Source organism: Cervus canadensis, chromosome 1 (genome assembly GCF_019320065.1).
Source record: "Cervus canadensis isolate Bull #8, Minnesota chromosome 1, ASM1932006v1, whole genome shotgun sequence".
Taxonomy (NCBI): Eukaryota; Metazoa; Chordata; class Mammalia; order Artiodactyla; family Cervidae; genus Cervus; species Cervus canadensis.
In genome coordinates this window covers 101,273,831-101,413,897 of record NC_057386.1, presented here as the reverse complement: position 1 = coordinate 101,413,897, position 140,067 = coordinate 101,273,831, and the positions used below count along the sequence as shown (strand labels likewise).

Below are 140,067 nucleotides of genomic sequence, written 5' to 3'. Positions count from 1 at the left end.
AGCAAAATCCTTCCTCTTTCTGCCTCTCTCCTCCCTTTCTCTCTCCTTTCCCCACTTCCTCCCCCATCTCCCCTCCCCTCTTCTCTCCCTTGCAGCCCTGTTCATCCCATGGCTCCCTTCTCAGCCAGGACCTCCTCCAGGTGACTTCCAGCAGCTCTCCTGATGCCATGCCACCTGCTTGCTGCCCCCAGGCCTCTCTTCCATCAGTGCCACCCAGAACTCCAGGCCCAGCTTTTTGCTGCAGCTCAGATCAACAGTTTGTCCGGCACCTAAACCTATCTCAGCTTCAGGGAGAGGAGTCCTGCTGCCAGGCCTGGTGCAGGAGCCAGTCAGCAGAGTTGGGTAGGGGATGTGACGGTTTTGAATGGAGACAGTGGGATTGTTAGCAGAAGAGGGGACAGATGCACACACAAGATGGTATGGTGCCCCCAGGACAGGAGGGGACTTGGACAAACACTAGCGGGAAAGAGTCTGAATTCTGGTTCTTGCTCTGGTTCTTGCTAGCTGTGTGACCCTGAGTGAGTTACTTTCTCTGTGTCTGTTTCCCACCCATAAAATGGGAATAACAATATACCTAAATCTCAGAGATGGATGTGAGTGCATTGAATGATGACTGTGTGTAGATGCTCAGACATGGCTGTGTGCCTTCAGGTTATTGTTAAGACAGCAGAAGCTTCATCCCACCCTGTAGAAAAATTCATCTGGAAGTAGATGGGGCTAACTTGAACACCTCAGATACCCCTGACCCCCCAGAAAAGACACTGGAAAGAGTTCCTGCTAACCAACCCCACCCCCACCTCCGCCCCCACCACTGCAGTGCAGGGAGAAAGCGTCCAAGGCTGACCCTGAGAGGTGAGATGGACTCAGGCAGGCTGCATCCCAGGACACGACCTCCAGGGCCCAGGCCTAATTGTCGAAGCTTTGCGTCTCCTTCATGCCTAATTAGATCCTGTTGTAAAGAGATAAAGGCTGTTACTGTGCATCAGCAAGGCATCTTTTTCTGTAGGATTGAGTCCCTGAAAAGTGGGGGGGGGGAGATTGCTGAGAGAGAGAGCCGGGAAATGGAGGGACAAGCCGGGTGTTAATAGACTTTGGAATAAAATCCTGACAGACCCAAATTGATTCTGCAGCCTGAGAAAATTGAGTGCAGAGGGAATTAGATTTATGCGCTGTTAAATGTAACTGCCTCCTGGTGTCTATACCAAGAGCTGTTAAAGTGGTAATCTTTAAAGATGTATGGAAATCATGTGTGAACAGATCCATAATCCATCCGGGGAGCAGCCTTCTTCCATGGGGAGGTACATGCCCAGCATCATGATTATTAACAACCTGGTAAACACGATGTGCTGTGGGTAGAATTTAATCAGAGCATCTCAAAGCTTGAGCAAAGCCAAGGCTCCTGGTGACTTCGGTAAGTGTGAGATCCCTCGGGAACTCTGGGGGCTGCTAAGGAAGGTCCATCACCCCGGGCAGTGGGTGGACCAGGGGGTCCCCCGGATGAGGGTGGGAAAGGCAGGATTCACTGCTCATTCATCAGCCCCAATCCAGAACATGCTCAGGAGAGGACTCAGGCCCGCCGCTCCCTTGTGACAGAGCCCTGGGAAGCTCATTATCCCATTTTTCTAGACTCCTTGCTCTCACAGGTAGAGCTGTGCCTCACCACAGAGCACGCCTGGAGACTTTCTTTCCATTGTCTCTGACAACCTCGAAGGAAGGTGTTTTGAACCTCATTGGGAAGCAGTCCTGTGCCCACTCCCCGCGAACCAAGAGCAGAGTGACAGCCCTGTATTCATGTTCAACAGAGTGTATCAGTCAGGCTAGAACAGGGTCTGCTGTGTAACAAACACCCCCCCCCCACCACCACACCAACAGCCAAACACATCAAAGGTACATCTCCTGCTCACACTGTGTACATCATGGGCGGCAGGGCCCTCAGCTCTGGGTAATCACATGGGGCCAGGAACCCAGGGTGACCCACACTTCCACAATCACCAAAGCAGGAACTAGGAAACACCATAAACTGACCTTTAAAGGCTCACGTTTCATTGTCCAAAGCAGGTCATATGGCCAGGCCAAATTTCAAGGGAGCAGGAAAGGGGAATCCTCTCATATATCTGAAAAAGGAGACCAAATAATTTGTGAACAGCCTGGATGACTCCAGGACAGCTAACTCTACTCTCTGTCTCTCATCTTCCCAAGCAAGGTGACCCCAAAATTCCAGCCACATACAGCCAGGGCCTCTGGGCAAAGCCTGGGGGGTTCGTATCACCTTACCCTGTCCACATGGGGCATCTCTGCATCTGAAGATCCTGAAACTAGAAAGATAAATAATTTCCTTATGCACACTCAGTGCTACATGGAACAGAGACGGGAAAACGACCGTAAACAGGCCCAGCTGTCACAGAAAAGGGAGCCCTCCGGGGGGACACTCTGAGCCCCCACAGTGTGTTTCTTCCTGCCACATAGTTTGGGTGCTGCCTGGAGTCCCCATGCGCTCGTCCTCCGAGGCCCTGGCTCAGCCCCCTGGGAACTTGGGGCTCCCCTACATCTTCTTGGCCCGTGTGATGTGGGATTGGGGCAGACACCCCCTAGGGATGGCAGTTTCTCAGCCTGTGTGGTCGCAGGCAGTTAAAGCAAGCTTGTCCCAAACGTGCCCATTCCTCTCTTCTTCAAAACGGGTCTTGTTTTGTCATCACAACTGTCTTGGAACCGTGTGTGTGTGTGTGTGTGTGTGTGTCTGTGTGTTTGCACACATGCTCAGTTGCTGAGTCGTGTACAATTCTTTGTGACCCCTTGGACTGTAGTCCTCCAGGCTCCTCTGTCTATGGGATTATTCAAGAAAGAATACTGGAGTGGGTTGCAATTTCCTACTCCAGGGGATCTTCCCAACCCAGGGATCAAACCCGCATCTCTCACATCTCCTTCACTGGGAGGCGGATTATTTACCACTGCACTATGTAAGCTCCCTCAGAAGCTTATCAAGTGTCTTATTTCTGATCCTGGTCAGCTCCATGCCAACAGCACCCTTAGTCCTGGTGCCAAAGCCTTCAGCTTTGTAAGGCCATGTTCCCTGTTCTCCTCTGTCAGTGAATACCCACCTTCTCCGCTCCCACCGCCACATCCAAGAGAAAGCCCCCACCCTCCTCACCTCTGGACTCCTTTAGCCATGATGCCACTCCCTCAACTTGACTTTCATCAAATCGGCTTTTTAATTGACTTTCACTTGGGGAAGGGGTCTTAAATTCAGTCAGTTTTCAACTTGGTGGAAGCCCTTTCTTCACTTTCACTCCTGCTTCAAGCTGGCCAATTCTTGTCTGAGTTTGGCAGCGGACAGCTGCCACCAGCTCCTGCTAACAGCCTCTTCCCTGGCGCTACGGCTTCACTACGTTCACCATCTGAAGTCTGAGCCCTGCAGTCACATCTGACCAGACACTTCCCTCTGTGGAGCTCAGAGCTTTCTCTCCATCCTCCTCCTAAGCCAGCGACACATGCTTTCCAGCGTTTATTTCTTGTTAACGGCGACATGGCTTCTGGGTGTCTATTTCGGTAGCAGTCAGGACTGGTTAGGTTCCACTACACCTGACCAACCATCCCTGGTCTTCATGGAACAAAAGTGCTGAAGGCCCTCTTCTCATTCAAGCCACTGCCTTCCCGGGTCCTCAGGCACCTGTGCCTTGAACTCACTCGGGGCTTAGGCCGATGGGCACTGTGTCCACCCACCTGTCATGGCTGTGGGCAGGGCGGCACGTGCACCGCTGGAGGCCCCTGCCGCCCCCGCCCACAGCGCCGGCTCCTGATGCCTGTGGTTTCCTGACACACATCACTGGGGCGGGGGAGGGGAGTTACTTGCTGCTACAGAATTGTTTACGAGAATGGATTCAGCCTTAAACTTGTGCAGTTTAAAACTGTTTCTTGTGATTTTTTTTCTAAGAAGAAAATAAGGAGAATAGAATTGGAGTTGGAGCATTGCTGCAAAATAGACATTTGTACAACATGGCAAAGGAAGCGCCAACACAGCTCAGCCATCCCCGGCCAGCACCGTGGCCAGACGGCTCTGGGGGTACCTGGTGCCTGGCTCGCCCGACACTGCAAGCTGGTGCCCTCCTACCCAACTTTCTTTTCAGAGCATCATCAGAACAGAGCTATGTTTCTTCTGAGAGGGTCAGAGTTTCCCATCCTCACCTGTATTCCATGGGACAGATTCACTCAGTAAGGACATGTGGAGCACCTATGTTTCCAAGCTTGAGAGGGCAATTGCTGCTGGGCTGACTGGATTCGTCTCCTGCTCCCTTATTCATGCATCAATTCATTCAACAAATGCTTATTGAGGATCTGCTGTATGTCATACACTGATTCGGGCCACAGGGATTCAGCAGGGAGAAAAAATAGGCACACACAGAGAAATCGCTGTTCTCATGGCCCACACATCCTAGCAGCAAGAGAGGGGAGACAGGAAACAGTGTTGAATGCTGACAAGGAGGAGGAAGGGACAGGGCAGTGGGTGGGGGTAAGGTTAAGCAGGGGGCCACGTGAAAAGTGAGAGGGTGACCTAGTCATGCAGCTCAGGGAAAAGCATCCCAGGCAGAGGAAACAGCCAGTGCAAAGGCCCTGAGGCAGACGCAGTTTGGAATGTCCAAAGAACAGCACAACACTCCTGGGGCCAGAGGAGAAGGGGCAAAGGGGTGGCACTTGAGAGTCCAGCTCAAGGGGTGAGGAGTGAGGTGGGGCCATTTGGCTGCTGCAAGGGCTCAGGTCTTTGCTCAGAGTGTGATGGTGACCCTGGGGACTGTGTGCAGACAGGTGATGTGAGCAGTCTGACTACCGGCAGAGAACAGTGTGTGGGGCATGTACTAGTTATTTGTGGTTGCATAACAAATGACCCCAAAATCAGCAGCTTAAAACTTGAATTCACAACCTCACGTTTTCTCAGGTCAGGAGCACAGTGTGGCTTAGCAGGCTTGCCCACTCAGGGTCCCTCGCGGGCTGCAGTGGGAGTCGGCAGGCCGAGGTCTCATCTGAAGGCTTCACTGGGGAAGGGTCCACTTTCTGACTCACTCACAGCTTCCTGACAGGACCCTTCCTCCGAGGGCTCAGCTCCTGGCTGGCTTTCAGCAGGGAGGGGCCGTCCTTGGTCCCTTGTGACATGAGCATCTCCACAAGGCTGCTCTCAGTGTGGCAGCTGCTGGCTTCATCAGCAAGAGCAAGAGAAGGGGAGGAGATGGAAGCCAGAGTCTTTCTACAACTCCAGTTAGAAGGGGACTGCTCATCACCTTGGCCGTTTTCTATTGGCTGGAGGCGAGTCACAGGCCTACCCACACTCCAGGGGCAGGGATCACATGGGGCGTGACCACCAGCAGAGAAAGTTCATTAATCAGCTGGAAGCCCACACAGAGGGTAGGAGTCGAGATGGGAGAGCAGCTGCTGCCTACTGCTCCAGTTCAGGTCAGGATGGCAGCAGCATGGAGCAGAGTGGAAGTGGTAAGAAGTGGCCAGATTAGGCCACTTTTTGAAGATGCTGAAAGTGATCTTTGGGCTGTGAGACTGAGAGGTGTCTTGGTCTGATTGCCTTTCAGCTTGAAGATGAGGTTGTCCTGACCTAAGATGGGACTATCTCAAACCCCTCTGTGGACAGGGGCCCCTCCCACACTCTGGGACTCTCCTACCAGCAGAGGAAGGAAGTGAGGAGATTGCATGGGAAACCCCAAGTCCCACAGACCCCTGAGAGCCAATACCCACCCACACCCCAGCTCCAATCACCCCACCCTTTACACAAGCAGCCTCTGCCCCGTCTGTCACATTTCCCAGGTACTAAGTGAGTTAATCGCTGCGTAAAAGGGGAGCGCAGATGCCTCGACTGAGTCCCTAAGCCAGCTAGCCCTCCCACTTAATCCGCTTTAAGACTGAAGGCGCAGGGGGAGAGCCAGTAATCAGTTTTTAAGGTTACAGACAACATCCCCACTCCAGCGGTTGCCTGGGGCAACGGTGTGAGGCTGAGCACCAGGCCTGCGATTGGATTACTCACCCTGTGGATTCATCCATACACTTTATCCCGCTCCGCCTGAGGCCGAGCAGGGATTTGTGGCTGTGTCATGAAGGCAAAGAAGGATTTATGTGGGAAAAAACGCAGACCAATGTCAGGAATTCATCTCAGCTAGTCTCAGCTTCCTTGTTTACCTTTTGGTTTAGAATATTCCCTGAACTGATTGTCCCTGACAAGGATCCAACTAGCAGAGGAGATGCTCAACACCTCCCCAGGGAAGATTAGATTCCACAGGAAACTGATCCAAGACATCCGTCTCTGTTCTCTGGGGAAGCAGTTTAAGGCAGGCCTCCAGAGACCAGGGAAAACCACCCTTCACCAGAGCTCATTCTCTGAGGGCTCTCCCAGGGAAGGAGACTGTGCACACACCCCCACAGGCTTCCGCAGCTCTCAGGAAGGCTTGCAAGGCCATCTCCCCACTTACCAGGCCAGGTGGCCTTCTGTCCTCTGCATTAACCATGCTTGCCTCTGCCATGGGGCCTTTACACTTGCCAGGCCCTCCTTCCCCCTTTCACATGTCTGGGTGCCCCTCCGCAGGTCTCAGCTCACTCAGCACCTCCTCCTGGAACCCCATCTGAAGCATCACACCCGCATCACTCTGTAGTCCATCTCACGGCACTCATCACTCCCTGAAATTAACTTGTAATGAATCTCTTTACCCAGTGACCAACTCCCTCCCCAGGGTGGAAGTCCCAGGTTACTGGCCTTGGGTTTTTTTCTGATCCGGTGGGGGGGTGGGGGCGGGCGGAGGGCTACTGGATGAATGAGTGGGTTAATGAGTGAAAGAATTGGGAGGACATGTGGGGTCAGGACTGGAGCAGGTGGAGAGGCAGAAGTGGTGTGGTTCCAGCATGGATCAGAAGCCAGCTTGCTAGGCATCGCCTTAGCAAACCACGAAAGGCAGTCCAGGCAAATAGCACTGGGGCCAGGGGCAGCTGAGGCCGCTCACACCTCTTCAAGGACATAAGACCAGTCACCATCTCAGTTTGTCTTGCTGGGCCCCTAACCCACACTGGCTGGGTGACCCTTGCACCCAGGATGAGGAGTCGGCCAGGCGCCCACCGGGGAGGGAGAGGGCTGCTTGGAGAGTCAGGGAGTCCTCCCGGAGTATGGAAGCTTTGTTGGGGCGGCTTCCAGGACACTAGCTTCCTGGAACCATCCTCCCGTCAGCGGGACTTTTTCTGTGTTTTAGGGACAGGGTCTGGGTAAAGCATCCGCCTGCCAGTGCAGGAGGCACAAGAGATATAGGTTCGATCCCTGGGTCAAGAAGATCACCTGGAGAAGGAAATGGCAACTGCTCCATTACTCATGCCTGGAAAATTCCATGGACAGAGGAGCCTGGCAGGCTACTGTCCACGGGGACGCAGAGTCAGACACAACTGAGTGACTGAGCATACACATACTGGGTGCTTCTAGCCCAGAGGTGCCTGCCATTTTCAGTGTCCAAATTCTTCCCAATAGCTACTGAATAATAGTGCCCAGGAGAGGATGAAGCAGAAGGTAAGGGAGGCTGGGAGATGAGGCACCTGGGCCAGGCCAATTCTTGTGCCCTGTGAGACACTGAGACATGCACTTGAGGGACCCTCGCTGAGTCTGCATCCCAGACCGACCTGGTGCAGTCACAGGTGTGCTGGGGCCATCTTGGGTGGGCCGGCATGTCCCTGCGCTCCCGGAAGAGACCACCAGGTGGCAGTGTGAGGACATCCGCCTGGGCCCAGCCCAGGGAGCCCTAGCTGGCAGAGAGTTGGGGAAACCCCTGTCTGCTTCCTGGGCAAGTGGTCATAAGATGTTAGCAGACCTCCCACACTAGACCTCAGGCTGCAGCAGTCTAAGGTAAGACATGCTGAAGTGCCTGGATTCCTGGGCCTGGCACCCCCCCACACCTGCACTCACCTGAGTACACACCTGCACACATATCTGAGCACATCTGTGCACACCTGCACACCCCCCACACTCTTCTCATTTGGCTGTGGCATCTTTCCAGACAGGCCACCAAAGCAGAGGTCACAGGAGAAAGTGAAGAGGCAGGTTTCAAAAGGAGTTGCAAGGCAGGGGAAGAGCCTGGTGTGACCCCAATGGAGGTTGGTAGGGACTGTGCCAAGTCAGACCAGGAGGCCACGTGTAGGGGGCGGCCATTCCACACAGTACCAACTGACCATCACCCTGCAGAAATGACCAGCATGACACATCTGATCCTCCAAGAGAAGCTGCAAGCCTGGCCCTGGGGGGTGAAGATTCCATTTTTAGAAACACCCTGCCAGCCAGGCAAAATGTGTCTGTGAGCTGGATGTGGCCTGAGGAGCCCTGGAGTGTGACGTCTGTTTCAGGTGGTGTGCGGGTTCCATGTTTGCACTGACCACATCCTGAGAAGAGGGCCAGGCGATGTCATCCCCTGACCAGGCAGCTTACTGGATGACAATTTGATGGTGCAGATAAAGGCCTGTGCCTGTCCTAGGGCCTGGCACACAGTCAGTGCTCAATAAACCATTTCATGTTTGAGAGCATAGGCTCTGGATCTAGAAAGCCTGGGTTTATACCCAGATTATAGGTAGATTGCATCAAAAATGGCCAACTCAGAAGCCTCTGGTGGCTCCATGGTAAAGAATCTGCCAGTCAATGCAAGAGACACAGGTTTGCTCCCTGATCCAGACAGAGCCCACACGCCGTTGAACAGCTAAGTCATGTGCCGCAACTACTGAGCCTGTGCTCTAAATCCTGGAAGCCACAACTACTAAGCACCAGAGTCCTAGAGCCTGTGCCCCACAACAAGAGAAACCACTGCAGTGAGAAGCCCACGCACCGCAACTAGAGAGTAGCCCTGCTCATTGCAGCTAGAGAAAGGCCCAAGAGCAATGAAGACCCAGCATAGCCAAAAATAAGTAAATACATAAAATTATTTTTTAAATGGCCAACCCAATATTTTCTATCCCCCATGTGCTTCCAGAACCTTGCAACCCACCATGCTGCCATGGATGGAGGCTCGTCCCCTCCCTTTGAAACTGGATGGGCCCCTGTGGCAGCCTCAGTGAGGAGAGGGGTCAGAAAGGATGCTGCAGCCTTCTGAGACTTGGTTGTCAATAGCCAGAGTCTCCACCTGGGTTTCTCTCTGTGCTCTGGATGCTTGTACCTGGAACTGGCCACCATGCTGTGAGGAAGCCCAGGAGACATGGCAAGTCCAGACCTGGGAGATGACCTCAGCCCCAGCCCCTGCCGAATGAGCAGTGACCAGCCATGCCCACCAAGCCCTGCCCAAACTGCAGATTCACATACACCCACAAAAAAAATCAGTGCTGTTGTAGTTGTATGCCACTAAGTTTGGGATGGTTTGCTACTCAACAGCAGGGAGCTGGAAAGTGTCCGCTCCCTCAGGGACCTTGGACAAGTCGCTTAGTGCCTCTGTGTACGTTTCTGCATCTGTGCATGTGTGCGTGCTAAGTCACTTTAGTTATGTCCAACTCTGCAACCCTATGGACCATAGCCGGCTAGGCTCCTCTGTCCACGAGATTCTCCAGGCAAGAATACTGGAGTCGGTTGCCATGCCCACCTCCAGGGGATTTTCCCGACCCAGGGATCAAACCCACCTCTCTTATATCTCCTGCATTAGCGGGCAGAGTGCAAGAGGATAAACTGCTCTCATTTCCAGTGGCCTGGTTTGTGGTGACATCACAGCAGACAAAGGCTCGAAAGGCTTGTCCCCGCCTTGGACAAAGGCTGAAAGTCTTCACTGTTACTCACCAAGCACCCGGATCTGCCCCTGGATTCCAGCTGGGGCGAAAATGTTCACTTTAAAGTAATAATAAAATGAAATCCCACTTGCTGCGGGCCCACTGGCTCCTAACGGGATTCCTGGGACGGAATCTTCTAGCGAGCACCTGGTCCTGGGCGGATAGGGTTGTTCTCGCGAGAGCTGGCATCGAGCGCAGGCACCATGGGCATAGAGGTGGAGGGGAGACGACCAGCCCCCGCCTGGTCCAGGCACACACTGCTGCCGAGCCCAGGTCCCCAGCTGGAAAGCTCAGCCAAGGCGTGGGCACCGCCCTGAGACCGCATCAGCCCCCAGGCTCTGCTTCCTGCGTTGCCTGGCGGAGGGAGGGGACTTAGCATTTGCAGCCCAGCAGCCACCACCTGCCTTTCCAGAGCCGGCAGCTCTGAGGCTGCTTGCCACTGCTGGGAGATGTTGCCAAGTGGGGCCCGGGGCAGGGCTGGGCTGCAGCTGTTCCGGGGCTTCTCCTCCAAAGCGTGGCCTTCAAGCCTTTGCTTCCTCCCTGCCTTCGGGAGTTTTGCCAAAGGCATTTAAGCGAGGAGCCAGCCTCTCGCCCCACCCCCACCTTCCAGAACAGAGGCAGGGTTGTTCAATCCAAGGGGAGACAAAGACCCCCCCAGAAGCCTTGGAGCCAGGCCCTGCTATGTGCCCAGGCTGTATCCTCTGGCCTGTCTGTCTGTGAGCACATGCGCATGCTGTGTGGACGTACATGTGGTCACAGCACATGGGCCCATGGGAGCACACGTGCACAAGGAGATACAGGTGTGTCTGCGGGTTCATACATGTCCGCCTCTGCTTATGGACACAGAGGCCCATGAGGCACGTGCATTTGCTACTATTTGCGCATGCGGGGCTGGAGTCAGGCGTGTGAGTCTGAATCTGGGCACCCACGTATTTGTGAGCATCTGGAAATACGTGTCGACGTCTATGTCTGAGTTGCAGCTGGGCCTGGGTAGGCGTGAGTGTGTGCGGGTGCGTGTATGTGAGGGGGTGTTTGCATGTGCTTGGGTGTGTGTGTGAGAGTGTGTATATCCATGTGTGCTTGTGTGAGAGTGTGTGTTTGAGTGTGTGTGTGTATATGTGAGAGTCCTGTGAGTATGTGTGTGCAGGTATGCTCATGTGTACCACAGCGGAGTTTCTGCATTTGAAGTGCACATGTGGATCTGCATGTGTCCTCCTCTGCATATCCATGTGTGTGCTCGTGGCGTGTGCAGGATGGGACAGCATTACTGGAGGCGGGGGTGGGCAGAAGAAGCTGCACCTGCCAGGGGTGGGTCTTCCGAGGTGGGGAGTCCATCCTGGTTGCCATCGGAGGGCTGGTGTTGGGAATGACCTGGACACAGCGTCTCCTCTCCTGTGCTGCCCTCCCAGGACAGGTGTTTCTCCAGCGGGTGCATAGATAGGGATGGGGAGGTGGCCCCAGAGGCCGGCACCGGTGAGAGCTCACTGGTCCCCCTGCAGAGGTCCCCCAAGCTCCTGGCATCTGTCTCTCTAGCTCAGGCCCAGGCTAGAGGAGAAGCAAGGTAGGTACAGAGAAAGAAGAAACCAAAAACCCCTTGCAGAAACGGAGCACGTGCTCCTGAGAGCAACTTCAGGCTTCCTGCCCTGCCAGGGGCCCGAGTCCCTGCTGGTCCAGCCTGTTTCCTCCTCTGGGCCCAAGTCACGCCCCAGCCCTGGGATGGAGGGAACAGCAGGCCAATTCACTGCCCGAACACTCCCCATTACAAGCTTCCCTTGGAGGAACCTGAGGTCTTAACGCTGCCACTTCGAGGATAGGGTTAGGTCACCAGTAAGAGGAATTTGCCACAGTTGAGACGGGGCTAGCCTAGAGCTGGGGAGGTGGGTCAGAGCAGCGTCTGCAGGCCTGGTGGGCTGAGTCAGGAGGCTGCTGTGAAACAAAACCGGAGGGCTGGGGTGGGGGTGGGGGTTGGTTATGGAAAACCACAAAAACAAAGGCGCTGTTGGTGCCTTAATGCTGTTTCTTGACCGCTGCTGATCAACCATCCTCAGCACGGGGCGTGGGGGTCTTGAGACTCCAGGTCTGGGCCGGACAGGCCTTCCCTGAGGTCTGAGGTGGGGGCCCAGCTCCAGGACAGTAGGGCATCAGCTGGGGAGCTTCCAGAAGATGAGTTTGAGACCATGGAGACACTTCTACCTGCTTTCTCTCCAAATCATGACCCCAGGACCCCCAAAGGTGGCTAGGAACCCAACGCTGTGATTGGGGCTCAAGAGCACTTGCTGAGAGCACAGTCCCCAAATTCACTCCAGGTTTTCCCCACAAAGACACAGGGATGCAAGAATGGTCCTTCCTGGGCTGGATTGCTGTGTGACCAGTCAGTGTGGGGCTCACCCTACTGCCCAGTCCATCCTCTGTCCTCGGCTGCCTTGCCAAGTGGGAGACACCTTGACAGCTGCATCTGCCAGGCTCCCCGTCCACTGGCTTCTGCTCTGGCCGGCCAGCCAGGAGGATGTCCTCTCCCGGTCCCCGGTGCTCACTGCCCTGTTACTTTGGAGGTGAAGCCTCCAATTCCTGCCAGTTCCCGGCTCCTCAGCATCGCTCTGCCTTGCCTGCACATCTGTAAATCATCTATTTACAAGTTTTCTTTGTTTGAATTCTGTTTCCAGCTGGTAGCCTGAATGATACAGGCAGAAACCCAGCAGGGCTCCACCACTGCCTGGAAAGAGCCCTGAGCCTAGACACACAAGAGCCAGAGATGAGGGATGTTCCTGTGAGTCCTTTTCCTCAAAACCAAGCAGACATCCCCATACCCTCACCACCATCATTGTCACCAACACCCACACCATTATCCACCCCACCCCAAATACAGCAGCACCACTATGGCCTACACCCCAAACACTGGTACCCCCACAAATGAAGCACCCATCTGCTGTCTGGGGCTTCAGAAAGTTCCCACCCTTGGGTAGCTTTCATTCCAGCAATGTGGAGCAGATGGTGAACAACTGTCCATGTAGATACATGGTACTTGTGGGCTGGCTACCAAATCTGTGGGGCCCAGGGTAAAAATTAAACAGTAAAGCCCCTTGTTCAAAACATGCAAGAGGACTTCCCTGGTGGTCCAGTAGTTGAGAATCTGCCTGCCATTGCAGGGGACACAGGTTCGATCCCTGGTCTGGGAAGATCCCACATGCTGCGGAGTAACTAAGCCAGTGGGCCACAACTACTGAGCCTGCACGCCTAGAGCCCGCCAAGAGCTCTGCAACAAGAGCATGCGTGCACACTTAATTGCGTTCAACTCTTGGCAACCCCATAGGGTGTAGCCCAGCAGGCTCCTCTGTTCTTGGGATTCTTCAGGCTGGAGTGGGTTGCCATACCCATACATCCGGGGAACTTCCCAACCCAGGGATCAAACCCAGGTCTCCTGGATTGCAGGCAGAGTCTTTACCATCTGAGCCACCAGGGAAGCCTGCAATAAGAGAAGCCACCACAATGAGCAGTCCACACTCTGCAATGAAGAGTAGCCTCCGCTCACCACAACCAGAGAAAGCCCACACGCAGCAATGAAGACCTAGCACAGTCAAAACTAAATAAAACAAATACAAATTTAAAAAGAGAAAAAGAAACTCTTAAAAAAAAACACACATGGGAAAAGTGTTGTAGGCACTGAACAAGAGTTTTTCTTTCTTTCCCTGTTTCTCTAATTGTCATGGTGTTTTTCACTTGCTATTTAATGTCATTCTAACTAAACAAAAAAATTGACACTATTAGCATGGATTTTGCAAAAATTTTCATTTTTACATCACGTAATGCACATGCCAGAGCATATAATCCATGTATAGCATCACCATACACACATGACTGGTGTGGCTCATCCCTCAGTGGATCCAAGAGAAAATACAACCCAGACCAAGAGAAGCTGGGGGTGGGGGAAGAGAGGACCCACAAATCTTGGAGCCTGTCTGAGCGATGTTGTAAAGCACAGAGTCCTGATGGGAAATGTGAGGCGCCTCCAGGCCAGTGGATCAGGAGATGACGGCCACTAACGGGGGGTTACTCCCAGGAGGAAGGGCCACAGGGAGATCAGGAGGCAGAGGGTGGGGGAGCCAGGGTCAGGGCCTTTAATGGGGTTCCCAGGGAAGGATGGGGGAGGCCGGGGAGCCCAGCGGTGGCCGGTTGAGTCACTCCAGGGCTCTGGGGCATGGGACTGGCCCTGCCCATGGTGTGAGAGGCCACAGAAAGCGTTGGGGTGGGGCTTAGGCTGGTTGGTTTGCATGTGATGGGGCGCTCAGGTGAGCCATTCACAGCCTCCTGGAATCGGGAACCTGGGAGAGGCAGTCCCTCAGGGTTGATGAGGCCCCAAATGCTCATAATTACAGAAGATGGAGGGTGTGGTTGATAATCAGAGGAGTCCTGGGCATGGGGATGATTGTGGGGCCTGTTCCTGCCACATGGGTGTGCGCTGGGACTTAACACCTGACAATTCTCTTCCTAAGGTCCGACAGTTGGGACAGGGTCTCGGGCAGGTGGACCAGGCGTCTCCTCTTCCCCCAGGGCCACGCCCCACAGACCACAGCAGATGAGTCACCCCCAGAGAATTAACATTTCTTCACTGGGACCACGTGGCTCCCCATCAGGGTTCCAGGAGGCTTGCACCCACCTGCTGCCAAGCTACCATCTGGGCAGGACAGCCACCCCCACCCCACACTGAGTCACTGCTGGGCAGGCTCCCAGGACGACCTGCCCCTCTGCTCACACCAGGCCCCATGGAGGGCGGGGAGCCAGGACCTGGGTCCCTGGGGTGAGGGAAGGACCTTCCATTCCATCCAACTCCACTCACAAAGCAAGTTCAAAGATAAAATCATGAGACGTTTCAAGACAGAGACCACAGCGCATTAAACTTAAGCGTGGTCCCTTGGGCTGGGGGCCTGGGTGCTGCACGGGTAATAATACTCTGTGAGGTCAGCCCTAGGCTTTGGAGAGAGTTATGATCAAAGAAGCCCAGGGAGAGCTGTACTATTCAGTCCTAGGAGGAAGGTGGTTCCCTGCAGAGGCCCAAGGAGGGAGCGTGGTGGCCATCCTGGAGACAGGGAGGCCGGTGTCATCCCAAGAATTGAAGAGGATAGAGGATGAGCCCAGAGAGAACGCAGGGGAGGAGTGAAGTCAGCCATGGACAGATAGGAGAGAGGTGGTGGACGATGCAGGAGAAAGATGGTTGCTGGGACATAGAAGGACAGGTGTGAGGGATGCTCAGCCTCAGCCCAGGAAGCCAGAGGAGCCTGGCAGCTGGCCCCTTGTGGGCAGACATGTTCACGGCACATCAAGAAGCAGGCAGATGCCATCTGTGGGGCTGGGAAAGCCCTCTTCCAACTACCAAAATAGGAGAGGGGGAGGTGGGGCAAGAGTGAGTCTGGGGACGAGGTGCCTGATGTTGGAGAAGAGAGGAGACAGGTGTTGTGGTGGCCAGGACAGAGTCAGAGAGAACGCATCTGGGCAACACAAGACTGACAGTTTCCGGACGTCCCTCCCGGGGGATCAGCAGTCATGAGTTTAAAGTGAGAACCATCAGCACTTCGCTCTTATCTTCCCCACAACCAACTTCAGCTCAACGGTGCAGAGAGCAGGCAAAGGATTGCATTTAACCAGAGTGATAGACTCTCAGCCAAGCACAATGAGGGGAGAGCACGAGGGAGTCAGCGCATCTGTACAGAAGGGACCCTGAGGTTTACCTGCCGAGGAGCAGTGGGCAGGAGAGAAGCGGGCAGTGAGAAGGCAGTGGTCATGGGGCTGGAGGTTGTAACTGGTGCAGCAGAGGAAGGAGGGGGTCGACTGGACGAGGCTCTGGAGGTGGGGCTTGAAACTGAGGTGCAGAAGAATACCCTGCTGCAGCATGAGGTGGAGCATGGAGTGAGGTCAGGGGACCCGGGCACGCATGTGCTGGAAGGGTCACCACTGTGGACCCAAAGGGGTGACTCAAGTACAGTGGACAGGTGGACGGGTGTGGGGGAACCAGGATTTGAACACCTCAGGGAGTGAGGGGACACTCCCTCACTCCCTGTGGGCTGTGGGCAGCCCAGACCCCAGTCAATCTAATTACGTCATGTTGCCTGGACCACAAGATGCCATCCTGCTCCTACCAGGAGACCCCACAATGCCAAGAGCATCAGGTGGGCCAGAGCCCATGGCACAGACTCCAGGTTCCAATGGGCTCAGGTCTCCAGGCCTGGAACAACCTGAGGTCACTGCTACCCATGTGGACTGCAGAGAAGCAGTGGGGAATAGGCGTGTCCCCAAGCCTGGTCCTCCAGAATCAGGACAAGATGGAGGCGGATCCCACACACGGTAGACCAGGACCTCGAACCTTCACATGTGAGATTCTGGATCCATCATTTCACAGTGGAAGGACTGTTTAACGTGGGGGAGCAGAAGCACCCTCTTGTGCTCAGGCAAGTCCCTACTTGAGTGGGGTGAGGGGCAGCCCCTGTCTCACTGTCTATGCTAAGTCCAGATGTTGCCTCTCAGTCCCTGTAGCACGGGACCCAGCTCTGGCTACCGAGACGCACTTGAGCCTGCTTTTGACACAGAGCAGAAGCCATGTTTAGAGCAGTCATGGGCCGGAAAGGGTTAACTCAGAAAGTCACACTTGTCCCCACTCCAAAAGCTCCCAAGGTCCTAAGGACTGGCCCTTGCCAGCTTCAGGGAGGTGACCTCTGAGCCCTGGGGAGGTCCTGTCTGATAAGAGTGTCTTTGTTTACCTGGGACCAGTCTCTCCTACTATCTGATTTATGGTCTGGCCTTTGGCCACTTAGCATTAGCCTGACCTCTGGAGGGGCGGGATGTTAAGGTCAACCATGTGGGCAGCCAGCTATGTCTACATGACCAAAACCAGTGAGAACCCTTGATCACAAGTCTCAGTGACCCTCCCTGGTTGGCAACACTGTGCCTCTGATAAGCTGTCACTTGTCACAGCTGGGAGAATCTAGTGCTGCCCCAGGGAGGGCAGGACTGGGGGCCTACACGTGGCTTCCCTGGGACTTGGTCCTGGGCATTTCTTCCCTTTGTGGATTCCATCCTGTACCATTTGCTGTAATAAACTGTAAGCCCGAGCATAGCAGCTTTTCTGAGTCCTGGGAGTCCCAGCAAATCATCAAACCTAAGGGTGGCCTTGGGGAACCCCAAACTTTCAGTGGATGTCAGATGTGAGCTTGTCTTGGGGACCCCACACAAGCAGGAAGTGTGCAAGGATTTCCAGGTGTGGAGCACCCAGCGTCAGCAGGCAGGCAATTGAGGGCTCTGCCTTCAAATGCAGCCTTGGTCACTCCTCACCAGCCTGTCCTCTAGCTCAGGGAACTGGTCACGCTCTGGCCTCTGACTTCCTGGTGTGTCTTCCACACCTGTGAATTAACCAACATCCTCTGGACTAAACTCATCCTCTGCGTAGATCATCCAGAGTCTATTTCTGCTGCTCCAAACCCAGAATGCTGACCGATCTAAAGGCTGCCATGCTGGCTGGGACCCCAGATGGGACAGCTGAGGAAGGCTGTGTGCCAACGGTGACTCCACCTGGAGACCAGGAAGGAGCAGGTGGGCAGCCCGAGAGCGGGACAGGTGTGCCACCTGAGGTGATCAGCCTCAGGTGAGACAGATGGCCTTGCTCTTTGAGGGGGAAGGAGGAACAGATGTGAAGTCCAGGATGGGCTTTCTCAGGACTTGCCTGGTGATCCAGTGGTTCAGGCTCCCTGCTTCCAGGGACGTGTATTTGATCCCTGATTGGGGAACTAGGATCCCACATGCCACGTGGCATGGCCAAAAGAAGAAAAAAACAACAGCAGCAGCAACAGAATGGACTTCTCACTGAGACACCAAGCGCCTTCCAGCCCACAACAGAGGGATGCACTTGGATGAGGGCTCAACACTGAGGCTTCATTCAAGGTCAGCTCAGCTATTTTATCTGATTCCTTCCCTGTGGTCTGCAACTTGGGGTTTCCCAGGACCTCCTCGCCCTGACCCTGATTCTTTCCAACAATTATGCATAATGTGCACTCGCTTACTTATGGTCTGTTTCCTGTACAGGAGCAGCCACTATGGGTTGGGATCACTCTGAGTTACATACTGCTGGGTCCTGAGTGCCTGGCGAGGACTTGGGGAAGGTGGTGTGGGGAGGCTGAGTTCCCATGGCTGAGAACCTCCCCACTCCAGCCTGACAGGAAGAACTCACCAGGGGTGACAGGCCCAGGGCCCAGCCAGAGCCTGGAAGGTGCACGCCAGCACCCAGAGGGCTCATTGAAGGCTCTTCTGACCTGCAGGCGTGGGGTGGGGCTGGGTCTACATGGCCGACTTGCAGTCATTGGTAAACGGTCCCACCCAGCATCACCACACCCTGCGAGGAGGACGCCCCAGATTTCCGTCAGCCAAGTCGTCTGGGTGGGGCTTTTCAGGCACTAGCCTAAGCCTAAGGTGATGGTGCATGGCTCTCCTTGGCTGCCTGACTGTCCTGGGATAGGCACTATCGGAGCTGGTGTGATGAGTAAACCACAGGACTTGGGAGACGGATGGCAGGAGGGCTTCCTCTTCTAGAAGCCAGCTCCAGGCTCTCAGGGCCAATGCCTCCTGGCCCTCCCTCGTGCCGCTGTCAATTACCAGGGCTCCTCCCCCTCCCCCCTGCTGCCCTCAGCCCTCCAGCACTCTGATGGCAGTCCCCTGCATCCCTCTCCACTGTGTGGACTTCCCCTTACAGAGGCTCCTGACGGACAGATTCCAGATGCAGCCCCCACGAGGAGTTCCAACGCCTGCCCTTGAGCTCAAGGTCACCACACCTCCATCTCGTGCAGCCAGCCCCCTTCCACCCAGCGCGAGGGCCACCCCCTCAGGTCCTGGGAACACAACCCTTGAGAGCTCTGCAGAGGATGGCTCAGTCCTAAGCCCCTAGGGGAAAAGCTCCTAAGTGAGCACACGGGGTTAACCTGCTGGTCGCCAATCAGAGTGCCTGCCAGAGGCAGAGGCATGTTCTATCCGCCCAGGCAAGTGTTCCAGCTGCTTCCTAATACCTGCTGCACAAGGCTGAGAAGGCAGCAGAGCCTCAGGTTCTTTATTCAGACACTTCTGACCAGTGGCAGGAGGGGGAGGGACCAGAGAGGATGTGGTCCTCTGGTGGGAGTGGGACCTGGAGGCTCCTGGGGGAGTGATGCTATTCCAGCAGGAGCCACAAGTGCTGAGCACGGCCAAGTTGAGTGGGGCAGAGTGGGGAGGGAGTATGGCCCAGAGTCAAACTCCTGGCAAATCCTCCAAAGTTCAAGTTCAAGGGCATCCTGCTTCTACTTAGCTTGGAGATCTCTAGGAAGTGACAAGTGACCGCCCTGGAGCTCACCGCCCAGGAAGCTGGATCTGCCAGCAGGGCCGCTTGAATGGGAGTCTTGTCCCAGGGACCCCTGGGTTGATGTAAGGTGTGCAGGATATACGGGTCTTGGGGGTCAGTCCTCCCCACCCCCACTGTCTGGACACATCCTGGAAGGGAGTACGTTCAAGGCAGGCCCTGCAGATACAATCACAGACACCCCAGGTACTCCCATGGGAAGCCCCACCGGGAGCCAAGGGCCAGGCCTGATTGTCCCTCAGAGATGCCTCTGGGCCCGTGAGAAGAGGTCACACACAAGCCCAGTTGTAGAGGAGCAAGGACCTGCTGGGCAGTCCTCCCCAGATGGAACAGAGGGTCCCCAGGAGGCCAGGCAGGGCTCAGGGGTCCCCACTCAAGAGACTAATGGGAGGAGGGTGAGCCCGACCAGCTCAGGATGGCATGGGGCCTTGAGGGCCACCCGGGACCACCCGAAACAGCATCCCTCCCCCAGAAGCCTCCAGGTTCCACCAGCTTCCCAATCTCTCCTGTTTAAGACAGTGCTCAGCTTCCTCCTGATGCTTCAGAAAGCCAACGAAACCCTCAGTGAAATCCCCAGAGACCGAGCACCAGAAAGTCTTTATTCAGACACTTCTGACCAGTGGCTCAAGGAGGAGGGACCAGAGAGGATGTGGTCCTGGGGTGGGGGCCGTGGGGGCTCAGCCCATGCACCCTTCCTTCTAGTGGATGAGCAGCAACCTGAAGGGACCAGCTGGATCAGGGTCTCGTAGGTGACTCTGGGCCCCCTGAAGACCCCAAGGGCAGACTCAGAGGCCAGGCCAGGACCCCTACAGCCTAAAGTGCACAGAGACCAGATGGATGATGGCCCTGGAGGTCAGGCCCACGGGTCACAGGGCAGGACGAACACAGCTGGTGAGGAGCTGCCAGGTCTGGAAGGGGCCATTCCAGAACCCGCAGAGGAGCTGTGCTCCCCTGCTGGCCCCTCGAGCCCCCTCCTTGAAGACTTCAGGGCTGCAGATAGATCCCCCCAGCTAAATGAGATGTCCTGGGGCAGGTGTGGAGCGTGGAGGGAGGGAGTGGGGCCAGGCCTGGGGTCACCCCAAGCTGACCCCACCGCAGGCTGCTGTGACTTCTCGGGCTAGGAGAGGTGTGTGCTGGGGACCGTCAGGGTGACTGGGGCCCGTGCAGGTGTGTGAGGGTGTGTATGAGTGTGTGACAGCCCCCATCCTGGACCACCTTCCCCACCCCCCCACCAGGCTGACCCCAGACCTCTGGGCAGCTCTTGCTGTCAGGGCAGCCTCACTCCTGCACCCTCTCCATCTGGGCTGCCTGCTCACCCTTCTCAGCCACAGAGCCTTCACCAGCTCTCTCCCTTTTCCGGAAAATTCTAGAATATGGACACCTACCCACTAGGAAATAGCTACGGCTATTTCATGAAGATAATTTCTAAAAGAGAAACCACCAGGTCAGAAGGGTCTGAGCCACTAAGAGCTTGCTCCCAAGAAGGGCCAGGAGTGTGTAATTTGTCTGCAGACTTCTGTACTGAGTCCCTGAGCTAAGAGCCAGAAACCCAAACTGATCGCCCATCAGAGCAGCCCCGTTTCTCCCTGTCACCGCCCTCACGTCCCTCCAAGGCCGGCGCCCGCTACTTATTTGTATGTTTATGAGTGTGTTTATTCATCCTCTAGAGCCTCCGGGGAGGACTTCCTCCCCCTCCTCCGACTTCCTCCCCCTCCTCCAGCTTCTGGCGGCTCCTGCAGTCTCTGCCTTTGTCTTCATGAGGCTTCTCCTCTCTGTCTCCCCATCTCTCTCTCCTCTTATAAAGACCCGGTTGTGGAGTTCAGGGCCCACCCTAATCCCTTACGACCGCATCTCGACTTAGTTACATCTGCAAAGACCCCATTTCCGAATGAGGCCACATTCTGAGGTCCTGGGAGACATGAATTTGGGGGGACACTCTCGCACCCAGCACATTATGAAAAACAAAATCCTTATAAACAGCCTTGGAAGCCGGCTCCCCCACTCCCCGCACTGTGCTCCGGACATGCATCCCCCTCGGGCTGTGGCCAACACTCTGACTTCGTGGCCAACACTCTGACTTCGTGTCCACGGACCTTTGCACAGTCTGTTCCCTTTGCCCTCTACCCCCAAGGTCCCCGGGCTTGCTCCTCACCAGATGCTAACATTACCTTCCCAGTCACCCAGGAAACAAGGAAACCAACTGTCCTAGGGCTTCTCCGCCCATCTCGAGGCACTGACCTCTTCCTGACACATGACGTGGCTTCATGAAGCCGCAAGTCCTTCTGACCGACTGCCCTCTGACTGGACGGCACCCCCAGGGCAGGGCTCCATCTCTGCTCACCCCAAGCCTCTGAGCAGCAGCTGGCATGGGCCTGGGGGGAGATGGGGAGGGCCCCAGGCAAAGCCGGCAGCTGGCAGGTCCCCGAGGGCAGCCGCAGCAGCTGAGCTCTTGATCACCCAGCCCAGAGCGGGTCGCTCCACATGCCCCACAGCAGGACGATGGCTGACTTAATTGAATTCCAGAATCCCTGCAATAAGCCAGGAAATTTATACCTGCAATTTGTGCAGCTGAGCTGAGCAGGCAGACGCCTCAGGCCTTGTTACACATCCAATGGGAGGATTTATTGGGCCCAAAGGCGATGAAGCCCGGCTCAGCTCCAGCCAACCAGTTCGCCCTGGGTGGCCAGACTGCAGATCCAGGGCGCCCACTCAGCCCTGCCCTGCCCCCACCCAGCAGGCCTCGGGGTAGGGGGGGCGGTGAGGGCGAGTAACCCAGCCAGTCTGGGCCATTCTCTCAGGCCTACTCCTTGGCCTGTATGAGAAGGGGTTACAGAAACATCTGTTCTGCTACTCAGCTGTCCCAAGTTCATCCAAGGGACTGAGCAAGGGACACGCTTGCCAGTTGGCAGAGCAGGGCTGGCACAGGGCTCTATCTGCAGGGTAACCGGCGTCCCCAGGCAGATGTGTCAGAGCCCCAAGTCAGGGGCCAAGTAGCTGTGAGGCCGCACCCCGCCTTCAGAAGGTTCTCTCCCAGCTCCTGGGCCCAGAAGGACCAGACGCAGCCTCCCACCACCCAGGGAAGAGTGCCTGGCAGAGGGAACCACCTGCGCAAAAGGCCAAGGAGGCCCCGTGGCCAGAGCACAGGGAGGCTGAGAGAGAGCAGGGCCTCCCAGGCCGTCTGTAAAGACTGGCTTTTACTCTGGGAGATGGCGTGCTGGGTGAATGGGTGAATGAGCTGCCTATTATGTGAAAGTGGCTCAGTCATGTCCAACTTTTTGTGACCCCCTTCACTGTAGTTCATGGAATTCTCCAGGCCAGAATTCTGGAGTGGGTAGCCTTTCCCTTCTCCAGGGGATCTTCCCAACCCAGGGATCAAACCCAGGTCTCCCGCATTGCTGGCAGATTTTTTACCAGCTGAGCCACAAGGGAAGCCCAGGAATACTGGAGTGGGTAGCCTATCCCTTCTCCATTGGACCGTCCCAACCCAGGAATAGAACCGGGGTCTCCTGTATTGCAGGCCTACTTGTCTGATCCCCAACTTTTCCAGGCCCAATGATCCACACCCCTTCAGGTCTCTGCTTTCTCCTCATTGAAGCAGGTGGTAACTGCTCAGAGAAGAGAGAGAGGTGCTAACCAGTACAGAGTCTGGCCTTTTCACTGCTCAGAGGCCCAGGGCAGGGGGCAAGGATGTGCCTAGGGGGTCAGCCCAGGAACAGAGGGGGCACCAGGAGGGACCAGAGGGGCTTGCCTCACTGGGCATTGTTCTGGCACTCTGAGAGGTGAAACGGGAGAAAGGAGCCATTAATCTGGAATAAATACAGGTGTTTGGGGTTTTATGGGTTACAGTCTTTATAAGGAAAACTCTGGGTCTGGGTATGAGCCTGCGTGAATGTGTGTGCACACGTGCGTGTGTGACTGAGTGTAAAGGTGTGAGTACATGTGCGTGGATGTGTGAGTGTGTGAACGTGTGAATGGTGGGTGTACGGTGTGAATGTGCAGCCTGACTGGGATAGCTAAGATGACCACACTTCCTGAAGTTCAGAACGAAATCAAACGCTCCACTTGGGTGCGGGGCGAGGCTGCCTGTGTACCGGGAGACGGCAACGAAGACCCCGGCAGCCACACCCCACGACATGGGACTCTCTCTCATCAAGGTGGTAGGGGAGGTATACTTCCCATCCCCCAGGATCAGGGCTTGCCCATGTCCCGCCCCCCCCAGACTGTCAGGATCAGGGAGTGTCATTGGCTCGGGCCCCGGACCCAGATCTCTGGAGGCTCCAGCTTCCGAGGGGCCCCTAGGGAGGCTTCTCAAGAAGACAGAAGATCTGGGCTGGCCAGCTGAGGGCCAGAGGCCACACCACACCCCCCACGCCCACCCCCAACATACTTCCAGAGCCCTGAACAGACCTGGAGCACCACATGGGCGGGGCTTCCTTCCCAGCACAGCCGAGCAACAGAGAAGGTTCTGGGGGAGAGGGGGAGGGGGAGACCACCCCGTGAGGATGATGGACTCAGTGTGACCTTGCAGTCAACACAGCACAACACTGGAGGGCATCAACACTCATTTAAAGACTTGTCACGAGTTGAATTGCCTCCCCAAACGATGTGCCCAAGCCCTAAAGCCCAGCACCTGTGAATGCGACCTCATCTGGAAAAAATCTTTCCGATGTGATCAAGTTAAAATGAGGTCTCAGGGCCGCACTAATCCCCAGGACCAGTGAATGCACTGGGTTACACGGCAGGGGGAGGAAGGTTGTAATCAGCTGACCTCAGAATAAAATGATCTTGGGTGACCCGGGCGGGCCTAGCACCATCACAGTGCCCTCCATACGTGGGAGAGGCAGGCAGAGTGGAGGCTGCAGAGCGGGTGTCACCTGCCCCGGTGTGAAAGACAAAAATGTCTCCAGACATTCTTTGGGGGGCAGAGTCACCCCAGTGAAGCTCCTGCCCTGGCCTGATATGTCAGCTGGGGTTCCCCGCTGTCCACATGTCCCACACCATGTGGAGCTTGCTGCTGGGCACGGGGGCGGCGGGCAGAACACAGAGCAGGTGCAGGCGAGGCGCCCTGCACCCACCACTGCAGCCTGAGCACTTACTGAGCACTAACCACGTGTTCTCAGCGTGCTGAGGGCTCCACGTGGGGCCTCGGTTCTCCGTCACCGCCTGACAAGTCACCCAAGCTGGATGGCCCAACCCAAACAAATGGCACGCATTTCTTCTGCTCATGCACCCACCAGGTGGGCAGGGCTCAGTGACCACACTCACCTCTACACCATGCCTGGACACCTCAGCTGGGCAGGAGGACCCCCTTCTAAGAAAGCGCCTTCACATGACTGGGGGCCAAGGGCCTTGGTTCCTCCCCAAGTGGCCTCTCCCCATATGAGCTGCCGGGGCTTCCTCACAGGCTGGCGGCTGGTTCCAAGTGCCAACATCCAGCGTTGCACAGTACACAGAACCACCTGCACCATGCCGTGTGGGCCAAGGCACCCACGAAGGCCCGCCCGGCTCCAGGGCAGGGAGCAGGACTAGAGGACAGCAGTGGGTGATGTTACCCTGGCATCTTTAGAGACTCCCCAGCCACACATGGATCGTCTCCCTGTAATCCTCCCCACCCCGGCCCATCTGAGGCAGATGTGTGTTCCTGATAAAGAAACAGGGATGCAGATGGTCAGTAAGTTGCCCAAGACCACACACAGTGACAATGGAGCTGGGACGACCCCCAGACCATCCATGCCCAGTGCGTGGATGTTCCCATGCTGTAACTGATTGGAATCTTCTGGACAATGACCTCATCGTCCAGCACTAAGACAGCCATGAGGTGGATGAGCATCCCCTTGAGATCCCCATACACCTCCCAGATCAGCGAAGGGGTGGGCCTAGGTCAGCTCTCACTGTCCACCAGCAGATGGACAGTGACCTGTGGTCCAGCGGTTACTGCCTCACTCAGCATCCAGCCATGCTTGCCGTTTGCCACAGAAGAGGTTGAAAGTCTGACCAAATGTCCTGCTAAAACTCACACATATTTCACCCGTCATATTACACCTCGCAGGTCTGACACAGGGCTGGTAGCCACCCCCCACAGCCCCCCAAGATACCAGGTTCTAATCCTGGGACTTGAGAACATGTTACCTTACAAGGTAAAAGGGCCTTTGAAGATATTGTAGATAAAGGTTCTCGAATGGGGAGATTGTCCTGGGTGATGACAGTGGCCCAATGTCATCACAAGGGTCCTTATGGGGGGCGGGGTCCATCAGACATGATGGTGGAAGCAGAAGTTGGGGGGACTGGCTTTGAAGTTGGAAGAGTGGAGAGAGGCACTTCTAGAAACTGAAAAAGGCAAGAAGAGGGTTCTCCCTGGAGCCTCTGGAAGGAACAACTTGCCCAGACCTGACCCTTAGAAAAGGGAATTGAGAGGGGAGGAGAAGGTGTGTGGTTTTGAGCCATGAGTTTGTGTGATTTCTTGTGCCCACAGGGAGCCTGCCGCCCAGTGACCGCCCCCCTTCTCCGAGGGTCTCCAGTGTCCACTCTGAAATTCATGGCCAAAGTCATGTCCATCTCAGAGGTCCAAGGGCTCAGCCCCATCACCTCCATCCTTTTGGAAACTGAAATCTCACTTTGGTCCCCAACCTCATCTCCTGGCTGTGAGCACTCTCCTTTAGCTTCTGGGTGGGACACCGTGAACTCCATCAGGCTAGAGGTGACTCCCAGAGAGCTTCATGGAGCAGTGGGTGGCTCCGGCCATCAAATCACATCAGTCCAGTGTTTGCTGAGAGGTGGGGGGCCAGGCTCGCATTCCATGGTCTGATGCTCATAGGCTGGGTGGGTGGGCACGAACTGGGAGGCAGAGCAGGGAGCCAGTCCTCCTCAGGGCCAGGGCCCAAAACAGCAAACCCTGGGGACCCCCATGAGGACTTCCTCTCCTTAGGAGAGAGGACCATCAGGTCTGTTTCTTTCACCCATGACCCAGTTCTCCCAGGTCAATTGCCTCCTGTGCCTACAGCCAGGCCACCTGACAGCCATCCCCCACTGGCCCCCCAAACAGGCCTGGCTTTTGTGGGGACATCGAGGTGCTAGTGTTTGTATCTTTTTCTCCTATTTGTAGGTCACACTTGGAATTTAAATTCTAATCTGCATTTAATTACCATCATTGTCAAGGTATTATATGCTCAGAAATGAAATCTAAGATGGAATGAGATGAAAATTGAGGTCATCCCTCTGACCTCCAGGGGCTTTCTTGATGGCTCAGACAGTAAAGAATCTGCCGGCAGTGCGGGAGACCCAGGTTCAATCCATGGGTCAGGAAGACCCTCTGGAGAAGGGAGGGGCTACCCACTCCAGTATTCTTGCCTGGAAAATTCCATGGACAGAGGAGCCTGGCAGGAGGTCCATGGGGTCACAAAGAGTCAGACATGACTGAGCAACTAACACAGCATAACAACCCCAGCCTCCAGCATCCCCAATTCATCGCACCCCTGAGAGGTCCTGACAGAGCAGACTCCTGATGTACAGTGAAAACAGCATCCATCTAGCACTATATATATCACTCTACTTCTATGAATTCATTTACTCCTGGGCTGAGGGACTTCTGTCCTGAATCCCAGCTTTCTCACTTTCCATTTGGTGGTCCTCAAAGATGTGTCCATCAGACAAGGGGAGGAGACACACAGAGAGGTGAGGTGATGTGACTTGTGGCTGGCCACAAGTGCAGGGCATCAAAGATGCCGGCAACTCCAGGAGCGGGAGGAAGCCTGGACCAGATTCGCCTGAGTCCCCAGGAGGAACCCGCCCTGCGACCTCTGAGTCTGGAATTCCAGCCTCCAGGCTATGAGAGGATAAACTGCTTTGTTCAGCCCCTAATTTGTGGTCATGTGTTTCAGCCGCCCTAGGTGACCAGCCCAGCTGGACGGAGGTGGGGGGAGCTGGGCAGAAAGCTACAGCCAGGTCTGGGTGATGGGCTGCGGGGTCTGCCCTGGAACATTCTTACAGCTTCTCCGTGGGTTCAAAAATTTTCATAACAAAATGTTAGGGAAAAAAATGAAATGTTAGAAAAATAAAAATCTGTCTCTTCCCACTTAAATCTGAATAAATATTTAAAGGTTAGCAAGTCAAAGAACAGCAAAACTCTGTATGGGGAATCCTGGCCAACCAGGTGTCCCCCCTTCCCATCCCTGGCTCCACCTCACATCTGCCTCCCTCTCCTGCCCCCAGCCCTGCCTGACCCCCACTGGGTCACCTGTCCTTGTGAGGCCTCAGCAGGGGCACCTTATTGCCCTCCAAGAGTGAGGCCGGACATTTGTAGTGATGGAGGGCCAGGCAACCCGCAGCAGCCACCCCGAGAGCCCTGGAGCAGATCAACTCCAAGGGAGCAGGGCCACCCCGAGTCTGGACTCTGCCTGCTGTCGGTGCCCAGAGCAGGGCCTGACTCACAGACTACAGTCAGCACCTGTCCATTCAAATAGACAAGTGAACAACAGCGTCGGCCACCACCCAACAGTCTCCTCTGTCCCGGGGACGCCATGCAGCCTCTCACAGCCATTTAGGTGAGTCCCTGTCTCGGGCAGACAAAACATCTCTACGTTCTTTTCATGTCAATACTGGTGTTATTCAGCCAGAATAGATATGACCGAACACCAGCTGGAGGCTGGCCTACTGCCCGCCGCTCCGCGGAGCCACTGGGCCTCTGCCAAGGGCGGCCCTGGCTCCTGTCCCCTCCCCTTTGCGATATGGCCTGGAAGGAGGACACAAGCCTCTGTTTGGACTTGAGCGCCAAAACCTCCTGCCAGTCGCTTTGCCTCTCTGGCCTCCATCTTCAGCGTGAGATGGGTGCAGCGCCGCCAGCCATGGGGGCATCGAGAGAGCCGCGATGTCGGGTGGATGAAGTGCCATAGAGCTCCTGCAGTCAGTCAGACGTTGCTGTTGTTGTTATTCTGATGGCCCCCTGGTGTTAGATGTTTTCTCCTGGAACAAAGTCCACGTGGGGGGGTTGCTGTTTGTTGTTCAGTCTCCAAGTCATGTCCAAGTCTTTGCGACCCCATGGACTGCAGCTCGCCAGACTTCCCTGTCCTTCATTATCTCCCGGAATTTGCTCAAACTCATGTCCATCAAACCAGTGATACCACCCAACCATCTCATCCCCTATCATCCTCTTCTCCTCCTGCCTTCAATCTTTCCCAGTATCAGGGTCTTTTCCAATGAGTCGGCTCTTCGCATCAGGTGGCCAAAATATTGGAGCTTTAGCTTCAATGTCAATCCTTCCAATGAATATTTAGGACTGATTTCCTTTAGGATTGACTGGTTTGATCTCCTTGCAGTCCAAGAGACTTTCAAGAGTCTTTTCTAACAACACAGTTTGAAAGTATTAATTCTTCAGGGCTCAGCCTTCTTCTTTTTTTTGTTTATTTTATTTTTTTTTTAATTTTTTTAATTTTTTTTTTTAGGTTTTCTTTTTTTTTTCATTTATTTTTATTAGCTGGAGGCTAATTACTTTACAATATTGTAGTGGTTTTTGTCATACATTGACATGAATCAGCCATGGATTTACATGTATTCCCCATCCCGATCCCCCCTCCCCCACCTCCCTCTCCACCGATTCCTCTGGGTCTTCCCAGTGCACCAGGCCCGAGCACTTGTCTCATGCATCCAGCCTGGGCTGGTGATCTGTTTCACCCTAGATAATACACGTGTTTTGATGCTGTTCTCTCGAAACACCCCACCCTCGCCTTCTCCCACAGAGTCCAAAATTCTGTTCTGTACGTCTGTGTCTCTTTTTCTGTTTTGCATATAGGGTTATCGTTACCATCTTTCTAAATTCCATATATATGCGTTAGTATACTGTATTGGTCTTTATCTTTCTGGCTTACTTCACTCTGTATAATGGGCTCCAGTTTCATCCATCTCATTAGAACTGATTCAAATGAATTCTTTTTAATGGCTGAGGGCTCAGCCTTCTTTATGGCCCAGCTCTCACATCTGTAGGGGCGTGAGGAGGGGAAATACCGTTGAGAGACAGGCCACACCCACAGAGACAGAACCAGGTCCTACTTCCAGGCTCTGAGTAAGCCGAGCAAGATGCTGGGAGGGGCCTGCACCCAGGAGAGGAAGAGGGTGGGAGGAGGGCTGGGCAGAGGAGGAAGTCCAGGAAAGTACAGCTCAGAAATAAGAGCGATGTGACCACAAGCCAGGGACACCTGGAGCCACCAGCAGCTGGAAAAAGCCAGAAGGGTCCTTCCCTGGAGCCTCCAGAATGAAGGAGTGTGGCCCAGCCCACCCCTTGACTTCAGACTTCCAGCTTCCGGAATGGTAAGAGAATGCATTCCTGCTGTTTCCAGTCTGCAGTGCTTTGTCACAGCAGGCCCAGGAAACAAGTACAACGCCCCAAACCCGCCCCTCCCACAGCATCCCCCACTTGAGAAAAGACTGTTCTTTCCTGGTTGCTTAGGCTGATAGGAGAATCTTCTCACCTTCCCATGTTCTTCTCCTCCCATCCACATCCAGTTCATCGGCACATGCTGGCATCTCGGGGCAAGTACACTTGACCAGGAAGAGGACTCAGCCAGACGCACTTCTGCAGCCCCACCTCTGCTGCCCAGGTTTGCAGTGGCCTCGGCTGGCCTCCTGCTTGTACTCATGCATTCGTTCATTCATTACAGGAATTGGCTCACGTGCTTCTGGAGGCTGGGAACCCACTACCTGCCATCTGCTGCCCAGCAGCCCAGGACAGCGGATCAGGTAAATCAGTCTGAGTTCTCAGCCCTGAAAACCAGAGCAGCTGATGGTGTGAACCCCAGTCCAAGGGCAGGAGGAGCAGCGATGAGATGTCCCCGGTCACCAGCGCAGCAGGAAAAAGAGGTGCGTTCTCCTCCTTGCACCTTGAGCTCTATTCAGGCCCCACTGGGTTAGAGAGGCCCCCACACCAGAGAAGCGTGTGCAGTAGAGGCCGCCACTCAGATGCCAATCTCACCCAGAAATGCCCTCATTGACCTGGAGCAGTGTTGCTTGTGGGAGCTGATGACCAGGCAAGCTGACAGGTGTGGTAGCCACGACTGGCTCTGTCCCCACCCCTCCCGTCTCCCGGGTCTCACGTCCTCCCCCTGAAAGGTGGTGTCACAGCAGTGACAAGTACCAGTCCCCGCACACATGCCCCAGCGCTTCCCCTCCAGCCTCTCCCCCCACCGCTGGCCCTGGGCAGCCCGCTCGCCCTCCGTGACCTTCCCCAGGCATTGCGTGGGTCACTCCCTCACCCCCATCAAGTAAGGCACCTTTTCAGCCAGCCCCGCCCTGCCCTTTCAATACCTTTGTTCCCTACCTTCTTCCTGCCTTATTTCTCTGTCTGTGCCGGATAGCAGGCAGCTGCCCGTAGCTGCACCCCAGGCCCAGATCACCAGCACGCGGCAGGTCCCCGAGCCGTGTCACCTGAGTGACTGAGAGCCGGAGCCTTGGCAGCCCCACACCACATGGTCACTGGGTGTGTCCCCTGCCCCCACCTGGCCCAGAGCATGGTGATGGGCCCCCGATGGCACTGTTGGCAGTTATCACTGTGAGTCTCTGCCTTGTGGAAGGATATTGAGAGGCAGGGACTGAACTCTGACCCCTGCATGGGGCTCCTCAGTCTGCTCCAGCCTCAGACCCCGAGAGATGCCCACAAAGGCAAGCCAGCTCTGCAGAGGGTGTGGAGTTAACCCCCCGAACTCCAAACTGAGGGCTGGCCTGTGTCAGGCTCCGGGAGGGACCCCAGGCTCCAGGGTCCTTTTTACTGGGAGGACTGTTTATGGGGTCAGGGCCCATCAGAGCCCCTGATGGGGTTCACGGCGGGGTTCTGCTCCCTCTCCAGAGGGGCTGGACACTGAGGGCAACCACATGGGCCCTGCAGCCCCGGCAAAGACTGGACGCCAAGGTGAGGAGGCCCTGGCTGGCAGCACCCAATGTGTGCTGTCATACACTGGGGCCGGGGAGTTAACTCTGTCCACAGCCCTGTGGGAGGACACCAGGGGCTCATGTTTGGGGGTCTCCTGGGTCTGTCCCAAGCCAGTCCCTTGGCTGATGCTAATCCATGCCCCTTGCCTACCGCTAACCGGGACAGTGAGAACAGAGCCCTGAGGGGTGGTGGAGGCCTCCCAGGGGGTTGTCCAACTCGAGGGGATCTCGGGGACCTTGGACTTGCAGGTGGTGTCAGCACTGAGGGACTTGTGTGCCCTGGGCTCCCCCCTAACTTTGAGGTTGACTAACTCTCACAGAGGGCTTCCCTGATGGCTCAGTGGTAAAGAAACTGCCTGCCAATGCAGGAGACACAGGTTCGATCCCTGGGTGGGGAAGATCTTCTGGAGAAGGAAATGCCCATAGTCCAGTATTCTTGCCTGGGAAATCCCATAGACAGAGGAGCCTGGTGGGCTACGGTCCATGGGGTCGCAAAAGAATCGGACATGACTTAGCAACTAAACAACAACAACTCTCATAGAATAAGCAGCACAACTGCTATCCAAACTCCTGTGGGGGAACCTTCTCTGCTTGGCCTCACCGCACTCCGGTGATGAGAACAGCACCCAGTACAGACAAGGCGCTTCATCAATATCACTCGGAATCAGTGAATTACCTGGCAGGATGTGAGTTTGGAGGATAAACGGGGGCACCTTCCAGATTCCAGGGGTGCTGTCCGGGCCTAAGGAGCCGGGTACTGGGCCATGACGTGGACTGACCCCCTCTTCTGGCACCTGGCCCCTTGCTGCCTCCCTGGGAAAGTGCTGGCCCTGTGAGAGCTGAAGGTGGCCTTCCATCGCTTCCGTGTGGGCGGCGGGTCTTTCCTAGGCTGCCAGGGCTTCCTGTTCCGGCTCTGAGGGCTCTGTCCCAGGCCTGGGTGTGCCTTGGATGAGCCAAGGGTCCCTCAGTGCATGGGTCTGACCTTGACCCAGGCCACAGATCACACCCAGGGGACAGAGAGGACATATGCCGGGCCCACAGGGTGCTGGACTGTCCACTTGTGCTCTCAGCCTCCGCCCCCAGCCTAGTGGTGACCGTGTGTGCACATGCTGTTCCCACTGGCACAGCGGGGCCACTCCTCAGGGCTTTACCCAAGTTTCTGCATGAAGCCTCCCCACCCCCGGCCTCCTAAGCTTCCTGGATTCTGTCTTTGCCAGCCCTCACCATCGACTGTCAGCCATCTGACTCACTTACTGTGTCTCACTGGGAGGGGGGCTGTGACCTGACTGCAGGCGGCCCTCAATAGCAAGGTCCAGCTGGGTGCCTGAGTCCATGGAGCAGACGCCCTCCTGGGGCACCCTGCCAACCCCAGACTCCCGTGAGAGCCTGGGTTCCTGGCCTCTGGACTGAGGAGTGCCTGCGGGGTGGCCCTCGGTTACAGCAGCTAGGAAACCACACACCGGGCGACAGTTGTGAGAGTACATCCACCCCACGGGCTTTGCCAAAATCAGTCTTGTTTGAACAACAACCCGAATTCACCCTCCGACAGAGCCCTGGAGGGCCTGTGAAGGGGCTGGGGGGTGAAGCGGATGGAAGCGGCTGTCACCAACAGCTGGTGGGTACAAGGAGCCTCCCTCGTTCCCCCCACCCCATGGCCCCTGAAAGGCCCAGGGCTGGCCCCACCCGGCTGGCCCCAGTGCCTCCCTGCTGCTCCCCGCCTGTGGTTGCTGGAGGCTGTGGGGTGGAGAAGGATTGGATTTGTCAGATGAGTATTGTCGCTGATTAAATTTGCTGGGCTGGCTGTTGGCACACCGCCGCCGCCGGTCTCTCCCTGGTGGGCCGAGAATCTGTTTGAGGTCGTTAAAAAGACGGTAATTGAAACATCCTGAGGACTAGATCCAGCAATGCTAGAGCTCGCAGCCTCTAAGGACAAAGTCCCCGCCCATCACTTAGGTTCCATACCCCCAAGGGCTGGGGGGGTGGGGGTGGGCAGGCGGGGAATTAAAGCCCAGGAATAGAAACAAGCATCCTAGCAGCTGGGGTGGGGGGGAGGGGGGAGGAAGTAAGGGGCAGCAGGTCATCCATCTGTGCTTTTCCTGGAATTTCCCTGCCCCAGCCTTCACCATCCTGCTCTGGGCCTGGAAAGGACAAGTCAGGGGCTCCCTGCCCTCTGACCACCACTGAGTCCAGCCAAGGGAGCGCCAGGAGGATAGCAGGGCCAGGGGCCACAGAAAGAGGGCCCCTGACTGTGGCCGTCCACCTACCTGGACCACAGCTCCTGCAGGCGCCCTGCCCAATGGGGTTCCCCTCCTTTCTCCCTCTCATGTGTCTGTCCTGTTGTGTCTGCTCCTGCATCTGTCCCCTACCCTCTGCCCTTCAGTCTCAGATGGGACCTTCCTTCCTGCCCCCTCCCCGGGGACACCTGTGCCCCAAACACACCTGTGTCCCTTTGCAACACAGCAACTACACTTCTTGTAAAAAAAGAAAAAATAAAATGTTTAGCAGTTGCCCTAGAGTTTGCAATGTACATTCACAACCAATCCAAGTCCATTTTCAATAACACAGCAAGCAGCATCTTTTCAATAACACTGGCTGGTTTCTGCCTCCTCTCTGGGGAACACTGCCTTGTTCATGTCCCCACGAGCTATAATCACCCAATGCATTGTGCTGCTATCGTTTTGAAGAAACTGTTATCTGTAGGACAATTAGAATAAGAAAAAGCAAAATTTTTAGTTAATTTTTTTTTTAGAAAAAGCAAAAATTTCATTCTGCCTTCATTTATTCCTTCTCTAACCCTCTTTCCTTCTGCAGACCTGAGTTCTGACCTAAATTATTCTTTGTCTGCTTGAAGGCCATCGTCCAGCATTTCTTTTGAGGCCAGTTCCCGTCTCTTTCTACACCTTCTTCAAAGGGCCCAGGTAGAGAGTGCCTGACTGATTTTATTGCATTTAAACCTACAATTTTCAACAACTCTATGACATTGTTGTTCAGTTCCTCAGCCATGTCCGACTCTTTGCGACCCCATGGACTGAAGCACACCAGGCAACCTTGTCCTTCACTATCTCCTGAAGCTTGTTCAAACTCATGTCCATTGAGTCGACGATACCATCCAACCATCTCATCCTGTCACCCCCTTCTCCTCCTGCCTTCAATCTTGCCCAGCATCAGGGTATTTCCCAATGAGTCAGCTCTTTGCATCAGGTGGTGAACATATTGGAGCTTCAGCATCAGTCCTTCCAGTGAATATTCAGGACTGATTTCCTTTAGGATTGACTGGTTTGATCTCCTTGCTATCCAGGGTACTCTCAAGAGTCTTCTCCAGCACCACAATTCAAAAGCATCAATTCTTCAATGCTCAGCCTTCTGTATGGTCCAACTCTCACATCCATACGTGACTACTGGAAAAACCATAGCTTTGACTATACACTCCTTTGTTGGCAAAGTGATGTTTCTGATTTTTAGTACACTGTCTAGGTTTGTTACAGATTTTCTTCCAAGGAGCAAGCATCTTTGAATTTCATGGCTATAGTCACTGTCCACAGTAATTTTGGAGCCCAAGAAAATAAAGTATGTCACTGTTTCCATTGTTTCCCCATCTATTTGCCATGAAGTGATGGGATCGGATGCCACAATCTTAGTTTTTTGAATATTGAGTTTTAAGCCAGCTTTTTCACTCTCCTCTCTCACCTTCATCATGTCCTACAGACGAGGAAACTGAGGCCCAGACTGCTGAGTGCACAGTGTTTGCGGTCATTCACCCACACGATGTCATGTTGACTTCAAAGCCAGGCTCTGAGCCACTGCACCTGAGCCCAGGAGACCCTGCAGGATCAGGGTGGGTGAGCTGGTTCCAGCCCTGCCTGGCCCTCCTTGGAGTCCCAGGCCTCCTCCTGCCTGCTGGCAGCTGTGTCACTAATGCACACCATGGAACGTGCCCTCAAGCCTGGCTCCCTCCCTCATCAGCATGCAGGACACGGCCTCACAGCCTCTGAGAGGCTCATGAAGTGCCTGCCGAGCTGCCAGCTGGCCCAGCTGTTGCCATGGAAAAGCCCAGAGCATGTGGGCCTCCTGGCAGCCTGACACCCGCTCCCCTGGGACCCCCAGCCAGGCTGCGGGCCCAGTACCCAGAGCACACACGTGAAGGGGACCTGCTCCCAGCGGGCCTCAGTGAAAACAACTGGGACCTTCCCTGGGAGGGGTTGATGATGTCAGGCCCCTTTGCATCTATTAGAGCCAGGGGAACCCCATTGTGGGGGTGGAGCTCTTTCTGCCTGCCCACGTCCATCCCCCCACTTTTCGCTAAAGTCACCTCAACCTGCTTTGAGGAGCAGCCTCCCCCGTGAGTATAGTCTCAGGGGACCCACCCTCACCTTGGTCAAACCCAGATCTGATCTGTCAGCAGGTATCACTCCCCCTCCCTCTGCCCATGTCAACGATTGGTCCAGGTCTGGGCAAGTAACCTTAGTCAAACCACTGATACTCCTGGATCTGTGCCAACACTCAGCAAAGGCGAATGGCTGAGCATAGAATCAGGGACACCCAGATGTGTCAGCCTGGGCTGACCTCTTGATCAAGCCATACCTGAAACCAGTATCCCTGGCATATCCAGTCGCCTGAGGTAGCACAGCTCCATTTTTATTCATGCTTCATTGGGTTGGGTTTTTGTCACTTTTGATGAGAGCCCTCCCTAACACTCTTTGGCTCTTAAAAAGATTCCTACAGGTGGGCTGTGTCCCGGCTCCATCCTAACCCGCCCTTGTAACTTTGAACAAATCACCACCCAGGAGCTTTGGTCTCTGTGTCATGGGAACTGGTGCTCACAATGGCCCCTTGCTCTGAGCATCCCCTATTTCTATGCCATCAGGGGGACCCCAAAAGAACTTCTTTGTGACATCAGCCTTTCTCCATTTTCAGAAAAGTGTCAGGGCACACAGAACCAGGAAGGGCTGAGTGTCATCTCTTTAATGGAAGTTTAAGCCTCCTGCATTGCCAGGGCAAGAAGAGCCTTATCTGTGCATAGCCGGCCAAGAAGCTTTTTCTTACGTCCACCCTTGTGTTCCAACTTGTGCCCAGCTCTTTGCCCTGGGACTCTTTCTTTGCCCAACGCTGACCCTGCAGATGGAGCCTCGTAGGCTGGCTTCTACCTGGGCTCAGCCAGAGCGAGCCTTGGGTGGGAGACTGTGTCCATCACCCTGGATAGGAACACATGGCCCTCAGCACTTCCTGTAAGGCCTGGTGTGGGTGTTCCAAGAGGGACTTGAGGGACTGGGAAGAGGTCACCCTCACATCCAACTCTGCCTTCTTGTAGGAAAATTTCACAACTTATCCCAACTGTAGGCAAATCCTCAAGTCCTCCCCAGCACACTGCATCTGTGAGAAGAGACCCTGCAGAGAAGGTGAGCCTGAAGCCAGTATATCCTTCAGCAAAGGCTGGTCCTGGCTCTGATGTTTCCAATGTGCTCCCCTGACTCTCCCCACGCAGTCACTCCCCACTCTTGCCTGACATCTGGGCTGGAGACCCTGGTGGCCAGAGAACTCTTCCCTGCATCCCTCACCACTGTCACCACCTCCATCCCCCCTTTCTGTATTGGGGTGTTGATGATGGTGATGGTGACAGTGATGATGAGGAAGAGGAGGAGGAAGATGGTGAAATAGGTGATGAAAAGGTGAAGGTGATGACGATGGTGATGATGAAGGTGATGGTGGTGATCTGGGGTCAATAATACCTGGTTCAGGGCTTCCTTCATAGCTGAGTTGGTAAAGAATCTGCCTGCAATGCAGAAGACCCTGGTTCAATTCCTGGGTTGGGAAGATTCTTTGGAGAAGGGATAGGCTACCCACTCCAGTATTCTTGGGCTTCCCTGTGGCTCAGCTGGTAAAGAATCCACCTGCAATGTGGGAGATCTGGGTTCGATCCCTGATTTGGGAAGACCCCCTGGAGAAGGGAAAGGCTACCCATTCCAGTAATCTGGCCTGGAGAATTCCATGGGCTGTATAGTCCATGGGGTTGCAAAGAGTTGGACACAACTGAGCAACTTTCACTTTCACTCTGGCTGTTGATGAGCACTCAATAACTGCTAACTATCATTGTCATTGTCACCATCCCCCTAGTGACAGTGTTTGATCAAGGATAGGCAAATAACCCAAGTTAGTCCGATCAAAGTGAACCCTAGGATTTTACAAGGACCGTCTCACTGGGGTCACTGCCCTGGTAGAGTGTGATCAGGCAGCTTCGGTTTCAAGCCATTTTGCTCCCCATCCTGCCCCCTAGGGTGTGAGCCTGGCCAAGAACAGGGCCAACACAGGGGAACAGCAGAGCTGATGGTGGGAGGTGGAGTCCTGGCAGATTATCTGAAACCCTAGGTCAAGCTGTATCTGTCCTTTTCAGCTACAGGAATAAAGTCCTTTCTTTCTGTGTATGCCAGTTGGGTTGGGTTTAGGTTCTTCACAACAGAAAGAGCTCCAATGGATTCTGTGAGTCTCTGCAGAGCCCCAAAGGCAGTGGCAAGTGAAGGATGAGCCATGCAAGGTCTGAAGAGTGAGAGAAGGAGGGAAAAGAAGACCTGGCCATGGGCAGTGGCTTGAGCTTCCTCACAGCATGGTGGCCAAGTTCCAGAACTGGCGTATCTCAGTCTGTTCCCATCCCACAGACCAGAGTCTCTGTGTACATCCATACAGGTTGTACACTGCACAACTCCAGGAGATGCCAACCTTCAGCACTCAGGCTTTCCAGTCTGTATTTGGAGTGAAATTTTTCAACCTGAATTTCTAAAGGTCAGCCAAAGTCAGGCCAAGTCATCACTTCTCTGGAACTATCTGATACTAGGCTTAAAGAGTAACCCGAACAAGCAGATAAGGAAATCCAGGGCAACAAATATCTGTGGAGACAGGCAGGAACCAGATGGGTGAGGCATGTGGGCAGAAGGGAATGGGGAATGGTGGGGATTGTAGCAGGGGAAGCTTGGACTCTGCTTCCTCCTGCCTCGACCTTCCACCTGCCAAAAAAAGTGAGCCTACAACAGAATTCAGATCAAGTTTGGAATCTTTGAAACGGAGACGCTGTGCCTCAAGCAGGCGTGGTGTCTTATGTCTCCCACAGAGAGCCTGGCGCAGAGTGGGTGCTCAGTAATAATGCTGACCTGGGTTAACCTGAGACTCCAGACCTCATGTGATCTATGAAGGACCAAAAAATAGGGCTTCTGCGTGTGAGTCCAGAGAGTTATTACAGCTGGTGCATAGTGACTCCTGTCTATACTCCAGTGCTCATAAAAGCTGTTGGAGAAACATCTACTGCTTATAAATACCTGTGAGACCCTCTCACCTCCAGCCCCCTCTTGTGTTTTGGGGACCCAAGTGCCTGTCTGCCCTATGTGACTTTAGGGCCACCACATGACGAATTGGCATTCCCTCTCAGCTCTCTTACATGACTGGGGCAACCAACAGTGTTCCGGGCAGCAGACCCTCCACCAGCATTGGTCCCTGAATGATCACATGCAGCAGGAATACAACAATATAGTGTGGACATCCCCAGTGGTCCAGTGGTTAAGAACCCACCAGCAAATTCAGGCAACACGGGTTCAGCCCCTGGTCCGGGAAGATCCCACATGCTGCAGGGCAACTGAGCCCGTGTGCCACAGCTACTGAGCCTGCATGCCTAGAGCCTGTACCCAACCCGTGCATTGAAATAAAGAGTAGCCTCCGCTTGCTGCAACTAGAGAAAGCCCACACGCAGCAACAAAGACCCATTGCAGCCAACAATAAATAAATACATAAATTTTTTTTAAAAAAGATATGGTGGTAAGCACTGTACTTCCAGAGCTCATCTTACAGTGTAACCTAGCCTGTCGTGACTAAGGTTTAGTGTTTACAAAGAGCATGAGGTAGTAGAGAGGGAAGCAGCTCTGAGAGCAGCCACCTCCCCTAGGAGCATGGATGTGTGCCTGATTCCCCATTCCAGAGGCTCCTGAGCACCCTGCTACCCCTGCCGTGTCCTCCACACACTCCTCCTGCCCAAGTCAGTGGAAGCTGAACTTGGGTGTCTGCCACTTGCAACAACAGCCAATGAAAATCTGACAAATCCAACGTTGTCCTGCTCATCTCTGGGTTCTCCAGGCATGTGTGCTAAGTTGCTTCAATCATGTCTGACTCTTTGCGACCCCATGGACTGTGGCCCACCAGGCTCCTCCGTCCATGGGATTCTCCAGGCAAGAATACTAGAGAGGGTTTTGCTATTTCCTCCTCCGAGAGATCTTCCCAACCCAATGATCATACCCATGTTTTTTACTTCTCCTACACTAGTACGTGGGTTCTTTACCACTAGTACAACCTGTGAAGTGGGTTCTCTAGAGTTCCAAGGAGCTCAGGAAATGTTTGCTGGATAAACAAAGAAGCCAAGGGCAGCATGGTGTCTGAGAGCTGCTGAGAAGAGACACCTCGGGGGCCACTTCCTACCTGAGGAGATAGGGGCTGGCATCAGCCCTGACTGAGGGGCATGTGGGCTCAGCAGTGGTGGCGCAAGGCCTTTAGTTGCCCCAAAGCATGTGGAATCTTCCTGGACCAAGGATCAAACTTGTGTCCCCTGCATTGGCAGGCAGATTCTTAAACACTGGACCACTAGGCAAGTCCCTTCATGGGCTTTTGACAGGTAATGAGGTCATTTCAGATAGGCCCTTTCAGTAAGATGTGGTTGTGGCAGAACCACAACTGGATTAAGCAAAAAAGGAATATGTTGAATTATGTTTATGTGAAGTCCATGCACAGAAACTGCTTCAGGTACAGCTGGCTCTGAAGTTAAAAATGTCATTAGGTCATAGTCCCCTCAGTCTCCTTGCTCATCTGTCCTCCATATGGGATCAATTCTCTGGCAGGCACTCCCCTTGGATGGTGAGACACCAGCTGATGCCTGCCTGCCCCTGAGACCTGAGGGAAAGAGGGAACTTCCCTTCCATGGTTACCACCAAGGCACTGGGTCATATGCCCACTCCTGGACCAATCACTGAGGACAGAAATGGGTTGCTCCAACTGCAAAACTTGAGTGATACACTCACATCTGGAGTCAGAAATGGAGTTAACATCTCCTTAATTTCATGGACTGAGTATAGAAGATTAGGGATTTCCCAGAGGAAAATCAGGGTGCTATTACCAAAGACATGATAGACAATGTAAGATGGACTGTGCTCACTGTCCACCAAATAGCCATCCACGTCCCTCTTCCCAGCTCACAGAGCCCTACTTTGTTCCATAAGAAGCAGAAACCCTGGGACCACAGGAAAGTCAACCTCCTAACCCAACCTTATAATGAATCATATTTGGTCACAGAAAGTTATTAGTAAGTCCACCCCCTTTCCCAGATTTTTACTTTCCGAGCCTCCTTTATAACAATTAATGACTATGAAACACTATTCTGATAATGAGAACTCCAGGGATTGGTACCACTGTTGTTTTCCTCTCCTCATGGAGTACTGAAGCGAGGGCATGATGGCTGGAGCTGTAGCAACCATATTGTATCAATCAGTTCAGTTCAGTCGCTCAGTCGTGTCTGACTCTTTGCGACCCCATGAACTGCAGCACGCCAGGCTTCCCTGTCCATCAGCAACTCCCTATCAATAAAACATCAAGTAAGAGAAATAAAAGCCAATGCTATGAATAATATTCCATTTCTTGACTGTTACACAAGTAACACAGAACACATAACATTTTGTAAGAATTCCCTGCGCTTTTCTGGCTGGGGACAATTAAGAATTGCAATTAAGAACTGGAAACCTGTAATAAGAACACCTACCAACTAAGAGTCTTGTGTTAGCTCAGCTAAGAGATTAAATCAGTTAACACAGGAAAAGTATTTGGAACCACATCTGATAGATAAGTTTTCCAAAAGCGATGGTTGTTAGTGTCCTCATCACCATCACTACTGCTGCACCACCGCATGTTGCTTCCTCCATGGGGAACTTCTTTTGGCCCCACCTTCCTCTCTAGGTATGGTCCCACCCCATGTCCCCCTTCACTGTCACACTTATTGAAAGAGGTGCCTATGCTTCCTAACCCCACACCCACAGCCAACTAGCTATGGCAGAACCTGGTAACCTGAGGTGTAACGACTTCCTAACTACCCACCTCCACTGCTGACTGCAGGCCCCAGCAGACGAGGGCTGTGCCTCTCAAAGTCATCCGCCTCTGCTGCACAACTGTCGTCGTCCTGACAGTCACTGCAGAACCAACAGCTGGTTCCCACAGGCTGGCAGAGCAGAAACATTTCCCTGACTGCTGGGTTCATCACAGTTCATGCCTGCAGCACCTCGCTGTGGCTGAGGAGCTATGTGAGGTCTCTTCTGAGCCTGGCTGCAGATTCCACCCTCCTCATCCTTATCTGCATCAGTCAGCTAGTGCTGAGTAACACACAGCCCCAGGATCCCAGCTTCTTTGGACAATAAGTATTTATGGTTTATGTGTTTGCAAGTTGGCTGAACTGCTCCCTCTGAAGGCTCTGAAAAGACTGCCTCTTTGCTGTTGACCTGAACTTAGCAGCAGGAGGCTGCTGCACCCCTCTCTTCCCTAAGTGAAGCCAGCCTGAGTCCAGTCTGATCTGAGGCCCAGGAGCATATCTAAAGCTCCACAGCAGAGGAAGCCAGTCCAGGTTTGGGTTTCTGTTTCCTTCAAATGGAAAAGTCCAGTGGCCCCTGTGGCCCTGTCCTTCCTCCCATGTCCCCTCACCTGCTGGGCACACCGCTCAAGGCCAGGCTGGGGACACAGGGACCACTCAGACAGGACCTCACTGCCTTGCAAATGTCCCTTTCTTGCACAGGCCTCCCACTCCTCCTCGAAGGCTGGACCTGTTGGAAGACCTCTAAGGAGACTCAGGAAGCCAGGACTCCTGGGCACCTCAGACAAAGGACACTCAGGGGCCCACTGCATGCCGTCACTGAGTTAGGCCCACAGCTGCTCTCCCGGAGCTGATGTGCCCATAAAGGAGAGAAGACCAAGAGGGCACCTATGCCTGGACAGGCCTCAGGCCCACAGAGATGCACTGTGTGCAGTTGGGCACCAAAGCTGGGCCTTCCACGATGGGCAGATGGGTTGGCAGAGACAGCCCTACCGGGCGTTGTCTGTGTGTCTCTAGAGTGGTCAGAAGGCCGGGTGGCAGCTCTAAAGATGCAGAGCCTGGACAAACCTGAGCTCCAGAAGGACCTCCCACAAAGCCAACCCTTCCTCAGGACTCGAGCGGGCGGCAGGAGATGCAGGAAGCCCCCAGGGCTGCAGAAGGAGCTGTCTGAGCCTCTGGAGATGGGGAATGATGGATTCCAATCCATGCATGAGGGATGGTGGCAGACCAGGCACCTTTAGGGGCCCCGGAGGAGAACTGAGCGCTCTCACTGTCACTTCTGCCTGCCAGAGTGCACGAATTCTCACGTGGGCCATCCTGACCGGTGACACGAGGGGAATTCTGAGAAATGTTCCCACTCAGCTGAGTCAACCCAACACGGAGCCGCCAACTGGACTTTGGGGAGAAGAGACATCTGAGTTAGGGCTGATGAAGAGAGGGGAAGTGGATAGAGCAGGGCAGGTGGGGGTCAGCCCCTGGAGCAGCAGGGGGCTCAAAGCTCCAGCACAGAGAAGATCCTGAGGCGCAAGAATTAGGGGGGCACACTTGGAATGAGTATACCCCAAATTTCAATTCCTTGGATACCCAGCTTAAGACTGGTTCTAGGGAATCTCCTGGCAGTCCAATGATTAGGACGCCACACTTCCACTGCAGGGGGCACAGGTTCGATCCCTGGTGGGGGAACCAAGATCACACAAGCTGAGCAGCATGGCAAAAAAAAAAAAGGATTCTAATTTCGGCACAGGACATTGAACTGGTATGTGGGCCCTCTATTGTGACAAATGGGAATATAGTCCCCAAATCTTTACCTCCTCTCTGTAGCAAGACTCCACACCCACCCCCTGCCACGTGATTACAATGCCACCCTCCCACCTTCCCCACAATGGACTGGAAGGCATCAACTTCCTTCCCCATGGGTGACAGTCTTGGCCGAGTGACTTGCTTTGGACAGGATGCAAGCAGACACAATAGGCTGAAAGCACAGACTTCCACTGTGCCTTGAAGTATGGCTTGCCCCTGTGAGTTTTGCAAAGAAAACGCCTCAAGTAGCTCACCTCTTGCAGCCTGGGTCCCAGAGAGAGACCCTTGGAACAGACCTCAACCTAATCCACAGTCTGAAGCACAGCCCTTCCAAGAACCTGCAGCCTCATCAGCAAAAAAGAAATAGTTCATGTTCCAAGTGACAGACATTCTAGGGCTGTTTGTCACACAGCATTGTTGTGGAAACTAGGACACCTGCCTCTTCTTTGGTTAGGAGAGGGAGAAGCTTTCAGTGAGCTGTCTGCCCCTCCCAGACCGCATCCACCGAAATAGGCTAAGTGTCCAAAGTACATTGAGGCACTGCTGCCAGAAGGAGGTTGCATGGATACTGTAAAGGCTGAAACCAACATTTTTCACCACGGTGGAGCAAACAGCTGTTCACAGACGTGGCACTAGGGGCTGGCCTGTGAGCCAGAACTCATTTTCTGGCCGTCACCCGACAAGCAGAAAGTGTGTTTGAACCCTGAAGGAGCAGCTGACTCTGATGATTTATAGGGCCTGAATGGATCTGTGAGGGCAAATTGAATTTTGAATACAATTCCATGTCAATTAACATTGCTCAGAGCCCGACAGAAAAAGCAGTGACTCTAAAGCAAAGCCAAATGGCAAAGACTGATGGGGTTGAGCTCCAGGCCACCCTGGAAGCAAATAATTTTCATCAATGCCTCTCAGAATTCTGCTGGGGAGGGCGCTCTGCTACCTGTGGTGACCAGGTGAGGACTTGGCTATGGGGGTGGGATCTGGTGAAGCCTTGGATTAAAATCACACAGCACTGGGCCAGCAGGCTGGGGATGGGGCAAGGCTTCTCATTGGCAGTATCTAACCTGTGGAAAGGACCCATTTCCCCTATTGCACTGGAGGAAGGATGAGTCCTCAGGGATGGGATGAGGTGGAAGGAAAGACCTGGGCTGACTGCAGCTGAGCCCCAAGGGCCCCAAGGGAGCTAGTGGGAAGGCAGAGAGGAGAGAGGAAACCTAGTTCATCAGGACCCAGGTCCAGAAAGGTAAGTACCTCTCTGGAGAGGCGGAGCAAGGGGCGAAGGTGCCCGTTCTCTGGGACACTGGTATCTACAGGCAAACAAGAGGGCCTCATAAGCTGTGGTCTCCAGACTCACAGCCCCAGCTTGTTGGAAATGCAAATCTCAAACCCCAAGTAGGACCAAGACAGGAAGAGTCTCTGGTATGTTAACAAGTCTCCGGCCCCTGTGTGATTCTAGGTAAATGTTCAGACCACCCACCACAGGAAGCAAGTCATCACCACCCCACCCCACCCCACTCCAGGTTTATGGAAGGGACAACTGAGGCAGAGAAGTTAGACCATCTGCTCACAGTCCAAAGAGAGGAGCTGAGGTTAGAGCCTAGGTTCTTTAACTGCTCTGGCCAGCATAGTAGCCACCAGTCACAGGGGTTATTTCATTTCAGATTGAAGTTAATAAATAAAATGCATAGTTGAGTTTTCTAGTTGCATGAGCCACATCTCAAGCTGGTGATTTCTGGGCTGGATGGCATAGATCTAGAAAATACCACTAGTGTGGTCTTGAAGCTACCCCTTAGCCATGTCTGCACTCCGAAGCCCCCCAACCCCCTTCAGGAAGAAGAAGGCAAATGTGTGTGCAAGTACACACGGAAAGGGAGCAGAACAGCAGCCCTGCCACCCCTTATACCAGCAGGGAGTGGAGGCATCAGCGCTTAGCTCTGCAGGCTCCTGCAAACCCTGAGGAGCAGGTTTGGAGCCCTGGGAGCAGTACCCCATGGACTCTAGCCCGCCAGGCTCCTCTGTCCATGGAATTCTCCTGGCAAGAATACTAGAGTGGGTCACCATGCCTTGCTCCAGGGGATCTTCCCAACTCAGGGACTGAACCCAGGTCTTCCACAGGTTTTTTACCGTTTGAGCCCCTATGATGTGCATAAGTGTGTGTGGGGGGGAATGAGCACAAGGCAGGCAAGCAGGCTTTGGCCTCCTTCCACCCCACCCTGCCTCTCCCCTGAAGGGAGGTTTCCTGTGCCCAGGATCCTGAGGAGATGTTGGCTGGTCCCTAAGGCACTGGCCAGTCACCAGGAAATGAATTGAAGGAGGGAAAATACTCGCGGGGCTTCTCCCCGGAAGAGCTAAGAAACCCAGAGAGGAGACCCCACAGGGGGTCTACGTGACTCCCGTCCTCCACCTTGAACACATCCAAGTGTCTTCAAGGGGAGATGACAGACAGTCATTCTTACACTTGAAAACCTCAACACCAGACCTGGGCCTTCCCAAGCATTGTCCTAGAGGGTAGGGAAGGGGTGACAAGAAAGGAAGCCCCCTGCAGTCCCCAAGATCAGCTCAGCAGCCCAGGCCACAGGTCTCTGAGGACTCCAGGCCTCCGGAGCAAGTGTGGGGCCCGGAAGTCCCACTGGGGATGGGCAGGCAGGCCCAAGGGCCTGTTTCCCAAACAAAATCCTTAAGTATTACCCCTGGGACCACCCCCGCCTCCTGCCCCTGTAAAAACAAATTTTCAGGTCTTCCGTCCTCAGAGGAGAATTAGGGTAGAAGGACTGCAGAGAAGTTTTCTGCCTTTTTAAACAAGGCTCTTAAAAATCAAAGGGGATGCTGCTGGGAAAGTCAGAGTGATAACAAAATCTGGAATGGGAAACAGAGAAGGGGACTCTGCTCCCACCCCCAAGGAGGCTAGGAGTCAGTGGAAGGAGGGCCCAGAGCAGAGAGAGCTGGACAGGATGGGCCTGGGTGAACTGGAGGCTGGCAGCTTTGGAGGCTTGGGCTCCCCACCCCCCGTATCAGGATGTTTGGAGTACTGCCTTCCCTGCTGTCCCCAGGGACAACCCTGTCAACAGCCTGTGACAACCCAGACCACACATCTCCCTGCCCTGCACACAAGGTGGCCCCAGGCTAGCTGGCTTCTCATCTGGCAGGTCTCAGCTCAAATTACGACTCCTCTGAGAGGCTTCCGGGACCACCCCATGTCCACTTCCTATGACAACTCCCTCTTCAGTCATCTTCAAGTTACCCTTCAACATTATGCTACTTGGCTCTGTGTTCAGGTTCTTGCTTACTTCTAAAAGGGCCATCTGTCCCATCCATTACTGCAACACAAACATTGTGTTGGGCACTGTAAATAGGTGTCAAATGAATTAATGATATTAAGATTTGAGGAAGACAGAGGTCCCTCCCCACCCACAGTGGGTCCTTAACCGCAGTCTCCCATGGGTGAAAGAGGAAGTTCCTCCTTATATCTTTCAACTCTCCAGCTGCCCCCTCTCATCCGTTCCTGCCACCATGCTGCCCTGGAAGGGGAGCAGCCCCCGCAGCCCAAATTGCTGTCTCTATGCAAACGAGGCATCCCCGGGGGCCTCCCACCCAGGGGGGTGAGGTGGGGAACTTGACCCAGGAAAAGGTAGAGGGGAATGCACTTCGTGTAGAACTTCTCCCTCCCCATAATAGAGCCCAGAGGTCGGGTGCCTGGGCAGGGGGCGGTGGAGAGCACGGGGAACCATGGAAGGACAAGACCAGCCTGCAGGAAGACCCCTTAACGAGAGGCAGGAGACACGTGAAGAAGTCCTAGACTGGGGTGCAGGATAGTGAGGGAATGAAAAACCCTCATCTTTCACATGCCCCGACTCTCGGCCGAGGTGGTCTGCCCCCTCTGCGAACCGAGTAAATCCCTTACCCGGCCCTGTATCTGAAAGGCCGTCGAGGACTACCCACCCTTGGGCCTCCCATCGCGGGTGGGAACCTGGACTCCCCAACTGTGTTCACCCTCCCCCAGCTGCGGGGGCGGGGAAGGGCAGTGACGGTGAGCGTGCCCCTCCGCGCATATGTCCCGCTTGGCTGGAGAGGCCCCCCACTTTCCCGCTTATGAGCTCCCATTGATAGATTCTATCAGAATGAGGCCGCGGCTGGGGAGGCGCAGTGACGCACACCCCGCCCCTCCCAAAACAGGCAAACAGAAAGCCAGGGGCAGCACCTCACCTCCCTGCACCTCCCACGTGCAAGGACGCCCGCCCAGGTGCGCGCGGAGGGGCGGGGAGGGGCGCGGCCTCCCAGCTCCCTCCCCCAAGGGGCGGGGTAAGGGCGGGGCGGGCCTGTGGGGCGGAGCGCGGCTTGGGTGGGGCGGGGCCGGAGGCGGGGCGGTGGGGCCAGGCTGAAGAGGCAGAGCGCGGCCTGGGCGGGGCCAGGAGGGGGCGGGCCCGGGGCGGGGCGGGGCTCGCGTCGGCTCCGCTGAAGCGCCCACTTCCTCTGGCGCCGGCTGCCTGACGGAAGTACGTCAGTTGTTATCCGCTCGGGGCGCCGCTGCCACCGCCGCCTCACGAGCCCCGGCGCCTCAGCCCCGGTCAGCGCCCCGCCCGCCTGCCCGCCTGTCGGGCCTCAGCCCAGCCTTCGCCCGCCGCCAGTCGCGCATGGGGCGTGCCCTCGGGGCCGCGGCCGAGGGCCGCTGAGCGCCGGCCGCCCCGCCGATGCGCGCGGCCTCCCGCGCCGGGGCGCCCAGGCCGCGCAGGGCCCGGGGCTGAGGCTACCCGCGCGGCATGTCCGGCCCGACCCGCCGCCCGCCGCCGCCCAGGGCCCGAGTCCGCGCGGACCGCAACAAGCCCGGCGGGGCCGAGTAGCGCAGCGGCAGCGGAGCGGGAACCCGACGGCGCGGCCGCAAGGTCACCGCGCGCCATGGAGGCCAAGGTCCGCCAGAGCCGGCGCTCGCGCGCGCAGCGGGACCGTGGCCGGCGCCGGGAGGCGGCCCGCGACGCCCGCGACCAGAGCGCGTCGTCGGGGGATGAGCCTGAGCCCGGGCCCGGCAAGGAGAACACGGGCCTGCCCCGCGCGCCCCCGCCCCGCGCCGCCGCCGCGCGCCCCCCGCGCCGCCGCCGCCGCGAGTCCAGCTCGCAGGAGGAAGAGGTCATCGACGGCTTCGCCATCGCCAGCTTCAGCACGCTGGAGGCCTTGGAGGTAGGTGGGCCCCCGCGAGATTGCTGCCGCGGAGTCGCGAGAGAGAAGCCCCTGGGGCATGGGCACACCCACCCCCTTAGGTCTCCCAGGGCTGCATGGGCCCCAAGCGCCTAGAGGGTTGCTCCGGGAGGACCCGGCCCCCTGCGGGGGGTGCGGGCCTGTTGGTGTTTTAAGGAGCTGGGGAGAAAAATCTCTAAATTATACTGTCCAAACTGGGGACTGCCTGGCTACTCAATCTTTTTTCAATTGTGTTTATGTTGCCAAAATATCACTTGATTCGGTTCAGGATGTGCTAGGGAGGTGAGCACTGCTGAACTTGCATGGAGGCCGTGATAAAATGGATACTTGAGGGTTCTTCCTGTTCTCCTCCTCCCTCTCCTCGAGGTTTCTGTTCACACGCGGAGAGGGAGGGTCATATTTTAGCCCCTTCTCTCTGCCACCGCTGTGTGCTGCGTGGTTATTAGGATGGCAGAAAATATTGCTTGTCTGGTTGAGTTATTGTGGACAATATTTGTTGAGCAAATAACGTCCCTTCTCGCCTGAAACCAAGTGAGTGGAGAAGGAAATGAATGCTGTCAGAGCTGGCAAGTGCACTGGTCGGGAGCTCTTGTCTCCTAGAACTGGCCTGGGTAGGAATGCTGCCTGGCCTGGGAGTCCTGTGAGCTCCAGTCAGCTAGCCAGCCCCTTTACCCTCCAGGGGCCCTAGACAGCACTTATTTCGGGGGACCAGCGTCTGTGGGGTTTGGGGTCCCAGGAAATGCTTAGTTAACAGTTCCTCTTTTCTGAGGAGTTGGGGACCAGTGGCCTAGGGCTCCCCAGTCTCAGAAGCTAAGCTTTGGGGGAGAGGAAGTTCCCACACTGCAGGTCTCTGCAGTGGCCCCCTTTCCAGGGTTGCCCCGCCTCTGTAGAGAGCCTCAGGGTCAGGTGCTGGCAGCCAGGGACAGGTGGCCCGGGAACAGGTTTGCCACTTTTTGTCTGGACGCATGGATGCACTTGTGTCAGAGCCTGTGCTAACACCGCCCCAGGTCCCCTGTTGTGCTCATCTGGGAAGCCTGGGATGGCTCCTGGGCCTAGGGGTCCTCAGCTAACACCCTCTGTCGGGGTGTGGTGGTGCAGGCCTAGGCTCTGTCCTGGGGAAGGGAGGCCCCAGGGCTGAGTTTTCAAGCCAGGTCCTGCCCTGCGGCCTCTAAGAGTGGATACACCACCCACCTTCCAGATGCGGAACCGCCCTGTCTGGTGGGGTAAAGACAAAAACACTTACTGTTGCCTCCAGGGCCCTGCACCCCATCAGCTGGCCTCTGCCACCTGACATCCTCTCACACCGGCGCGTCAGCCCCTTGCAGGTTCTGCCTCAGGGCCTCTGAACTTGCTGTTCCCACTCTCTGGGCTCTTCGGCGCCTTCCTGTCTCAGTGCAAATGGCACTCAGAGAGGCTGTCTCTGGGCATGGCCTGAAGCAGCATCCCTTCCCCCCAAGCTGTGCATCTCCCCTTGTTATTTCACACACTGTCTTTGCCGCCAGTTCCCACTCTTTCTGAAGCTGTCTGCTGTTTTGACGCTCCAGAACTTGTAGCTGAAGGAGAGCAGGCACCGAGCCTGTGTGTTTCCACTGAGGGTCCTCGTGCCCCCATGTTCTTGGAGTGAACCAGTGAGAGGAGAAACAGGCTCAGGGAGGCTGCACCTCCTCAGTACCCCACACACTGCCTGCACTCCCTGCACCCCAGGGTACACCCCTGGCTGTACCCCTCCTGCCTCAGGGGACACACAGTGTGAGGGGACTTCTGCCGGCTCAGACCAGCCCCAGCCAGGTCATGGTGAGACTGAGCTTGCTTTCTGCTTGGCATTCACGCAGCCGCATCACGCCAGGCCGCTCCACACACCTTTCTCTGCCCTTCTGAGCCAGGGAGGGGTCTGCCTGTCTTGGAAAGTACGGGGCTTCTGAACAAGTCAGAACTTCTAGATCAGCCCGCTTGTTTGGCCTCATTTCTTGCTAAAGTGTAGTGGTTTTCCCCCAGAGTTCAGATAATTCATAATGAGGCTGATAGTCACAGCACGCAGCGAACAAGTACTCCCTCTACCAGGTGCTGTTCTGAACCTGCTTGTCCCCACTGCACACATGGGGACACTGAGGCCTGTCGCCTGCCGTGTCAGGACCTCGGTGTGCCCCGTCTCGAAGTTCTGCCAAGCCCTCGCGAGTCTGTCTTGGCCTCTATGTGGATGCAAGCTGCCACCCTTGGAGCATAACCTAATGTCAGGTGTGGGGGCCTGTGCAGAGTGCCAGTGTCCCTCGGGGCCTCCTTATCTTTGTCCTGAGGATGCAGGCCCCCACCCCCAGTCTCTCCAGGCTCCCTATCCCTCTATGTCCTGGGAAGGCCCCCTCCACCCTGTGTCCTGGGCAGGTCCTAGGCCCCCTCACCCTCAACCCCGTGTCCCTGTGTCTGCTCCAGAGGAAGGCTGACACAGGTGCCTGCCTCTGGGGCAGCTGAGAAGATCACTGGCCACCTCTGTTAAGTGCCGTGGACCCAGCAGGCGCTCCATAATGTGGCAGGGGTGTTGTCGACTGAGGAGGGGCCCCAAGTCTGTCTGGCTCAGGACATGGACACAGTCTTGGGAGTAGGGTTATCTCCACTGGAATCCAGTGTCTGAGCTGAGAGTGCGCAGAAGTCATGGTCTGGGCACGGGGTCGCACACCTAAGCCCTTGTCCCCTATCAGCTTTCCGGTTTTCCATTTATCCAGGTGGGGACAGTGAGCAGGTTGCCATGGGATAGGGGCCCTGTGGTTGGGGTGGCACAGGACATCTTTTTCCCAGGGCTTTCCCTCAGGGCAGCCGGCCGTTGCCCTCCATGTTCCTCCATGTTCTTGAGGTCTGGAGAGAGCGTTTGGCACTAGAACCACTCTTCTGGTTTGGCATCCATATGATTCTTTGTTCGTTTGCTTTTCAAACAGCAAAACACTTTTACCTGGTTCAAGTAACTTTTTATGAAAAGGTATATTTTGAAAAAAGCTAGCACCAGACTCAGTCTTCTTCAGTAACTCCTGTCCCCAGCTCCTGGCCTTTTCAGAGTATGTTATGCAGCTATAACCACACTTGTAGTCTTGTGACTCTCCTTTTTGCAGAAGGAAAAGGTTATCTGCCACATCTGTACATATGTCTGGGACGTGTGTACCTGGGAATAGAGATGGAAAGGAAAACACCCAAAGTTATAGCTGTGGTCACAGGCTACTTCCTTTCTCTAATTCTCTGTTTCTTACGTTTTGATCAACACGTGTAGCTTTTATAATCCACAAAACATACACCCTGAAGCCGTTCGTGACCTGCTCCACATAGAGTTGTGCTTGAGAAACCCTGCTCCTGCCTCTGACACATCGGCAGATGGACAGTGGTGTGTGGGCAGCTGATCCTGGCCCGGCCTCACTGCTCCCAGCCTTTGGAGCCGTCCAGGGGCTCGCTGTGTGTTTCCCCCGAAAATAATGGAACCCTTCCCAGCTTGGGATGTGGGCCTTATGCCCACTGAGGGGTGGGTTCAGGCCTGGACATGAACCCGTGGAGGTGGGGGAGTCAGCGAAGGTTGCCAGGACACCCCCTTTCCTGGGCCACATTGGGGAGGGTCAGTGGTGGTGATCCCTCTGCGAGTCAGGTTCAGTCCCCCCTTGGGGCAGAGAGCTCGAGGTCTGTGCTGGCTCGGTGCTCAAGGCCAGGCGTGTGGGGAGCTGGGATGTAGCCCCCACAGTCCATGGACAGAAGCCCATGCTGTTGGTTAACCTGGGGGGCCATGTGCCCAGCCTGGCTCTCAGACGGGGGTAGTCAGGGCTGAGAATATACAGATGATTGGGCGCTGTGAGGAGAGCCAGCAGCCAGAGAAGCCTTCAGCATGGAAAACATCCAAGTCTCTAGGCCAGAGCACCTCCTTCAGGCTGCCTTTTGCTCTTCAGATGGGGAATCTGAGGCCTGTTGGGGAGAGTGGGGGGCTTTGCCTGCAGTCATAGGCTGGAGATGTGGTGCCGAGCTTGGAACCTGCCTAGGATGTGTTAGGCTGCTCCCCCTGCCCCCGCTCCGCAAGGGCCCACAGCTCGTTGTGAGGTGCACAGTCTCCAAGGGGAACCCTGGCAGCCAGGGAAAGCAAAGCCACCACATGGCCCCTCGGCCCACCTGGGTGTCCACCAGCCCAGGGCAGCGCTGGTTTTGCTAATCATGGGATGGGAGGGGCTCTGGGTCCAGCCTCAGTCAGGCCTGGCATCTCTGCACCATCACCATCTCCTGTCGTGGGGGAGACAAGTTTTGTGGGAGCAATTTTGACAATAGCAGCTGCTGAGCGCCTGTCTTGAGGACTTCCCTGTCCTCACACACCCACTTTGTAGAGAAGCAGCTGAGGCCCGGGGAGGCCAAATCCTTGCCCAGGATCTGCCTGCCACGGTCCCAGGCCACAGAAATCACAGATCTTCCCCTGAACTTGGCTGAATTTTTCAGACACTCTTTGGGAAGAAGCTGAGCTTAAGCAAAGGGTGGTCCTGCCCAACATCTGAAGGGTCAGCCTTTTAGTGGGCTGCAGGAGCGATGCTGTGGCCGGGGCCGGCTGCCTGACCTCTGCGGAAGGGCTGACCCCCCCGAGCACTGTGGGGATCGGCGCCAGACTGCAGAGCCTAAGGCTGCACCGGGCTTTGAGGGCTTAGCTGCGTCCCCCAGTATCACCCCATGTCCATCTCGGGAAGTAAGGTCACAGGGGAACACTGGTGACACACAGCAGTGGTGGCAGCCAAAGTCCTGATGGACGGTGGCCTTGTCTCTGCTGGTCAGCGTGTTACCTTCACCTGCCCCCGAGCACAGGGTGAGGGTCTTGAGCCCCCCATGGGGCCAGGCCATTTCCTGAGCTCCCTTATGCCTGCTCACTCCCTTGTTCCCCCATGACTGGGGCTTGTGTGCATGGCACTTGTGGCCTCAGTGCCTCTGGGGCTTCCCTGTCTGTCTCACCTACACTGTGCCCAGCCCCAGTGAAGGCCATGTGGACCTGATGACGGAGAGGGTGGTGGGCACCTGTCACCACTCCCACCCTCTCCTGAGCACCTGGAGGCTGTGCTGTGCCTGGGGGAGAGCGTGGCAGAGAAAGGGTTCCACGGCCTGGTGCCTTCCCTTCCCGCTAGTCAAGTTTGCCTGGGAGGGGCGGTAGCCTGGGTTGTGGGGGGCTTCTCCGTAGCAGCTGCAGTGGCTTTCTCTCTGCCCTTGTTCTGGTTTCTGGGCCGTGTGTGCACGTTTGCGCTGTCGGGAGGGTGGGGGTCCGCAGCCCAGGTACGTGTACGCAGCGAATTCTGTTCAGGTGGGCAGTTCGCTGCCTTCTGGAGGAAGGGTGCTGGAGTCTGGAAGCCACCCCCACGGTGGGCGTGGGGGTCACCGAGCTGGGGGCAGCCGAGTGAGAGCAGCGGCACATGCTGAGACACCCTGAGCCGTGTGGTTCACGCCCTCGGTGAGGAGCCCTGGGAGTTGGGGGCCCTCCGCACGTGGGGAGACTGAAGCATTCACCTGGCCTCTCATCTGGGGCAGAAGTCCAGCTGGACGGGGGCCAGGCCCAGCTGCCTGCTGTGGTCACACTTCCCGGGCCGTGCTCCCTGCCCGCACCTCTCTGCCAGGAGCCCCTTTCTGTGCACCTTTGGTGACTGGGAACCTGCTGCCCCGAGGACACATCCCCAGGTGTGGTCTTCATGAGGCCTCTGGGGAGCCAGGCCACTGCCCGTTCAGAGGTTTCCAACACTGTGGGTCGCATCACTGAAACATGGCCTCCCTCACCCAGCCCTCGGCAACCCCTCTTGCCTGGACTGTTGCTTGGAATGGTCTCTCGCTGCTCTCAGTCACTGGGACCCAGGCAGTGGTGGCCCCGAGGCAGGCCTCGCAAGGCTCGAGTGGGTCTCCCAGGCCTCTGGAAGCGACTGCTGGCCAGCAGGGAGGGCTCTGACCCGTCCTGCCCTCCTGACTCATTGAGCACTGGCTGTGTCTTGTGCCCCGCGCCAGCTGTGTGCTTGGCTCCAGGCAGAGGAGGCGGACAGGTAACTAGACTCGCAAGAGACTGGAAGGAGGTAACGGGCTGTGATGACAGCATCTGCCATGAAGGCAAGGCAGGTGCTGGGGAGGAGCTGAGGCGGGTGGGGCTTGCAGGTTGAGAGGCCATGGAAGGTCTGTGAGGCCAGGAGGTGCGTGCGCGGTGACCGGTCACCGAGGTCATCTGAGACTCTTTCTCCTTCCGGAAGCTGGAATCTGAGACCTTCGTGGAATCAAGTGCTTTGGGGAATTAGGACAAATGTGGTATTTGGTTCCAGTTCGGTGTGGAGAATCTTCTAGGACCCTGATTTGCCACAGTAGTTCTGGAAGGAAATCTCACTGAGTTTCCCATTTTGTTCAGCTCACCAGGACTTCATGTGTGTGTAGGAGGAAAGCTGGTTTGGGTCCTGGTGTGCACGTGGGGCTGGGGTGTGGGGGTGGCCCGCTGTGCGTGTGTGTATGTGGGAGGGACCTTGACCTGGGGGAGCGTCTCCAGTGGCCCCGGCTCTGCTTCTTCCTTGGAACAGATGTTTAGGGCGGTCACTGCCCTCTGGACTCTGCACAGAGCTGCACATGTTGACCTGGCAGCTTGTGCTGTGGGGAGCAGAGCAGGCATCTGTGCACGGCACCTGTGTGACCCTGTCAGGGGGCCCCCATTTATGTGCCATTGCCAGGGAAGTACTGGGGGCCCAGAGCACGGCCCAGTCAGTGGTGATGCCGAAAATCACAGCAACAGGAACGACAGCAGTCAGGGCCTTGGTTCACCTCACCCTCCCAGCATCCCCTACAGCAGGTACGTGCTGTTCCCATTTTCTCCTCAGTTTTCCCCTCTGAAAACTCGGGAGTTAAGTCACTTCTTGAATCTGCGTGGCTGGCAAGTAGCAGAGCAGGATGGGAGCCAGGCACAGGACCTGGGTCTGTGCTGTACCACGGAGGGGGAAGGGGCTGGGGGTGGAGGCTCTGTAGCCAGAGAGCAGCAGGGCTCCCACCTGTCCAGCCTGGGCTTCACCGCTCTGGCCCAGGGCTGCATGTCTGACCACCCTGCCTTTCCTATCCTCTGGAGGGAGGGCCTTCACAATTTCACACTGAGTCAAGAGTTGGGCCTGTGGGGATCAGGTTCCTGGTGGGACTTCCAGACCAGCCCCCATAGGAGCCCCGGCCCTGTGTGGCCATCAGCCATGTTCTGAATCCTCTCTCCCTGCCCTGTCCCACTGGTTGCCCCAAATCTGACGTATTCTGCCACCTTAGGTGCCCGGCAGCTGCCACTCTGCCTGCAGACACTCTCCAGCCTTGGGCGAGGGCGGGGGTATTCCTGGTCCTGGCCCCAGGTCTCCCGCCTCTCATGAGAGCCAGTCCCCACAGGGACCCATGGGCTCTGCCATGATCCCATCTCTTACTTGCCCTCACGTACCACAGCTATCCCATCTGGCCCCCAAGCTTGGCACTGTGTGCTGATCCTCAGACCCTGGCAGGCCCCTGGCCAATGCTTTTCCCACATTCCACTCAGCCTGCCCTCACCTCAGTCTTGGCTCCACCTGCAGCCCCAGTGAGGATTTGTCAGACAGGAATGCTCATAGACTCATCTGGATAAAGCCAAGGGCCCCTGACTCCTGAGATCACATCTCTGCCTGACCCAGATTCCCCAGGGGTCCCCTGTCTGCTGTCCATGGAATGAACCCATGTTCCCCTCAAGGCCTGGCCCTGCCTCCCTCCTCACCTCGGGCCCTGCACCCAAGGAGCACTGCTGCGGGACCCTGCCCAGCTCTCGTCATCTCCCAGGGGCAAGCTCAGGATGCTTCTTCTGAGGCCCTCCTATCAGCTGGGGTGGCCCTGTGCCTGCTCTGGGCCTCACTCTCCTCATGTAGGGGTGATAAGATGGAAGTACCTACTAGCCGTCCTGTACCTCCCTATCTCTTCTCTGAGCTTGTTTTTCTTCATCCCCCACCCACACAGAACACGAGCATGAGATGGTTCAGCAGCAGCCGCCCTGGCCGCTCCCCCGCTGGGCTGGGCTGCAGCTGTGCAGATTCCAGGGCCAGAGGGGGATCTCCCAGGACCACAGCTTGAGAGGAGCTGTGGCAGTCCTGGTTGAGCATGGGATGCACTGTCTGGCTGTGGAGGAGCGGGTGCTGAGCCTCCGGGGGCGGGGCTCATGGCCTGAGGGTTCCTGAGCAGAGACTAACCTTATGTCATTGTCAGAACGGTGGTTAGTGACCATCAAATCCCAGTGTAGTGCAGGTCTGAGGGTCGGACCCGGTCACGGGGTGGGGGCACCCACGCATGGACATGGTGTTGGGTGGTGGCTCAAGCAGATCCACTGGGCGCAGATCTGGGCAGGTGGCTGTCTTTGTCCACCTCCACGCCGCCTCATCTACCAGGCGCTTCCAGTTTCCCCAGACCTCTGTCTGCGTCGTCAGTCATCTCTCTGGCTCGTCTTCAGCCACAGGGTGGGTGGGTCTGCATGTTCTGTTTCCAGGTGACTTCTCTGTCCTGACGGCAGGGGCTCAGCAGTGGATATGGGAAGAGATGGGTATCTTCACAGGGCCTGGGAGGGGCTCCGTGCTCATGTGCCAGGAGCTGGGCCTGGGAGGCACTGGCTGAGGCTGCTGGAGCCGGGCTTCTGACTCCTTGCCCTTGACCATTTGCCCTCCAGCCGAGCCCACGTCAGCAGGTGCTCAGTGCCCCGCGCTCACTGTGGGCGGGTGCTCGGGGTAGGGCCCTGAGGAGCAGCACAGTGGGACCAGGATGCACCGAGGCAGGTCCTGGAAGCTTCCAGAGCAGCGGAGGTGTCAGTGAGATCTTCAGGAAACAGCCCTCAAGGGCAAGGGGACCCTCAGGGATGCCTTGCCTAGAGAGTCAGCATACTGGGTGTGGGGCTGGGGCAGTGTGGGTGTGACATAGGCGGGGGACGGGTCAGGGAGGAGGTTCTGACCGGGTGGCGCAGCTGGAGGGGAGACTGGACCTGGCCCCACAGAACAGCTGGGCCAGTTCCAAGTGCAGCGCCTGAGCCCAGACAGGTCCCCAGCCGGGGCCCGAGGTGCCTGTGGCCTTCCGGCACCTAGAGCAGGGCCCGGGGCGGGGGTTAGGGCAGGCGGAGGACCCTCTCAGCCCCCCATTTGGTCCCCTGCTCCCTGTGTGGGCGGGGAGGGGCTCTAGCAAAGCCTGTCTAAATGGAGGCAGATCTTCTTGTCATGGTTCACAAGGCTTTCCTTCCCTGTCTCTCTAGGACTTTCCTGACTTTGGCACTTAAGTCCCATGGCTCCAGAACCCTCTTAGTCCCAGGCAGACATGGAGAGTTGGTCACTTGGGAGTTGGGGGCATCGGATGCTGGTGGGCAGTGCAGAAGCTAACTGCTTTCTGGGTAGGGGGCGGGGAAGGGGTTACCTCCTGGGGAAAGACCCTGGCAGTAAGCCACGGGCTCCCCCAGTCGCTGGGAGGAAGCAGCTGCACGTGGAGTCTGTGCCCCAGGGTGTGAACCACAGCCTAGAGGAGCAGGGTGGAGAGGCTGCGATGTGACTGAGGTAAGCGGGTGCCGGAGTGTTGAGCTGAAACTTGCGGGTGAGGGGCAGTGAGCTATGTGCATGCCAGGGCACAGGAAGCAGCTGGGCCAAGGTCCTGGGGCAGACGAGCTCTGATGGGAGATGGCAGCCTGCCAGGTGAGCGGGGTGAGGTTCTGAAGGTAGGATGGGTGGGGCCCACACTCAGACTGCAGGCAGGTGGGATTTGACCCCATCTCCTGGACCCACGGAGAGCAGGTGCCTGAAACAGGAGTCGGGGAGCGCTGCTGGGGCCCTCAAGTCCAGGAGGTTCTGGGAGACAGGCAACTTCAGCCACCCCAGTCCCCTGGCCCTGTCCCAGGGTGACATGGCCATCCCACAGGGCCTCCCTCCAGGAAGTGAAGGGGCAGGTGAGGGGGGAGGCAGTGGTGAGGCCTCAGGTGGGCCGTCCATGGGGGCTGTTTGCACTCTTCGCCCTGCTGAGGGGGCAGCAAGAGTTGTCCACGTTTGGTGAGGAGGGGTGAGCTCTGTGGAGTTGGGGCCCAGGTATTGGGGAACAGACCCCAAGGTGGTTCACAGAGTGTGGAAGGGGGAGAGAGGTGGCCACGCCTTTGCCTGCAGAGTCTGCGGCCTGGAAGGGCCTGATCCACGTGGGAGCAGGCAGCCTCGGCCCCCAGCGAGGGGAACAATTCAGAGTCTGTGTTTGCCAGTTTTAATTATTTTTATCTCTTCATGGTTGGTTTACTGAAGCACAGTTTGAAATTTTATTGGTGCTGCATAGTATCAATGTTTAGGGGAGTTAAAAATAGTCACACGAAATTGCTACAAGAAAATCTAATCTTTGATTTCATAGCAGCTCCCCCCCACCCCAGTGGTCCAGGGAGGGTCTAAGGGCCTGGTCAATCGGGGACTTCACTGCCAGGCCATTGCCTCAGGCGGCCAGGGGTTGTACACTTCCATGCCCAGCAGTACCCGCTCTGAGGGCCCCCTGCATGCGGGTGAGCGTGCCGGCATCTACATGGCCGCATCTGCCCATGTGTGCTCGCAGGTGCGGCCCGGAGCCTCCATGCTGACTGAGGGCTACCTGGACACCCCACCCTGGGTCTCCTCACTTGTCACCTCTGGTGATGGCAAGAGCTGGCCACTCCCCGGGGCTGGCTGGAGGCTCCTGGGTTGCTGGTGGACATGACCCCAGACCCTGGAGCACTGGAGTTCATCCTGGCTCACCCGGCATTGTCACAACCTTGGCAGTGCCTCATTGCCCCATTTGTACTTGGAAGGACTTGTAGTACAAGCATTGTGGGCCTGCAGAGTGGCTCCAGAAGCAGCTGTGGGTAAAACCCCCGCAGGCCTGGGCACAGCTGCCGCTCCAATCTCCAGAGGAGGAAATTGAGGCCGGCAGGGCAGTGACCCTGTGTGTGCCCAGGCATGGCTAAGCCTTTTAAAGGGGCCCAGGCAACCCCCCTCCACCGCAGGACTGGGGCCTCACAGGCGAGGGCAGCCCCAGCCCTGGGCACCAGTGGCAGGGCTGGCCATGCACACCAGCTACACGCATAGAACAGAAGCCCGGGGAGCTCTGGGAGCATTCTCAGGGCAGTGACTCGCTGTGGGAGCGGCGTCTGGCCCCCGGTGAGCCCTGCTCCAGAGAAATCCTGCTGAGATAGCAAATTTCCTTCCAGGAGAGGAAACTGGCAGTGCTGTTGGCTTTAGAGTTCATCCTCTCGAACCTTCAGGCGGGAAATGCTGTGGGCCTCTCTTGGAGCCAGGACGTGTGTGGCACAAGGCCTCCTGCCTGTGGAAGCCGGGGAGCTTTGTACAGGGCCCACGCCGGGTGCATGGCAACTTGGTCAGGGCAGGCGGCTTTCCCGCTCCCCCACTCCTTCCAGACGCAGAAGGTCCTGTCCTGGGGCCCCACATGCCACTGTGGGCTGTGGCCGGGTTGGAGCTGGACTGAGTCCAGTCCGGGGGAGAGAGGCACTGGTGTTTCAAGTTTTCTGACAATCTAGTTGTAGTTTAAGAAAAAATTACAGAAAAAGTGACAAGTTAGAACAATTCGTGGATAGATGTGTCCTTTTTACCACGTGAACGATGCGGTGGCCCGATGTGTCTGGAGAGATGACCTAGAGTTTTCCTGAGGCCCTTCCAGAGCCTGCCGAGGCGCTGGGGCTAGTGGCAGGGGGAGGGAGGGGTCCCGGAGGAGGTTCTATCTGCAGCGCCCACCGCATAAGTCACCCCCATGCTTGCTTCCCTTCCCTGTCTGTCCAGCCCATTTTGTCTCCTTGGTTCCACAAATGCTTGTTAGAAAGACAGATCCCCCCCCCCCCATGTGACCCCTTAGGGCAGGTTGCCTCTGCAGGTTTCATGGTTGGTGGTGGACCATCCACACATTCTCTCCCTTTGCTCAGACTTCTGTCACAGGCAGCCCTGTTCTCTCTCTGGGGCTCAGATGTGAGAGCTCAGAGGTTATCCCCTGGACCAGAAACAGCCTTTGTAACTTCGGCCATGTAGGTCAAAAGTGGCCTTGGATGGCCCTAAGAAGGCTCTTGAGGTGGGAGCTTGCTCCTTCCTCCCTGTGAGAGCTCAGCCCACGGTGACGCATGAGGTGCACACCTCAGGATCAGGCCACACAGGGGCAGGAGGCTCACTCTTTCCAGAATGAAGTGGTCCACGGGAGGGTGGGGAGAGAAAGCTTGCCACTTTCTGTGTCAACAAGAAAGTCACAGCGCCCGTGTTGGGAAGGGGCGGGGCTCCAAGGGATGGGAGATTGGGCCCAGGGGCCCGCTCAGCGCAGCTGCAGTGTCCTGCGTGGGGACTCCGCCCCAGCCTCCTGTCCCTGCTGCGGGATCTGGGTGTGCATGTGCACACCTGTGGGGGGTGGGGGAGAGGCCTCAAAGCCCCGCCTCCCCATACCTGTGGGCCCTTTAGGTGGCGTCTGCCCATGCCTCCTGTGTTGTCGAGTGCTGCGTCAGCCTGGCCACAGGTGCTCGGTCAGACGGGAGGGTGTGTGGACGAGGTTGCATTTCCATCTGTAGACTGAGTGTGGCAGGCGTCTCCCTGCATGTGGGCCAGCCCAGTCCCGTCTGCCGAAGACCCGCGTGGGACAAAAGCCCCGCCCTGCCCTGAGGAAGCCTTCTGAGTGGGGTTATGGCCTTTTCCACCTTCAGATGGGAGGCTGGGGGGAGGTTCTGAGGGGACAGACCTGCAGCCTGGCGCCAGTGGACAGGTGGGGGTTCTGGGGGCCTCGCTGCTTTCCAGGGCCTGGGTGGGAACAGTTGGGTGACCAGGAATCTCTCTGGACTTCTCTGGGCCTTGGCCTCTGTCTGTAAAGGGGTTGGCATTCATGTGTCATGGGCACACCAGGAGTCCATATTTATTGAGTACCCTGTGTGTGGGAAGCGAGCTGTTGTGTTCACCAGCGCTTTCTGTCAGTGGAGGCACAGCATCAGTGTTGTTCCCCAGGGAAGCCCGTGGCTATATGCAGGGCCAGCTGCTGACTGCTGTCAGATGTCAGAGCCTTCCTCTTGGCCTCCCTCCTGTCCCCAGGAGACAGGCATGCACCTCTGAAGCGGCTCCTTCCCTTCCACTTCCTTGTCTGTATTAGCCTTCTCTCCTTTTGGGAGTCGTGACAACTCGCCTGATGGGCAGGCTCCCTCCTGATCTGACCATAGGTCCCTGGAGCCGAGCTGGCATACAGTTGGCGCTCACTGCCACTGTAATGAGTTGGCCTGATTCCTATGGGAGGGGTAGGCATGGGAAGTCCTGGGATCAGCAAGGACTCTTGTCAGCAGGGCATGAGGTGGGGAGTAGCCCCTTCCTACTGAGACAAGCTGGTGCCCTGGGGGGTTCCAGAGGCGGCTGCAAAAGTGCAGGTGACATGTGGGTGTCTCTGGGGTCTGATAGCCCAGAGTGTGAGCATGGGAAGGGGGCTGTTCTGCACCCAGCAAGTCTGGGTCCCCCTTGCCACTCAGGCAGAATCTACCTTTGGAACTTTGGTCAGATCCACAACTGTGGGCCTGGCAGGTCATCAGTGGGACCTGAGTTCCAGGCTGATAGGACTGCTGCGTGGCATGGTGTCTGACCTCATGGATGTCCCAGGACAAGTGCCCCACCTGTGGCCCCACGGCTCAGCTGACCTTTAGGAGCTCCCATCCCCACTGGGACACCATCCCTCTCTCTTCCTGATACCCCTGAGTTGACATTGAGGATAGGGCAGGGGCGTGCAGGAAGGTGAGTGTGCCAGCGCTTGGTGAGGGGGCAGGCGTCACAGGGTGCAGCATGCTTCCTCTTGAGAGGCTATGAATGGTATTTCACTCCCCACATCCTGCTTGAGCTCCAAGTCTGTGTGCCTGTGGGTTTGGGCCTGGGAGAGAGGAGGGATCTGCTACTGCCGCAGTGTGCAGCCACAGAACTGGGTGGTCAGTCAGGCTGAAGTTGGACATGGTTGCTCCCGGCCGGGCCATGGGCCACGGGCCACATCGGACAGGGCAGTCAGGGTGCTTCTGTGTCTGGAGGGATAGCTCCAGTCTGGTTGGCCTCATCGGCGCCCCTGGTGAATTCTGGAAAGTGTGGGTCCCGGTCACTGGGTGGGAAGAGGGACATGGGGAGTCTTCTTGAGGTGGCTGCGGACCCTGAATTGGAGGACCCCATCCGGCAAGCACACCTCCAGTTTCCTGCCTCCAGTCCAGGGGACCAGAGCAGACTGGGACCTTGTCCTTCCTGCCACCCGCTTACATGCCTGGGGACACTTCTTGCAGGGCTGTGGGATAAAGTCACCATTGACCATTGCTCTCATTCAGGCTTTCCTCCCCCCCTCCTCCCTGGACAAATGCTCTTGGAGTCTGCTGAGCCCCTTGTTGGCTTTTCCTTGCCCCTCTCTTCAGCAGCCCAGTGGTGCTGGAGCCGTCTCCAGCCTCTGTGGGTGCCAGCAAGAGGCACCTCACCTGCTAGTACATGTCAGTGCCAGGCCCTCCTGGGTTCCGGGCACGTGGGCAGGGCTGTGTGTGTTTGGCGGGGGGGCGGGGCGTCTAGACCTCTGCATAGCAGGAGCTGTGCAGGCAGTGCAGAGGCTTGATGGGATGGGAGACCACACTGTCATCAGCATCAGTGTAGCACATGCTTGTTAAACACCCACTGTGTGTCAGGCTCAGCTCCAGGCACTGGGTACAGCTGTGAGCAGGGCTGGCCCACCTCTCTGCTCTAGGGCTGGATCTGGGGTCACTCACTGAAGCCCTGCATGCCTGGCTGAGATGGAGACTGCCTTCCCAGGTCAGCTCCCATCCGGTCAGGATGCCAGGCTGCAGGGAATTTGGGCTGATAGACCCACGGGTGGCTCAGGGCCAGAGGAGGAGGCCGCTGGAGTTGCAACATCTCTGCCTTTGGCCAGCTACTGTGGTAATGGCCCTCAGCCCAGGGCTCACCCTGGTCTCAGACTGGGAATCCAAGGGTTACTCCCAGGATGGGCCATGTCTCACAGAGGCCAGCACAGCCACCAGTCTCAGTGCCTGCTTCCTGTGAGCTTGGTCGAGACTTCACACTAGGCCGAGGATCAGGGCACGCTATTACTGGCTGGGCTCCTTGGGAAACACCCCAGTCTTCCTCCCCAAACCCCGAGTCCTGACAGGCCCGCCCATACTCATCTGACCCATCTGTGCCCTACCCGTCCCTCCATCTCCCTTCACTCCCCTCACGCGGCCCTCCCAGGGTGGGAGGCTCCTTCGCAAGCTTAGAGTGGTAGCCTAACAGCCCGCTGTGAGGGTGGTGTGGGCTGCAGCCCCTCCAGGTGGGTGCTGTCACGTGCCCAGGGCCCCACCTTTGGCACAACATAGTCTCTCGTGGTGTCACAGGTGGGATAGCTAACACTCGGAACCATGTGTCACCACCGATTAACTGGCTTTGTTCTTCCTCACCCCGCAGAAGGACATGGCCCTGAAGCCACACGAGCGGAAGGAGAAGTGGGAACGCCGCCTTGTCAAGAAGCCCCGGGAGGCAGAGAACTGCCCATCTGCAGAGCCAAGTGAGAACGGGCGGCCCCTGGAGGCAGGCAGCTCTGAGCAGGACCTGGAGACCCCCTGTGACCGAGGGAAGAAGAAGGTCCCTCTGCAGCCCACCAAGCAGGTGAGCCCCGGGCCCCTCCCACTCAGAGCCATGAGCTCTGTGCCCTCTGCCCCCGGGCAGCCTCGGGGCCACACCAGCACCTGGACACCACCCATCGGCAGCTGGGCCTCCCTGGCAACGTGCTCCGTCGTTGTCGGGGGTGGGGTATGGGGCACACGTGGACTAGGGCCAGGGGCGCCCATCCGCCGGAAGTCTAAGGGTCCTGAATAGAGGCAAGAGACACCTCGGGTGGGTCACAGCCAGAGAGAGGCCACACCAGGCCAGGAACTGGAGGCTGGGGGGGTCTTGGCTCAGGCGGGACAGGAGGGTGCACCGCTGATAGGCTGGCCCCGTTTCCCCATTGCGTCTGTCAGGCTCCGCCGACTACAGGGTGTCCAGCGTGTCTGTAATGCGTGGGGTCCAGGCTCATTGCTGGGTGCTCTCCATGTGCTAAACTTATACGAAGCGCAGTGTCTGCAAGACGAGGGGAGTCACATCACTTCTGTTTGGTGGTCTAGGCGCAAGGAGCAGCCCCGCTGGGAGCGGGCCCTCAGTGCGGGGTGATCCTTGCTGTTACCCAGAGCCCAGCTGGCATGGGGCAGGGAGACTGGGGCCAGGGGCTTATCTCCCAGAGTGTAGGGTTCTGTCCTAGGTGTCGGCTCAGCACTGCAGCTGCTTTCCTCTTCAGGGACTCACTGGTTTGCGCCTTCTTTTCAGAGAGGGGGTTCTTCTCGGTGTTTCACACTCCACTTTCAACTCCCTTGGGGATTGGAATGCTGGTGAGGGGCAGCATGTCTCAGGGACCCGGGCTGGATGGGGGGTCTGCAGACACACCTGCCCAGGTGGACACGTGCTCTTTCTTCCATGCAGGTGTGCTCCCCAGAAGGGGGGCCGCTCCCAGCCAACCACTGGGACCAGAACGGCCCGGCCCAGCGCCAGCAGCAGCTCCAGCCCAGCCAGCCCCAGGGGTCACTCCCAGCCCCGTGTCAGCGCTGCCAGCCCCGTCGGGCTTCCCCGGACCCCGGGCAGCCCTGCCAGCCCCAGCGGCCACTCACGGGTCAGCGCAGCTGGCCCCAGCGGTCACTTCTGGGCCCAAGACAGCCCTGCCAGCCCCGGCGGTCACTTCTGGGCCCAGGTCAGCCCTGCCGGCCCCAGCAGCTGCTTCCAGCCCCAGATCAGCCCTGCCGGCCCCAGCGGTCACTCCCAGCTCAGCCCCACCAGCCGCGTTGGGCATTAGCCCCCAGGCAGCGTTTCCGGCGCCTGCGCTCCCTCCTGGCCCCATGGCAGCGCTGCCGGCCCCTACGGTCTATCCTGGCCCCGTGTTACCTCTGTCGACCCCTACGGTCCATCCTGGCCCCGTGGCACCGCTGCCGGCCCCTGCGGTCCATCCTGGTCCCATGCCACGTCTGTCGGTCCCTGCTGGCCCTCTGGCACCGCTGCTGGCCCGTGCGGTCAGGGGTGGGCCCGTGTTTCCGCGGCCAGCCCAACAGGGCATCCTCAGGACAGCGGTGCCGGCCCCTTCGATCACTGCTAGCCCAGTGTCAGCGGTGTCAGCCCCCCCAGTCGCTCCTCATGCTGCGTCCACGTCGCCGGCCCACCAGCTCACACTCAGGCCAGTGCTGCTGCCCCCGGCGGGCGTTCCTAGCCCCATGCCAGCCCCGAAGATCCCTCCTGGGCCAGCCCAGCCGCCCCCGGCGGTCACTGCTTGGTCTCAATCAGCCCCAGCAGTTAGTTGAAGCCCCAGAGCAGCTTGGCCCCCCCAAACCTTCACTGCTGGGCCCTGGACAGCCGTGCCAACAAAAGCGGCCACTCATGGACCCAGAACAGCCTCACCCGCCCAAGCGGCCACTCTTGGGCCCAGAACAGCCCTGCCGACGAAAGCGGCCACTCTTGGGCCCAGAGCAGCCCTGCCAGCCCCTGCGGTCACTTTTGGGCCCGAGCCAGCCCTGCAAGCCCCAGCCGTTACTCCCCTTACCTGAGCGCCCCTCACTTCTGGGTCGGCCAGCTCCACCCCGCCGGCCTCTCCTGGGGCCCCTGAGCCACCCACGGCAGTCCCTGCTGAATCTGGTGCGGGCCCATCAGCCCCAGCTCTCCCTCCTGGCCCCGGGCCAACCCTGCCAGCCCCTGAGGTCACGACGGACTCGATCCTCCACCCCTGCGGTGGCCCGCCAGGCCCCATCCGTGAGCCCTGGAGCCTGACACCTGTTTTCCCAGACCACCCCAGGTGTGGCTCTGCTGAGCCGGGCCAAGGCCCCCCTTACCCTGCAGCCTGAGATGTGTTGTCAGACTGGTCAGAGGCCTTCTCCAGACAGGCCAGGCTGTTTGTGGTTGGAAGCTAAGGCTCAGCAGAGGCGGGAACCCCCTTCAGGGCCACCACCAATCTGAGGCCCCCCTGTGCCAGGAAGAGAGGAGAGGACCTCAGCACCTTCCCACCTCCCACATTCTCACCCCCACTGTGCCCACTGCGTTGTGACATGCACGCCTCCAGGAGAGGGAACACAGCTACCCCCAAGGGCTCAGGCTTGGGGTTGGGGGTGGGCGATCCTTCAGCATCTCTGTGCCTCTAAAGTGCCCACGTGTCCTTCAGTGTTGGAGTTCCATGCCCAGGTGTACTGTTCAGAGAGTGAGTGTGTGCATGTACGCGATGTGTGGTCTGCAAGTGTGCGCGTGTCCGTGGAGAGAGAGTGTGTCTGTGTGTGAGATTTTGGGAGGTGTGCCAGCTGTAGGGCTTGCCCTCCTTGGGCCCCGCTCCATCTGGCCAATGTGCATTCCCCACGCCCCTCACCAGGCACTAAGTGGGCACAAGCAGAGCCAGGCCCGGGCCCCTGCTTGCCTGCCCTCTGGCCAAGGGTCGTGTTTGTCCAGCTCCAGGGTCCTGTGACGTGGAGAGGGGGCCTGAAGGATGCTCAGGGCCGTCCATGGTTGAGTAGGGTCTGCTGGTGCCAAGGAGGGTCGCCTCGGGAGTCTGTTTCCACCCTGCTGGCTGGGCAGTGAGGCGAAGGGCAGAGTCTCCCACCCACCCACCCCCAGCTTTGGGCCAAGAAAGCCTGCAGGGCCAAGGCCATTACCAGAATGTCCGCTCCCAGCCTCCCACTGGTCCCCCACAGCTTTCTGGCTCCCGGCCCCCCAGGACGTCCCCCGTCAGGACCTCACACTACAAGGCTTTCTCTGCCGCACCCCCACCCCGCCACCAGACCCACGTCTGCACTCAAGGGTCATCCACCCTCTGCCCCTGGAGTCCCGGCACAGGTGGGAGAGCAGCGTCGGCCACCAGGGCTCAGTGCTGTGTGCGCTCGTCTCACGCGGCTGTGATGGCCACTTGTAGCAGTGACCTGGTTCCTGGAGGCCACAGACACACACCCTGCCCCTCACACCCCACCCCACCCCGGTTTCCAGGCCCAAGCCTTCCTCCCTGCTTGGTTGTGAAGACCCTGACACCCAGAGCAGGGCCTGCAGATACCTGGTCTCCCTCCCAGAAACATGGGACATATTTTTCTGATTAAAGAAAATAAAAAGTGCTGTGCCATTATTTTTATAATAGCATCAGTGTTTGTAATTTAACATAGTATGTGTCGTATGGAAAGTGATTTATTCCAACAAGTGGTTTTCTGCACATCTGGACTTGCCTCTTGTTTATTCCATTTCAGCTGAGCTGCAGGAGAGCAGCCAGGGGAGGGGGTGCCCAGGCAGGGGGGCGCCTGGCCCGGACGTGGCTCACCATGCCACATGGTGTGGGCCTGGGGGCTGCAGCTCGCCGTAATGACCCTCCACGCCCTCCTGGCACCCTACTTAATGGACCAGCTCCTCCTGTCCTGTTTCTTGGAGCCCCACCGGGGTCTTTTTCTCCATGCCACTGAAGGTGCTTCTGAGATCTTGTCATCAACTCCCACTATCCCATTGTTCACAGAGGGTGGCCTTGCCACCCTCCCACTACCCTGAACTCTCAACCCAGGTGCAGTCTGAGCATCTCTGCCTCCAGGCCCTGTGCCTGTTCTTGTCTGGGCGTGTCTCGGGCGGGGCAGGCCAGGAGTGGACAATTGGTCGCCACCTTTCTAGGCCTTTGTGCTCTGGGAATGTTGGCTGCAGTACTTAGGTGCCACTTAGTGGCTGAAACACATCTCTTGGGGGCACCATCTCTGATGGCAGGAGAGGGGTGGGAAAGGGCTGAGCCCACCCCGCCGTGGGTGAACTCCGTGGTGGGTGGGGGTGGGGGCTGTCCCTTGTGTGATCACTGCTGAAGAAGGGACTTGGGTTCCATCCAGACCTAGCGGGGCTCTCTAACCCCAACATGACTGGTCACTGCTGGCCTCAGGTTCAAAGTGCCAGGACCCTGAGGGATGTGCATTTGGGCGAGGCATCCACTGGCCATAGAGGGGACTGGATCACATGCGTCGTGTCCAGGGGGACCCATGTTGCCATGAAAAAATATAGGTGGTCCAGTGTGGCCAGATCTGTCTTTCTGAGAACAATGGGAAACCTGGGTTTTTCTGTGGATTCAGTGGTTTTTTCAAACATTGGTGGCTAATTCTAATTTGATGACTCATCTTGATGGCCAAAGGGTACAGCTGTGTGGGCTCTGCATGGCCTGCTGGCAGAGGTTTGGGCCCTGGCAGTTGTCCTAGCCCTGAAGCCAAGGGTGTGCGATGTGGCCCACCTCGTCATGGGGAGAATGGGGCAGCCTGGCCTGATGGGTGGAGTTGGGGTCTTTGAGGGGGTTGCTGCCTTGGGGGTCTGGGGAGGCCCTGTGCTGCCCCAGGGAGCCCTCGGATGGAGACTGGAGCCTGAGCACAGTGCTCTACTGGGGCCTCTCCTCTGGACCGTGCGGCCCACCTCCCCTTCTGCAGACTGGGCTGTGGGGCGGGGACATGTGCCTCCTGTACAGGAGCCCCTGATGCGACACCTGGTCACCATCAATCCTGTGATGTGTGATGGCGGTTGTGGTTTTACTGTCAGATTGAATAAGGGGTGGTCTGTCCAAAAGCAACAGAGATGAAACCTACTAAACAAGACCCCTTGGGATCCACCCAGTGGGTGGGGAAGGGCATGAGCACGGGTGACCCTGATGAGTTCGCAGGCTCCCAGCCCTTGAAGGGGATCGCACGCCACCTCCAGCGTCCACCTGGGACACCTGGTCCAGGCTGGCGGTTTCCTGGAGGAGATTGCTTGTTGGCTGCTGTGAACGGGGCTTCCCTGTGTGTGCGTGCACAGCTCTCTTGAGCACAGAGGTGCTCCCCAGGTGAGCGCCTAGTCATTCCCCATGAGTTCTGCTCCTTCACGTGGGGGATGCCCTGGGGAGGATGGGCCTCTGGACCAGCCACTCACTGCACAAGGACTTTGTCAGCACCTAAGGCTCCAGGCACACGATGCATCTTGACCAAGGCAGATCACCCTGCCCCAGGGAGCTTGTGATCAGGCAGACATGGAATGTGACGCAGTCCCTTAATGTATCATGCTGAGACACTTGGCTGGGCAGGGGAGCTGGTGGCCCGCCTCCTCCAGCCAGAGGCTACACTGACCACAGAACATCCCTAGCAGCTCACCAGGGCGGGAGCTGGGGCGTCTGAGGAAGATGATGCCCGTGTCTAGCCACCTGCCCTTGCCTGAGGGGCCTGACATGAAGCCTGTTCTGGGGGTGGGACTAGAGGGACTTGAGACTGAGGGGGCGCCACCCAAACTCCTGGGGGGGGTCCCAGATGCCTTGATAAAAGGCAGGTTCTGACTCTGCAGAAGCTTAGAGCAGCTCCCTTTGCTGGGACTGTGATGGGAGCCACACTAAAAAAGAAACAAAATTAACCCTAACATATTTTAACTCCGTATACCCTTAGCACTGTGTATCCATGGATGCAGAGGGCTGACTGGGGCTGCATCATTTTATATAAAGGACTTGAGCATCTGTGGGGTTCTGGTATCTGTAGGGGACTCCTGGGGGGCTTCACCAGTGGCTCAGCGGTAATCAACCTCCCATGGACACCAAAGGACGACTGTATTCTAAGTAGTATCATTTCAATATGTAGTCAGTATGAAAATTAACAGTGGAATATTCTACTTTATTTTTATACCAAGTCTTGGAAAGGCAGCGCATTTCTTCCTCATGCAGCCCTTTCTCAGTTGGCCTCAGACTAGCCCAGTGTGGCTTAGAGGCAGAAAGGTGTCTTTCCCAAGTTCACTGTCTCCTCACACTTGCCACTCTTGTTGGTTTTCTCATTCTTGCACTCAGCCAGCCCTTGGTTTGAACCCCCACCACTGGGCCGCAAAGCCAAGCACCTGTCAGCCTAAGATCTCCCCTGTGAGTATCAGGTCTGTGTATCCAGGGCCAATACCCTCCACCCCAGAAGCCATAGCCCCCTCACTGAGCTAGCCCGAGCAAGAACAGCTCCAGAGCTTCCTTCACTTCAGTGGGGAGCTCGGCATCTGCCCCAGGGATTGGGCCAGGAACAGGGAGCCATCTTCCACTGCCCACTTCCCCACCCAGGCCAGCCCTTTGCTTCCACTTCCTAACTCTCCTTCTGAACAGCATTTCATTAGAAAATTAAAGTGGAAATAAGAATTCACCATATAGAATGCACCTAATAGGGTGCAACCAAAGCAGTGTTCAGAGTGAGACCTCTAGCTTTGGTGCTTATGTTGGAAAAGACGAGTTCAAGATGAGTGACCTGAAGAAGCTACAAGAGCAAGAGTGTCATATGGAAGAAAGGGAGGAGTCCGAACAAGAGCATAATTAATGATCAAGAAAGCAAGCAATAGAGAAAATGAACAAAACCAAAAATTGTTTCCTAGAAAGCATCAACAAAATTGAGAACTCCCCCGTGCTTAGGTTGATCAAGCAAAAAGGAACACGGATTACCAACATCAGGAACTAAAATGGAAATACCACTGCAGGTGCTACAGACATTGAAAGAATGGGACATAAACAATTTTATCCCAGTAATTGAAAAACTTAGCTGAAATGAACAAAGTTTTTGAAAAATACAACTTACCAAAACAAGACTTAAGATGAAATGTCCCATCATTCCCTCGTTGAGTCCTATCTGACTCTTTGCGACCCCATGAACTGTAACCCACCAGGCTCCTCTGTCCTACAGTGTCTCCCAGAGTTTGCGCAAATTCATGTCCGTTGAGTTAGTGATGCTGTCTAACCGTCTCATACTCTGCCGTCCTCCTCCTCCTGCCTTCAGTCTTTCCCAGCATCAGGGTCTTTTCCCATGAGTCGGCTCTTCACATTAGGTGGCCAAAGTATTGGAGCTTCAGCATCAGTCCTTCCAATGAATATTCGGGGTTGATTTCCTTTAGGATTGACTGGTTTGATCTCCCTGCAGTCCAAGGGACTCTCGAGTCTTTTCCAGCACCACAATCCAAAAGCATCAGTTCTTCAGTGCTCAGCCTTCTTTGTGTTACAATTCTCACATCCGTACAGGACTACTGGAAAACTGTAGCTTTGATTATATGGACCTTTGTTGACAAAATGATGTCTCTGCTTTTTAATACAGTCTAGGTTTGTAATAGCATAGCTAGGAGGAAGCATCTTTAAATTTCATGGCTGTAGTCACCATCCACAGTGATTTTGGAGCCCAAGAACATAAAATCTCTGCTTCCACTTTTTTCCCTTCTATTTGCCATGAAGTGATGGGACCGGATGCCATGATCTTAGTTTTTTTAACATTGAGTTTCAAGCCACTCTCCTCTTTCACTCTCATCAAGAGGCTCTTTAGTTCCTTTTCACTTTCTGCCATTAGACTGGTATCATCTGCATATCTTAGGTTGTTGATATTTCTCCCAGCTTCATTCCAGCTTGTGATTCATCAAGCCCGGCATTTCGCATGATGTACTCTGCATAGAAGTTAAATAAGCAGAGAGACAGTATACAGCCCTGTCATACTCTTTACCACTGAGTCCCCAGGGAAGCCCTAAGATGAAATAGATGATCTGAATAGTCATGTGTCTGTTAAAGAAACTGACTCTGTAAACTGGATGTCCGTGTCTACCCCTCACTGCCAGCCCACCACCTCTTACCAGCAAAGAAAAGCTGACCTTTCACAGCCGGCCCAGGCACTGTCCCCAGTGACCACACCTGTGAGGCAGTGTATTGCTAGTACCATTTTTTAGAGGAGGATACTGAAGCCAAAGAAAAAAAGCATCTGAGTAACTTGTGCGAGACAAGCAGGGAAAGTGATGGAGCCAGGGTTCAAACCAGGTGGCTCAGCTCCAGAATCTGTGCCCTTGACCCTGACCTTTCTCTGGAAGACAGCCAGCTCCAGTCTTCCTGCCCGTCTGCAGGTGGTGAGGTTCCTCTAAGGGGCCCGTTTGAGCACGCCCTTCCCTTGCTGAAAGCACCCTGGAAGTTCCCCTCCACCCTCAGGAAGTCTTGGTTCCTGGACGTGCCCCACAAGGGCCTTTGTGGTCTGAGTTCTCCCTCCTCCCCGACCTGCTTGCCTTCTGGCTCATTAACCGCCCCTCCTCTGCTCCCATGCCCCTCTCTCGGGCTCACCCCTCTGCAGTGTGGTGATTGCCCGTTTCTTATCTGCACCCCCGAGCAGGCCTGGTAACCCCGAGCCTGGCAGAGGGCTGGGCCCCAAACACTTGGTCAACACAGGGAGTGAGAGCAGGGCAGAGTTCTGGACGCAATCCACATGGCCTGTCTGTGCTGCTCACCGTCACGTCGGTCTGCTGGGCCCATGTTTGCCAGTGTAGGGGTTTTCTAATCACAAGGTTTCATACTGGGCTTGGTAGAGTCCTTCCAGAATATTCCCTCGCCCTCTGGGAGATGAATGTCGTGATGGGGAATAAGCTCTGACACCTGCTAGCTGTGTGGCCTTGAGCAGATGACTACCCCTCAAGTGCCTCAGTTTTCTTATCTGTACAGTGGGACAGTGGCACTCCCTCAGAGTTTTATGTGAGTCAGTTAAAGTTTGAACCCCTGTGGGTCCTAGCTAGCCGCTACAGTGCCTGGCTGCCATTATCACAGATGGTTTCTCCCACTTCCCGCTCTTCTGAGGCCTGGGCTGTAGCTTGCGGGGGCTGCCGAGGTGGGCTTCCCTGGGATGCTCTGCATCCTTACCCCACCTCATCGTGAGGTCACTGTTGGCTCTGTGCCAGCCCACCTGTGGCCACACACCCGGAGATGTGGTTCCATGGTTAGAGGCCCGGGCTCTGTGGTGGCCCCAGGCAAGTGACCCCTCCTTTCTGGGCCTCTTTCCTCATCTGTAAAGTAGAGCTGTCAATACTGCACGCGTTTCGGGTTGTAGAGATGAAAACTGAGTTGACGTGCACAGTTCCTGCTAGATAGGCACGTATGCCGTTGTTACCACGGTTACTGCTTTATCATTATTGCTCATAGAATGGTTTCTCCCGCCTCCTGGGCAAGGCCTGGACAGGCGAGTCTCGTCTTCGGCCTCCTTGGCGGGCTCACCTGATCCCCTTGGGTGCAGCCATCCTGGCAGGACCCATGGGCAGAGTGCTTGGCCATTCCCTGGCTTTGGCACAGCCAGACCCCCACTCTCAGATGTGGCCCTCACGGAAACCTCACGAACGTGGGGGACTTGCTGGGAGGCCCTGTTGGGAGAAGGGTAGAGGGGAGTGGGTGCCAAGGTCATGGCCCATTCGGTGGATACTTCTTTGGACTTTGTCGTTGGTCCCTGTCTGGGCTCGGTGACTAAGACACCTGCTGGAATTCCAGACATGACATGAGTGGGGGGGGCGGTTTGGGGTGACAACAGACCTTCCTGGAAACAAATGGGGCTGCTTTAGACTAGTGGATCAGGGAGACCTCATCTAGGAGGTGACCCAACCTGAGGCCTAAGGACAGCTGACAAGGAGTCAGCTGACCAGAACCCCGGGATGGGGATGGCATGGGGCCTGGGCGAGTGTGGACGTCACTCACTCGCAGAGGGGCCACGGGGCGGGGAGGGGGGTTTAGGCTGCGCAGTGACTTGAGCTGAGGTATTTTTTTCAAAGCTCGCGCTGGAGGGGGACTGGGCAGTTGCAGGGAGGTGCTTGTGGCTTGAATCAGCTGGACAGATGGGGACAGGTGGGGACAGCAATGGCGCAAGCTGAGTGGCTCAGCCAGAGAGTAGAGGCCAGATGGAGCCCAGAGGACCCTGCTCTGATGGCCCACACCCCCAGAGTGCACTGACCTGACTGGGGGGGCAGGACCTGGTGCACTGCCCCGCCCCGCAGCAAGAGGGACCACACATTCACATGGCACTTGCTCACAAACGGCTCATGTCCCCAGAGCCTGCTGGCTGTGTGTCTCCTTGGGTTGCGGCCTCAACTCAGCCAGTGTCCTCTGTACAATCTGTTGTGCATTTCCATCCCCCGTCCGGCTCCATGCTTCACTCACCCAGCTGTCCACTCGGCCGAGTCCCAGGGGAGGGATGTGGAACAGTGGGAAGGGAGGGCCAGCCTCCGAGGGCAGCAGCTTGCTTCCTGACCCTGTGCCGGCTCTGGGCCCCCCCCTCATGGTGGCAGGCCCCTGCCAGGTAGTGGGGACAAAGGACAGCCCCTGCCTACTGGGCACTTGCCGTCCAGTGACCCTGCTTCACTCAGGGACACCTGGAGCCATGGGAGCCTGAGGGGCCTCGCCCGGCCTGATTGTTGCGGGAGTGGAGGGAGCATCAGAAAGGATTCCTGGGGAAAGGATTCCTGGGAGAAGCGGGGCTGTGCCCAGAGCCAGGGTCTCCTTACAGTGGACTCCATCCTTCTGGAGCCTCCACCCGGACTCACAGCCCTGAGCCCTCCCTCTCGCCCCCGGGTCACGCGGTGGCTGCAGCACCACCCGTCACCAGCAGGTGCTGCTGTCGGCTGGGGGACACTGGTCTGCACCATCCTCCACACTGACCTGGAGCGGTGTGCTTCGAGCGTGCAAAGGAGAGGCCTTGCAGGTGGCCTCATCAGGTGGGGAGGGGGCCCTGGCCTTCCTTGCACACCCCAGCATCTCGCCTGCCCACCAGCCCTCCTCGTGAGTGTGTTTGCATGGTCTGCGTAAAGGTTCCCCCTCCCTGGGCCAGCCGTGCTCTGTGACCCTCTCCTAAAACCCAGGTTCCCCGCAGAGCTGGAGGCAGAGCACAGACCTGGAGCTCAGAGGGTGGGGTTCTGTTGAACAGAATAAAGTACGGGCTGACCTCACTGCTGTCATGTGCTGGGGGAGGGAGGTGGCATGTGCGAGATGGGACGGAGGTGCAGGTTCAGTGGGGTCATGAGGCCCCACTGAGCATCAGGGAATGTTGGTGGACAGAGCAAGTAGTTGGACAGCAACGGGCTTCCGGGTCAGAGCCTCATTTATAGCCCTGGGGCACCGAGGTACCAGGGTGACAGAGGGGCCAGGGGCTGGGGCACCCAAGGCGGGAGGGGGCCCCCATCCCCAGGACAGGCGGGGCCTCAGGCCCTGCTTCAGTCGGGGCTTCGGGTAGACGGAACAGGCTCTCACTTTGGAGCCTGTAGAACACACTCAACACCAGGAATCAGCTGGAATGAGCAGGGACCAGAGTGGGGTCGAGAAGACTAACACGGTTCTCATGGACAAACACAGCTCATCCTCCCAGCCCAGCCGGCAGGGGCCCAGTGGGGGCCATGGGCTTGACCTATGGCTGCCTACTTGCCCTTGAGGTGCACTCAGGAGTCACCTGGGGGGCCCAGAAAGGTCTCTGAGATCCAGACCCACAATGTTTGATCCCTGAGGAGGCCCAGTGGTTTTAAAGCTCCCCAGTGGGGGCATTATTTGTGCAGGAGTCCCTGAAAGAAGATTGGGGTGAAGGGGGAGGGGTCTCTGCCCCCGCCTGGGTTGCCATGTGGCCCCTGGGGCTGGGAGGCCAGATGTGTGCACATGCGTGTTTGTGGGTGTTTGTGAGTAGACATGGAATGGGGTGCCTCGGCTGTCAGGAGCCTGTGCTCTGTTTATGTAAGGATGTCATGAGGGTACTTTCATGACTTCCTTCTCCCTGGGATAGTGGCCTGGCTGACTAGGGGCTGAGGGGTGGTTGCTGATGCTTAGTGGGTGCCTGACCCTCGCTTCACCCCCCAGGTCATGTCCTGTCATGGATTTGAAGGAGACCATGGGTGGCCTCAGCCACAGCCCTCTTCTCAGGGTTCCCCAGGGTCTGTAGCCAATCCATCCCCACCCCTTCACCTCCCAGGCCTGTAGGTATGGAGGCTAAGTGGGCCTCTCCTCATCCTGGAGGCCAGTGCAGACCAGCCATGTGTCAGAGGGCACCTCCCACCCCTGGGCTGGGTGGTGTTGGGGGGAACGTGGCAGAGGCATGGGACGGAGCCCAGAGCTCCTGAGAATGTGTGTGTGTGCTCGTGTACACTCCTGAGAGCGCCGTAGGATGACACGTGTCTGGGGGTGAAGCCATCTGGTGGGGCATGATCTCCTGCAGGGGCCGCCATGTATGGCTGTTCAGGCTGCACACTGCAGAACTCCAGGGCCACCACTCCCGCTCTCGCCATGGATGGATGGCATGTGCATCTGCACGTGTGCAGCAGTGAGCATGTTGCAGAGGGCGTCTCTGCTCCATCTGTGAGGCAGGCTCTAGGTAGGTGTGGGGGGTGGCCCTCTGCATCCTGCTTCAGGCATGAGTCTTGGTAAGGTGGTGAACGCACAGAGCATCAGACAGCTCTCAGCAGCAGGCAGGCACTGTGTTGGGATGTGGGCAGAAGAAGCCTTGTTGAGGGCATGCGGGGCCATCCAGGGACTCTTGGTGCTCCTTTGTTTCTGTGTCCTGGTGGGAGCTGATCTGTGAAGGCTCAGGAGTCCCAGTGAGTCTTCTCGCTGCTAGAGTGAGGGATGCTGGGGCCCCTGAGTGAGCCCTGGGGTGTCCCAGGCATAGGGAGTTTCCTGTCCCCCATAGGGGGAAGGCACCTGGTGACATAGGCTGGGGACACTGCCAAGTCCCACCTCTTGGACCCCTTCTCAGCCATGCCTCCTGGACTGACCACCACTGCCCACACCCTGTGGGTCTGAGCGTCAAGTGGAACCACGTGCTGCCTGTTTGTGGCCCAGGGCACTTGGCAGCCCGCCTGGGAGACGACACTTCCTCTTGGAATTGCTGCAGAACCTGGTTAGGGAGTTGCCTTGCCCAGGAAGGGTCACATGAGGGGGTTCTCTGTTACTGCCAGGAAGCGTAGGGCCCCAGGTGCTCCTGGGGTGCCTCAGTCTGAGGGTGATGTCCCTCACCTTTGCTCCGATGGCAGTGCCCCAGCCATGCTGATCTAAGGGGAGGAGGGCCTCTCCCTGCCCTTCTGAGGGCTGTGTTCTGACCCTGCCTGGTGGAGAGCAGGGCCCTATTTCCACATTTCTACCAGTCTCAAGGGGAGTCCTGCCCCTGCCAGTCTGAGGACATGTTTTTGTGGTATGCCACCTTGCATGAGCCAATTGTTACGTGTTCAGGAATTCTGCACAACTTACAGAAACTGCCAGTGCTCATTAGGGCTCTCCTCTCCTCCACGGAGCCGCATTGCTCTGGCAGTGCCATCTCCCCACCCTTCCCAATAGCCTCATGACCTGCCTCATCACCTTTCAGAAGTGTCGTCTCCTCAGTGAGGCCCTCCCTGGCGACCCCTTCTTTGCTCTTCTCTGCTGTTGTCCTTCCGGAGCACCTGTGAACGTCTGCCGACCACGTGCTCCATGTGCTGGCCTCTTTGTAGACTTCGGTAGGGTGGGGACTTGGGTCTGTTTATGTTCCTTGCCCAGAATAGGGCTGGTTCATACGCAGGCACTCAGTAAGCCTTGGATGGGTAGGTGGGTGGTGGGTGGTGAGTGGTCTGTCTTCCCATGGATAGATGGATAGGTGGATGGATGGATGAATGGATGGATGGTGGGCAGATAGATGGCTAAGTGGACAAGTAGATGGGCGGAAGGGTGGATGGATGGATAAAGGATGAATGGGTGGGTAAAGGATGAATGGATGGATAAAGGATGGTTGGTGGGCATAGGGATAGACCACAAGGCCCAGGGGTGGGCCCAGGCACAGGGGCTCCCACCTGCCCTCCCAGGACAATCAGGGCCCAGATCAGAATCTGATCCCTCCAGCTAAAAATGGAGGCATGGCATCCCTGGCCTTCTGGCATAGCTGGCCAGCAGCATTTCTGAGCCGCTGGGAAGCAGGTGGGGCTACAGGACAGCCAGAGTCCAGCTTGGGCCTGGCCAAGGAAGAGAAGGTGACCAGCCATCCCAGTACGTCCAGGGTTGGGATGGTTCCCAGGGCACAGTACTCAGTTTTATGGGATTTTCTGGGAAATGGGGCTTTCAGAGCTAAAACCCACTGCCTGAGGAAGGATGACAGACCCCAGCCTGTCCTCCTCCTGCGGGGCATCACCAAAGAGTCAAGATACGGAATCCTCTCTGGGGTCCAGCTTAGAGAGAAGATCACTTGTGTGACTGAATGAAGTGGAATGTGGCATCCTGCCTTCTCACCTTTCAGCTGTGTGTGAGCTGTTCTTCAGCCTCCATTTCCCCTTCCCCTTTGCTGGGTGTCTTTGTACAGTGAGCAACCTGCACAACTGTGCCAGGCCTGTTCTGTCCTTACAGCGTCTCTGGGTCCAGCCTTCTTCTTGGGCAGGGACCCTGCTCCGAGCCCAACCTGAAATACTGTCCCCCAGTAGCGAAAGTGGGTTCATGGGGGTGATTACTAAAGGTCAGAACCGAGAGTCTCAACTAGAGCCTTACCAGGATCCCCCAGAGGACCTGATGACACAGCGAGTCTGTAGTGGGGCCCGGAAGTGCTCATTTGCATTCCTGCCAAGCTCCCAGGTGCTGATGCTGCATGTCCAGGGACCCCACTTTGAAAACCACTGGATGAGGGCATTTGTTTTCTTGCAGAGGCTCCTTGCCAGCAAGGCAGTGAGGAAGTTCCCCCAGTCCCCATATTCACTCCTTTTGGGAAGACCTGTCATGGAGTCCAGAAGCAAGAAAGACCTGTCTCCAGCTGGTGACAACAGTGACACCTGGTGGCTTATCGGTGCTAGAGAAGGGTTCAGACTCACAAACAGAACTTCTTACCCCCATAGAGCCTGTGAAGGGCCCTGTCGACACCACTTCACAGATGAGGAAACAGGCTCAAGGACAGTCAGAGAGCCAGCACTGGCCCCGGGTCTGTGCACTCACCACTTGGCTGTGCAGGGTGGAGCTAGTGAGGCTGGGGACCCCTGGGCTCACAGTGGGGGGTTCTGCCTGTCGTGAGACTGGGCCCCCTCCCGGGCCTGCCGCAGGATGGGAGGGTGGTCTGAGGGCTGGGCTTCTCCTCGCCGTTCCTGCTTCCGCAGGAGGGGGGCCCTCCCCTGGGTCCTTGCCCCCAGGCCCGGGCTGTGGATGAGTGCCAGTTACGTTTTGTGATTACACTCTGCCAGCCACACCGTCAGGGGCCTGTGGTTGTGCGAGCTCGTACCCCATCTAGAGCTTAGGTTGGCCCTGGGGAGCAGGGGCTCTGAGGGGCAGCCTCGAGAGAGCGAGCCCACCGTGGGGTCCGCAGGAAGAAGGGCTCAGGTCTTGAGAGGGTTTCCTGGAGACTCGAGAATATCCCAGAGTACAGCTGGTGGACCTGGCTGACGCGTTGTGACTTTCCACCTTAGCTGAGGTCTCAAGGGCTGAAGGATGCTTACGACAAAAATGGCTGGATGCGAAGGACTGGGCCTCCCTGCCCCTGGTTGTGGCGCAGGTTCTCAGCACGCCTGAGCTGAGAGCATATGCTCTGGGCGGGGAGGTCTGGGGGTGGACAAGAGGCCACATGCTGCCCCGCAGGCACATCGGCAGCACCTGGAGCAGGGGTCATTGGGTGCTAGGCAGTGTGCTGGCTGGGAGCCCTGGCCTTGGTCTGTTGCTAGAAAACCTCAGACAGACAGTAGAAGGTTTGGGCTGTCGGTGCATGTCCAGACAAAGCCATGGGAATGTTCCAGAACCAGGAAGCTGGAGCCACCTGGAGGTGGTGGGACAGCCAAGCTCAATGGGTCCTGCCAGGGAGTCCAGGAGGGCAGCTGGGAGCTGACAAGACCTGGATGGAGGCTGGCATGATCGGGGTGGTGACTTCCTGGGCCCGGAGGTCAAGGGTCAGGGGCTGTGATGTGTGTCTCTGCCCTGCAGCTTGGTGAGGTTTGAAACTATTTCCAAGTGAAAAGAACGCAGGCAGGTTTCTGGATCCACTTTCCACACTGTCACTTAACCTCCCTAGTGGTTAATCAACTCCCTCCTTGATTTCCTCTGTAAAATGGGCACAGAGCAGCCAACTAGGGCTTCTGTGTGAGGAGCAAGGAGCTGAGGGCCTGCTGGTCTACAGAGATTCTGGCAGATACTTGACCCAGCAGCAGCTGTCCCAGTGGGTACTACTTGCTTCGTGCTGCAGATGACAGAACGGAGGCACAGAGAGATTGAGTAATGGCCCTAGGACACAGTGAGGGGAGTGGCTGGTCCACACCCAACTCTGCAGACCTCACAGCCCTGACCTGGCTTGTGGTGAGGGCTGAAGGGGGCCCAGGAGTGGTGTGCCTGCAGAGAGCAGAGATGAATTGCCACAGGCAGGCCTGTCTTGACACGTGATCATGGGCCCCTGGCGGACTGGAAAAGACCGGAGCCACCCACCAGCCCGCTCCCCATCCAGGAGTCTTCAGTCGCCCGCCGGCCAGAGGAAAGGACAGAACTGAGAGTAGTTTATGCCACTGAGTGCTCACCCTTTGCTCTCTGGCTCTTCTTTCCCATTCTGGGTAGGAATGGGCAGTACTTTCTGGGTTGTCAGTGGTAGGCTCTGCCCTGCCGCCCCCCTCCCCGGGTTTCAGCCCAGAGGGACCAGGTGGGGTGAGGGAGGAGCCTGAGCCTGGCTGTGCCCCAGCCCCACCCTGCAGGGTGTGTGTGCTGAGCCCGTCTCTCATCTCTCCCTGTCCCCAGATGAAGGTTGCAGTGTCCAGAGGGGGCGACCACAACAGTGACGGCGACAGCTTCCGAGAAGCCACCAGCTCCCGGAGGAGCAGTTCTCGGGACCAACTCAGTGATGTGAGTACCCTAGCTGCTCGCGGGAACACTTCCAAGTCCCTGGGGTGACTGCCCGGCCAGCCTCCAACCTTCAGCGGACACTGCAAGCCATTTGCTTAGGGGCCCAGAGTCTGAGTCCAGGGTTTTGTGCTCACAATTAGCATTTGCCTTCTTTAAAGCATGACTGTCTACTAACTGGGGCCTCCCCACTAGGAGGGATTTAAATGAGGACCAACCATTAGGCACAGCAGGGCAAGTAGAGGCGACCGTGCTGGGGTGCAGTCCCTCTCTCCAGCGAGGGGTAGGCTCGGGGTTGGTGCCCAGCTGGTGGCGGGCAGGGCTGTGGATGCCAAACAGCTCCTACAGATGTGTCTAAAGAAGGGTGGAGGCAGGGGGTGCGTTTCTGGACTGATGAGCTGCAAACACTCCTGCCTGCCCAGGCGGATCCGCCTGTCAGCTCAGGCTGGCAGCAGCACGGGGCATCCAGCATCCAGGTCTCTGCCACTGGGGGCCACGCGGAGGGGAGGGTGCCCCTCTGAGGCACAAGCTGGCCGGGGTCTGGGGACGCCCTTCAGTGTGTCCTGTCGAAAAGGTCCCTGAGCTCAGGTCCCAGGGGGCGGGGGAGAGGACGTCTTAGGACCCAGTTTGGGGATGACCCAGGCAACACACGAGGGCTCCCAGTGGGACGTGGCCAGCAATGGGGGTGCAGGGTATTCCTCCAGGGCCGCTGGGTCTCCCTAGACCTTGAAGAAGGGGGATGGGGCAGGTGTTACAAGGGCAGGGAGTGGGGGTTGAGGGGCCCTGGGTTGGGGGCGCGGTGAGGACTCAGGCGGAAGAGCCCCCCATGGGGGGCAGCGCTCCTGGAAGAGGCCTTTGTCTTCTTGACCCCCAGCTGCAGGAGTGGCGGCCTAGCGGAGATGGGTTTTCTGTAGGGCTAAATGGAACGAGTTGTCTCTCATTATCATTTAAATGGGGGCTGGGGGAGGGCTGGTGCGGGAGGCCAGGAGGAGGGCCTAATTGCCCGGCTCCGATCTTGTTGCCACAAGATGGGAAAATAGGCTGGTAATTGTCTGGGGCCGCGGGGGCTGCCCTAGTTCGAACTCCTCTAATTGCCAGCCAGGATGGGAGCAGGCAGATTGTAGGCACAGCACAGGCAGCGTGAGTGTGCAAGCTTGGGGGCAATTAGAGCACCTGCCCCTCCCCCGCCCAGTGGCAGGGCCTGAGCTACCCCGGGGGTGAGGGGCCCCCCACACACACACTGGGGTGAGCTTGGCCTGGCAGATCCCCAGGAACTGGCCTGGGGCCTGGCCAGAGTCTGCCTGGGGAGGGGAGGGGTCCCCTGGCCCCAGCTGAGCTGAGCAGAGTGGTCCAGGCTGCAGTGGTCACCCATCCTCCCAGAAGAATCTTGGCATCTGGACCTCAGTGTGGTCTGGCCCCAGGTCTGTGAGTCCCACACACTTCAGACAAGCTTGCCCTCGCCGGCTGTGTGAACGCCACCCCCCCACCCACCCACCCCCCCACCTGCCGGATCATCACGTTCTGTCTGCCTGGGCCTCAGGGCTCAACCCTGGTGACCACCGCCTGCCCTGGGGAGCTGGTGAAATGAACCTAACTGGTTTCTCCCGTTAGATCTTAAGTGCCCATTTGAGCCAGAGGGCGCTCCATCAAGCATAGTCGGGGTCACCCTCACAGGACCTTTGGGGTGACTGTTGGCCTCTAGGCCACAGCTGACCCCCCTGCCCCCATCTGACATCTGAGGCCCCAGGATTACCTGCTTAGCTCCTCCAGGAAACCTTCCCAGGCTTTCCCGTTGGACCCCGTGACCCTGGGAGGCTGGTGGGTGGTGAGGGAAAAGCCGACCTGAGCACAGAGTGGGGTCAGCCCCTGACCCAGAACCCCACGTGGAGAGGTGGGGCACGTCCTCTGGGAGGGGCTGAGCCCACCCCTGGAGAATGTGGGGGCTTTGCCACCTCTCTGCCTGGAGACTCCTCTGGGCTGGACCATACCTCCAGGTCTGGGGATGGAAGGTTCCTCTGTGGGTCTTCAGGCCCTGCCGCAGGCTGATCAGTGTGGCCCCAGCCCAGAGTTCCAGCGAAGACCCAGGATGGGCTCTGCCTGCTCAGGTCCCTAAGGGAGAGGGTGACCATCACGGGCTGCAACCGGCTCCTGACTGTCCTTCTTCCTTCCCTGCAGAGCTCGGCGCAGGCAGTCTCAGGCAGAGGTTACTCCGTAAGTCTCCCACCCTCCTTCTGCTGTCTGCTCCCCTCACTCTAACCCCGACCCTCGACCCACGGGAGCCCCGACTGTACTGAACGCTGCCCCTAGGCTGGAAATGGAGTTTGTACAGGATGGGGATGGGCCAGAGTGGGCAGAGATTCAGAGGGAGCGGGACTCTGGGTCCTGCCCTGCAGAGGAGTGGGCAGTGGGCTGGACACCCTGGGTCCTGTGGGGCAGCGTTTGGTGTCGGGGTTCCTGCACATGGAGCAATTGCAGCGTATGCCCTCCCTGCCCTGCCCCCTACCCCCGTGCCCTGACACCTTCTCCCCAGCTGTGCTTGGCCCAGCCAAAGAGGCTGGACAGGGTGTGAGGCCCCCACTCTTAGCTGTCATCAGGGGCTCAGGGGCGGGAGGGGGGCTGGCCTACTGCCACTTGATACTCTGGCCATGGCGGGGGCCACCCTCCCTGTCCCCCAGCCCCCTCCCCACGACTTTATTTCATTTCCCCTTAAGTATCAGGAGGCCCGTTAATGACACCATAAAACCCAGAGCTCCATAAAAGCCGTTTCTGCAGATTTACGGCCGTTTCAGCTCATTGGAGAGCAGGGGCCTGGGCTCCGCCTGCCTCATCCCGCAGCTCCTGATTAACTGCGAGTTCCAGAGTTCCAGGGTCTGACAGGCAGGCTCTCTAAATCACAGCGGCTTTTTATAGGGTGTGTAATTAACCCATTAATTCCCCGGGTGGCAGGGACAGCCGTGGGTCCCTGGCCCTCCCCTCCCCCAGCTCCTCAACCCCCAGGGTCTGCCAGCCCAGGCAACTCTGCCTTCTGCCTCAAATCCCCAGCCAGGCTGTAGCATCTTTGAGCCTTTGACCGGGGGCGCTGTACGCTTCTGGGCAGTGGCCCCAGGTGGCTCCCAAGGAGTGCTTTCCTGGGAAGGCTTCCTCCCTCCTCGGGCAGCCCCTGTGCTCTCATCTGTTGTCGCGGTCATGGTTGGCAGCCCCAGGCTGCTCCTTCCTCCCATGGGGCTGGGTGGTCCTGATGTGCCAGCCGCTCCTGACTATGTTGACAGGGGTGGTTGGGCCAGGCCTGGACAGGACCTGTGCTTTGGGAGGTGCCATGTGGTCCAGGTTGGCACTAGGGCAAACTGGGGCAGTGATGGGGAATTTTGGGGGCAAGACTCAGAACACCCACTGGCCTGCACCTATCCTGGAGGGTCTGGGAGTCCCGAGAGGCTGGGCCCAGAGACACCCCGTGTGGAGCCTCCTGAGACACCTGGGGCAGCTGGGGTCTCCCTGCCAGAGCCTCTGGGCAGCCCTCTGCTTCCAAACCACCATGTGTCATTCGTGGTCTTCTCCGCAAAATGCTGCTTTGAATGTTTCCTGGAGAAGAAGTTGTGATTCACATGCCAGCTGCTCTCAGCTTAGCTCCCACTGCGGCTGCACGTGAGTGACAGATGGTGGGGGCAGCAGCCCAGCCTGCTGCTCAGCCCTGGCAGTTCCCAAACCACGTCTGCAGACACACTGGTGTGTGTGTGCGCCAGGCCCTGGTGTGAGCAGGTGTGCCCGCAGGTCCCCGGTATGTGCCGGGCAGCACTGCAGGGCTTGTATGGTCAACCCTGCTGGCCCTCTTGTCCATTTGGTGTGGTGGCAGCCTCCCCTGGGGCTGGAGGAGTGGGCGGGGACCCAGAGGACCCTTGCCCGGCAGGCCGAGGCTGGGGACTGGCAGGTGACCCTGCCAGGAGCCGAGAAATGAGGCTTGGAGGCTGGCTAGGACCCTGCTTCTAGATCCAGAGTTCACCATGGAGCTGTCAGGCACGAGGGTGAGACACTCAGGCTGAGGGCCCTGTTTGTGTAGGACTCTCAGTGCAAGGGAAGTGTGTGTTGTGTAACCCTGTATGTTCACATGTGTCTATCTCTCCCATGTGCCTACAAGGCGGTGTCTCTGTGTGGCCATGGCGGGGCTCCACGCCTGCACCCAGAAGCATTCCATGTTTCTCTGTGGCCATTTATGTGTGGGTCTGTGTTTTGTCCTCTTAACTGTCTGTCTGGAGGCACCCGTGTGTGTCTGTGGATGCAGCAGGTGGGTGTGTGTGTGCCACACTGCATGTAAGTGTCCATCTGGGAGCCCGTGTCTGGACATGGTACCAATGTGTCTATATGGCTGTGGTTGTGCAGTGTGTGTGTGTGACCTGTGGCCATGTGGCATTGTGCATAGGTGTGTACGTTTGCACACACCTTGCCGTTTGTGTGTCAGCATTTAGGGCCTCAGGCTCAGGAGGGGTCACGCTTGTCCTTGCCTCTCCCCACAACGTCCCCGTGCTAGGTGACACAGGGTATTTGTTGTCTGACCTGGATTATAGATCATACTTAAAAGTTTAATTTGCCAAGATTTATCCCCAGCAAATCCCCAATTATTGCCCGTTCTCAACATCGTATGTCCCGAAAGCTCCCCAGCACACCGCCAGAGGTTCGTTAGTGCCATAAAATTAGTTAGAAAGTAATTTTCTTAATTTGACTGCTTGCAACCAAGGACACGAGGATCCATCTCCTGCTGAAGCAGGGGACTTGGGAGTTTCCTTTATTAAAGAGAAATGAGGACCTAGACGCCTCACAGGCAGGAGGCTGCCCTGCCCCCACCCTGAGTGTATAGCCTGGGGATAGGGCCGAGGACACAGGTGTCCAGGCAGGTGTCCTCACGGTGGGTGTGGTCAGGGAGGGGGCAGAGAACCCCTTGCAGCCCCCACTGTCAGGAGGGGCCTCCGCTCAGGGCCACATTCCGAGCTCAGACCCACTACCCACTCCAGGCTCACCCAGGCTTTCCCCACCAACCCCTCCCATCCAGTCCCCACGCCAGGCCCCTCGCTGTCACCCTCTGAAGGAAGCCTGCCCGCCCCAGCCCGCGGCACCAGAACCCAGCCAGCTGCTGGCCTCCAGGTGTCTCTCCCACCCTCACTAGCTGGATCTCAGCCCGAGCCTCTGTCCTCCCACCCTCCCTGGGCTGGGGTACAGCTCTCACCTCCAGGTCCCTCCTCCCCTCAACGGACACTTACTGAGTATCACCGCCACTGGAAGGAACCAAACAGCCAGTGTCCCTGCCCCTGGGGAGGTGGTGAGTGCTGTGGAGACACTTGAGTAGCCTGGCGAGACCTCCCAACTCCTCCCTGACACGGGGCTGGGGAGCAGCCGCACAAAGGCCCTGCGGTGGGAGGCGGCACCACCGTCAGGAACAGCAGGCGGGCGGGCTGGGAGGTGAGGCTCTAATTCTGGGTTCCCAGCAGAGCTGTGGTGGGATCGGGAGAAGGGAGCGCCTGCCTGTACCCCGGCCAGGCAGCCTCCACACCAGGTGTGGAGGGCCGGGGGTGCTCACCAGAGTCAAGTGGGGCCCCACCTGCCAAACCGCCAGGGTAGCCCCCGCCCACACACATACATAGGCACGAGGCATAATTAGCTGATTGGCTTGATTGCCTTCAGGGGATTTCTGGAAATGAATTTTGGCTCCTTGGTTGGGCTGCTGACAGCTAATTTCTCAGAGAGCCTGCTAATCTCCCATTACCTCCCCCGCAGCACCTCCATCCCCGTTCTCAGGCAGGTACACTTTGGGCTCTTGGCACAGTTGAGTGTCATCTTCCTCGGGGCCATGAGGGCCTGATGCAGCCTGTAGCACACCCCTGGCCAGTCCCTTCCCCTGGGAGCCTGGGCAGTTGGACAGAGTGGAAGCTAGCTGCTGGTGTGACCCAGGCAAAGCTGACATGAGGGCTAGCAGGGCCCAGGCTGCTGCTGTGCCAGACAAGCAGTTGCTGAGGAAGCCTGGGGGGGGGGGGGGGCCGGGGGTTCATTTCGGAAACACCTAGACATCTGGGGGGTAGGGTCATGAAAGGCTCTTGATGTCTGGAGCTTGATGCCAGCTCATGGTTGGCGGCCTCTGTTCCCCCGACATGGGGCCTACCTCCATGGGCTGGTTGGGCTTCCTTACAGCATGGCGACGGGTTACCAGGGTCCCGAGAGCCAGGAGGAAGCAGTAGCAGTGGTGTGGCCTAGCTTCCTGATGCTCTGTTATCACTGCCTCCCTGCCTCTGTTCATGGGGAGAGGCTGTGGACCCCTCCTCTCTGTAAGAGGTGTGTCAGCAACTCGTGAGAGGGGTACAGGTGCATGGCAGCCTGAGGAAGTACAGGCCACCACCCGGAGCCCCTACCCATCCTGACAGGGCCTGTCACACTCGGTGGGGCACAACAGCTTCTACTGGGGAAGACAAGCATGCACACCTGTGCAGCTAACAGCAGCCCGCACACATCTGCTGAGCACCTGCGGTGGCCAGGCCCTGTCCAGTGTGGTGATGGACGAAGCCAGTCAAGCTCTCACCACAACAGCAGGGCCGTGTGTCCCATGGGCTCTGAGTGCCTGTGTGTGTTGACACGTGTGCGTGCACTGGAAATCGTAGCTGTGGCTCTTGGCTCTGCACTCAGGTTTCTCACCCCGCCACCCTCATCCACTGATAGAAGGGGCGCAGTCTTGCCTTCTGGGAACTGTGGGCCTGGGGCTCGGGAGGGCAGGCAGAGAGACTCCTGGGGATGGGGTACCTGGTCGGCCACATGTGGGTCACTGGCCAGCTTTGCTCCGTGAGCCAGGGACAATTGTGGTTGAAGAGGAGGTACAGCACGTGGTGGGGAACTCGACTCTAGTGAGAGTCCAAGGGCAAGAAGGCTGGTGGACATGTGCCCAGGCAGCCCCTGAGCCACCTTGAGACCTGCCTGCCCCATGCCCACCTAGGGGCAGTTCAGCCCCCCTGACAGAGCCATCTGCTTGCCCTGGCCAGCGAGGGCCTCCCCTAACCCACCCCGCACACAGCCATGCAGCGCAGGCTCCGTCTTTACGAGGCAGGTTTATGACATCCATTACCCTGCTCCTTGGGCCACTTCCGAGCAGCCGTAATTTGTACAAAAGCAATAAAAGCCCGTCAGGCTCTCCCTGGAATCAGGAGCTGAATGCTCCTCTCGCCTCTGAGCGCAGGACAGCCCTTCAGCCGCTGCTGGGAAGTGGCCGCTGCTCAGGGGTCACCAGGGACAGCAGGAGTGGGGTGAGCAGTGTCCTTACCTGTGGTGCATCCCCAGCCCGTGTCTGACCTGCCTCTTGTCAGAGAAGCCACCGTCCACCCACCCACCCATCTGTCTATTCCTGTGGCAGCAGGAAGGGCGTGGCCTTGGGGGCCTCTGTTCAGCTTCCTGTGGGCAGGCTCTGGGCAGTGGGGGGCTCTCCAAGCAACTGGACAGCAGGTTCTTCCTAAAGGGAGAATAAGATAAACAGACCTGCAAGATCAAAACAGTCAGTCCCAAAGGAAATCAACCCCGAATCTTCATTGGGAAGAACTGATGCTCAAGCTGAAGCGCTGATACTTTGGCCACCTGATGTGACGAGCCAACTCATTGGAAAAGACCCTAATGCTGGGAAAGACTTAGGGCAGGAGAAGGGGGCAACAGAGGATGAGATGGTTAGATAGCATCACCAACTCAGTGGACATGAATTTGAGCAAACGTGGGGAGATAGTGGAAGACAGAGAAGCCTAATGTGCTGCAGTCCATGGTGTAGGAAAGAGTCAGACACGACTTAGTGACTGAAGAACAGAAGGTGAGCAGGTGACCTGCACAGTGCTGTAGACGTTGGTGGTGCAGGCAGAGGGGTGCTGGTGTGGAGGGATGGATGCTAGACTTAGTGAGGGTGCTGGTAAAGAGGGAGAAGAACTCAAGGACTCGGGATTTGGTGTGAGTAGTTCCAAGTGGTGCTGCAGTTGTCTGACAGCTCTGCCTGCCGGGGCCGTCGTGTCTGCATGCTCTGAGCCCCTCTGTGGCCATCCTCTGCAGGCAGCTGGGTCCTTGGCACTTCCTCTGCTGTCCCACATAGAGGTCAGCCTGGCTAGGGCAGCACGCCATCCCCCTCAGGGCTCTAGCATCTGAGCTCCTCCAGGGGACCTGAGGACCCACCCTCCTGGCCAGGAAACTTCTCGTGGCTACCTTCTGTCCTGCTGGATGCTGGGGTGGGAGAAGGAGGCATCCTGTGCTCCCTGGGCGTCCCTGCCCCGCTGCTGTGTTCCACTTGCCCTCTCATGAGACAGCGCCCCAGCATGGGCTGGGGGGAGGCCGTCCAAGTGCCCACGCAGGTCATAGGTTGGGCTGACACAGACCTGGACAGCCACTTGCCCCTGGGAGCCCTGGGCACCCAGGCCCTTGGGCTCTGGGTGCTTGTCCCAGCAGGCCTGCTTGGCCCTGTGGGTTAGTGAATCTTCTGACTCCTGACTCTGCTCTGTCAGGAACACGCCAGAGCCTCCAAAGGTCATGCGTGGTCCCCGGGTGTCACATGAGCAGGGGAGGAGCAGGGATGGAAGAGCCAGAGGCACTAGCTAGCCACTGCCCACTGGGCAGCTGTACCACAGGTCCAAGGCTCTACAAAGCCCCAGGGGCTGAGGGGCCCACTGGGCAGGGCTGAGCAGTCTCAGCTCGCGTCAGGAGAGGAGGGGAAGCTGCCAGGCTGGGTGCCACCCGGTGCCCCAGCCGTCTCATCTGTAAGAGGGAGGAGCCACGGTACCCAACCCACAAGACTGGGGAGAATAAACAAGCCTTCCAGGCTCCCGCTGTTATTCTCTGCGCTGTGGGGCAGGATGCTGTCACGCTCCACGTGTCTGTCTGGGGCATCACTGAGGCCTGCGGCCTCTGTTCCACTGGGGGCACAGCAGAACGAGTCCTGGGGTCCCTGCCCTGATGGGGAGTTGGTGGATGCTGTGGGTGCGTCTCTAGAGTGCTGGGCACTGCGGGGATTTCTGGGGAAAACTGTGCCAGTGGTCAGGGGTAGCAGGGAAGTCAGGCCAAGGGCAAATGCGTGGTGGGGTGCAGGTGTGCCAGGGCCCCGAGAGGAGGAGGGGAGGGGCCTGCCAACCCACAGCTTCGGCAGGCTGGTCCCAACCACCCAAACCGTCTGACATTGGCATTCCTCTGGGCAAGCCACCCCATGGGAGCTTTGGAGAGAAGTCAGTTGGGCAGACTGGAGCTGGGAGGCCCTCTGCTCCAGCTGGGGGCCTGAAGCTTCAGGCTGGGTTGACCATCAGTTGCTAAGTGGCCAACTGCACTGACTTAGTTACTTAGGACACCCACATTCACCATAACACTTTCTGAGGGCCAGGCGTTCAGGAGCGCTTGGCTCTGGAATTCTTTAGAGAGCAGCCTGTTAGGGAGTAGGAGGCTGAGCTGTGGACAGCATGGTTACTCTACAGTGAACTCTGGGAGAACTTGTGGGGGCCAACACAGCCCCCTTAGCCATGCTGGGTCTTCGCCAGCTTCCTTCCCGACCCTCCAGTCAGGAGACAGCTTCTGCCCCTGGACTCACCCCTCTCACCTCTCTCTGCTGCTGCCACCCTCCAGAGCAGCTGCCAGCAGCTGCTCCTGGCCCAGCCTCGGGTGCAGGCAGACCCCAGCCCCTCAGATTATCACAGAGCAGTTCAGGTCCCCTGGAGGCCCCAGCATCCCTTGCCCCTTCAGATAGCACAACCTGAAGAGCTCCAGTCCAGTCAGGGCCTGTCCCAGGAGGCTGGACACAGACACTCTGGACAAGCCTGTAGGACCCCTCAAGGCCACGGCCACATGTGTCAGGAACCATGGCTGGAGGGACAGTCATTCTGGGGAGCAAGTGGATGACGAGCCTGGCCAGGCCGCTGGGAGCTGAAATTCAATTATGCAGAACAGGCGGGGCTGCTGGGACCCAGAAGGTTAGGGATTCATGTTAACACCGTTCTGGTTAAGACTTTTTGTGTTGATAAATAATTCATAAGGCAGTTAGCGCTTTGAGTCTGACAACAGGAGAATATATTAATACAGTCGACTCCAGAAAGGTCAGCGGCGGGCGGCAGGGCCGGGGGCCATCTTTTATTCATTCCTGACAGGGGCTCGTTCATTATTCCAGCCCAGCGAGGGCTGATGAGAAAGGGAGAGCTGGCTTGGTGTCACACACCGTCTGCAGTGTGCGGGAAGGACTGGACCCAGGCCCTGGAAAGGCCCCTGAGGTGGGGCCCAGGGCCACGGGGTCTTCTGAGGGGCGCCATCTGTCCCCCTGAAGCTCGGGCAGGGCTGGGAGTGGTTGGAAAGTAGATCGTAAGGTGGCGACTACTGGCTGGCCCCAAGTCTTTGTGGCCCCCTCACTGTGGGCCACCTGCCACTCCAGGCCCCAAGGTCAGAGGATTGAAGAGATGCCCGCTCTCATGGGCGCCGTGGAGGGAGGGGCTGATGGGCAAGAGGAGAAGTGGGTGCACGAAGGGGATGACAGAGTAGGAGAGAGGATGTGGAGGGGGCCTCCTGAGTCTCAGGGTCCAGGGGTGCCATCTGAGGGGAGGCCCGAACCAGGGGCTCCCTGGGGGATGGGCGTTCCTCAGGGAAACAGCATGCACCAGACCCTGCCCATCATGTGAGTGAGTGTGAGTCGGCGTGTGCGTGTACATGGCACTGTGAGTGCGTGTGCTTGTGTGCAGGTGTAATTACAACGTGGCCGGCCAGTTGCGGGAGCAAGTTATGACCCTTGAGGCCTGTGGAGATTTGGATACATGTTTGCCCTAGGAGTGAGGCGGATGTTGGCCGCAGCACTGAGCAGTCACGGGAGAGAAGTTTATGGGGTGAAATGACTCATTCACGCTGTGAGTGCCAGTCCTGGGTTCCAGCGTGGATCCTCAGAGCAGAGGCCATGGGGGGCTCCAGGTGCATGTTCTTGGCAAAGTCACCCGCAGGACCATGCCCCGGTTCTCCTTGGTGTCTGTGGGAACTGCACCCAGAGAAAATAAAGCATAACTTTGTGTTTTTCATAGCAGTTACGGTCAAGGCTCCAGTGATAAGAAGCAGGTCTTCAGCTTCAGGAACTTTGTCTGATAGAACATGCTGGAATTGTGTGAGATCCAAGGCAGTGTTGTGGGGCTGGCCCCTACCACAGGCAGCAACCCCACTCTGTGTGACACCCAAAGCCCCCTCTGGGTTCCATCCCCTGGAGACCCCATGAGGGGAGGAGGAGAGTGGGACTGGTCAGTGGTCAGAGCAAGAATCATCCGTGTATTCCTTCATTCATTCCCTGCCTCCGCTGTCCAGGGTCTGTATGTACCCACCTGAGCCATTGATGCATTCATTCCCTGCCCCCAGTATCTGGGGTCTGTGTGTACCCACCTTAGTGGCTCATTCAGTCGCTCACTCCCAACCTGCTCTGGACTGCAGGAATGAGCTCTTTGTTCTAAGGGAACTTGGGTTTCAATAGAAGGAGGCTGATGTTAAATAAATTAGCAACCAGTTGAAGATTGGCTGCAGGGTGAGTTCCGGGCTCTGACTAGCACCGTGTGGGGTGCTGTTCCACACACAGCTCAGGGAAGGCTGAGGAAGGCAGCCTGGCAGGGATGGGGGTGAGGCAGCCGGCGGGTCACAACAGCCAGGCCTGAGAAAGCCCAAAGTTCTCTTCCAGGTTGAGGGGGTTGGCTTCTTCTGTGCCGGCCTCCCCTCTCATCAGGCACCAGCTACACTCAGACTCTGCCCTCTGAGGACAGGCCACACACTGGCCACTCAAAAGCCACGTTGTCCACAGCAACATCGTAGGCTCGGGGCCTGAGATGCTTCCAGGCTTCCACCAAGCCTCGTACTGTCTCTGTGGGCTTCCCTCCGAGGCTGCTGTCAGCCACATCTGAACGTGCAAGAAGAGACCCTGGAGGCAGGAGCAGGGTCCCCAGCCTCTTCTCCCTCAGGCCCCATGAAACCCACTGCCCTGGTGGCCATCTCTTCTCAGCCAGGCTTGGCGGCCTCTGTGGCCCCAGAACTCTGCTATTGCCCTCCATGAGCTCCCCACCAGCTGAGGCACAGCTGGACGGATGGGTTAGTGGGGCTTGCTCTCCTGGCCCAGAGGGGCCTTGGGGCAGGCAGGTGGGCAGGCAGTGTGAAAGGAGCACCTGCCCCGGGCAGATTCAGGCCCCTCTGTCCTAGCCGCCCCCACCTGTGATGGATGGCATTTCCCCCCGATGTTTCCCTGCTCGGTGGTCTCCCCACCTTCTCTGCTCACAGAGGAAGCTGCTCCCTGGCCTTTAGGATGCAGTAATTTAATTGCTCATTAATTGGGTAATTAGTGCTTTGTTTTGCTTTGAAACCTAAACAGTCATAAAAAGTGAATTAGCTGAGTAAATAAGAAAAGGGTTTTCAAAAAAAAAGGGTTTTCAGGATCCACCATCCAGGTCTCCTGCTTAATTGATCAGGAGTTCCTGGGCTGAGGTGGCCAGAGGCAGGACTGGGACCTCCATCTAGTCTCAACTGCCATGAGGGAGTCGCTGGCATGGGGCCCTGACCACATGGGCCAGGTTAAGACCATGGCTTTAGGAGCCTGCTCACCCACCCTCCAGCTATGCCCTGGGAGGGCTTCCAGTCACCCTGCCTCAGTTTCCCCATCTGTAAGCAGGTGGATCTGTGGTGGGGACTTGAGAAGTGTGGAGAAGCAACCCCAGTGAGCAAACACAGCATCAGCCCACACCCTGTGGTCTTCTAGGCTCCTGCCTTTCTCCTGTCAACCTCAGGGCTCGCCTGTGGTTCTGGGGAGGGTGGATAGTGGCACAGGGCCTTTTGAGGCTTGGACCCAGCTCAGGCCCCTGCTCACTGGCCACGTGGCCGGAAGTAAATCCCTTTACCCTTTGAGCTTCTTCCTTCTCATCTCGTGAAGTGGGCCTATACCGCAGCAGGCATGGATGGCTGCAGCCTTCTCCAGCCATGTGCCCGACTCCCGCTGCTTTACCGCCCCACACTTCAGACCTGGCCACCCGACGACCACAGCTGCCCTGGTCCACAGATGGGACTACGAAGGCCCCAGCACTGCCCTGCTGGCCACCCCCACCCCCGAGAGCCCCCGGGGTCTCCTTCTGACAGGGCCGGGGAGCCTGGCTGAAACCCTCAGCTGCGGTGCTCACTCCCAAGGTGGAGGTGAGCATACAGGATGAACAGCCGACTTGCAGCCCACGTGGGGTGATAACCAGACAGCGCAGCCTCCTCCCAGGCTGCTGCCCGCCTGGGGTTCACGCTCCTCATCTGGCTCCGTATTGCTGAATCGCTTAACTGGAATGTGTTCTGCCTCCCCATGGAGCGTTTGCAACAAAAATGAAGGTGACACCTCCGCCTTTATCAGCAGAGAAGGATGGATTTCTGCTCTTCTCTCCCAGTTCTTCCAAGGCGGCTCCAACAAGCAGGATGTTTAATAAGCTGGGGCCGATGTGTGGAGCCACAGGAGGCCAGGAGCCCCGAGGACAGATGTGTACTGCCCACATGGACACCACTCCTGGGCCCCATGCACATGTGGCACCATGTGGCCCCACGGCAGGTCTGACTCTTCAGGTGCCACGCATTCGCTGGGGCACCTGGCGAGACACTGTCAGGTAGAGCGCCCATTGGATTGGATGCCAGGTGCTCACGTCTGAGAAACCTCAGAGTGTGACTCCCCATGTCTCGGCACACACACAAGAACACGCCCAGTGAGCACTACCCGCACCAAGGACTGGTGTCCCCTGAGCTTCCCCAGGTGCCCCACAGCACACCTCCAGCCTTATGGCTGCGGCCCAGGGCAGGGGTCAACACCACTGCCCAGCGGCTCAGATCTTCCTCCTCTCATACCCAGGTGGGCTGGACAGAAGGTCCTGTCGCCTTCACTCACACGCAGACCATGGATCCTGCTGACTTCCAGTTGGCAACTCCTCAGCCCTTTGCAGGTGACAGTGCCCACGGTGAGCCAAGCCCAGGCTGGCTCCGCCCCCTGGCAGGTCTGCGGGCAGGGCCTCCAGGGCCTTTGCACAGCATAGGTCCTGCTGCTGGGACAGGGACTTGACCCATCTCCCTCTCCTCCCCAAGCGCCAGGCCACGCTGCCCGTCGGCCCTCTCTGACCCCTGGATGGAGGCTGGGTTAGGGGTGGTCTTAAACACCCTCCCCCCAGGGCAGATCCTCTGTCTCCATTGCACATGGAGGGACCCTACTTGTCCCCACAGGCGACTCTGGGCCAGCCCTGGATTCTAGAACGTCTGCTGGGAGCACAGGCTCAGCAGCGAGGTCTCCCTGCCCATGAATTTTTCATGCCTTTGTTTGAGGAGTGGGAGACTGGCAGCCTTCCTCAGTGCTGCTGTGACACGGTAATTAATGTTCACGCTGAGAGAACAAGGCCGGTCTTTGTGGCTGCTGAACGACCATGTCAGTTGGTGGGGGGTGATGAGCAGCGCTCACCCCATGCAGATAGCTGCCCAGATTTCTGGAAGAGACTCAGTGATGGGGCTGAGCCCCGCTGACCTCCTGTGCAGGTGCCCTAGGGGAGCAGGCCCGGAGGAGGACTCAGGTGCCTCCAAGTGCTGGTCAGATAACATGCAGGAAGGGGCTGGGGCAGATCGTGGTGATGGCGAAGGTGACAAGGGTGATGATGGAGACAACAGCGACGGTGAAAGTGACCGTGGCGATGGTGACAGCACTGATAGAGGTGATGAAGGTGAAGCTCATTCAGTGACAACGAAGGAGGTGATGGCTGTGGCAGCAGCTCAGTTACAGAGCCCAGCCTGCCAGTCAGCTGCTGTTCTGAGCACTCCCCTGCAGTGACTTGTTGAACCCCAAGCCCACCCCGCTGTGGAACCTCTCAGCCCTGTCTCTACAGATGAGGAGACTGAGGCTCCAAGAAGTGAAATGAGTGGCCAACATCACCGTAAGTGGAGGAGTGAGGACAGAGCCCCAGGATCAGGCTCCAGAAGCCTCTGTGTGGCCATGTTCCCAGCATGTGACAAGGACCAGCACTCTGGCCCTCGACGTCAGGAGAGGCAGGGTGGGGTAACAGCGGAGCCCCCAGGGAGGCCTGCTAGTGCTGGGCAGAGCTGTCATCCGGGCATGTGGCTCCCCGTTCCCATAAGAGGCAGGATTTCATGAGGAGTCTCCAGATTTTTTCTTTTTTTGTCTCCAGATTTTTAAATGTTGGCAGCGATTCTTTTTTAAACATTAGGACAATGGAAACCTCATTTAGCTTTTGGCTTCTTAAGCCTTGTCTCAAGGCCTGTCCACCCGTGGATGGGGATCAGGGAAGGCCATCAGTTAAGCCTGGGAAGTACCACGTGTCCCTTGTTACATCACTTCCGTGAACATGGGCAACACACAGCAACCTCACACATCGCAGGTCACATCTGTTAGAGTAACACGGTGGCCTGGGGCGTGGAGGAGCTGAGCTCGGGGGCTCTGTGATGCAGGACCCTGAGCTCACATATGTGTCTGACCTATGCTGGGTGGTCATGAGCTCCCCCCAGCCACTCTTTAGAGTCACCTGGGTCCCAGGCATTCAGGCTGGCATAGCCTGAGGTCTCAGGTGAACTGAGGTGCACTCCGGACTAACCCTGGCCTGACTGACAGATGGGCAGAGGGGATGGCCCTGGATGAGTGATCCTACTGCTTCGTTGTTTGCTGGCTTGACTACGCTGGGAGGAACTGGTAGACCAGTAGAGGGGTGTGGTTCCTGCTGAGTGGGATTGGAGTTAAGGGCAGGCAGGGAAGGTTGGGGTTGACATTGGGCTCTCATCTGGGCCAAATAGGGCTCCCCATCTAGCCAGCAGCCATTATGGTGAGGGATACGAGCCAGCACTTGCAGGGCTGGGAGACACCTCCTTGAAACTCCCTGGGTTAGGGCCTTCAGCCATTCCAAAGGGGAGGGAAGCCCTCATTCTCATCCTTCTTGGAAGACAACAGTAATTACATTGAGTGGTGGTGGTGGTGAAAATACCATCTCACTGTATATGGTAATGAGTATGTGCCCAGCCCTAGAGCTTTGCACGTATTCACTCATATAAGCCATACAGCAGTTCTGTAGGTGGGCCGTTTTCTGCCCGAGGCAGAGAGAGGTCGTGGCATTTGCCCAGGGCTGCACGGCTCAGAGCAGGCATCTGCCCCAGAGCCGGTGTCTTGCACTGCCTGCACACCCAGCACTTGCCTAGGGTCTGGCCCCTGCTCTGTGGGCTCCCTGCCTGGACCCCCACCCACACCAGGGTGGCAGTTTCCAGGGCCGCCCAGCCCGGCCCCGTGAAGGTCGCCTCGCTCAGGCAGTTCCCGCAAGACAGATGCGGCTCGCTCTCCCTCCTTGTCCTGATTAATTGCCTCATTCAATTCCGACTCTATTGCAGTTAAACATTAATTCAGTAGGACTTAATAACGTGAATTCATTTACGACGCAGCCTGTGCTGGCTGAGAACGGTGAGCTGTTTGGTTAATTATCGGCTCCGTGCGCTCGCTGGAAGGCACTGTCACCCCCTCCTCAATGTCAGATCATTTAGCTGTCACCAGTGGCCCCGTCCGAAGGTGCAGGAAGGCTGTGAACCCGGGCCTGGGGGTGCTTCTCGGGGGGCCTAGGGACAGGTGTGCTGTGCCCTAGACCCAGCCTCCTGACAGCTTGATGGGATTGCAATTTCCACCTCAGGGGCTCCGTGCCGCTAATTAAGCATAAAGAGGCCTGATTGGGGGTCTCCGGCAGCTCCGCTATTTCTGCAGGATCAGAGATGGTTTGTGCCAGCCCTTCTCCAGGCCTTGCTCCCCACAGGCAACGACCCCTTAGTCCCTCCACACTGCTTTCCTGAAGTGCTGGTCACATGGTTGCACACAGTCTGGGCTCTGCATGTATGTGAAACTGCATGTTCAGGCCACTCACCTTCCTGCTCTGCCTCCCAGGTGTCAGCCACCCCGCTTCAGCCCGGAGGGGCAGGGGCCTCTTGCCATGGTTGTCCAGCCAGGAAGCTGGGCCCACAGCCCCTTCTGCCTTTTGTGAGGGGACCCCCACCCCCCAGAGGTCTCGGATCAGGCCCTGCAGGGTGCACGTCAAGGCTGGGGGGGGCGCAGAAGGTCCATGCAGCTGCTCTCAGCTTCAGGAAGATCCCCCCAGATGCCCATCCCTGCTGCCACAGGTTCCAGGTTGGGGTCCCCACTGTCCCCAGGGTCACTTTCCCACCACAGCGAAGCCCAAGGCAGGCTGGCACAACTCTGTGAACGCTTAACTGTACCACTCTAGCCCTTAGCCCCAGGCATGGAGGGCGTGTGCCCCATTGCTGAGTGGGTCTGGGGTAGACCCCCCCAGAAGCAGCATGTGTCTGGGGAGCACCCCCACATGTCTGCCAGGGTTCCATCAGCCTCCTGTGAGCTCCAGGGAGATTTATTTTCAGCGGTATAATTCACTTGACACAAACATGTCACAATTACAGCTGTGGGAAGAGCTGCTTTTTCCTTTATATTCTTTTGGGGGAAAATTGCTGTGGTTTCTAGAGCAGCCTTTCTTTTTAGAGCTCTATGCTTACTGGGAATTGAAAACAAAGATGTGTTTACACGATTGTCACAATCTTTCCTTAACCAGCTGCCCTCACGTGTGTAGTGGTTTCTACTGGGGGTCTGCAGGGGCTGGGCAGTGGGAGCAGGCGTCCCAGGCGCCCCCACCCTGACCCTGCCCTCATGTTGCTCCAAGGCTGGGCTTTTGCGTCTCCCGCCCCTGAGCCCTTGTCCATGGGCCACATAGCCACTCAGGAGCCCCTCGCATCTCACCACCCCCCCACCACCCAGGGAGCTCAGCACCTGGGAGGGGACCAGAGGAGAGTGGGGTCTCCATGTGTTTCCTGGGGTTACCTGGTGGTTCTGGGCCTGCTTGGGCCTGGGGCGGTGGCTGGTCTGTGGCTCCCCGGTCACATGTCCTCCTTTGTCTCACCTCTGCCTCGCCTACACCCGTGCCCTGCCCCCGCAGCAGGGTCTCAATGGAGCTCTGACCCAGAGCTTGCCAGGGGCCCCCAGATCCCTCCCAGCTCCTGGACAGCACCATCCCAGATCTGAGGCCCCAGGTCAGGGTGGGGTTCTGCCAGAGCCGCCTCCTCTGGCCCTCCCTGCCCCCAGCCCACACTCTCACCTTCTCACCTACTAGCAGCCGGCCTGCCTGTGGGACACTGACTCCCCTCTCTCTCTCTCTCTCTCTCTCTCCCCTCTGCAGTGCGACAGCGAGAGCGACGGGGATGACAAGGTAAGCCCCCCCCCACACACTTCACCTGCCCTTGCTGCTGACCTGGGCCCTGGCAGGCTGGGCCCCGGGAGACCAGGCAGAAAGGTCGTGGTTCTCCTGTGGGGTGTGCGGGGGGTGGGGGTGGCTTCCTGGGTGTGGAGACGCCAGCCTGGCTTGGCTGAGGATGCCAAGGATGTCCATGCTGGGGTGCTGCCCAGGCTCCCTGGGACTGCAGGACCGTACCCCAGTTCTTGGCCTGTCTGCAACCATCAGTCCAGGGTTCCCTGGGATCGGGGCACCGTGGGCAGAGCAGGGGCCACAGTCTGTTGGGCCAAGTGCAGCCCCCAGTGTTTCCAGGCTGGGGATTACAAACATCACCCCCAAACAGACACTTCTGCTAATAGCAGCAGCACCTGGTCCCTCGCAATCCCCCCAGTCCCCCATTTTCAGGAGCAGTGAAGTTTCCACTGTCTTGAGGTTTATGCAGTGGGGAGTTAACACAGGAACAGTGAGGGGTCCTCCCACAGTGCCAGCGCCCTTCTGCATTCCTTTCCACAGCTCCTCCCTTGGCCCATGGGATTCGGGAGGGCTTCCTCCTGGTTATCTGTCAGTCCCTGTATGTCCGGGGGGGCGGGGGAAGAGCTCTTGGCTCAGCAGCTGTTTGCAGAGCACCTACTGTGTGCTGAGCTCTGTGGGCAGGGATACAGTTGGGGGCACCACTTGGGACTGGCTCTCAACTTGGAAAAGCAGCAACGGGCATGAGACTCAATGGGTGCACGCACCTAGCACTCACTCATCTGCTTGTCCCAAAGCACCATGGGGCAGGACCTGTCACTACCCGATGTAGATGTGGTGACTGAGGCACAGAGAGCGTAAGGAACCTGCCCAAGGTCACACAGCTGGAACCCAGGCAGTCTGGCTTCACCATCTTCGGTGAACAAGTGAACAGCCCACCTGAAGAATCTTAGGTGGTGAGACTGGCAGAAGGTGGCCACACCGTTGCGATGGAGCCCCTGGTCCTCGTGGTGGGGCCCTGGGGGCTGGCACTCGGCACCGGAGGACGAGTGTCCAGGCAGTGAGGACAGTGCACATAAGGGCACTTTGTGAGAGGTGGGCGGAAGGGCTGCTGAGCGCTATTGTTTGGGCAAGGTTTTGTGAACTGGAGCATGGTTCCATCAGGAGGTCTGTGCGGTGTGTGGTCATCAGTTGCCACCTCCCTGGTGCCTCCTGGCCTGCCTGGACAGGAGCTGTGGATGGACAGATGGCCAGCCCCTCTCCTGCAGGCTTCACGCTTTAGCACAGCTCAGCCTGTAAGCAGGTGAGGAAGCGTGGAAAGAACTCAGAGCCTGCCTGGCAGATGAGCAGGGTCACGGCAGGCCGGTAGAGCACGCCTGGGGTCCAGATGACAAGCCTCACGGCAGGGGTACTGATCTGGGCCAGGTGAGTGTTTATTCCAAGGGGCGGGGAGGTGGAGGTAGCGATGGGAGTCACATGGTGGATAGAGGAGGTGTGGGTGTGGGCATGGGGGAGGTCAAGGATGTGCTGTCCAAAGTGAGTTGGCCCACTTTGCCAACTCTGTGGGGTCGCTGTGGTCTAGACCATCCTCGGAAGGTGGTGAGAGGGCAGGGCAGCTAGGAAGTGTCTCTGGTCCTGGGTGCCCTCCCCTCAGCTGTCCTGTGAGTGGACAGGGCATGGTGGGCGCCGGCGAGGTGAGCCTCAGGCTGGGTGCCGCGTTTCCACAGGCGCTGTTGCTCCTGATGCCGTTTGTGAATTAGATCATAGCACCTGGGAGAGGGCCGTGCTGGCCCGTGGCCCTCAGCGCCTCCTTTCATTTAAAACCAACTTGCAGGAAAAGTGCTCTGAAGCCGAGGGCTGCTCTGAAGGGGTTTCTGAGACCCTGAGGCTCCTGAATGCTCTTTCCAGAGCCACCTGGTCAGCGCTGGCCCTGGCAGGGTTCTCCCTGCACCCTTGGGTCCACCGTCCTGCAGGAGGCAGGACCCTGGGAGTGGAGACCAGGGGCTGGAAGGGCAGAGCCAGAGCCCAGCCGCACATGGCCGCCCCGAGCACACACACCGAGAACTGCACGGGGCCGTCAGCTCTGAGCATCAGGGCCGGCGGGCTGTGACCGAGGGCGCTCGGGGGGGCTGTGGCTTTGGCTTCCTCTATACTCATACACACACCCTCGAGCTGGCCCAGAAACTCACTCTGGCCAAGTCTGGGGGTGGTCTGGAACCTGTGATTCTTTGTGGCGATTCCCCGTGCAACCTGAGGGAAGAACTCCACTCTGGAGGGTCTTTGAGAAGTCTAGGGTCCAAGTCCCAGAGCCCTCTGCTGGAAGGAACTGGCTGGGTGCTGTGTTGGGGCCTCAGGGGGTCCTGAGGAGGAAGGGCTGAGTCCAGTCTTTCTCACACTGACTGGGCCGGGGCCGCGGTGGCGGGCCCTGAGTGGGCTGCCCGGGTGATGTGGGGACACACCCAGTCCCACGTGCGACAGCCCCTGGCTCTGTTGCAGGGCCAGCCAAGGTCAGAGGAGGGAGAGAGAAGCCGCCCACTCTCCATGCCCCAGTGTCCCCACCTACTCCATGACTGATGGGGGCTAGAGTGAGCGAGTTAGCACAGAGTGAGTAAGCCTGTCTGCTGCTGTTTGTTTGTAAGGAGACGCGTCCGCAGAAGTGGACAGAGCCAAGTCATGCTTTAGAAAGCCCCATGACTGGTAAGCCAGGGAAAGGTACAGGTTTCCTCCCAGGTCACCCAAGCTTGCCTTCTCCGTGAGCATGTGGGTCTCCTGTGACACTCAGTTGTGTCCCTGGGCAGCTTGGGATGGAGGCCAGAGGCCAGGGCTGAGATTCCATGCAGCTGACAGCATTGCCACTCAGCCTAGGCAGGAGGGGTCCTGGACGGAGCCACATGAGCTGCCTGATGGAGGGAAGGTCGTGGGGCTTCGCAGAGTAGTCCCCTAGGACAGGGGCTCACTCTAGGGCCCCAGGGTATTCACCAACCAGCATGGCTGAATCTTGGTATTTCTGCCACTGGGACGGGGATGTGCATGGTCAGAACTGACTGGGCCCCAGATCAGTTAGGAAATGCGTTTACTTCTGTAATGGAAACTGGACTCAACAGTGGCTTAGAAGTTTCTTTTTCTCACCTAAAGGCCTGGATGTCAGCCTTCTAGGCTGGCATGGCCCGTCTGCAGTCATCAGGTTCCTCTTTCTGCTTGGCCATTCTTAGCAAATGGCTTCTTCCTCGTGAAAGTGTAGTCAATCAGTCATGTCTGACTCTTTGCAACCCCATGGACTGTAGCCCACCAGACTCCTCTGTCCATGGAAGTCTCCAGGCAATAGTACTGGAGTGGGTTGCCATTCCTTTCTCCAGAGGATCTTCCCGACCCAGGGATTGTTGAACCCAGGTCTCCTGCATTGCAGGCAGATTCTTTACCATCTGAGCCAGTAGGGAAGTTCTTCCTCATAGTGACCACTTAATCCCCAGGGGCAGTTCTAACACCAGCCATCTCATCTGCATTCCCTCTTCTCACACCATTGATCTTACAGAGTGACTGATCACCTATGTGGTGAGGCAGGGATGATGTTAGTGCAAAGTGTCCAGTGGAGCTGAAGCAGAAGGAGGGAGGGAGGGGAGGAGCTCAGAGGGGTCACGAATCATGGCAAGAAGTTCAGCTTTTGTTTCAAGCCCAGTGGGGAACCACCATCCTTGGAGGTCCCTGCTGCACAGCCTTACCCTGGCAGTGCCCCCTGGGGACACTAATTTTGCACCAAGGGTATCAACTGTGGTTCAGACCTCTTGGTTTCCTCCGTGGCAGGGACATCTGGTTACTCAAGGCTGTTTGGTTCTGAGTCGAGGTGGTGGGTATGGAGAGTTTGGATAACCAGAGAGACCTGAGTGCCTTCTGTCCTTTGCCCCAGCTGGGTTTCTGGACGATGAGTAACTTCCTCTGGGCCCATCAAAAAGCAGGCACAGGTCAGAGGGCCCCGGCAGACACTCTCCCGGGACCTCAGCCAAAGTGACCATCCGCCTCCCCACCCCAGTTTGGCTGGCCTGTGGCAGGGCCCCCTCCTGAGAGCAGAGAGAAGGCCTCTGCCCCCGGCAGTGCTCCAACTGTCTTCCTCCAGGAGCAGAGCCAGTAGGAGCTGGACAGGAGGAAGGCCAAGTGTCTCCATAGGGTGTCCAGGATAGCCAAAGTCCTGCCTTTAGGAGACCGCAAGAGCATGGGCGGAACGGACAACAGCGTCCACTTACAGCAGCGCCCTGGCCTCCCCCGGAGCCTGGCAGCCAACGGGCCAGGGGGCAGCTCCCTGCGCACCCACGGGGGTGCCTCCCAGGACAAGTTGGAACAAGCTTAACCTGTTACTTTCCTTGGCACAGAGCAGATTTGAAGCAGCCAGTTGGAAGCCACCTGGGCTGCTCTGGGAGGAGAGGTCGGTGAAGGAGGAGCAAGCTGGGCATGCAGGTGGGGCGGGAGAGTGAGAGGCTGCAGCCGATGGGGTCAGTCCATGCTGGGTCACCCACGTGCTGGGTGCTGGCAATGCCGTGGCAGGCAGAGAGGGCGGGAAGGAAGGTCCAGGCCCATCTCTCCTGGCCAGTTTGCTCCAATATCTGAGGCGAGATGGACCTGTCCCTCCCACTTTGCCCCCACCCTGGGCTCCTGCCAGTCCACCTGCCCCTCCTCGCCAGCCTTGGGTCTGCCTCTGGCTCCAGGTGCAAACATAATGAGGACATTGTGCCTCCCAGATACAGACAGTCAGAGACCCAGACAGACAGACAGACGGATGGAAAGCCTCTCCACCACCTTTCCTCCTGAGGGATCAGGCCCTGCCCTGGGGGCAGCCCATGTCCTGGGCCACAGGCCCCCCTCACCACCCCAAAACATGTGGCTCCCCCACACCTAATCCCCCACATGCTTCCCCACGCTGCCCCCAAGTCGTGCTCTTGGCACCCGACTGCTGGTGGGGAAGGCGGCCGTGCTGCCAGGAGGCTCCGGAGCCCGGCGGCCAGATGGCTGTGGTTGGAGTCTAACTGCTTTTTTATTAGAAAAATAAGGGGTGAAAAATTGTGTGGGGCTCATTAGGCAACCCGCTGGCCTGGCCAGCTGCCGTCTGCCTGAGCGGCCCAGCGAGATGGCTGGCCGGCCAGCACCCAGCTCTCTCTGGAGGGCTGTCTGTCTGTCTGGCCTGTCTGCCAGGCTCAGCCCCCTCCTCCCCAACTCCACCAGGACATGCTCCCCGTGCTGGGCTGCAGGAACAGGGCCTGGGAGGGGGCGGTCAGGCAGCTGGCTGGAGGGTATGGGGCCCCCTGAGGGCCAGACTCCCACAGCCAGCCCTCCATCCTCTGAGCCTTGGCTCTTTGCTAAATGTTGTGAACTGGGAGTCATGGTGGTTCCTGCAGCCTGGGGTGGAGGCAGGGATTCCAGGGGTTGGTGCTGGCTGCTGAGGTGATCTGGCCAGCTTCTCAGCCCCAGCCCTGCTCTCACCCCCACTTTAACCCCCACCCCCTCTCCCAACCCAGCACATCCAAAGCCCAGGTCAGCGTGGCTGCTTCTAGGCCCTCAGTCCACAGTGAGCACAGACCCCAGTCCAGGCTCAGCCTTCTCTGAACCCCCATGTTTTCATCTCTGAAATGAGGCTTAGCAGGTCTACCCCTTAGGTCCCCTGTGACGACAGGCAAAGGGCACACAGACTGACAGCAGCTCAGACAGCGCCTGGCACGTGTCCCCGCTGCCATCAAGAGACACTGCCCCTCTGGCCTTGCCACCACCACCACGGCTGTCCCCAGCTAACACCCTCTGAGAAATGCTCAGCCCCCAGTTCCCGCGGGACACCCCTGCTTGCCCTCTGAGCGCCCCTGCTCACAGAGGTTTTCCTCCATGTGCCTGGCCCAGCCCCACTCCCGAGGACACCTGCTGGAGTCCATAGGAGGCTCACCTACCCTCCTCTTTCTCAGCTGCTGCGCCCCTCCCAGGCCGGATGCTATGGGGACAGAAGCGCCCAAAGCTGGTGCTCCCCAGGCACCCTCACCTCAGCACCCCCACCTGCTTCTCAGAGGAGCAGGGCGACCTCACAGGGGTGTCCTCACAAGGATTGGGAGGGGCTTGCACTGTGACCTAGGGCTGCTCTGCCCAGAGAGTTTTCCCACGGGTCTGCCCAAGGAAGAGCCTTTGGCAGTTTGCTCTCTGAGGGTCTTGGGCAAGCATTGGGGGTGATGCATAGATCCCAGCAAGGACTATGATCTGGTGACTAAGATGTAGCTCATACCTTCTGGGCCCTGCCCATGTCGGTCATTCTGCCCCAGCTAACCCTCTGAAGTGACGTCTGTCCTGCAGCCCAACCCACAGCCAGGAGCCTGAGGGACTGAGCAAGGATCTGCCAGGACTGGAGTCCCCAGGGAGAGTCAGGCTACCGCAAGGATCCTAGCTGGCGATGGCGAGGCCTGGGCTAGAGATGCAGGGGTGGGGGTGGTCCTCGTGTCCTACAGCTGTTATAACAAACCACCGATGACCTAAAGCAGCTCAGGTTTGTAGTTCAGGAGGTCAGAAGTCCAAAATGCGTCTCCTTAGGCTGAAATCCAGAGACCCGGGGCCCTTCAGGTTGCTGTACCTGTCCTGCTAGCCTCGGAGGAGGTCTCACTGGGCTGGGGGCACCCAGGGCCTGGTGCAGGCGTGCAAGGTGGGTGGTCTCAACCTTGGGGCAGGTGGGGAGGCTGGTGGGAACCATGGGATTCATCAGGACACAGGCAAAGACCAAGCTCACAAAACAAGTGGATGCTTTTGGACATAGTCAGAGCTTAAGAACAAATAGGGTGGATGGGGCAGGGGTTAGAGACAGCCCATCCCATCCCCCCAGACTTGAGGCTTTTCCCTGCATGCCCCAGTCCTGCCACAACGGAGAGTTGGATTAGCGTCCACAAGAGGGTTCCGCCCTGTGAGTCCCATCCCCTACCCCCATCCCACCTCCACCCCTTAGCAGGACCAGAGGCATTGCCCCACTCGATGCCTCCCACCCCACTAAGGGACCTGCAGACCAGAGCCCAGTCCCCATTCCCGAGAGAAAGGGCTTTGTAGTTGTTCTGAATGAAAAGAGCCAAGCCTGCCTCCCGCCTCTAGCACTCCCTCCTGATACCCAGAGCTCATGGCTCCTCAGGGCCGGGCTGGTTGGGGTGTCCACCTCATGCTCACTGGACTCGAGCACCACACACTGGGCGGCTCAACCCACAGCAAGTTACACTCTTCAGGGGTGCGGAGACCCAGGGCCTAGAATCAAGGTGTGGGCAGGGCTGTGCTCCCTCCGGAGGAGCCTTCCTGCCTCTGGTGGCCTCAGGCTTCCCGAGCTGGTGGAATGGCTTCCGTCTCCGCGCCTGTAGTCATGCGGCCCCCCGCACCCCCATGACTGTGTCTCCTGTGTGCAGAAGAACGCAGTCATAGGACTTGGGCGCCCAGTCTAGGACGCTCACCTGGAGATCCTGGATCCCACCTGCCAAGACCCTCATTCCAAATATGGCCCCATTCTGAGGTCCTGGCTGTGCATGTCTCTGGGGGCCACACTCAGCCCAAGGCAGGCTGCCCTGTCCTGCCCACAGCCACCTTGTGGACAGCACAAACTGCAGAGGGCTGTTGTGGCCACAGTGCCGAGGATGGCAGAGGGGCCGCTGCCTTAAAAGCTCCATTCTGCATCCCCTCAACTGTACTCCCAAGCCCATCACCAAGCTCCCTCCTCCAAGGCTTTCCGAAGGGTCTTCTCAATTGCATGAAATCTCACATCTCTGGCACAATCTACATTTACCCCCTTGTAGCTGTTTTGCACTAGATTTCCTTTTTCTGGTCAGTGAGGAGGGCAAGCCAGCCCTCTTAGTGACCTTCCGTTGTTCAGTCACTATGTCGTGTCCAACTCTTTGTGACCCCATGGACTGTAGCCCACCAGACTTCCCTGTCCTCCACAATCTCCTGGAATTTGCTCAAGTTCACGTCCATTGTGTCAGTGATGCTATCTAACCATCTCATCCTCTGCCGCCCCCCTCTCCTTTTGCCTTCAGTCTTTCCCATCATCAGGGAAGTATTGAAGCTTCGGCATCAGTCCTTCCAATGAATATTCAGGGTTGATTTCCTTTAGGATTGACTGGCTTGATCTTGTTATCCAAGGGACTCTCAAGAGTCTTTTCCAGCATCACAGCTTAAAAGCATCAATTCTTCGGCACTCAGCCTTCTTTATGGTCCAACTCTCACATCTATACATTACTGGAAAAACCATAGCTTTGACTATACACACCTTTGTCGGCAAAGTGAAGTCTCTGCTTGTTCATACGTTTTATAGGTCTATCATAGCTTTCCTTCCATGGAGCAAGCTTCTTTTAATTTCATGGCTAGAGTCACGGTCCACAGTGATTTTGAAGCCCAAGAAAATAAAGTCTGTCACTGCTTTCACTTTTTCCCCTTCTGTTTGCCGTGAAGTGATGGGACTGGACACCATGATCTTCGTTTTTTGAATGCTGAGTTTCAAGCCAGCTTTTTCACTCTCCTCTTTTAGCTTCGTCAAGAGGCTCTTTAGTTCCTCTTCATTTTCTGCCATTAGAGTGGAATCATCTGCATATCTGAGGTTGTTATTTCTCCTGGCAATCTTGACTCCAGCTTGTGATTCATCCAACTCACATTTCCCATGATGTACTCTGCATGGAAGTTAAATAAGCAGGGTGACAGTATACAACTTCCTTTCCCAGTTTTGAGCGAGTCAGTTGCTCCGTGTCCGGTTCTAACTGTTAAGTCTTCAACCGCATACAGGTTTCAGGAGGCTGGTAAGGTGGTCTGGTATTCCCATCTCTTAAGAATTTTCCACAGTTTGTTGTGATCCACACAGTCAGAGACTTTAGCATAGTCAATGAAGCAGAAGTAGATGTTTTTCTGGAACTCCTTTGCTTTTTCTTTTTCTTTTTTTCCATTTGCTTTTCGGTGATCCAGAAAATGTTGACAATTTGATCTCTGGTTCCTCTCAGTGAGCATTTGTAGATTTTTCTGGCTTTTGCCTCTTTCCCAACACTGGATGCTAGTGCAGACCCTCAGCACTCTGCCCCACCCCCCCCATGTCCTTCCCTCAGCTGAGCCTGCCAGCCTGGCTGAGAGGACCTGGGTTCCAGTCCATGCCCATGAGCTCACTCTGTGTGAGGCCACACAGCCCCTTGGCAAGAACTAACCAAGGCGAAGAAGCTAGGCCCAGGAAACCTGTCCCCCCTCCCTCCAACCCCTGAGCCACACTGGCCTCCTCACATACATAGCACCCTGTCTTGGCAGGAGTTCCTGTCATATGGCCCATGGGCCTTCATCTGTAGCCCCTTGCATCCATTTGCCCCTCTGAGAGTTAGCCACGAGGGAGCCGGCTGGCTGTCACCATCTTAGCCTAGCAGAGGGAAGCCCAGCCACTGACTGAGTGGCAATGGGGTAGGTACTCCTAATGCCTCCTGGTTGTGGGTGGAGCACCCTGCATGGACCCCGTGACAACGCCTCCCCTTGCTCTGCGTAAGGACAACAGGCACAGAACATTGGTTGCTGACCCCGGAACTCTGGGTAGCCATGCTGCTGACCACAGGCCACGAGTGGATTACATCTGTCTGGCCTGAAGGTCTGAGAGACGTCCCTGTGGTCTCCAACAGCTGCCTTTATTCTTCCTGCTAATCTAGTCCCACTCTATTTCTTTCTAGATTTCTATCCTCATTAGATCTTCTCAGATCACACCACTCTCCTTTCTAAAAGGACTTAAAGATGGTCCTGCCTAAAGTCTGGTTTTCCTCCCAAACCAGAGGGTGGGGCCAGGATTGCAGCCTTTCCAAGGACTCAGTGCCCACGTTGGACTTAAGAATGATGTTCGACATGAAGCCGTATCATTACAGGAAGATGGGATCTCCTCCAGGGTCTGAGGCAGCAGTAGGAGAGGCCCCAAGACAGGAGCCAAGGGGGGACATTGAGACCTTGGTCAGACTCAGAAGCTTGTTCTACCAGGGTGATGAGGCCAGGCTAGGGCTGGCGAGTCTCCTAGCTGCTCCTGCTGGTTCCTAGCAACAGCCTAGCCCTCCATTCCCACCTGCTCTCCCCACCCTCACCCTGGCTCCTGGAACCTGTTTCAGCCAGGGGTGAGATCTCCAGGTAGCTGGAGAGGCTGGGTGCAGCCTGGCTGCTCATCTGTAGGACACAAGACAACAGAACACCTTTGGGGGCCCAGAGGATTCAGTTGCTCAACTGGGACGGCGCCTGACCTGGTGGACCAAAGTCACCACCTCGGAGTTCTAAGCTCCATCACCAGCTGCTGACTGACGTCTCCCATGGAACAGTCCCTGTCCCAAAGTCTGGAGGGGTCCCACTCCCTTTCATCCCCACACCTGCTTGTCACAGCAGCTCCTAGCCCAGCTCCCTGCACCCCACCCAGCCCTGTGGTGGCTCCTACAGCAGGGCCTTCTTAATGACCTCATCATCTCTGTCTTCCTCAGACTCCACACACACCTCTTCCTGTCACTCAGCACAGGTGCCCGAGTTCCGTCATGGCCTTGAGGCCCTGTGCCCCCACCCCACCTCTATGGAAGGCCCTGCCAGGTTGTTCCTGCCTCAGGGACTTTTGCACTGGCTGTGGCCGCCCCAGAGGACTCTTCCACAGACCTTCCCTCAGCTTGGCCCTTCTCCTTTTTCAGGTGTCAGCTCAAATGCCCCTCATGGGAAGTCTCCCCCAGCTGCCATTCAGCTCATGTCACCCTTTACTGCCTGCCCACCCTGTCTGACTCATTGCCCGTTTCCCGGCGTATTGCCCATCGCCCCCACTAGGCTGAGGCTGACTCAGGCCTGCTAATGGCGTATCTGGGCAGCTCTGGAGGCCCAAGGGCTTGTTCTTCTGCATACCATCCCCTCATCGGGGTCCTCAATGTGAGGATAGCTGCTGTGACAGATTATCACGAACTTGGTGGCTGAATACTACACTGTTATCTCTCAGTCTGTGGGAGTCAAGTGGACTGGGCTGGTCCCTCTGCAGCTCCAGGAGAATCCATCTGTGGTGTTTTGGAGCTTAGAGAGGGGCCCACACTCCTGGCCCTTTCATCTTCATAGCCAGCAGGGCAGCGTCTTCCCACCTCCCCCTCCCACTAGTAACAACCCTGTGATTAACCTGTGCTCATGGGGTCATCATTACGGATGTGAACCTTGGGCCATAACGAAGGCTGAGTGCTGAAGAATTGATGCTTTTGAACTGTGGTGCTGGAGAAGACTCTTGAGAGTCCCCTGGACAGCAAGGAGATCAAACCAGTCAATCCTAAAGGAAATCAACCCTGAATATTCATTGGAAAGACTGATGCTGAAGCTGAAACTCCAATTCTTTGGCCACCTGATGTGAAGAGCTGACTCATTGGGAAAGACCCTGATGTTGGGAAAGATTGAGGGCAGGAGAAGGGGGCGACAGAGAATGAGATGGTTGCATGTCCACTGACTCAATGGACATGAATGTGAGCAAACTCCGAGAGATAGTGAAGGACAAGGGAAGCCTGGCCATGGGGTCACAAAGAGTCAGACACGACTTAGCGGCTGAACAAAAACAGCATGGGGTCATCTCCCCATCTCACAGTTAATGGATGATCAGCCTCAGTTCCACTTTGCTGTGTAAGGTTCACAGATTTCCAGGCTTCAGGCCCTTTTGCTGCTGACCCCAGAGAGGTACGTAGGGACACCCCCACCCCACTGCATGAATATCTTCCCCTTTGCTACCAGAGTCCTTGGAGCTGGGCTGAGTACTAGAGCCCAGCTGAGTCATGGTGTGGTGGGCACAGGAGCACACAGGCCCACAGAGCCCCCCAGCCTCCAGCCTGAGAGTCAGGATTCTCCCACCAGAATCCCAAGTCCTAGGTCCAGCCTCTGTTGCCTTCCTGGAGGCAGAGCATGTTTTGGTCAGACTGCCAGGGTTCAGATCCCAGTTTTGCTACATACCAGCTCTATGACCTCCAGCAAGTCACCTCACTTCTCTTTGTTTCCTCATCAACAAAATGGGGATGACTGTAGTATGTCCTCAAAGATAAGCATGAGGGCCCAGTGATTTCACGGTTATAAGCCATTCAGCACAGTGCTGCTTGACACACAGTAAGGGCCACATACATGTTATTTTTATGGCAAGAAACTGGATTTGGAGGGATGGTGTTTTAGGGGGCAGGGTAAGGGGTAAATTGATACATGTAAATAGTAAGTAATTCAGTAGAGCAAAAGGACTTAAAAGCCCCACCTAGAGGCTGGCACCATTAGCCATTTGTTCTGTAAGGTTGGAGATTTCTTGTAGGCTGTGCAAGTGCATGTGTTTGCCAGTGTCTTGCCGCCTTTTGAAAAAGGGGGTGCTGGCCCAGCCCTCACAGCTCTGGAACTGGTTCCCACAGTCTCAACTGAATGGCTGCGCTCTTCCCTCCTGAAAGGACCCACCTCTGATCGTTCAGCCTGGGGCAGGTATATGCAGGCCCTGAACCTGGGCTCTGAGCTGTGGGTCCCTGGATGCCTCACCAGAACTGGCATCCTAGTGCCCCCAGTCCCACAGCAGCTTAGAGGTGGGGCTCTCAAACTCCTTCCACAACCATTCCATCCCATTACTCTCCATGGATTTTTTTTTTTTTTACAGCAAGTTTCTTGATTGGGAGTTGTGCTGCTGGCGTCCAGGTGTTGCATCTGTGCGCTGTGGAGTGGAAGATGTTGCCCCATCCACTTGGATCCATATGGGGCATTGTTTTGTTGTTTAGTTGCTTAAGTCGTGTCTGACTCTTGGGACCCCATGGACTGTCACCCTCCAGGCTGCTTTATCCATGGGATTTCCCAGGCAAGAATACTGGCATAGATTGCTGTTTCCTTCCCCAGGGGATCTTTCTGACCTAGGGATGGACCTGTGAATCTCCTGTCTGCTGTCTTGGCAGGTAGATTCTTTACCACTGAGCTACCAGGGAATGGCAGCCCATTCCAGTGTTCTTGTCTGGAAAAGTCCATGGACAGAGGGGCCTGGCGGGCTACATATAGTCCATGGGGTCGCAAACAGTTGGACAGGACTGAGTGACTAACACATGTGTACTCGACTTTCTAAAGGGGCAGTTGTTCCCCTTGGATCTCAATTCTTTTGGTCCACGCAGTGGCTAGATGGCTCCGGAATAGTGGTCAGGGTTGGCCTATGCTGTGCATTTTGCAATTACAATAACTACTGGGACCTCTTCTCCCACTTTGCATCCCCACTTCGCCGATGGTGAAACCGAGGGCAGAGCTTACATCAGACAGATGTGGGGGCTCTGGTGTCCTTCCTTCAAGTCTCAGCTTACATCAGACAGATGTGGGGGCTCTGGTGTCCTTCTTCAAGTCTCAGCTGCTCGACCTCGGCGACTCTGTGAGTTTTCTCCTCTGTAAACTGGGCGTAGGAACCGTCCATATTCGTTGCTGTGAGCATCGGAGGAGTCAGCCCTTACATAGTTTGGTATAGCTGGCACCGCGCCCTGACCTGGTGGCGGGGATGGCACGGCGATTGCTTGAACCCAAACCTGCTGCCCGGCGCGGGCAGATCCACGCCTCGGGGCTGGATTAGTCGGGCCTGCCCGTGCCCCGCCCCCGCCCCGCCCCGCCGCGCTCCCTGGCCGCCGCCTGCGCGCCCGCCAGCAGTGCGCCCGCCGCTGCTGCCGCCGCGGTCTCCGGTCCCCGTGCCGCGCCTCACGGCGCCTGGGACCCCAGTGCGCACTGCGAGCATCCCGGGGCTGGCCAAGTCGGCGTGGGGGTCATGCGTGGCCCGTGCGCCCCCGGCCTGGGTTCGGGCTAGGCAGGGCACGACGGGAGAGGGGCCACCTCGACGGTCTAAGGCTGGCAGGGGCCCGCGCTCGGCCGCCGGCGTCCATGCCGCCCAGCTTAGTCTCTGGCTGTGGTCCGAGGACTAGCGGCGATCGTCAACAGAGCGCGCGGGACCCAGGGCGCGCGCGCGGTGAGTGAGAGCTGGTGACTCCGGGGAGGCACTCGGGACTTTGGAGGCCGGGATTGAGGGAGCCGCCGCCCCCTCTAGAGAACCGAGAGAGGCCCCCGGCGCTCTGCTCATTCCGACTTGGGAGCCGGGCTCGCGGAGACCCCCAAGTACCTCCGCCTGCGCCCCTGGGGCGCACGTGGTGGCAGACCCGCAGAGGGTCCCGGGCCTCGGCCAGGGCGCAGAGGGGCTCGGGTCGTAGGCTGGGTAGGGCGTTGGGCAGGTGGGGGGGCGCGCGCCTTTGTCTGCGCCCCGGCGCGGGCTCGGGTTCCCGGCGCCCGTCGCGCTCACCTGCCCGGAGTTGGAGCTCTTTGTCTGGGGCGGGGCGTGACCGGAGGAGGTTGTGCCGCGTGTCTGGGGCGAGGCTGCCCCACAGGTCGGGTCCTCGCAGACAAAGCGCGCCTTGACCTCCGCCCGCATCTGGGATTGCCTATCTCTGGGGAGTGAGGGCTGGCCCTGACGCTGTTGGTACCGAACCTGCCCCTTCCACGGGGACCTCTAACCTGTACTCTGGCTGAAGTGACCCTTTCCTTCCACCCCTACACGGGCTCAGTGCCAGGGCGGGAGGATACCCGCGCTGCCTGGGTCATGTCCCAGTAGATAATCCTCGGGAAGTTATTAGCACGGGTGTAGTGGTTGCGCTGGGACTGCTCGCCCGCCTTGGGTCAGCTAGCCGGCTCCAGACCCCTTGTCCTGGAAGGAAAAATCACCGAAGGACCTCGACCTGGGACATGTCCCAGCAAGGGCTGGCTTTGTACCTGTGCTGGCAAGGGGGCTGTAGCCTGGGCCGCGGCCCCAGAGATTCTGGGGCCTGAGGATTCCTGTGTTTGTTGAGAGCCTTTTCCAATGGGCGCGGTTGTGCCTAGCCAGGTGTCCAGGCCCTTGCCATGTGGTGGAAGCCTCCCAGGTCCCTGCCTGTGACCCCTTTGGGGACTTGGATCCCTCAACTTCCCTGAGCAAACTTTAACTTGAGCAGTGTGGTGTGGAGACCAGATAGGGAGGGGAGAGTGGCCGGCCCACTGCCTCCTGCCTTTGCCTGGGCAGCATCCCAGGGGTCTCCAGGGCTAGGGAAGACCCTCCCCCATTGCTGCCTGCCCCCTCCTCCTCTCCCCACTCTTCTGCTCCCTTGACTTTCCCAGGGTCTGGGGCGCCACCTCCTGGCTCTGGAAGCCAGTGCTCCAGCCTGGGGCCTTGAAGTGAACCGGAACTGGCCTGGCTGGGCCTCCTCCTGGACTGGGCAAGGGCACCTGCAGCCTTAACTGAACTTGCTGCTCACCCTTTCACCCCTAATCTGGGACCTAGGACAGTCGTGCCCCACGGAAACAAACTTGTTTTCTCAGAGTGATGCCTCTGCTGTTTCCTTCCCATACTATCAGCCTTGGTGCGATGGAGATGCCCTGCTATATCGGAGGAGGGGGTTCCAGGGAGGGCTGGCACAGAGGGTGCAGCTGAGGCACCACCTGCCAGGAGGTAGCCGCCTTTCCCCATCCTGGTGGCCCAGCGACCACACCCCTGGAATGTAATGATAGCTTTGAGACTCAGCCCTTAGCTCATTTGTTTCACCTGCTGAGGGCATGTGATCAGGCACCCCAGGAGGTGTTGGGGACCTCCGTGGGCTGCTTGCACGGGGCCAGGCTCAGAGGGGCTGTCAGGGCCACAGGTAACAAAGACCTTCATGAGGGTATCCTCAGCAGAGGCCAGTGGCAGCCCCTGCTCCTGTTCCTCTCATCTGGGGGGTGCCGAGTGCCCACTCATGCCCTCCTCCCGCTGGTGCAGGGCAGTAAGCAGAGAGGATTTAAACCTGCACCAGTGAGGGAGGCACCCTCAGACTGAGGGGGTCTGGGAATGCCTGGGGGACTCAACCGAAGTTCCTGGGTCAGGGCCCAGGCAGGCCAGCTGGTCAGTTTTGGGGGGCTGGGGGAGAAATGCACACTGCCGTTTGGGGACATAGGAAGGCGCTGGACTGTTTTCAGTCCTGGGGTGACTTGTTCTGCTTTGGTTTTGAAAGATACTCTCGGCTGCTATATGGAGAACTAATTTGTGAGACTATTAATGAGACCAGCTATTAATAATAATTATAGCAGCTGTATGGCCTCAAGTGTGGGTGACATCGGGACCCCCTCCTGGGGTCATGGTGAGGGTCCAGTCCTCTGAGGCTGAGGCCCGGGGGGGTCTTTGGGTGGGCCCTGGGAGTGCAGGAGGATAGGTGACTCGGCCTTCACAGGAGGGTACAGGGCTCCAGGGGCACCTGACCTCATGCCTGGACATGCGGTCATAGCTCCCAGCAGAGCTGGGGCCACACCTGGTGCCAAGCGAGCGGGCATGAGGTGTCTCCACCCAGGCCCTGAGGGGTGGGTGGGCAGCACTGCTGACCTCGCCATCCTGCCCCTCAGACCCCCTGCTCAGGTGGACCACTCACCCCCTGGGGTCTCCTTGAGTGATCCAGGCATTCTGACAGCTGCTGCTCACCACGCAGGGTGCCTTGGGAACCCATGGGAAGAAGTCACAGCCACAGCCTCCCTGATGCCCCCAAGCCCCGGTGGGGGAGGAGCACCCTGGCCACCACCCTCCACGCTGGGGCCTCCCGGGGGGTGGGGGGGGGGCAGGCTGGCAGTCTCCCCTCTGGTCCAGTGCCCATCCAGCCTGAGGCTCAGGGAGCCTGTTTCGGGCTGTTTGCCACCTGTTTTCTTTCAGATGTGGGTTTCCGGGCGGGGTTAGGAAGGTGACCCCACCCTAGCACGAGGTGTGAGGGGCACCATGTTCATGTGAAGGTGTCACGGTTCGCTCTGCATATTTCCATCAGCAGGTCTGGTGTGACCCTGGCCCAGAGAGCTGCTTCAAGCAGCTCCCGCCCTTTCCCTGCAGACCTGGGCTCCAGCCCACGTGGGGCCTCCCTCTGCCTGGACTCTTGTATCTGTTTGTTCACCTGTCATGTCTGTTCTTGCTTTCAATTCTTTGGACAGATGCCCACAAGTGGGATTGCTGTATCACATGGTAGTTCTGTGGTTAGTTTTCTGAGGAACCTCCATACTGCTTGCCATGGCGGCTGCACCATTTTCCATTCCCACCAGCAGTGCACAAGGCTTCCAGTTTCTCCACACCCTCACCAAGCCCAGCCGTTTTCTGTCTTTTCTGATGGTGGCCATTATGGGGCACAGGGGGGTCTCATGTGCCTCGGTACTCAGTCACCCCACCCCTAATAGCAACCACTGGCTGCTTTCTCCCCATGGAAGTCCAGGACGGGGCATCCACAGATACTGGGAGCAGAGTAGCAGTGCCCAGGGCTTGGGGAGATGCGAGGATTGGGGTGAAAGTGGAAGAGCATGTGGTTTCTTTTTGGGGTGCAGAAAGTCTTCTATAACAGGTTGTGGTGAGGGTTGCTCACAGCTCTGTACTTTTCAGTGGGTATGTTGTATGGTGTGTGAATCACATCCCAGTAAAACTGTTTTAAAACACCACCAACTAGGGAGACAAGATCTGCTAAGAACAGCCTTACGGGCCTCTGCCTGTGAACCAGCATGAGGGCCACGTCCTCATCCTGACTGTCCTCACCAAGGTCCTGTGCACGCACGGGCCTCTCCCCAGGAGGGGAGAGGCTGAGCGGGGTCAGGGGGCCCACCAGAAACTGCCGCGCTCCTCCCTGAAGCAGGCTGGCCCCCACTCAGAGGGGCCCACTCCACCCTGGACTCTCAGTGCCTTACGGCGGCTGTGGTCCCCAGACCTGTGACTCAGGCTGGCTGAGGCCTGGCAGGTGGTGGCCTGCAGCCTCGGGGCGGGGGGCATCCCCACTCTGTTCCCCCCACCCCGCTGCCTCCAGTGCCAGGCCCAGGGGTGCCTTCAGGTTCCTGATGCTGGCTCTGCAGGGAGGCACCCAGATTCCCCAATCCTGGCTCCCCACCCAGCAGGGCCACTGAGCCCCCTCATCCCTGCTGAGGGGTGGAACCTTGGGTCCCTGATCACAGGCCGAGTGATCTGTGTACAAGTCCACTGGACCTGGGTGTGGTTGCCCTCCTACGTGGGGGCAGTGGGCACAGAAAGACATGTTCTGCCAGGCTGGGCAGCCCTCATGTGCACTGAGCCTGCCCAGACCTGTTCTCTGGGTGCTAGGGACAGGGGGTAAGGGCCAGGTTCACCCCAGCCTTGTAGGTCACTTTGACCTGACCCTCCTCTCTTTTTTCCAGGCATCTGTGGGCTCCGAGAAACTCTTTGCCCCAGCAGCCGATAAAGGTAAGTGTGTCTCTGGACTCCAGGCCCCTAGAAAGGCACAGGACACACTCCTGAAATGAGCTGGAGGCCCCAAGTTAGCTCTGTCTTGGATTTTAGGTGCAGAGCCTGAGGCCAGAATTAGGTGTTCCCATTTACTGAGGGATGCAAACCACACCCCCAGAAACAGCCACAAGGAAACAGGGGGAGCTGGGAGGAGGACCAGTGTCTCAGCCAGAGCCACACAGATCTGGAGTGGTGGTTCCCAAAGTGGGGGGGGTGTCCCCTATACCCCCTGGGGACCATTAGGAATGTACTTTCCCAGGCCCTTCCCAGGTTCATGGAGTCCCATGCTCTAGGGATGGACAGCAGCTCCCAGCTCATGAAGCGTCCCCGCCAGTGTGGACTAGCCCCCATGGCCACCACCACATGTGTGGCTGTTTATATTAACATGAAACAGACTAGACTCACTCCTCAGCCACACCTGGGCCCTAGCCAGTGAATCCCGAGTGGGACAGCACAGGTGCCTGGCATCCCATCCTCGCAGAAAGCTCTTCTGGCCAGCACCATCCCGTCAAGAGGATAGCCCTTTGTAGCCCAGCCTGTTGGTCGTGGCTGTGGCCCAGAACAGGTGTCATTGGACCCAGCACAGAGAAGGAGTCTTTTTGCTTGGGAGGCTCCCTTCGGACATGACTACACAGGACAGGCCTTAGGGTACCCAGTGCACCACAGGTCCTGCTGGCCTGGTAGCTGGGCATGGCCTGTACGTGCCTTCAGCTCAGGAATCTCTTTCCTCAAGTCAGGCATTGCAGCAGAGCCGATGCCTGCTGAAGAGTCTGGACAAGGAGGCCCACTAGAGGTTCCTTGGAGCCAGGCATGCTCAGCTGACATTTCAGACAGAATTAACGTAGGGTGTTATCAGTTTCAACAAATGACCACAAACCATGTGGCTTGAAACAACAGGCTCATAGTTCTGGAGACCAGAAGTCTGGAGTCAGGTGTGTGCAGGGTTGTGCTCTCTCTAGAGGCTCCAGGGGAGGAGTCCCTGCTGCCTCTTCCAGCTCCTAATACTGCCTGCAAATGTGGGCATCCCCGGGCTTCTGGCTGCATCCTTGCCATCTCTGCCTCTGTCTTCATGTGGCCCCTTCCTCTTCTTGTCTCTTCTAAGGACACTGTCACTGGATTTAGGCACCCTCAACCCCCGATTCCCAGCTGATCTCATCTGGAGATTCTTAGCTTGATTATGGCTACCAAGACCCTTTTTCCAAATAAGGTCACAGTGCCAGGTTCTGGAGGTTATGATTCAGCAGAGTTCAGGGAACTGGGCAAGGCTTTGAGGTGTCCAGAGAGGTGCATAGTTGGAGGGAGTTGATCAATAGCAGTGCTCACGGTTTTGTCAGTGGCAGGAGGCTCTAGAGATTCCAGGACTCTCCAGCAGGGCTGGAGCATTGGGGGCAGGCCTGGGGTCACGTCCAGGTCTGCATGGCCCGTGCCTGCCTCTTTCCGTTCTGATGGCTGCTCTCACTTTGCGAGAGCCTTGCATGTGGAGAAGTGAGAGAGACAGGAGGGGAGAGAGGGCCAGCCTCCCCAGGCAGCTGTGAGCACGTGGGCTGACAGTTTCCTGTCCTCCTTGCAGGAGTGGTGGCAGTGGCCTCCTCCTCAGGTCTGTTCCTAAGCAAACAGGCCCAAGGCAGGGAGGTGTCGCCCTAGCAGAGGAGACATCTCTTTGCCAGCCTGGGTCATGGGTTACACTGCCCTGCAGCCACAGGGGAGGCTGTGGCCAGCATGTCACTCTGCGTGGCTGCCATCTGCATGGGCCCCTGGGCCTGGAGGAGGAAGTGGAGTCAACCAACAGGCCAGATGAAGGAACCACATTCAGTAACCTGAATTTCCATTCCTCCTGGAAAACTGGGATGTCATCCCCTGAAGGCAGAGCTTTTCAGATGGGTGGTGGTGCCTCCCCTGGCCTGGACACGTGCTTTCCACCCGGCCCCTGGGCACGTGACCTGAGACCTCACTCGGAGCAGCTTCAAAAGGAGGGCTTGGAATGAGCAAGCGGGCTTGCTGATGGCCCAAAGGCAGGCCTGGAGCTCAGAGGAGTAGAGGCTCTGGGTGGTGATGAGTTGAGGCAGCCACTTTCTCCCAACAGACTAGGCAAGGCAGAAAGTCTCCCCCAGGGTGAGGACCCAAAAAAGAGCTTAGGCCCTGGGTCTGTCGGGTGGGTCAAGAAAGAGCAGCCACTCACTCAAGTGACGCTACCGTGGTGGGAGATAGGGCGGCAGACCTTGGAGTCCAGTGCCCAGACTGAGCCGGCTTTCTCATGCATTTGAGTCTCCCTCCATAAAACAGGGCCATAAGAGCCCCTGCACTGAGATGGCCATGAGCAGGAGGTGCATGACATACCTTGGTGGTTGGCCCTCCAGACAGGTAGCCGCCTTGGGGAGCAAGGGGTGGGTTATACCAAGGTGTTGTGGGCAGGGGCTCTGCGCCACCTAGTTCCCCTTTGGAAATGATCCTGAACCCCAGACTCACCCCCGCCGCTCTCTCCGCAGGCCCCACTCTGGGCGAGAAGTCCGAGGCCAAGACCGGGGCAGCGCCCAAGGTCTCGGGTCTGGAGCGCAGCCGTGAGCTGAGCACCGAGCCGCCCTTCCTGGCCCCCGTGCGCAGCCCCGCGCCAGTCCTGCCCTCCGCCAGCACCGCGGCCAGCCCGCTGGTCAAGAAGGAAGCCCCGGCGCTGCCCCGCCTCGCCCCGCAGCTGCCACCTGCACCCTCGCAGCCCCGGGCCCCGCTCCTGACGCACGTGCCTCTCCCTCCGGGGGCCTTCCCAGGCCCCGGCCCGGCCGCGCACAACGGCCTGCACAGCCTCAGGTGGGCACAGCCTCAGGTGGGCGCGGGGCCGAGCCTGCGCGGCCTCAGGCGGGCGCGGGGCGGCGCGGAGGCGGGGCGCGCGGCCGGGCACTGAGCGCCCCTCCCTGCAGCAGGAGCAGCAGCGCCAGCAGCGGTGCCAGCCTGGGGCTCGCCAAGCACGCGTCCCTGTCGCCTCACGGGCCGGGCCCCCACCTCTCTACCTCACACTTGGCGCTCCGCTCGCAGGCCCAGCACCAGCACCACGCGGCGGCCATGTTCGCCGCGCCCCCGACACTGCCCCCGCCCCCGGCGCTGCCGGCCAACAGCCTGGTCATCCCAGGACACCCCGCCGGTAGGTCTGGGTGCCGTCGGTGGGGCCAGGGTCACTGCCTGTTCCCTCTCCACTCTGGGCTCCTCACCCCTGGGCAGGGAGGGACGTGCCCCTGGGAAGCGGGGACTGGCCTCGGAGAGACAGACTTCTCTCCCACCTGCTCCTCCAGACCATCAGTGCAGGGCAGAGGACACTTCCTGTCAGGGCCTCAGTTGTGCACACACACAGATTCGCGCGTGCACACACGTGTACACGGATACACACTCCCTGCTCCATTCTGAACCCTTGCCAAGCCTAGTAGGGCAGTTGGGAGCCGGGAGTTGGTATAACTTGGAGCTGCTCAGTCGTCACTGCGATGAGGGCTCCCAGGGCCTGCTGTGTGTCTCTTCCCATCCCTCGGTCCCTAGGCTGCTGTAGGGGCAGGGGTGGATAGGGCTGAATTGTGGGGTAGCGGGGCCCCAGATGAACTGCAGCTAGCCTGACCTCTCCCTCACTGCTTGATTCCAGCCAAGTGCCCCCCTCATGGCCGAATCTTAGGTCACTAAGGATTTTTCATGGGTCTCCAATTCTTTTCTAAAAGTCTGAGCCCAGCTCAGTTGGGGGCACCTCAGTGCCCCAGGCTGGGACCAAGACAATGGTCTGGGGAGGCGGGGACGGGCAGGGCTCCCCGACAGGGCTGTCTCGGGCTCCCGGGGTGGCTCACCGTGTTCTCTCTTGCCTTTAGATGCCAGCCTGTTGATCTCATTCAGCCAGCCAATCATGTATTGCCAGCCTCATTCGGGGATTCTGATTGGTACTTGGTCACAGGCACCTCTCTTACCTCCACCCTGGGGCCCGCACGTAGCGAGCGGCCACCACGGCTTGGCCTGCCGAAACCGGGAGTGCCAGGTGACTATCCGCCTCGCCCCGCCGGGAGCCCGCGGCCGACGTGCCTCTCTGTCTCTCTCTTTTTCTCTTGTAGATCACGAGCTGCTCAGGCAAGAGCTGAACGCGCGTTTTCTGGTCCAGAGCGCCCCCCTGGGCCCGGGAGCTCTGCTGCGGGCGGAGTTCCACCAGCACCAACACACACACCAGCACACACACCAGCACCAACACACATTCGCCCCCTTCCCTGCCGGGCCGCCCCCGACGCCGCTCCTGCCACCCGCCGCACCCCCGCCGGTGCGTAGGCTGCGTGCCGGCAGGCGGGAGGGGGTGGCCCGGGCGCGGGACACGCAGCAGGCACACGCAGACGCTCTCTGCACGCATGCAGGCTGACACCGTCCGCTCGGTCCGCCTGTCCGTCCAGCCCCTCCTCTGGTTCCCCCCATCCCCCGCTCCCAGGTCATCCCATGAAGCTCCCTGCCCTGGGCCATTCTCTTGGGCTCGGGTGAACACCCCGTCCACATGACCGTGGGGCCAGTTGTACCCATGTCAGGTCCTCAGTGTCTCAGTTGGCAGCAAGGCAGCAGGTCAGGAGGACCAGGACTAGGGGCCATGCAGATCAGGACTCTTCCCATGTTCCTGAGCCTCAAGATCTCATCCCCAAGCCAGCTGCTGTGGGCAGAGTCCCCTCCCAGCTTTGCTTTGGCACTGGCCAGTTAGCAGTGGCCTCAGTGTGCCCCTGCAGCTTAACCACCAGCCCTGGGCTCCATGCCCTGCCCTCCCAGTCATGGCTGCAGACACCCAGGTGGGCGAGTCTGTACCTCCTATGCTGAGGTCACTAGAACGGGGAAGGGCCATGGGCCAGCACCCTCGGGGAGCCTGGAGGACAGCTGGCTGGAGGCCGCCAGCCTCATTCTGGCCGCTGCCTGGCCCGACCGTGTGGGTGGGAGCTTGGCCAATGGAGGGCATCGGCAAGGTTGGGAGGCCTCACTCTCTGCCTCCTTCCCTTCCAGTTTGACAAGTACACGCCCAAGCTGGACAGCCCCTACTTCCGACATTCCAACGTGAGTGTCCCTGTGTGCCCTGGGATCGCCAGGCAGGGTGGGGGGTGTGGAGGTCCGGCTGCGCCTTGTCCAAGTAGCTTCCCACCTAGTGCAGGCGTGGCAGGGTGGGGACCAGAGGGCCAGGCCCCGCGCCCCTACCCAGGATGTCCGAGTGCCCGGCAAGGCCCCTGGAACACCCCTCCCGCCTTCTCTTGCAGTTTTTCCCGCCCTTCCCTCCGGCCGTCCCAGGACTGCCCGCCCTGCTCCCACACCCAGGCCCCTTTGGATCCCTGCAGGGTGCTTTTCAGCCCAAGGTACCAGCTGCTCCCGGGAGGGGGTGGGTATGGTGGGCAGGGGCTGCAGGACCGCCCCCCCCATCCAGCATCTCTCAGGGCAGTCATGATCCCGGGTGGCACCTGAAGGGCTTTCACCTCAGTGCAGAATATCCTGACCTTCGGGGCCAGGAGAGCCTTGCTTCACTTGTTGGCTCCTCAACTGGGAGCACTCAGGGTTGGGGGGTGGGAGGAGCAGTGCAGAGGAGCAGAGGTGGAGTGTGGACAGCAGCCGCCCAAGGCCATCCACACTGCAGGAGGCCTAGGTACCAGGGACCGGGCTTGCTCTGCCCACCTTCCCTGCAGCAGGGCTGCCTTTACCCGGCACAGCGATCAGAGCCTTCTCCTGCCCCCTTTTCAGAAACCTCCGGACGGAGGGTGTGGTGGGAAGCCAGACCATCCCGGGTGACAGCGTGCAGGGCCCCACAAGGAGGGCAAGGCGGACACCGGTGCCCTGGGGAGGGGTTTGGTGCCACCTGGGCACGGAGCCTGCAAAGTGGTCTCGTGCGGTGTCCCTCTCTCCCCTCAGACTTCAAACCCACTCGAGTTAACAGGCCGGGCCAGTGCGGTTCACACCCTCCTGCAGAAAGCCCCCGGGGTAGGTGGCAGCGGTGTTCTTGCCTCTCTCCTTCCCGGGTGGGCGTCCAGCCAGCATGGCTCCACGAGGCTCACATAGTCCCCCCTCCCCAACTCCTCGGGCTTGACTGCTTGCAGAGCCTGGGTCTAACACTTCTCCTCTGTCAACAGCAGGTGTCCGACCCGTACCGGACAGCAATCAGGGTGAGTGTGTGCGTGCTTGCATGTGTAAGGTCTGTGTGTGTGCCTGTGTGTCTCACCTTGGGAGGAAGGGGCCCGGCGGGACCTCGGGGAGGGTCTGAGGCCAGGGAGGACTCCCTGGGGTGGCCCAGGGGTGCCCTGTGACCGCAGGGATCTGGGGGTGGGGCGTGAGGAGACGGTTCTGGCCGCGAGGCTGAGCCCATCCCCCCGTCGCAGAAGCCGGGGAAGTGGTGCGCTGTGCACGTGCAGATCGCCTGGCAGATCTACCACCATCAGCAGAAGATAAAGGTGAGCTGGACTGCTCGTCCTGCCAGCCAGGCCTGCGGTTCAGAGGGCGCCTCTCTTGGGCCAGGCCCTCCCCAGCGTCCACACGTGTGCGCATGTGCCCCTTGCCCCAGCGCTGGGCCGGGCCAGCAGGGGTCGGATCTGGGGAGCAGGACAAAAGTGTATGGGGAACTCAAAGTCACATCCCAGCCGGTCACCCGGGATGACCCAGGCAGGGTTATCCTGCTGGGCCTCCCTGCTGTCAGTCAAAGCTCTCCCAGGGAGCATTTGGCCCGGCCCCCCCTTTCCCCCAAGTGTTTATTAAGTGTCTGCTGTGGGCCATGGACAAAGTTGAACATAAGTGCTCACGGAGCCTGCATGCTCCTGGGGGGGACAGGTGGTGAAGAGGAACCCAGCTTGAGGCCATCCTCCCCCCAGTGGGTGATGCCAGATGCCCTGGCTGAGCGATGCAGGGAAGAGGCGGCCCTGGGAAGCCTGGGGACTTGCAGCCAGGGAGAGTGGGCTGGGGTGCTGAGGGAGGCCAGGATGGGATCCTGCACCCTGTATCACAGAAGGGTCTCCACACTTCTGTCTGTCATCTCAGGTAACACGTTACCCTTACTCAAGGTATTTTTAAATCATCACGCTTTAAGTGGGTTACAAAGGACAAGTCACAGAAAGGGATTTATGACGGATTAACATACACTCAGGTAGCGTGCCTGGAAGGTGCGCAGTGGAGGAGGCAGGGTGGGGGCACCCCTCTGTTGTCACCACAGCAGGAAGAACTGGGACGGACTTGGCCCGCCCATGCCTCCCGTGGCCCTAGTGACCCAGGGACTGGCATCTTAGTTTTATTTAATACATTTAAATTTTAATACTCATGGTAAATTTAGCCATTGGAAAACTGGAAAGACTCGGGTACGCGCATGTACTTTTCCAACTCAACTTTACAAAATCTAAACAGAGTATTTCTAATGAAAATGTAGCATCCAAATTGAGATGAGTTTTAAGTGTAAAACACCAGCTTTCAAAGACCATATAAACAGGAGCGAAACGCCGCAATCGGGAACCTCCTATATCGACCACACGTGACGACGTTTCAGTTCCCCCGCATCGCTGACACGTGGTCAGGATGGCTCTTACCTGTCTCTCCGCCCACTGAGCGAGGCCAGCGGAGCCGGGGGCATCACACCTTGTCCAGCTCATCGGCAGCCTGGTGGCGAGCAGGACAGAGGCCCGGCCTCCGGCCCCTATACACGCTCTGTCCCGGCAGATGCAGCTGGAGCCCCACAAGCTGGACGTGGGCACCAAGCTGGACTTGTTCAGCAGACCCCCCGCCCCGGGCGTGTTCGCCGGACTCCACTGCCCGCAGGACCTGGCCCGGCCCCTCTTCTCCAGCTCGGGTAAGGCGGCCTGGCCCAGGGGGGCTGGCGGCCTGGCCACCGTGCAGGCCCGGGGGTGGCCTGGCAGCCGCGCTCTCGCCTTTCTCCTCTGGCTTGTGTGGGCAGCGCTTTTGTTTCTCCAGCTATAGCAGGTGGGGTCTGGCAGTCCTGCCCGCCTCAGGCTTCTCCCTCCACACCCCCAGAGGTGTCCCCACCTCTGACCTGACCCTGCCCATGCTCTGGCCCAGGACGCGCTCCTCTCTGGGGCTTCCCTCCCAGGAAGGGTTTGGCTGTTGTCCGAATGGTGGGAAACTGCTCCAGAGCCGCTGTTCCGGGCTCACCTCCGCCAGCAGCCACACCACAGCTTCACTGTGTCAGGGTCCCTAGGACCATCGCTGGGCTGGCAGCGCCCCCGGGACTCAGCCCATGTCTCACACCCCACCAGCTATATGCATTGTAGCCAAGGGACCTACATCTGTCAGCAAGGAATGGAGGAGAGGGTGGAAGTGGGTGTCTCCTGAGCACTGCCCGAGGAGCCCCAGGACGCACTTTATTCCCCAGAAAGGAGCCCTGACAACAGGGTGAGAGGCTGTCTCCCAGGGAAGCTTGTGGGGACCCAGCGTCCTGGCTTCTTACTGGGGGCCAGTCACGTAGGCACCTATGTGTGCCTGGACCAAAACCCAGACTCCCGAAAGGAAAGCGGGTGCTCAGCACAAACCACACTGCACAACCTGAACACATGTGAGTGAGGCATTCCCATCAGAGGAAGGTGAGAAACCTCCTGAAACCCGAGTTCCCAGGTGCCGGCCCAGGGTGATGGTCTGGAGGCCACAGGGCAGCTGCTCCCACCTCCCCAGCCGTCAGGCCCTTGAAGGATGTCACCTCCTCAGAGAACCTTCCCTGACCACTCCTCACATCCACCGTGTTCACACTCTGGCACAAGCTCACGCTTGCTTCCTGTCATGTCAGTCCCTGCAGACAGCCTATTAGCGCACCAGTGTGATGGGGTCATGCTGGCTGGCCTGTGAGCTGGGCAGCTCTTCCCAGCCCCCACTCCACCACCCTCATGGCCTCCAGTCCCCAGCCAGGGCAGAGACGTCTCCCAGGTGTCAGGGTCCCTCAGAAAACAGAGCGCCTCCCATCTGGGCCTCAGCCCTGGCGGCCAGCAGACTTCTTAGGCCATAGCCTACAGACTGTGGCCTGGGCCCCTGTGTGCTTCCCTCCACCCATGGCCTCGTCCTGCTGTGTGCCCACTTCCCCCAGCACATGCCCCACCCAGACCAGGGCCCTGCTGTCCCCGCCTGACACCTGGTCACCCCCTCCCCCCAATCTGGCGTGTGTTTCTTCCATCCTCTTCCCCAGGGAGTATCGGCTCGTTGGCCTTTCCTTGGGGTGTAGCTTTTTAAGGCAGCACGTTCCCCTGACTGCCCTCCACATGCTCTCATAGCATCCTCTTCAGCACTGGACCAGCTGTTTCCTAACTTCTGGTTTGATTTCTTCATAAGGTCACTTAGAAATGAGATCACGTTTCTAGGTGGAAGCTCTCTGGGAACTAATCCTGCATTTGTCTGGGTGGAAGAGCCCGCCTGTGACTCCCACGGCAGGCAGACAGGAGCACTCCATTGTTGGGGTCCCCACAGGTGGAGGGAGCTGGAGAGACAGGAGAGGGCACCCCTCTCACAGGTCTCACCAGAAATTCACCTCTAGACAGAAGGTGGGACGCCCTAAGCGGCAGAGTCGGCCCTTGACCCAGCAGCCCCTTCTCAGGACTGGGCCCTCCAGATTGGGTTCTGAGGGGCATCAGGAGAGCGGGGCTGACACCGCACCGATGCTTGTGGGCTGCGGCCTGCAGCCAGGGGACACCACCGGAGGGGCTGCCGTCTTCGGGCCGTGGTCCATCTGCACCAGGCCACACTCACTGTCACATGACCAGCATTGTTTGTTAGCTCTGGTTGGGCCCTCTGAGGGTAGCTGGCTGGGGGAGTAGCGCCTCACGGCTCAGCCTCAGGCCCTTCTCTGCCCTGTTTCCTCCGGGGCCTTCACTGCCATCAGCACCTCCCTCCCTGCTCCCCTGCGTCGTCCTCCAGACTCAGGGAGATGAGAGCCTACCTCCTAGCTGGTCCTGAGCTTGGAAGGGGAGGTGGGTGCACCCGGGCCTCCAACAGCCTCCCCCCTCTCCAGGTGCCACCCATCCCGCCGCCAACCCGTTCGGACCCTCAGCGCATCCTGGCAGCTTCCTGCCCACTGGTCACTTGACAGGTAGGTGTCCCCTGAGGTCTGTGCAGTCTGGCTGGCCTGTGCTGACCCCCAAGAACCAGGGCACCCTCGGATTGTGCAGGTGGTACCTGCCAGGTTTTGGAGCCCCGGGGTGGGGGAGGTCCCGGTGCACACAGAAATCCCTGAGTGTTTGTTGTCCCCACAGACCCTTTCAGCAGATCAAGCACCTTTGGGGGCCTGGGGAGCCTGGGCAGCAACGCCTTCGGAGGCCTCGGCAGCCACACGCTGAGTGAGTGACCCTGCCCCCTGCTCTCCCCTCATGCGGGCATGGGTGTGCATCAGGGCACACCGGGTGGACTGTCACCCCTCGTCTCGGGGCACACGCAGGCCTGGGGTTGGGCATCTCCCAGTGTGTGCTCCTCCCTGGCACCCTGGCCTCACCCTCTGCCACCACCCCCACTCCAGCTCCCAGCGGCGGTGGCATCTTTGCCCCCAAGGAGGGCCCCACGCTGCATGGCCTGCCCAGCCCCCACGAGGCCTGGAACCGGCTGCACCGAGCGCCACCCTCCTTCCCCACGCCACCCCCGTGGCCCAAGCCTGTAGACGCCGAGCGGGTCTCAGCCCTGACCAACCACGACCGAGAGCTGGACAAGGGCAAGGAGGAGCGGGACCGGTGAGTAGGGGCCCCTCCACTTGCTCGTTCTGCCAGCTCCCTGACCCCCCCCACTTTGGCCCCCACCCCCACCCAGCACCTGCAGCCCCCAGCCACCTCTGCTGAACCCAAGGGCGCAAACTGAAATCTCCTTCTGTGGGAGGACACAAAGACTGCAGAAAGACCAGGGGAAGGGGACCCCCGAGTCCACACACACTCCACCTTGTTCCCACAGAAGACTTGCTGGGGCACGGTCTGGGCAGGTGCCATCCAGGATGAGGGTTACTTCTTCCAAGGCCCTGGCAGGGACGGTGGGCTTCTGGACCACAGTGGGGTCTGGAGGTGGGCTGCTGAACCACCAGGGGGTGCCAGGTCTGGGAGGTACACCTGTGGGGAGCTCCCTGGGCTGGAGGATGGGAGCTGAGGTTGTGTGTTCCCACCCCTCACCCCACGGGCAGCAGAGCTAGGCCAGGGCAGGGCAGGAGGGAGCCTGCATTAACAGGTGAGTGTCAGAGTCCGGGATTTGAGTCATGGGCCAGCATGCAGACAGGAGCAGGGGAAGGCCCCCTGGCCAGCCCTTCCGGCCAGGTCCAGGCATTGCTGCAAGCTAGGTGTTGGGCAGAGCCTGAGAGCACAGTGAGGGAGGGGCTGGCCTAGAAGATAACGGGGACAATTGTCACAGGCCCCAGGAAGGGTGCTGGGGAGCAGCCCAGGGAACTGCAGCCCCCCGTGGGGACATCAGGGTCAAGAGGGCGGGCTGCAAGTACAGTAAGAGTGGCCAGGTGCAGCAGTGAAGGTTGGAAGGGGACCTGGGCACCTGATACGCTTAAGCTCAGCTGCCATCCCAGCCCCTCATCAGGGTGGAGGCCATGCCCACCTTGCTCCCAGCCTCAGGGCCAAAGGGCTAAAACGTAGAGTGGCGCCTCATGGGTGAGAACCAGACTGGGATGGGGCGGGCGGAACTCTGTGAACCCCAGCCAGGCCACACACACCCACCAGAAGAGGGTTTCAGAGCCCCGTCCCTCTAAAGGATCAGTGTGTCTGAGGGGGCATGGAGCCCCCCCCTCCCCCCACTGAAGGGCTTCTCCTGGCTCAGGGGCTCAGTGGCCTGGGTTCTGGTGAAGTCTGTGCTGCTGCTGCAAAGTTGGGCTCCAAAGTTGCCTGTGGGCGGGGAGGCAGGTATGGGGGTGCCCTTGGGGGGGTGTGGGTTATGATCACCATGTGTGTGTTGATGGGTGCCACTAGCAGTAATCGCACAGGAACCTAGGCTGCTAAGTGGACACACCCACACACAAGGAGCCTGAGGTGCCGCATTGAGGTGGGACCTTGGTGGCAGAGGAGCTCACTGCAGGGTGTCGCGTCAGGCTGAGCGGGGATGTCTGTATTGTCACTCCCAGGGACCTCCTGGAAAAGACACGCCTGCTGAGCCGGGCCTCTCCGGCGGCGCCCGTGGGCCACCCAGGCAGTGGCCTCCTGCTCCGGGGCCAGGGCGATCCGGGCCGGCCCGGGATCCCCACCGAACGCGAGGCTGAGCTCCGCATCAAGGAGAGCCGCTCCCCGGCCAGGGAGGACGGCCCCAAGCCCAGCAAGATGGCCCTGGGGGAAGGCCTGCGCCTGGCCGGTCTCCTGGGCCGTGAGCCCGGGAAGCCGCACGAGGCGTCGGCCGAGCGGTCCCAGAGCGAAGTGAAGGTCAAGGAGGAGCGCGGGGAGGACGGCGACGCGCCCCCACAGCCCGGCCCGGGCCCCGTGGGCCGCGAGCGCCCAACCTTTGCGTGGGAGCCGCCGCGCGACGCCTACCGCGGCCCGGAGCTGCCCCGCCGCGCCCCGCCAGGCCCGGGCCCTGCCGCCCTCCTCGAGCCGCCCGAGCGCCCCTACCGGGACCGCGAACCGCACGACTACAGTCCGGAGCGCCTGCGGGAGGCGCGCCGCGACGAGCTGGAGCGCGCCCGGGCCGCGCACCTGGACGGCGCGGCGCTGCTGCCGGCGCTGGGCGCCCTGCACTACCCGCGCCTCGCGCCCGCCGCCGCCGCGCTGCACAACAGTCTCCTGACGCGGACCCCGCCCGCCGCCTCCGCCGCCGCGCTCGGCGCGCCGCCTCCGCTGGTGGCCGCAGGCGGGCCCCCCACGCCCCCCGGGCAGCCGCGGAGCAGGACTACGCCGCTGGGGGCCCGCGCGCCGGGCGAGGCCCGCGACTACTCCCCTTCCCGCAACCCCCAGGAGGTGGAGGCGCGGTAGTGGCCGCGGGGCCGCTCCCTCCAGGAACGCACTGCTGTCCACTTTTCTAAACCTCCGTTTCTAGAACTTAAGCACAGTTCCATCGGCCCTGGGGTGGCGACGCTCACTTTTCCACTCGCAGCGTTGGGGGTGTCACACACAGTTTTTCTGGGGGTGATCTTTTGTTTTCCGAGCTTGAGATTAGGCTACTGGAAAAAAAAAAAAAAATTCAAGTTTGTACCTTTTTCCCACAGGTGAGAAGCATTTTTAATAGATTTGTATTTTTTTCAACTTTGTGCTCTTTAGACACTTAAGAGAAACGAAAGACACTTTTGCTTTTTTACTTTTAGTTTGGTTTTGCAATTTAATGGCCTCAGATCCGTCTCCAGAACCCCTGGGGTTTTTTTGTCTTATTTATGGAGGAAAAAAAAAAAACGGTCATTTTGTCCAATGCACTGTGAGGCCCCCACTCAGGCCCGGCCCTGGCCCTCCCTTGGTACTTGGAACCGAAGTTACAGATATATATTAAGATAATAATGTACAAAGCTTTTTTTGCCTTATTATGCAGAAGTGTAAAAGGGTTTCTTTTTCGGTTTGTTTTTTTAAAAAGAAAAATGAAACTGTAAATAGTCTGTTAATATAAATATATGATGTTATTAAATTCTTAACCTAGGTAGACTTTATAAAAACAGTTTCTAGAAATTTCTCTGGTTATTTGTTTAAGGTGGTCACAACAACCCACCCGCTGTCAGTTGGAACTGCCCTCAGACGTTTAATGGCAGCAACATCCTTCAACTATGCAAGCGCTTGAGCGGCCAGGCCGCTGGGGGACCGCAGAGCGGCCCTGGGACGTGCGTGCACCTCGGGCTGGCTATGCGGTGGCCTGGGGATCCACCCTAGATGAGTAGGGATTGGGAGGTAAAGAGGCTCAAGGCTGATCACAAAAGAAATAACCTGTGTTTCTTCTCCACGGAGGCCGTCAGAAGACATTGGTCTCATGTTCTCCCACCTGCCAAGGCTTTGGCATGATTTTCTTTCGGTTTCAGTCTTACTTTCATAACCCCGTGAATGTCACCGTGCCCTGTCGTCAGTATCCCTTCTTTCCTGACGTCCACATCTGTGTCCTGAGCGTTGGAGCCTCGGTTTGGCCATCCCTGGCTGTTTGCTTTATTCCGTTCTGTACTTTCAACCCCGTGTTTTCACGGTAGACCCCAGTTATTTTAAACAATCTGTTCTCACATCAACCAATGAAGGTAAATACAGCCTTGATTTTGGATGAAAAGGTGGTTGAGTGTTTTGTGGGGCTTTGTGGCAGGTGGGGGTAATGTACCCGCCCCCAGTTACTTCCCCCAGCCCCTGGCTCCTGCCCTCCAGGTCTGCCCTGCCTCCCCTGGGCTCGCTCCCCAAAGCAGTTCCTGCTGCCAGGGCTCCTCCCTCTGACCTTTGCTGGCATCTCCATCTTGCCTTCAGGTGCTTTGGTCCCACAGTCCCCACCCTGTCACCTGCCACATCACCCCAGCCCCGAACTTGTCCTCTGGGTGGTTTTTCTCTGTGCACTGGGGGCCAGGGTGCACGTCCTCAGGAGGGGTGGTCTCGCCCCCTGCTCCCCTAGGAGAGCAGGTAACCATTGTTGGAGAGGGGAGATCTCAGCAAGGAGGGGCACAGGGGCAGACCTGCTGCCCTGACCTGCTGGAGGACACAGGCGTGGGGGTGCCCGCCCTGCAGTGGGGACCTCAGCTGCTTGTGCTCAGCACTGGGTCTGTACCCCTACCCTGGCATGGTTTGGAAATGGGGCCCTGGCACTGCACCCCAATTGGATTGGCTTCCTAGGGTGAGGAGCCTGGCTCAGAACTGCCTGGAGCCTAAGCCCATTGGAGTCCCCATGGAGAGCTGGCGGAGGAGGGGGCAGGGGCATGCCCTTCATCCCCAGGGAGACGCTCCTGGTCACTTGCGGCCAGAGCACCCTCCAGGGCCTTTTCCACAGGAGTTTGGTTCCCAGGGACCAGCCCCAGCCGGCCATAGTGCCTTCCTCCTGCACGGCTTGGTTTGCCTTTGTCTCATTGGTAGCCTCCACAGCAGAGTGTCAGGAGCAACCTGTCACCGTGCTCTGCTGATGGACTGTGGGAGGCCGGTGACCACACCCTGGGCTGCTCCGCCCGGTCACCCGGGCCACACCCCACAGCGCTGCAGGGTCCCCGTGGAGCAGACCCTGAGAAGCAGAGACCCAGCCAGCTCGGCACCCAGGGCCCTGGGGCCCCAGGCGTAGGTGTAGTTGGAGGATGGATGCCATTCAGGGTCTGCCCTTGACCGAGACCACTTGGGAGCCCAGGGATGAAGGGATTAAATGTTTGAGTTAAAGCCAAATGACAGTCTGCATTGAACCACAGGGACACGGCGAGGAGGCCTGTGCTTCTTACCTGGTTTCAGAGGAGGGCCCTTGGCAGCACGTCACCTGCAGGGTAGGGTTGGTATCTGCCCTGGGGCAGGCCATCTCTAAGGGATCTTGTTTCCAAGGGATCACGTTCTCTAACGGAATGTCTTCCCAAAGGGCATGATTTTTCATGGAACAAAATCACCAGTGGAATTCTGCCCGCTGGGGGGCGCCCTCCATACCGGCATGTTTCAGAACAACAGTAACCTACGATAGTGGCCCCCAGGGACCGTGCGCTGTCAGGCACCAGCCTCCAGGAACCCACAGTCCACACTGCAGCGCCATCTCCAGGAAACGTCTATGAAGTTAAATGATTGTCAAATAAAATGTTTCAATAAAAGCATTAAAAGATAGAATTTGTAAAATTGCCTAGAAAGTTAAAAAGATAGTGAGCTGAAAATGTGAGAAAAGCTGAACAACCTCCCAGGATGTCCAGCCTCCAACTAATAGAATTTGGGGAAGAATAAAAGCTAAGTGGAGTGGAACATCTTAAAGTAGCGATCTTACAACATCCTGGTCAAATACCAGCCAAAAAGACATTTCAGACACGCGAGGATTCAGACATATATTAATTCACTGCATCTTTTCTTTAGGGGCTGCTGGAGGACATACTGTCGTAAAATAAGGGTGCAAACCAAGAGAAATGGGGTGCCCAGGAGGATGCCCTTAGGACCCAGGAAGGAGGCCTCTAGGGAGGCTGTTGCCACCAGTCTTGCAGGTTTTCCCCATGTGAATTTTAGAGTTAGCTTATCAAATTCTGCTAGTTTTGTCCTCTGGCCAATATGTTGGGATAGCGTTGGATTTATAGATAAATTTGGGAGGAACTGACACCTTTCCAATGTTGATCCTTCCTGGTCCATCACAGAACTCTCACTAATGTATTTGTTTTCTTTTCTCTTGGTAAAGGTTTTAATTCCCTTCAGCTATCTCACAGTTTATGTGTATTCCTTGGTGTCTTATGCTTTCACTGCGCTTCCCTGATAGCTCAGTTGGTAAAGAATCCACCTGCAATGCAAGAGACCCCAGTTTGATTCCTGGGTCGGGAAGATCTGCTGGAGAAGGGATAGGCTATGCACTCCGGTATTCTTGGGCTTCCCTTGTGGCTCAGCTGGTAAAGAATCCACCTGCAATGCAGGATACCTGGGTTTGATCCCTGGGTTGGGAAGATTCCCCTGGAGAAGGGAAAGGCTACCCACTCCTGTATTCTGGCCTGGAGAATTCCATGGACTGTCCATGGGGTCACAGAGTCAGACACGATTGAGCAACTTTCACTTCACTTCACTTATGCTTTCAGTAAAGCTGTGTGTCCTCGTTGGCTGTGACAGCTTTGCAGAAGAGCTCCTGGTTCACTTACCTGTTGTGTATCTGAGCCCTTCCTGTGGCGTCAGTGCTGGTTACCAAGGGTAACCAGGCGGGAGGACTGTACCACAGGCCTTTTGTGGTGGGTGGGGCTGGGGGACTCACCCTGGTCAGTGGTCATCCATGGAAGGGCCATAAACTGCTTCTGAGCAGGGGGGCATCTGATTGCTGGTCTGGCACCCCCAGGGCCTCAGAACTAGGACTGCTCCCAAGGGTGCTGCTCTGTGGGCCTGGCTTTTGGTGGAGGGGCACAGACCAGAGCCCTGAGACCTGCAGCTGTCACCAAAGCAGCACAACCTGACCTCTCTGGGCTAAGAGGCCGACCGAATCCTCCTACTGGTTCCAGTAGTCTTTCTGTTGATTCTCTTAAGTCTCCAGGTAGACTGGGAGGTCAACTCCAAGAAGGAACAGTCTCTCTGTCCTTCAACATCTTCTCACTGACCCCTTGGGTGGCCCCTGAGCTGGGACTTCCCAGAAGAGGCCCACTGTTCCAGCATGATACATGCCGTACGAATACAGCGGGGACTTGGATGTTCGGTTGCCAGGTTTTCATCTTGGTTAGCTCACTTTTTAATTTTTAAATGAGACACAGGTCTCATTATCTATCAGTTGGCCATGTGGATTTTCTCCTTGAGTCTGCTAATGTCACACATCACACAGCAGCTGCCCTAACACTGAACCACCTTTGTGCTGACTTGCTTGAGTTCTTGTGAAAAGGCCAAGTCTGACCACGCGAACCCATGCTCTCCTCCACGACCATCACTGCCTTGAGTCAGGCACTCTTAGTTTTTTTTTTTTTCAATATACAATTTTAATTTATTATATTGATAATTTTTTTTTTAATTGCAATGGGTCTCCTTTGCAGCTCTAGTTGCAGCGAGCAGGAGCTACTCTTTGGTTCTGCTGTGTGGGCTTCTCATTGTGGTGGCCTCTCGTTGCAGAACACAGGCTCTAGGCTCTTGGGCTTCAGTCAGTACTTGTAACACGTGGGCTGTAGAACACAGGCTCAATAGTTGTGGTACTGGGGCTTAGTTACTCCGCAGCATGTGGGATCTTCCTAGACCAAGGATCGAACCCGTCTCCCCTGCATTGGCAGGTGGATTCTTAGCCACTGCACCACCGGGGAAGTCCAGGCACTCTTAGTTTTAAAATGATTTTGTAAGTTGCACCCTTGACCACTTTTAATCCAATGGCTCTTTGGTGACCAAATTTTATTCTACTTCCCTGAGTCCTGAAGGAGGAAAGTTGAGATGTAGTTTCCTGTGCTTCTGTGGCTATTTAACATGTTGCCTGGCAACCTTGCCAACGTCTTTCTGAGGATGTCCTGTTTGTCTGTGACCACATCTGTCCCACCAGGAGGACCCGGCAAGCCTGCTCCCAGCCAGGACACTGGCCCTTTCTGATCTTCAGCATTAATCTGTGGTTTTAGAGACAATTTAGGCAATTTTTATCTTTGTGAGGGCTTCCTTGGTGGCTCAGATGGTAAAGAATCTGCCTGCAATGCAGGAGACCTGGGTTCGATCCCTGGGTTGGGAAGATCCTCTGGAGAAAGAAATGGCAACCCACTCCAGTATTCTTGCCTGGAGAATTCCATGGACAGAGAATTCCATGGAGGGCTCTAATCCATGGGGTTGCAAAGAGTAGGACACGACTGAGCAACTAACATTTCATTTTATCTTCCTAGGAATGGATCTGCTCTCTGAGGAACATGGGCACCTCAGTGTGGAGTCCACACCACACACTTCTTACCTTCTTTCAAACTGTCTTTCCTCTGAGACTCTGTTACCTTTCACATTCCTCAGGCTCATTGGTGTTTCCCCTTTTGTCTATCAGACTCTCAGAGTTTTGTCCATTTTATTATATTTTGCAAAATCCAAACCTCTGGGTCTTCTCCCCCTCCCATGCCCTTCACCCCACCCCCTGGGATGTATCATTCCCCTCCCCCGCCCGCTCCCCAGGAAACCTCCCACAGGGCCCACACAGACTGCAGGCTCTAATTGCCACATTCATCACTCAGGGTATAAATACCACAAAGCACCTGCTTTGTCTCCACCATGTCATTGAAGCCACAAAGTACTTCCAGGGGTGTGGTTGCCCCCAAGCCTCAGAACCTCAGAGATTAACTGCCTAGAGACCATCTAAAAACCCTACCCTGGGGAACTAACACCTTTTGTTATTTCTTATCAGAGTTTGTGGGGAGACCACATGGAGTAAGTCTGTCCAGTGATGGCCACCAACCTCCCCTGCACATGTCCCCATTACACGTATCAGGAGTCAGGGCACCCCTCCCCTGGCCATCTCCCCCATCGTGGCTCCACATCCTGGAGAATTAGTTTGTTTTGGGGACCCACGCAGCTTTGAACCAGGGCTGCTTAGTGCAGAAAGAGGTTGTGCTGTGCAGTGACCACCAGGCAGATCCCATACCGAGGGGGCGCCTTCATCCCTCACACTTTTTCAAAGAGATGGTGCTGGTGCCAATGATTCACAGGCAGGGGAGCCTCGGGCTTGGCCCTTCTTGATGCTGGAAGCCTGCAAAAATGTCAGGAGTTTGAGGGGCCAGTTTCCATTTAGGAAGATAAGTGGAGATGGTGGTGGGATGGTCTCTCAGTGTGAATGTACTTAAAGCCCCTGTGCCTTAAGTACTGTGACTTGAAAACTGTGCACTTAAAATGGCCAAGAAGGAAATTTTTATGTCAAGTGTATTTTACCACAATTTTTAAAAGTTGCATTCCATGACTATAGAATAAAAAGTTTGGGGAGGATTTCCCTGGTGGTCCAGTGGTAAAGAATCCATCTGTCAATGCAAGAGATATGGGTTTGATCCCTGGTCCAGGGAGATTCCACATGCCATGGAGCAGCTAAGCCCGGAAGCCCGCAGCTACTGAGAACGAGCTCTAGAGCCTGTGCTCCACAAGAGAAGCCCGTGCACCGCAACTAGAGATTAACCCCCACTCGCTGCAACTAGAGAAAAGCCCGCAGGCAGCAACCAAGACTCAGCACAGCCAAAAATAAATACAATTAAACAAACGAAAGAACTGTGGGCTCACACACACACAAAAAACGTTTTGAGGGAAAGAAGCCAGGAAAGCTGTAGCCCCACTCCCCCATACCGCAGGCGGGCACATTTTGCATATGAACTCTGGGGGGCGATGACGCCTCAGGGGGAGGTGTGCTGTTCTCACTTCTCAGAGGAGGTCGTCCTGTCCTACCTGTGATGTAGGAGCCCTTGGGTGACTTGCTTTGAACAAAGAATCACCCGAGTTCCTTCTGCAGGGAGCTGTCCCAGGCTGTGTCTTACCCACTCCAGCAAAGTCCCTTTTGTCAACCCAGCTGTCGGGCCTCAGAGACAGGGCTGTGAGCAGGGCCACCACCAGCGAGTGACGCCTTTCAGCACCTGTGGAAGGTGGCCCTCGGATCACCTGTCACCAACTCCCCTGCAGATCCCCTCCTCCCCTCTGCCCAGCCCTGGACCAGAGGTGCATCCCTGGGTCGCTCCTCCCAGGAGTTCTCTGTTACCAAACCCGGCAACCAGGATGGTGAGGAGGCCAGCGGGGGTGGGGGACCTTCAAGGGAACAGACAGGAGGAATCCCATGTGGTTGCTCCTTTTCCTCTCCTTCTCTCCCCAGGGCCTTGGGCCTGGCAGCTCTTTCCTCCCATCTAACATGTTTCCATAATGTCTTGGAGGGTGTTGTGGGCTGAATTTTGTCCCCCCAAATCCAGATGGTCCGTCTAGTCAAAGCTATGGTTTTTCCAGAGGTCATGTATGGATGTGAGAGTTGGACTATAAAGAAAGCTGAGCCCAGAAGAATTGATGCTTTTGAACTGTGGTGTTGGAAAAGATTCTCGAGAGTCCCTTGGACTGCAAGAAGTTCCAACCAGTCCATCCTAAAGGAAATCAGTCCTGAACATGCATTGGAAGGACTGATGCTGAAGCTGAAACTCCAATATTTTGGCCACCTGATGTGAAGAACTGACTCACTTGAGAAGACCCTGATGCTGGGAAAGATTGAGGGCGGCAGGAGAAGGGGACAAACGAGGATGAGATGGTTGGATGGCATCACCGACTCGATGGACATGAGTTTGAGTAAACTCCCCGAGTTGGTCATGGACAGGGAGGCCTGGCATACTGCAGTCCATGGGGTCGCAAAGAGTCGGACACGACGGATCGACTGAACTGAACTGAAATCCAGATGTTGAAGCCCTGACCCCTAGGGCCTCAGGATTTGAGTATGTGAAGAGGGAACCTTTAAAGGGGTGACTGAGTTCAAATGAGGTCATAGAGTGGGGCTGATCCCACAGTTCTGGTGTCCTTATAAGAGGAGATCAGGACACAGACATGGGATGACCGCGTGGGGACCTGAGGAGGAGAGAGCGTCCACGCCCCCCACCCCAATCCCAGGCTCTGTCAGCCATGCGGGGGCCGCTCAGGCTCCGGACACCACGTTCTCCACGTTCGCCGAGAAGCGCCGGCCTCGAGGGGACCAGGCTTTCCTGGAGGCCGAGGAACCAGGTCGCCGCCGTTTCCTGGTTCCTGGGAAACAGCCGCCAGATCGAGGTCGCACTCGGAGGCTCTCAGGTCCCGGGGACCCCGGGGTGGCCGCCAGGAATCTCCTCGCACGCAGGTGCTTCCCCCGTGTTAACCTGAACGAGGCAGTGGGCAAACTGCTGTTTTCCCGATGAAAAGGGAAAAAGTCAGGGTCTGTCCGCATCCCCGGAGGTGCAAGCACCTGCAGGCTGCCGGGGAGCCTGGCCGACTGGCGGCCCACAGCGCCCCCTGGCGTCCCCGGGTGGTGCCGGCGCAGTTACATCAACGTTCCTCCGAACCTTCCTTCCGCTGGCCGGGCGCAGACAGAGGCTACAGTGGGTGCATCAGAGAGATAAACAGGCAAAATGTCCGGATCCCTGGGAGGTCCCGACGCCCGAGGAGACAAGGAGGGGCTGGAACTAGCGTGGCCGGGATACCGCTGAGAACCGGGTGTCTGAGTACGGGGAGTAGGGGGCGCCGCGAGGCTCTGGGGCGGATCCTGAGAAATCCCTGCGGCGGGAGACCGGCCCCAGAAGAGCGGAGCGAGGGGGTGGGTGGGGCAGGACTTGGGGACAGTCCACCCCACCCCGCTCCCTGGGCAGTGGGGAGGACCCTGGCCACAACAAAGCTCTGGCCTCTGCTTCTAGTGTCTCAAGAACATTCTGAGCTAAGGCGAGGGATCCTTCTGGTTTTGTTGTTTTTATTTTTGCCCCCGTGGCTTGTAGGATCTTAGTTCCCCAACCAGGGATTGAACCAGTGTCTCCTGCAGTGAAAGTAAAGTCCTAACCACTGGACCACCTGGGAAGCCCCAGCTTTGTTCTTAAAGAATGAACTGCAGTCACTCTGGGATCCACTTCCTGCCCCCTGGGTTGGCCAGGACCAAGAAGACGGATGGTAGCAGGCATTGTCCAGGGTGTGGACAGTTTGGAGGCCTCGCCCTGGGAGTGTGAAAAGGCGCAGGTGTGCGGGAAAGTCATCTGGCAGTTTCCTAAAAGGTGAAACATGGAGTAATCCTCAGAGCCAGCATGCCACTCCTGATTCATGCCCAGTGGATTAAAAACCCGTGTCCACAGAGAACATGCATAGGAATGTGCGCAGTAGCTTTGCTCATAGTAAAAGTGGAAACAATTCAGATGTCCACCCACCGATGCTGGACAAACAACATGTACAAATTCAAGTGGAACAAAAGGGAGCAAAGTCCTGCCACAATGTGGATGAGCCTTGAGAGCATCACGCTCAGTGAAGGAAGCCGCTGTGGCCACGGATTGGGCGAGTTTGTCTACTCGGAGTATCCAGAGCAGGCAAATTCGCAGAGACAGAAAGTGGACTAGTGGTGGCCTGGGCAGTGGGGAGCGAGGGGTGTGGCGAGGAAGGGAAGAGGGAGGGGAGAGGAGGGAGCCGGGAGGGGGAGGGATGAGGGAGGAGGAGGAAGGGGTGGGAAGAGGAGAAGGGAGGGGCGAGATGAAGCTGGGGTGGAGCCTGCAGGCCTCTCTGGCCTCCTGCAGACTCACCTTGCTTCCACAGGACTTTCAGGGGAAGGAGAGCGCCCTGCAGTGAACCTCGGCCCACGGGCGACCCCATGCCGCCCAGGGGTGGTCACTCCTAGCCCATCTTCCTGAGAGTCCCGCAGGCCAGGAGGCCAGCCTCAGTGCGGGGTGGGAGTTGAGCGTCCTCAGCTCGTGGTGGCTCCCTGTTTTCCTCAAGTCTGT

The 140,067-nt window shown here is 57.6% G+C and overlaps 1 protein-coding gene across 34 annotated transcripts; it reads left to right on the top strand.

Annotated features, from left to right (window-relative positions):
- The first annotated feature begins 47,410 nt into the window (after positions 1 to 47,410).
- FBRSL1 (fibrosin like 1) lies at positions 47,411 to 131,324 on the top strand. Of its 34 annotated transcripts, none has more exons than XM_043488381.1 (20): positions 47,424 to 48,116; positions 63,554 to 63,754; positions 80,601 to 80,705; positions 82,878 to 82,913; positions 98,915 to 98,944; positions 117,098 to 117,143; positions 119,672 to 119,987; positions 120,101 to 120,318; positions 121,022 to 121,090; positions 121,259 to 121,458; positions 122,175 to 122,225; positions 122,423 to 122,518; positions 123,066 to 123,134; positions 123,284 to 123,316; positions 123,530 to 123,601; positions 124,851 to 124,980; positions 127,141 to 127,218; positions 127,382 to 127,465; positions 127,642 to 127,849; positions 129,226 to 131,324. In XM_043488381.1, the coding sequence occupies exons 1-20, from the start codon at positions 47,838 to 47,840 to the stop codon at positions 130,061 to 130,063; spliced, it is 3,159 nt and encodes a 1,052-aa protein (XP_043344316.1). In that variant the 5' UTR covers positions 47,424 to 47,837; the 3' UTR covers positions 130,064 to 131,324. The 34 variants fall into 34 exon arrangements, with proteins under 34 accessions (XP_043344430.1, XP_043344316.1, XP_043344323.1 ...); XM_043488385.1 differs by having other exon boundaries at positions 47,425 to 48,116; positions 120,098 to 120,318; positions 123,287 to 123,316; positions 123,533 to 123,601; XM_043488376.1 differs by having other exon boundaries at positions 47,425 to 48,116; positions 120,098 to 120,318; positions 123,287 to 123,316.
- The last annotated feature ends 8,743 nt before the right edge of the window (positions 131,325 to 140,067 follow it).

What these genes read in the sequence shown, in the direction of transcription:
- FBRSL1 (XM_043488373.1), top strand. Translation starts at nt 47,838, where the DNA reads ATGGAGGCCAAGGTCCGCCAGAGCCGGCGCTCGCGCGCGCAGCGGGAC. An exon ending in TCCTGCAGAAAGCCCCCGGG is followed by an intron (nt 123,135 to 123,283) that starts GTAGGTGGCAGC and finishes CTCTGTCAACAG; the next exon opens with CAGGTGTCCGACCCGTACCG. An exon ending in GCCCACTGGTCACTTGACAG is followed by an intron (nt 127,219 to 127,381) that starts GTAGGTGTCCCC and finishes TTGTCCCCACAG; the next exon opens with ACCCTTTCAGCAGATCAAGC.